This window comes from Condylostylus longicornis, unplaced genomic scaffold, assembly GCF_029603195.1.
Source record: "Condylostylus longicornis isolate FDR11 unplaced genomic scaffold, ASM2960319v2 ptg000004l, whole genome shotgun sequence".
Taxonomy (NCBI): domain Eukaryota; kingdom Metazoa; phylum Arthropoda; class Insecta; order Diptera; family Dolichopodidae; genus Condylostylus; species Condylostylus longicornis.
Window position 1 is genome coordinate 6,440,593 of NW_026577973.1, and position 144,179 is coordinate 6,584,771.

At 25.4% G+C, this 144,179-nt stretch overlaps 1 protein-coding gene across 3 annotated transcripts; it reads right to left on the reverse strand.

The window, feature by feature from the left end:
* Positions 1-23,416: 23,416 nt before the first annotated feature.
* Positions 23,417-100,250, reverse strand: LOC129609220 (tachykinin-like peptides receptor 99D). 3 transcript variants are annotated; one of them, XM_055521151.1, is made up of 10 exons: positions 99,775-100,250; positions 97,126-97,316; positions 85,877-86,051; positions 74,982-75,197; positions 71,739-71,889; positions 54,311-54,507; positions 36,805-36,944; positions 32,603-32,650; positions 23,628-23,870; positions 23,417-23,540 (listed from the first exon to the last, which is right to left on the reverse strand). In XM_055521151.1, exons 1-9 carry the CDS (start codon positions 100,002-100,004, stop codon positions 23,644-23,646), a joined length of 1,575 nt encoding a protein of 524 aa, XP_055377126.1. In that variant the 5' UTR covers positions 100,005-100,250; the 3' UTR covers positions 23,417-23,540; positions 23,628-23,643. The 3 variants fall into 3 exon arrangements, with proteins under 3 accessions (XP_055377126.1, XP_055377131.1, XP_055377134.1); XM_055521156.1 differs by lacking the exon at positions 23,417-23,540 and having other exon boundaries at positions 23,638-23,870; positions 97,126-97,313; XM_055521159.1 differs by lacking the exons at positions 23,417-23,540; positions 32,603-32,650 and having other exon boundaries at positions 23,638-23,870.
* Between the last annotated feature and the right edge of the window lie 43,929 nt (positions 100,251-144,179).

Consider the following 144,179-nt stretch of genomic DNA (forward strand, 5'->3'; position numbering starts at 1 on the left):
ATGATTAAATGTGTTAAAAGAAAAACTTTTATAGTGAAAATTTAAAACTTCTCTACAATGGCACTTTATTTACATATTATTGTGCTTTGTTTTAAAGTGTTTTTTAGTCTCTTAATAAGGGTTTAGATACATTGAAGCCTTTAAGAGTGAATTATTTCAAACTTTTTGACTATACTGTGCGTTTCAGTGGAAGATAAGCATAATTGTTCCATTGAATCCATTAAATCCATTGAATTCAATGATTGTGAGGATTTTTTTATTTGCGTGAAACTTTTTTTGATTAATGTTCTTTTAAAGTGACAGCTCATAAATTTTTACAAAAATTCTAATTACATCCTAATAAAAGAACAATTGGTCAAGATAAATTGTTATTTTTAAACTACAAAGATTTACAACTTTTTATTTACATAAATTTTGTGTCTTTTACTATAAGTATTGAGTATTGATTATAATAATCTAGGATAAGGGTCATAACGGGCCATTGTCTTATTGTCGAACACGCCAGAAGTATGAGCTGCCGTGACGAGGAGGAGGAGGAGACGGTGGTCCACCTCCTTTACTCACGGCTTTGGCTGAGAGGTGGCGAAGATTCCTCGGCCATTTTTCTTTTTGCGGATTACGAATATGGCAAATGCTAAAGGCCTTAGCCGGTTTCTGAAAAGCTCGGACTTGTTCTCTTGAGAGCGGGGGATTTTGTAGATCCGGTGGTATCACAATGGGTCTAATCTATTAATATTAAGATTTAGTTTAATTTTCCAAACAATAAAACACTCAGGCTTGATTTTACTAGTTTATTGAAAGGTTTAGACAAAATTTGGCTTTATTTTTATTTACTACAAATTTGCTTATTCACTATTATCAACTTATTGTCTCTAAAAATACAGCCTTTCAAAAATCTTCTTCCTCAGCACCATCAGATATTTTTACAAAATGTATGCCACTTATGTATATGTACATATGCCTATGCGTAAGTAAAATATATTATCTGTCTAAACGTCGTAAAGGTAGTAATAAAAATAAAGTTAAATTTTCGAATTTTAAATTTTGAAAATGTTGCAAAACGCAACAAATGGTTACCCATTAAATGTAATTCTTTATTTATTAACTCTTATAAATCTAAATGCTTTTACAGATTCAAAAGATGAATGCAGAAAAAATTTCAAAATATTTTAAAATATAAAACAAAATTCAATTTATTGAAAGTGTACCTGTTAACTTCATATCGAACCTCATGATTACACTATTTCGACTTTAATTTTATTTTATTTAATTTGAATTTTCTTTTGACGCACATATATCTATTGTCCTTAAAATGAAAGGACATTAAAATAAACTAAATCGATTTCTATTTTACATAAAAGAATTTTAATAAATGGATAAAAGGAACAAAAAGAAGATTTAGTTAATCCATTTGTTTTCATTTTGTCTTTATGTAATAATGTTTGCCCTACATATGAGGATCAACGATATTATATAAGTATGTGTACGTAGTAGTGCTTACGAATAAGAATAATAATATAAAAGAAAATTTTCAGAATATCATAGTTTTTGTTACAATATTGCTAAATCAAAAAAAAAAAAAGAAGAAAAAATTAGCAAATCATTGAATTTGTTTTTTCTTTTTTAAATAAGGGTCCTTAAATAATTTTACACAATAATAGTAAAAGAAAGCAAAAACGAAGAGGAAAGAAAACTTTCCAGTTACAATAGGAATAATGGGAAATTTCTTTTTATCCCTCTTATGAATATTAATAAAAATTTTCTGGTTGAAACACTTTTTTCTTTTCATATAAAAATTTTATATTTTGAAAAGGCAAAAAAAAAACAAAAAGAGAAAGAAAAAATTCCGCCAGCCTATGTGAATTTTCATAACCAATTTTTATAATAGTTTCATATTTTCCTCTACAATTCGTTTTTCTCCTATATTTGAGGATATTGTAAAAGGTTACAAATTTATATATGAGCGTTCAAAGTTCTTCATTCTACATAATATTGTATAGAAGTTTTTAAATTGAATTTTTATAACTTTAAGGATAAGGATCTTATACTTTTACATACATATTTTATATAAAATATTTTATTGTCTTTGTTTTTCCTACTAAAAAAATTTCTTCTGTGATCCTTCTATTACATGAAGTATCCACATTTTTGTATTGCGCCGAAATTACAGTTCCAAGTTATGTATGGCGAAAAAGTTCTTCCTTAACTCTAGATTTCTTGTAATTTACAATAAAATAAAGTGCTCTTCAGATTGTAAAGAAATGTAGACTGACGTTAAAAAAAAATTGGACGCGTTCTATGTGATTTTAATGCCTTTAACCTACTGGAATTTGTCTATTACAATATTTTGGAAGGTGCGTTATGTTAAAATATTTTATCTAAACTTAACTAAAAACTTAACTTATATATCTAAACTTAACTTTATCTTAACTAAAAATATTTTATCTTACAACAATATTAAAAAATATAATTGACATTTAAAAAAAAATTCAATTATTTTTAAGTAAACTGCTTAAAAGTTTTAAGCAGTTTTGCTACTAACTACTATTTATGTTTTTAAAAAAAAAATTTGTTACATCAAGAGTCAAAAGACCAAGAAACTATATTAGTGGAAAAAAGTAATTTCTTAAAATGATGAAAATCAAAAGAAATAGTAGAAGTAGATGGCGCTATAGGCCCTACATATAATATTCCAACATAAGTTACATGCTTTACTGTTACTTATTTCAGGTGCACTTTAAACTCTGGTTTTAATGGGTCATCAGGTTAGTTTTAGAAACATACATTTGCGCTGACTTATTTAACAATTTTTCAATTCCTTTCCAGTTGAGGAAAAAAGTGTCTTTCTAGTTTGTAATTTTTCTCTTTTCTATTATTCAATTTGGATAGCAAAGGTATTTTCTTAGAGCGTAAAACAAAATTTGATTTTCCTGATGGCAAAAAAAAAATGTTTAAAGAATTGAAAAGAATTTTAGCTGAAAAGGGTTTTTCTCAACAAATTTTCAAAACGATTTTAATACACTTGATTAAAGTGTAAATAAAGTGAAAATTTATTTTTTATTTTACTTTAAGGATTAAATTTTATCAATATTAAAAACAAAATTGGGCCAGTGTTTATCTTTTTTTTTTTTGAGTATTTTTAATAGAATTAAATTTTGGATTGCTTTTTGGCATACATCATAAGATTCACCTAATTGAAAATCGTGTTTTCAGATTAGCATAAAAAAAGTCCCATACGGGATTTTCAAGATCATCAAATCTTTAACGAAATCATTTTAATTTGAATTAGTGATTGAAATTAGTAGAATAAAAATCAATATAAAAATATCAATAGAAAAGGATTCGGTAACCATACAGTATCAGACAATTGGAATATAATTATTAAAATATTTAAGTAAGATAAAATGTGACTATTTTATGTCTAGTCATGGATTTGAAGCTTAAGAAAAAAGAATTCCAAAAAAAGATTTTAAAGATTAATTCTATCGCATTACCAAAATAAAATACTATTTTTTTTTTATTTGTTTATTCAATGAATTTGAGTGAAATGAAATTAGAACTCATAAAATATATTTAGAAAGTTAAGATTCGCACGCGTGTACAAGCAATTCAAAGAAATTCTGAATTCATTTTATAATGAATCAAATATAGGGATATTTTATTGCTCACAAGTGTCGTTATTATTTGACGAAATTCACGAAAGGACAGTGAGACATAGAGCTCGTCTGGAGCAATATGTCAACGTAGAGGCCTCTCGGCTTCTTGTTATCCGGTATTCTCCCAGAAGGCTAAAGAGAACATTGCCTTCTAATTTAGCGCAAAATGCGCTTCACCAAATCGGGGAACGTTGAATATCTTTCAATCTATATTAAAGAAAAATTTATGGTTGGTCTAAGGGGACCAGTATCAGAATATAAGGAGGAGGTTTTAGTGGTAAAACACATAACAAACTATTGGTTGCAAACTATTGGTAGCATCCATGATTTTCTCCTTCCTTCGATGAAAAAAAAAATAATTTTTGACTTAGATTTGATTAAAAATTTCTGTATGAGGAATGCTGAATTATATTATAGGTCGAGTCTTGTCAGAGCATCTATAGAAAATTATCTAGAAATAAAAGTTAATAATAAAACTTTAAAAATAATAACAATGATAATAGCGTTGCAAGTCAAATGGTTGTTTTAAGAATTCAATATGAATTATGAAAAATAAACGTGTACTCTTCAAATATTCTTTTACAAAGCAAATGAAACAAAGCAAATTAAATTCTTTGAATATTATTGTAATGTTTCCATAAAGTTCTAGTTCTTAGTATAGTTCTTAAGGTTTTTGAAAATCAAAATTTTCAATAGCTTTACATGCTCCTTAAGCAATTCAGTTCATACTTTGTGATTTTGAATTGCTGAATTGTGAAATAATTAAATATTCTTTCAATTTTGAAGTTATAATTTAACCAATTTGAAACGCTTAGTTTCGAATTAATTGTGTATTAAAAAAAATAAAATTTAATTAAATGCCACCTATTTCTTTGGTACTTCGAGTATGTAGGTGCTTACTCTCAGAAAAGGAAAATAATAATTTTTTTTCTTAAAAAATCCTTAAGAAATTTTCGACATTCCTCTTACACTTTTTACATGATATTAAATAAAAAATTTGTTTTTAATTGAATACTATGCACCTAAGGTTTTGATAAACAATTCTTATAGTCCAAATAATTAACAATAATACAAATGTTCCAATGAATGGTTTGTCTTTAAATTAAAGTATGGCAGCATTTCAAATTGTAAAAACAAAAACAAAAAATGCTGTTCGGAAACTGAAAGGCTTTTTGAAATGCCTTTTGTGAAATTTTGACCATAATTTCTGCTAGGATGCGTTAGTTAATATTTAAAATTGACATAGAACTAATTTTTGACTTTATCAATAAAATGCTGGTATAGTTTAAATTTACAATAAAATGATAATTTAGAGAAGGATGTTTCAATTTAAACAGAATTACAATGACAATATTTGACAACAGAGCGTCATTGTCATAGAGTTTTGGATTTATATACGAGTTAAAGGCGGTTTCAAAACTTTGACAATGCGGAATACTGTCAATGTTGAAAAAAATATTAAAAATCCAATTTAAACGCAATATTAAATTTAATGCCTTTGTAAATTTCGTGTAAATTTCCCATAAGAAATATTCTCTTATAGAAAAGTTCGTATAACAAAAAGGATCCTGATTTATAAAGGTATTTTTCTCTTTAATAGCCACGTGTCACTTATTGTGTTCAATTTTGTGTCAAAAGTACAGATAATAAATTAAAAATAATATAATAATAAAGTATAATGAAATTTAATATTTAAAAAATATATTTAAAATTATAATCCATTAAAGGATAATATAAAAAAAATTAATGGTTTTTTTTTTCAATGATTAATTTAAACATGCATTTATAAATGTATTAATTTATAAATATTCATTACAATTTTTTTTTTTAAATTGCTTATTAATGTTTGGTAATGAATCATTAAAATTAATCAAAAATTCCCCTCATACGGTGCCTTTTATATAAAAAAATTTTTAATTTTCACCAAAATAACTTCTGAAATGAGAAGGAATGTGGGACTTACTTGAACATTTCCCCAAGTTTTTGCCAAAAATACCAAATTGATTGAAAATTTTAAAATTTCTTAAGGTTTCCATTTACGTTACATAACTTATTTATAAATGTTATGGTGTGTTAAATAAGATTATAAGGTAAGAAAAGATTATAGTACAGATTTTTTAGGATACATAGTAAAAACAAACGCAATACAGCTTTATATGCTGCAAATAATAATTTTAAAATTAAAAGTGACAATTGTTTGGGTCTCAGCCCATTCCTGAAAAAAAACAACACTTATAATGTTATAGGAAAAAAGCTTTGGGTTTGTCAGTAATATTAAAATTTTAACTATTTTATGGTGTCCGCGTCTGTTTTCATTTGACTAACGTTTAATGATTTATTCTTAAGCCACTTATTTTATTATGGAATAAAATTTCTTAACTCTTTAAAATATTGCCTAATTTCTCTGCATTTAAATTTATTATTAAATCTAATTAAATTCTTTTTTTAAGTCGTCCAATTTAACAATATTTTCTTTTTGGTCTCAATATTTTTTCCTCTTTCCACAAAGCTACATAACGATACTTAATTTGAATACATTATATTTATGCCATGAATCCATCACAATACAATTTATAGAAAAATACATACAAAATATAAAATTAAATTTTAAAAACCACAACTTTATAATAACATTAACACTTTAACCTTTATTTTATAACATTAAAGTTAAATCGAAAATAATAATTATATAATGTGCTTATTGTTCGAATAATTTTATCTTTCTTATATAACACAAATACTTTATTAATTAATAATAATGAAAAAAATTATAAAAGTATTCAATAAAAACTTTTTCTTCCTTGTCTGTAATTCGCCCACAATGAAAATTATTTCAATTTAATTTTTCCTGGAACTTTTCGCATTATTATAAAGTGACGTATTTGTTTCATGTATAATAATATGTAGTTCTTGAACAATATTTTCTATTTAATGTTTACAAACATTCTTGTAACATTTACGATTTTGTGAATTTTGTAAAATTTTATAGCTTTCTATTAAGTGAATCCTTGTATCGTTCTCATCAGTTAATGAATTTCTAGCCATTTTTTTTTTGCCTTCATTTTTTTTCCTATTTTTTATTATATACAAAATTGTTTTCTTATTATATGTAGGTAGACAACAAATACTTAATATATGGTATACATTTCGAAACCTGCGTAACTAATAACTAATACGATAGCATAGTTTCATTATAGAGTTGTTCAAAAGGAACACATTTAAATATAATCTTGTTCTAAATACTGACACTGTACTGTAAATAAAATTAGATCCGTCCGATAAAATTGTGAACAAAAATGTCACCATAACGCGTGTACATATGAGTGTTGAAATCATTTTACTAAGTGCTGTCCTTAATGAAATCTTTAGAATAAGTACAATCATATACTTGTAAATTATGGCGCATTTTTAAGGATCAGTAACTAAACAACATTTATATAAAGTTAAAGAGCCGTCAAGTAAACATTTGTATAAAATTGGTCGCTAAATGTGGAAAAGATTACCGTTTCTGTAAACAATTTGCCTTGACATCATTTACGTTTTTCTTTTATTTGAATAAAAATTTTATTTAAAAAAAAATTAACAGTTCAAGTACAAAAATAATCATTGAATCACCTTATAGCATATTGTAATTAAATGACTTGAGATGAATTAAAGTGCCGACATATGACACTCTTATTTGTCTGAACTGACAAATAAAAATAAAATAAGTTACGAAGAGAAAAATTTATTACCAAATAATCAGGAATTATCTGTATTTACACATATATATATACATATACATATATGCATGTTCATCGTATCGTAAAATAAATTGCTATTTATGCAGGACAATTTTGAGGAAAAAAAAATCGAAAAAGAAAAATTATATTTAAGAGAAAAGTTTTTAAAGAATTACTTTAACATTAAATTATTTTTAAGGATGTGTACAGGAAAAAACATGATTTGGGTTTATTTACAGTCCATAAAAAGTATAAAACATATATCTAGAGAAAAGAATGTTTGCAATATGTATGATGAGTTTTGTTACAAAATATTTTTGTTATTTCCTGATAAATTGGTAAAAAAAAAGTTTTTCAATGACTTTCCGGAGCCTGACATTAATTTTTAATTCGATGAACGATTTATAACTTTAGTTCTCATAAGAATTTCATGTACATATGTAAATTCAATTCAAAAATGATTAATAACTAGCAACTAGATATATAAAATGAAGAGTTTTTTTGGAACCTAAAATGGAATATAGTAATGGCGCACATAAGTTTTTCATAGACAAAATATAATATGAATAGAAAATGAATAGGTGTTTGAAATTAAAAAAAATTAAAAAATTTGAAGAAAAGCTATTAGAATTTTAAGGGAAAGTAATAAATGTGTCATTGTTCGTACATTACATTTAATCTGCACAATTTACTGAAATATGCAGAACTTTTTAGAACAGTGTAAATCACTGGCAAAAGTGAAAAACAAGAATTTCTTAATTAATTTTACATCGCTTATCTGCCCGGACGGATTCCCTGTTTGCAAATCTTTCACATTCTTCAAAATAGAAAACTGAAATTTTTTAAACAAATTAATCTTGCTGAGAAACCTACATTTCTAAAAGAAAATTTTTATCTATACTTTAAAAAGAAAAATTGAGATTTGCTTTTTCCACTGCAAAGCAGCACAGGTCAGCATTACAATAATCTGTCTTCAACTGCCTGTGAGTTTTAAAAATTTAAAATTTTAACAATTTTCGGAACATTTGGTTTTTCATCTTTCTCTTCTCCATGCCATCCCATGCTTTTTAAAGTTAGCAAAATTTCAATTGTCGTTTTTACCGACCGTATTGTGTAAACAATAGGTAGGTTATGTGATGGCAACAAATTTTGCATATCGAGTTTTCGGTGGAAATGCATTTCTCCATAGTAGGGAAGTGTAACTAAACTATTTTTAGCAACCTGTCGGTCTGTCGGTCTGTCGATCTGTGTGTGCACGCGTGTATCTCAAGTTCTGCTGAACCAATTTTGATGAAATTTTATATGTAAGTTTATTCCCACCATGGCACGGATTGATCAACTTTTGGTATATATCAGGCCTCGGGAACTGCACTTTTTAGCGGGCCTGTTTTACATTTTTGAACATTTTGAAGAAAGTATTCAACCGATTTACTTGAAATTACATATTTGAGATTTGCTCGACCGTCCGCGAAAATTCCTAACTTTTGGAACAAATCAGGCATCAGCAACTGGACGTTTACTACGGGCCAAATATACATTTTTGCGTATATAAAGAGAAATAATCAACCGATTTCATTGAAATTTAATATTTAAATTCTTCGTATTGAAACAATCAACATAATAATTTTTTGGAAATATCAGTGCTCGAAAACTGATCTGCGGGCCGATTTTACATTTTTTTTTTCTAGGTATGTTAACTATAAGCTTACTAATGTCCTAAAAATTGGAAAGAAGTATTTAATTAGAATATTCCGTAACCCTTTCACTTAACTAGACAGTATACAATGCGGTTGGTTATGTGCTGACCACATCAGATATTTTATTTTTCAGTAACTGTATTCGAAATTTCTCAAAAGCAAAAAAAAAATATTTCTAAATATAAAATTATTTTTCTTCGCTCATCTAATTGAACGCTGATTTTCGGCCATTATGCTAACGATCTCAACACATCCCTAAAAGTATGCAATAATTAAAAAATTAAAATGAAATGTTTATTAAGTGCTTTAATTTTAATGCTAATAATAAAAATATTCTCAATGAGACGTGTAATAAAATTGCTTGTGGTCACCAGAAAGAATTACAAAGTTTTAAACAGATCAAGATTATCTTCATTTGTAAGATTTATTTTTTTAGGAACAAAATTATAATTTAATTCGCAAAATTTTATCAGAATTTTTAAAATAGGTTGTAATGTGTTACACCTTGTCTTTACAAAAGAAAAATATTAAAAATCCGATGGAATAAAATAACTTTTTTTTTTGTTTTACTGTTATCTTCATACAACTTTAGATGAATTGTTCCTGACCCTTGATAAATTTTACATTTTTATATTGTCTAAACCTACGTGAGATCATTTAAGAAATATTTTTCTTCTTCAAAAATATTCTCTTGTTTTATTTTAGCATTTTTCATTTTGCTTATTTTTTAGTTTATATGAAAAAGAAAAACGTTTATCCAAATTTCAATTTATATCCTATTAAAATCCAATAAAAAAAATTCATCTTGAAAAATCGTCTTCCTGTCCTTGTGTTTGTTAACCTTGAAAGTGGAAATTAAATTTCCGTATTTGTGCCTGAATCGATTGTATGAAATTTGGAAATATTTTTTTTCACCTGCAAATTACCTTTTATGTACGACAGCATATTTTTCATTCAGTGATGCGCGAACGAAAAAAAATGTCCAAGTATTCGAATTTGAATTATTGTTTGTCGTAAGGTGAGATATAATTTAAATACGCTGCAGATGATAACATTGGGCGATTTTTCGATTCATTAAATTGCTAGTTAAAAAATTTATAATACGTGAAGCAAATGTAATGGACTAACGAAACTAACTTTTGGAAAATTTTCTAAGGGTACTAAAGGTGACGAAAATAAATTGTCAGAGAATAAGTTTTAATTAAAAAAGTATAAAGAGAAGGAGGACAAATTTTTATTAAAGGTATTGAAAACGGTGTAAAAAGTATTTACATAAGACGCTTTCGCAATTTTTGACTGCTAATAAAAAACGACTTCTTAGAACATCCTTCTTAAATTATCCTGTAAATAAATTTCAGAATTTAAATTTTGCTTGTTCAAGAATCGATGATAAAATCTTTGATTTCTTATGATTTTAAATGATTAAACTAAAAATCTAATAAATTGCAGAATTTCTACAAGTTCACAAATATTAAAAAAAAAAAATTGTGAAAATTCAAACAAAATGCAAGTATATGAAAATTTTTCACCAATTGCTATATGAATTAGAAATGCCAATAAGGATACGTTTACGAAATTTAAGTTTTATTTAAGTAGTCTAAATATACATTTATAGCTCTATTTTTATGGCGTAAACCATTTTCTTATCTTTAATATTTTATCAAGAACATAAAGTTTTTCTTTTCTTTTTTAAACTGTTGTATCGTTAATAAAGATTTCCTTGTATACAAAATATCCTTTTCAAATTGACAGTTTTGTGTAATATTGTACATTATAATAAAGTTGAAAAAGGTCCCGGAAAATTTACATTTTTAAAAGAAAATATTTTCTTTATAAAGTTTAAATCCGAAATTTTTATTCCTTCTGATTTTCTTTTATTTTGTTGGTATTTAATAGCAATAATTTTAAGATCAAATATTGAATCAAAAAACTGAGAATGTGTACACACTCGTATTTGTTCCTTTATTTATTTCTTCGTTATTTTTTTGTTGGTATTGTGACTTTTTTCTTGTTCTTTAAGTTTATTTTATAAACGGATAAAAATATTTTTTTTTTATCTTTGCTCACATTTCTATGATTGATTTGACGATTTATCGAAATATGTTTTCTTTCTGTCAATATTGACAAAATAAATTTAAAAATGAACAATGTGAAAGAAAAGTCTAAACAGTACTTGTTAAAATTAAAATATAGTTTTTATTAAATTAGGAGTGCTTCTGCTTATTGTAACATATTTCAGAAACAAAAAATTTGTAAGAAATGTGCTTACTAGCACGAAGCAATAATTGTCCATTTGTCCATTCTTCTACTTACAAAATTTCAACAGAGAAAGAGATGAAAGAGAGAAGAATACAATTGGATTTTGGGGAAAAACTTATTTCTCAAAAAGAAAAAAAATACTAAACTCGCTTTTTCTAAAATGGATGTCGAATTTAATGTGAGTTTAAATTCCTTCAGTTTAGCAAGATATCGACTTGACATTTATTCTGTAAATAAGCAATACTTTAAATTAATTGTTTTGCAAGGTGACATCCTAAATTGTAGCAATATTGCTGGGCGTCATTAAATAATAAAATTTGTAAAAATGCAAGAATTTTTTTAATATTCATATGGTGTCACAAAATTGGAAAAACTTACATGTTTTCTTTGAAACTGTTAGCTTTCTCAAATCTATATAAAAGCAAATAAGTAACTACAAATGTTTGTTAATCAGAATATTTACTTAATTAAATACTTTACAGAGCATTTTTATTTTTCAGGCCACTGATTTTGCTTTAAACGGCACAATAGTCAAGTATGAAAACGAAATTCATACTTAACTAAAATAAATTACTGAAAATTCTTGTTTGCATTCTTTTAAATTGTACTGTAGTATACGGTCTAACCGGAAGAATAATAGAAACATGTGTATGTAACATGTATACATATGTATAAAATATTTTTTATACATTAGTAACAAAACGCACATGATGTTATATGATATACCGCGGTAAGTTAGGATTTTCCTGTGGCAATAATTGAATGCAGTAGATAAGTAAGAAAAGCCGCTTGAAGATATTGTTCAAAAATTTTTCTAGTATAAAATATTCAAGGACGTATAGTTAAGATATTGATTTATATAGTATTTGTTTAACATGAAATGAAACATGATATTTCAACGAAATATTTTGTTGATAATCAGTTCATCATTTTGATTCAGTTGCAATTCAATATACAAATAAAATAACTCAAGAAAACTTTATTTTCTTGTATTTGTGTACATGCACATGTATGTATATTATATAAGAAGAAATCTATGATGCAATTTCCAATAATTTATTCACATTGATTTTGAATATTGTAGAAACTAGAAGTGGAAATTTTTATGATGTTTTTATTTCAAATACAATCTGAAAAATTGCTGTGTTAAAGAAGAATTTGAATAGTATATTATTTATGAAGAGGTTTCAAACATTATATATACATTTTTTGAAGACTTGTTTTTTTTGAAGATTTTAAGAGTAAAATTAAGTATCATTGTACAAAGTAAAAATGAAAGTTATTGAGGATTCATTGAGGGTTTAATTTCATTCTTATTAAAATTTTTGTTACTTTCTGTTTTCAGTATCGACTTTAAGTAGTAGATTGCATAATTTTGTCTGCCTTAATCAGTTGAGAGTCTTAAATTACTAGATTGAGTAGGATATTTCTGCATTAGTTAATTTTTATTGTGGAGTTTTGCTATTCAAATATAAAACCTTAAGCTTCTTATTCTTTTTTTTGTTTCGAATTTTAACTTGCTTATAAAATAATTAATTATAAAGCAGGAAAAATATTTAAAATTCATGCCCTTTAGATTAAAGGGAAAATGTTCATTAAAAAACTTAGATACCAATTAATATTGTCTGTATTATTAACATTGTAATGTTATATTTATAGTTATGTAAGAACCTATTGTCGATATTGCAGAGTATTTAGCTAGTAGGTATTGTTGTGCGGTTTTACCTCATAAAATTCGGCTTTTTATTGTCTAAAATAAGAACAAAAATGCTCATCTAAGTTGTTGAAGAATTTTTTATCTCTGATTAGGAAAAGAATGTTGGCATCTAACCACTTGTGCAATCATAGTTTTACTAGTTTAAAGTCAGATTTAGTTACACATGATTGACACGTCTCTGAATTTTTAACTTTAAATAAAATAAATTATGTCATTTTCGTACCACCCTCGTTTATGGGATGCCATTTTTGGCATATTGCTAAAAATAGATCTCAAAAAAGCTAATGTTCTCGCTAAGATTTAATTGTCTTCAGAATTCAAACTTTCTATCGCCAAGAGTGTTGAACTTTTGTAAACAAACGGTAAGAGAAATAAATGTGAGATGAACAGAATAAGACTGATAGGTACTTAAATTCTTTAGAAATTCGTTTTTTTTTTGGATTATGTGCTATAAATCAATTTTTCTCAGTAAATTTTCGCAGTAAAATTTGTGTTCTGTTACTTTAAAAATTTAAAATTTCCTAGAATCTTTGATTGAATTGTCAAATTTATATTTTTTTAGCTAAATATTAAAAGGATTAAAGCCCTGTATCTCCGTTTATATAAAAGGCAAAAAAAAACCTGAGGTTTTTCCTTGAAAAAACTGAAGACGATAAAAAAAAAATAGAAGTTAAGCCTTTTTGGTAAACCATGAAAATCCCAAAAAAAATTTAAAAAGGATTAACAAAATTAAAAAGTTCTTTCAATATTTTTTTTAATACAAAAGATAAAATTTTGTGGTTCAATTTTAAAGTAAAGTTTTAATTTTTTTTTTAACTTTGAAAATTTTACTAGAAAATCACATATTTGATTTAGGAATCACTTAAAGCGTGCGTAATTTTATAACATTAAACACATTATACAAATTTTCACTGGAAAAGCTTATTTTTTTTGTTTGAATCATTTTAATCAAAAAGGTCTTCCGATTGTTTATTATAATGTCAAGTTTAATTGTTTAGGGTATTAAACAAATCTTGCTAATAATATTGGCAGAACGATAGCCCTGTTCCAGAACTTGTTTCAGTGAAGAATTGCTGTAATTCATAGATTTTAATATATGACCAAATTAGTTTTGAAATTGTATGACAGCTGCTGTTATCACTTATGAAATTATGATCAGGTTTGATCCATAAAAAATGGCCCTGCTACAAAACTCTTTTACGAGAAATTTAAATATTCTAAATTTTATAAACAGTTTGGGCAACATGATTGACTTACTTTTAAAACTTTGGGGCAGTTTTTCCAAAAACTTATATAACAACTGCAGCAATATATTAAAAATGGCGACTTCATTATTAAAATTTTGTATGTAAAATTTAATTGCTGTGGGATTTCTAGCTTCCGAGATATCATCATATTAATTTTGAAGTCGTATTGTGGTTAAAATACGAACTTATAAGAACCACATCCAAATTTTCAAATTTCTGTTTGTGTTACTCGGTAATAGTATACAAACTCGTTTATGTAATATCTGGTATTTCTATGCTTTATAAGATTCTAAGATACTATGACTAAATTATTTTTCTACGACAGCATGCAAGTAAATTATTTGTTGACATAACGTGTTGTAGCTGCTCGAAGAGTTGCTTCAGTTGAACTCAAATTAGAGAGAGTTTATATCAAAATTACTTTAACGTTGTACGTTATCGCCAATTCAAAGCTTATAATACAAAATTTGTTAACAATGTTTGACGTTTCAAACCTGTCTTAAGCTTAGATATACGAGTTCCAAATTAATTTGTGTATATATTTTTTGATTTTCCGTTGTCTAACCAATGATGCTGCTAAGGTTCTTAAAGGTACAAAATGCTGAATTATGAAAGTATGCAACATAAATTATAAAAAGACGACAGAAATAAAATGTGCTTTCACTGGTATTGAATAAAATTGAAGTAATAAAACTTACCTTTTACATTTTATCAAGATAAATAATTTATTAAATTTTTTAATGTCACAGCAAAAAGAGAAACGAATTACTCAAATTTCTTTTTATACTGATAAAAATCAACACTAACGTTTATGAATGACCTATAAAGAGTGTTTATAGGAGTACTCGTATTTGTATAAAGAGTATTTGCAATTACTTTCTCCTTCCAATAAAGAAAAGAGAAAAAATAATTGTGAATTTTTTTTCGTAAAATAAAAATCGAAAAAAATGAATGTCCTCATAATAAACTTAAAAAGAAAAATTGATTTAAATCAAATTATTTTTCTAGTTGTATCACTGTAAACCAGGTATTAAGATGGACGTACTTATATGTGCGTAAGTAAAATATTAATTTATTTTTATATACTAAAAGTTGTTCCTTAAGTTTTTTTTTTAAATCTCTCTCTTTTAAGAGACTTGTATGTTAGGCATTAAATTGGAAATGAGACGTTTAATTTATTGGCTAACAGTTAGTAAACTTTTTTAAAATTATTTTGGGCAAGACGACACCAGTTCAAGAGTGGTTATGTCTAATATGGATCTTATACATTTTTTTTTTCAACACCATTTACATTACTTAAGAGATTTTTTTGTAAGATAAATTGGAAACCAAATAAATCTTTATCTGTTGAACAACATAGCTTCTTCTTGAACAACTATATTCGCGTAAAATATTTCGTGAAGAAACTTAATATTCTATGTTCAGAAATTATTTTCTAATAGAAAATTTTATTTCAGAAAATCAAACAGAATTATTCTTATATGTAAAACGCCCAGCATTTACATACGTACATTTTACTATATTGAGTGAAGCTGTGCTAATAGATATAAAATGTATATAAAGTCCTCATGACCTACATTTTTTTTTCTGCATCCCTCGGTGGAATCAAACTTTCTAAAAAAATATGCTTACATTTGGGATTTGTAAATGTTGTCAATAATATCAGTGAAATTTTTAAATTGAAGAAATTTATTCTAAATCGAAAAGTATTTGTACCTTTTGCCCAAAAATCAATTTGGGTAGAAAAAATCTAAAAAAAAACATTCGAATTAATATACCTGGCCAGACGCTCCCATTCATTTTATTTATGGCACGCGAAAACGTTTCAAAACATAATTCGAAAGAGCCTGATTCACTTGTCCGCCATAAATAGTTGCAATAGTATAATACACTTAAGGTTTTTAAATTCATTAAGATAAAAATTTTAAATTTACCGACTTTCAGACTCTTCTTTCTTTAAGAATTATTTCAACACATCAAAAATTTATCATGGAGTATTTTGGTCCACGTAATCTTGTTCATACTTTTCTTAGGTTTTTTCTAGAACATCAAAAGAAAACTCTGCGAAATAAAAGGAAATTTTCTTTAATAAAAAATTGAAAAATTCTATTTCTATTTTTCATAGAGAGACGGTCAATTCAATTATATCTCTCTTTCTTTCTCTGTGTCTCTTCCTATATATATGTATATATATTGTATTTTACATATTTATTTACAATTGAAAATTACAATTTGAGTGTGTATGCGTTTTTAATAAATTTTTTTCCTTCTTCTTTGACTTTTCGCTTTTATGGTGGAATTTTGAAAAAAGATTGCTTTTTGAATCATCAATATTATGGATCGTTATTTTGGATAATGATTTATTCATTTTTACTGTTTTGAACATTTTTACAATTATTTTTATATTATGTACCAATAAGGACCTATAAGGATAATGTTGGATAATGGAAATAACTTACTCCATTCAATTAAAGTGAATGAATGCGATGAATTTTTCCGATTTATTTTTTTGTGTTTTTTTTTCGGTGAATCAACAGTTCATTAAAGTTCATTTAATTTTCGGTATAAAAGGAAAATTACATTAAAAAAAAAAATTATTTATGTGAAGAGGCGCTATTAAATATTTATGTAAATTTACTTAAAATTAAAGATTTTTTGTTATGAATATTGAGAGAAGAAACAAGAAATTTTAACATTGTTGTAATTAAAATTCTTTTATGGTTCATTATTTTTGGGAAAGTTTCTCTTTTTTTTTAATAATTGACATTTTGACTTTGAATATAAAAGTTATAATTAGTTAATTAATGTGTTATTCTTTTTTAAAGTATGTAAAGTAATTAAGGATTTTTTTAATGAACTCATCTGTAAAGTAGAGAGAGAGAGGAAAAAATCAATGTGCTATTTGTTATACAAGATTTCTCAAATTCATGTTTTGTATACGGTCTTGTGTTTTTTTCATTTTAAATACGAAATTTTAAACTTATTAAAATAAATTCTAACCAAAAAAACTCTTATTGGTGTAGTTAGAGATAAATTATAGGAGGTTATGGTCTAGTAATACAACAAATGATTTTAAAGGAAAGCAATACAGTGACTGTTATTCTACTGTTACAACAATTCTACTTTTAAATACTTAAATGTAAGATTGAAAAATTTAAATTAATTTTAATATGAAAAAATTTAATTCTACTGATTAACATTCCGGTTGTTCGCGACTTCCGAACTAGGATGGTAGAATACATCCAGACGAGTAAACATGGCCTACTGATATTTTGCTTTTGCGCCTTTTCAAGTTACGGGGCCTCAAAATTGAAATTTTTGAAAACCGCAAAATTTTTACATTTTCATTGGTTAGGCCATAGGAAATATGACAGGCAAAGCCAACATTATATGAGCAATATACGCACTTTATTAATTTTACCGAATTTATTTAATTTTGTAAAATTCGTACTGTTTACAAATGATTTCGCTACTTATAATTCCTAAATTTTTCCTTTGGGACTATAAATGGTTTATTGATATTATTTAATAATGATGCATAGCTTGAGTTACTTTTAAATCTTTCGATTTCGATATTTTTTTCTAAAAGTAATTAAATAGTTTTTACCTTTACAAATTTTACCCCTGAGATTTATGCTTCCATGTATATACATATGTACATTAATTATTATTTATCTTTCTGGTGAATCATCCTTAAAAAGAAAAGCTTCCTCTAAGGGAAACGAATTTTTGTTATTGTTTTGTACGTTGTGTATATAGTGTATGTATGTATATGTTTTGTGTAGAATAATATATGTGTAACATTTGCCTTTATATGTACTTAAACATTTTTCAGCACTTTTTAAAAAAAATTTAAAAAAAAAAAGTGGTTATTAGTTTTACTCTGTCGGTCTGTTCGTGAACATGTTTACAAAACTTCTACACCCTTAAAAACAGAAATTTCATATGTATACATAGAAACTTATTTCCGTCCAAGAAAATTTTTAGGCATCTTTCATTTGCGAAACCGTAAGTTTTGTCAAATTTTTATAAATACAGAAAACGGTAAATGTGATGCCATTGAAAAATATAATTATTATTAACCGCATTTAGTCCTTAAATCAAACATTATGTTCACGCCACTTTAAATTTTTTTTTGCCTCACACTAAATGTATGCAAACATTCAAATAGTTTGGTATATGAATAAAAGTAATTTTAATAGTATAGTACATAAACTATTTTTAAAAGCAGTATTTTCGCTTGCTAAAGGAAAAGCGCTGCATTACAAACCATTTTATTATTTTGTTATAATGAACGCAAATTATGTAGATTTATTTTAGTTTTAAGCAAAATCTTATGTTGCGCATTTTGATAAATTGCGGCTTTTTTAATCTGGTTTAAAAAATTCAAATATTATTTGCCGTAATCTAAAATTACATATAATGTGATTTATTGTATGTATACCTTCATGAGTAAAAGTTATGGAGTAAAATTTTTAAAGCACTTAAATTTTCTATTAACTTTGCTATAATAATTTTCAATTCTATTCTTTTTCTATGTGAAAATGTAAAAGGTAAGTAAATTTTTTAAAACTCTAAGAGCTCAAACTCAATGTTTCAAAAAGAAAAAAATTATTACCATAATGTATTATGACTTTACGAAAAATGACAGTAACGCTTCATAATCTTTTATATTCGCATTTTATATTTTACTTTTTAATGTAAAAGTATAGAGCTGGCATGTATAAAAAGTGTATATATGAAAAATTAAATCAGTTTAGATTCATTTAATATTCAAGTTATTTCTAAGTTTGCATACATTAAAGTTTAATTCGTTGCTACCAAATATTTTAAAATTTTTGTCTCAGTATGGCAATTGTAACTATGTAGTATGGCGTGTTCTATCATTCAAATCGGTATGGTTATCTTTATCTATTTAGAGTGCGAAATGTCAACCTAATTGCATTTCTAAATAAATGCTCAGAAAATCTTTGAGAAAGGCACCATTTTCTTAACATAAATTATGTAATAAATGATTTGAGTGGTTACGGAACAAAGTTGTTTTGACAATACCAAGAAATTGATAAACAGAATCTATTTTAACATTACATTTATGTAGATTTCATACTATAATTCTCCAACTGCCCCGAATTCCAAAAATTCGGCGCCAACATACATCTAATAGTAATTAGATTAATAATAAGCTAATATGAACCATTAAGCATTAAAAAATTGGTTTCTAAATGATACAAAAATATTTTAAGTTTGAAGAAAACCACACAACAAAATGTAAGATAATAAAGATCTGATCTGGTGATAGTTAGTTCCTATATATCTGCAAAAACACAAAAAAAGATTATTAAGATTTAAGTTAGCAAATTAAGGGCATATCTAAATTATCGAAAATCGCTTAATTCTGATGCAAAAAGTGCAGTTATAGTTCTTTTATGATGCTATTCAATGTTACGGAACAGAATAGTTTTCTGAAAAAAAATTTTTAAAAATAAGATGAAAGAAGAATTTGAGAATTTAAGTGCAATGTTGCATAATAATCATATCCATCCAAATTAAGAATGATATATGACTCATCGAAAACTGCGCGAATGAAGACAAATGGGGATATAATCGTCCGTAAGTCGTATTTGCAGAAATGGAAATTTAGAATTGATTACGAATTGAATTAAATACGAATTGATTGGTACTACCTTATCATTTTTCTTAATCTCAAAATCGAATTACATGATAAAGACCCTGTCCAATTTCGGATTTGTAAACTTTTAATGAAATTTAGGGTTGATATTTAACTTCAAAGGAAAACTTAATCAAGCCACAATTGGTTTTTTAGTTACACTTTAGATTTTTCAATACAAACAAAACAAATGTAGAAACTTAGGTGTCAAACCCATTATTGCCACTGCTGATTCTCCTAAGAAAACATCCAATGCCTGGAAGATAACAAAGTGTTTTTCAATATTGCTCATTTTAAGTAGTTTGAGTAAGAGATATGCTTTACGAAATGAATAGCATTAACATCATAGAACAAAAACATTAAAGAGAAGAAAGAAAGAGTAATAATCTATCTGTTCCAATTATATATATGAGAAATATTGTTCGTTGAAGACATTTTACGGAAAACAACAGTGTTGTATTAAATTGCTTTTGTGATATTTCAAAGAAATTTTTTTAATGATTATTAAGCTTGATATTAAATTTTTTCATATATAATATAAAATATAATAATTTGATTTATATTAAATTATTTGAACATAATTATTGTACTACAACGTATGTAGATACTTGGAATATTACGAAAATTTTATGTTTTCTTTCATGAAAGCTACAGAAAAGATTTTACTCTTGTTTTATTATAATGGAAAATTGTCATAATCTTTAACATTTCACTAAACTTGGAAAAATTGTATAGGTTACAAAATTAATTGTTTGGTATTACACCTGATTCTTGTTTATTACAAACAATTTATTGAATGAAACAACATGAAACTAAAATGATTTGATGAAAAAAACTAAAGCTAGAAAAATTAAATGTTAGGTAATGAGATTCATTTCAAAAGACGAATTTCGCTGGCAGGTTTGTATTTAATAGAGCAAAAATATTTTAAAAAGTTTTTGTCCTCATTTTAAAATTTTAATTTGAATACCTCAAAGTCCAGAGGTTCTTTTTCATAAATCACAAAAATATTTAAATATTTTATTATAAAAATATTGGCAGTAAATTAATTAATTTTGGTTGATTTAGAAGACGGGAACTCTAATTTTCTAATTATTTTTTTACATGTGGAACGTTGACGTAAATTAATGACAACAAATGTAAATAACATGTTCACTTTACTAAAGTTTGTGAATGTATTCAGAGCATTGTAATTATATTTAGAACTATTTTCATGAAATAAGTCAATACCATTAAAATCAGAACTTAAGATTAAAATAATTTTTATATTTTGAACGTAATCGAAAACGTTTTGAATTTTTAACAAAAAATTCATTTAATTTGAAAGCAAGAAATGCTTAAATAAATAAACCATTTTCTTTTAATAAATTAAAATTTAATAAAAAAGTAAAAATTTAAAACTCTTAAAGGTTTATGAGTAAATTCTTTTTCATTTGATGAAATTATATTTTTTCTTTATCAGTTCAACGACAAAATTATCAACTTTAATTCCTAAAAGGAATACAAAAATTTTTCTAAAAGAAAATAATATAAAAACATTTGTTACGAGTAGGGGGGTGGGGGAGTAAGGGAGTGAGGTTTGACTATGGAGAATTGAAATTTTTCATTCACTTTGGGAATTATAAAAAAATCTGAAAAATAAATTTGAATTTGATTACTTATTTTTGTTACAGCTGTTTTACTAAATTTGATAGTTTGTGTACTTTTCAGTAAATTTCAATTGAAATTTCTGATTAAATTTGTAATTTCTAAAGTAAAATCTAAATTACAACGTCCATTTCCATTATAAAATTTGATTTTTAATAACTTTTTTCTTGCTGGAGGCCAGCTTGATACCACATAGTGTGTTGATTTTTGACTTGAATTATTGTGTACTTTATTAATTTTATAACCTTTTTGCAACATGTAAATTTTAAATAAAATTTTGAAAAAGAAAATGTACTTAATAAACCAAATTTTTTACATCCATCCAGAATCTCCAACTTGCATGTTTAAAGATCTTCCAAAAAAATTTAAATACAAATTGTACCACAGTCCTAAAGTTTTTAACGATGCGAAATTCCTGGATGCAAAAACTCAAAAAAAATGAGAAGTTGATGACATTTTTTGATGATGCCTTAAAAACTGCATTCAAAATGTTTGATTTCCGTGTTCTTGAAAATAGATTGAAATAAATTTTTATCTGATTAGGTATCCCCACTCCATCCCGCCGCACTTCGAGCACTGGGTCTCTCTTTATTTTTTTAAATCATTTCTTTCCTATACGGCAAGATGACGGAGTAAAAATATTTAAAAATTTTATTAATATTAATACAGTTATACGTATTTTTAATTTGTTGGAGTAAAATTTCTTTAACAACTTTTACCGATTTTTTAACCATAAGATTTCGCAAAATATCAACTTTCGATTTTACCTATATCGAACCCATAAACTTTATCAAAATTACATTATGATGGAAAAATTTAACAAAAAGATCACGTATGCATATACAGAAGTGGTACGTCCTGGTTCCTGATGCTCCCACTATGCTAATTTGTCTAATTTAATTCAATGTTTGTGAAAAAAGCGTTTTAGAATTATTATTAAAATTTGATTGACCCTAAATGTATGCAATATTTTATAGCACTACGTACTATATTGAAAAATGATACGAAAGGATAAAATCCACAAAGTTATGTATAAAACATAAGTATAATTTAGATCTAATAAAAGTGAGCCGTATAAATTCAAATTAAAATTTACATGTTAAAAAATGGTTGATAAATTATGGATTTGTTTTATTCAGTGATTGTTTTGATTTAGATTAAGAATTATTGGAAAGCTCTTGTTGGAAAGATCAAATAACTAAATTCATATTGATTGAGTTTTTGAGGTAGTCTTTGCTAATTAAACAGTTAATAATTTAAAAAAAAAATAGAGGATTGGTCAGTTGGAATATCACCGCCTACAATCAAACTTATTTAAATTAAAATTTATTTACATGTTTAATTTTTTCAAGATTTATGACTTTTATTTACAAAATTATAACTCTGATAAACAAAATTTTATTATCCTTTTCTCATGTATTCTTACATAATTATTTACATTTCAATTAATAATAATTAATTTTCATTTCCTTTGGTTTAACATTTCATATAATTCTAATTCAAATTTCCGCAATTAATTTTTAAAGTTGCTGTAAATTTTAACATTTTTTTTTCGAATTCTTTTTACTTTTATTCAACTTAAATATTATAAAATGAAAATAATAATACAAGATAACCTATACTAATTATAATGCTAAAAGTTGTATCCTTTTTATTATTCTCAAATATTTTTGTAAAATGAAATGAGAAAAAGCAATGAAAATAAATAAAATAAAATTTTAAAAACCCTAAATCCAAGTTTTATGTTGCTTTGGTCCATTCTCATCGTCGTCATTATCATTCTCACTATGATGATGATGAAGATGATGATGCTGTAAATGATGATATGAAACATTTTGATTTGCTATCACTGGAGTTGTTACCGTTGTTGTAGTTGTTTCTTGAGTTGTAGCAGTTGCTGCTGTTTCCATTGTTTCTGGTTCTGCTCCTTTAGTTGCATATGATAAACCGATTTCATTATTTAAATTATTTTTACTAAATGTATTATTATTATGCATTAAACGGTGTCCATTACCGTTGCTAACCCGTTGTCAGGGTGTTTGACGTCTTGATGTTGTCCAACGTTGTGTTACCGTATTACTTCTTCCAAATTCATAATCATTTGGAAGAGATTGCATTCCACTACCAACATTATTATTGTTACCAATACCAGTGTTCTGACTAAAATGTACTGATGTTGAATTTGTTCCATGATGATGATGATGGTGATGATGATGATGTCCAACAGCACTTAAATGCATTGGAATTCTTACAGAACCTGAAAAAATTAAAAAGAAAAAGAACATAAAAATTAATTATCCTTTTTTTTTCATAATATTGAAAAAGTTATTTTATTTTTATATTAGGGCAATATTTTTGAAGTGGAAGTACTTAATAAACAAAAAGAATGCAATTTTTATAATTAAAATTTATGCTGGCTAAAAAATGTACAATAAATTTTTGTAACACAATAATATTTTTCAATTTTAAGTTTATTTAAATTTTTCGTTTTATTTAGAATGCGAGGCGGGAAAGCATCAGTAGCAGCCATTTAAATAAAGTTTCGTTTTCTATATAAACAATCAAGTCGATTTTATTTGAACTTCTATTGTTATAAAATGGTAGGAACTAACTGGATTCATTGTTATATAGGATTAAGTATAATGTAAAGATAGCATAAGTGAACTAAGTGCGTCAAATAAGTTTTTTTTTGAACCGGAGAATCCACCTATACTCGTACAACTCCAAAAGTTATTTGGCCATATCTAAGAAATTATTCAGCGCATAGTTTTTAATATTTGCACAAGCAAATATGCTGCCGGGGCGGTTTGTTTTATAAAAGTCATTGAAATTTCTCGATTGATTGTGGTCTCTGCCATGTAGCCTCATAAGATTCTATGGAATTATATAGTAACTATGATATATGTATAAAATAGCAGTAGACATAAAAAGCAAGAGTTTGTATGAAATCGGTGTCAATAATCTCCGACATTTAAAATCGTTTATTTGTACTGGTATCACTGGCCAGCTATATTTCATTCTCGTCTATTATTAGATTTAGACCTTCAAATTTTGTTCTCATTTTCATAAATTTTCCCGAGTATTCAAAAATCAAATAATTTTCATTTGTTTACGGATTTTTTTACAAAAAAGATTGCTTTGATTTTGTTTTTTACCTACTCTTGTTTACATACTAACTTGCAGATATGGCTAAAACTCGTGGGCTTATATTTAGATAAAACCGCTCTGCAAAGTAAATTAGTTTTTATACAAGGTAATTAATATATTTTATTAAGGAAAACTTACTTGTATTTTACTAATTAAGTTTAAATCTATTTTTAAAAAAATCAATTTTTCCCAATTTCTATAAAGTTTATCTTTTACTTTTTTAAGTAATTTATTCAATTGAAAATTTTGTTTTTCCAATACAATTTAAAAAATTCTGTTTGCTTCAAAAAAAATAATTATGTGCGAAAACCTATTCAAAAATAATAGAAAAGCAAATCCTTTTTCTATAATGAAGAGTACAGGAGATTAGTTTTTGTAAGACTTTTGTCCTGAATCCTGATAGAAATAGAGAGAGTAATGGGCAAATCAAAATTGTCCCAGAACTCTTTTAGAATTTTTTAACAAAATTTAAATTTCTTTATATTTGTAGCTTAAAAATTTTCTGACCAAATATGCTTATGAGTCCCGCTAAGGAAATCAGAAATTGAAAAATTAAAACTTTTAGGTAAATTGATGTAGCTAATAAATATATATGTTTCGGGTTCCTTGTTAATTTTATAGAACCACTATTGTTACCGAAAATGTTTTAGATTTTTCGAGTGCTTGTGTCTGAGAGCAGCAATTGCAATTTTATTTCAAAAATAATCTTGTATTGGGGCATTTACTGACCTAAAAATACTGTACACTACACCACCGACCCAAAATTAATTTAATTTTTGTTTTTTTTGTAAAGGTTTAACAGTTCTTGAACTCGAAATTCTATGAACAAATTCAAGATTCATATGAACTATTTTAAGAATATAACTATAGTATTATGATCTATAGACGAGAATGTTATAAGCATGGTAATTTTAGGTATTCTGGAAACATTGTTGATGCATACCAAAATTTTGTCCTTTTAATCCTTAATTTCATGATTTTGCATATTTTCATCATTAAATTTAGATTAGTTTTATACCTAATTAAAATAATTTTCAAAAGTGATAAAATTATATGAAACACCAAAGCTTCTGGGCGAAAAAAAAAAAGAAAAATAAAAGTAAAGAAGTGTTATTTTTTAATTTTGAATTTTTTGTTTTTCTTTAAAAAGTTTAACAGAAAATAACTTTTCGATTTTATTCTCTTTTGTATTACAAAAATATAACGTCAGAATATCCTGAAATATTTATAATAAAAAAAATGAAAGGATTAATTTCATTCAATTCATTTATAAGCGTTCTTTTTGTAGGCGAATCACACAGGGATGAAATTTATTAATGAAAATTTTGTTAAATTATTTGGAAATTTTTATGGTATCAGGAGTAAATTTTGTTTTCTGCTTTTGGAAATTTTATGACAGTGATATTTTAAGCATAACACATAAGACCAAAAAATATTGTAGAAGGATAATAATTAAGAAAATCCTTTAAAAGTTAATAAAAAAAAATGGCTAAACAATTATTTTCATTATTAAACGGCTTGTGTGTTGGTATTTGAAAGAGAAAAAAAAAATGGAAAGAGTTAAAAAAAATTTTGTTATTGTAAATTAATGAATGAGATTACAAGAAATAAGGATTTTACCTTTTTTTCTTTTAATGACTTTGAAATAATTAAAATATGTTTCTCTTTTTATCTTCTGCGTGGATTTCGTATAATAAGATTGAGATATTCTATGGTAAGTTGAAAGATTAAATGAAAAAGAAACCTGATCTTGCATAAGGTAACCAAAATTTTTCCACGCAAATATTAAGCACTCAATTAAGTCGACGGAAACAATAATAAAGTTTATATTTTAAGAATTACGTGTTTTTTATTTAGTTTAAATTTTATTTAATTTGAAAAAAAAATAAAATGCGAGGAAATTAAGAAAATTCAATTTTAATTTCAATTTTGTTCTAGTCCTAAAAATAAATGAGGTTGGGTCAAACCAATGTAGCACTTTTTCCTTCGACAAATGAACATCTTGCTTTTTAAAATGATGTTGATACTACATTATTAAAATTACATTTATTCATATAGAAATGTATTTCATTCATAAGGATAGCATACATTTAGGATGAGCAATAAAAGAATGAGATTAAATTAGGATGAGAAATAAAACAAAAAAAAATTTACCTTCCTTACGATAATGCGCGAATGTAACAATCAATTTCGTGAGTTGAGAAAAATAATTATATATTGTTAATGACATGATAATGAAAAGCTAACAGTTTCGGAATTATAAGGTACTAAAATCTCGAATTGCTCAAATTTCGGGAAGCGATAATTTGAGAGGAGGTATAATGAAGTGAACTATATATTAGTGCTGCTAAAATATCAGCACTTTGAAAATTATAAACTGCTAAAATATCAGACTCCTACAACCTAAGGTCTAGAAAAAAAATCAATTTCAAAAAATTTGGAAACAACGGATTTTATATGAAGTTATATCGTAACGGCCATTTTGGTTTTATTTGTTGAAGTTAAAGTATGTCATGGTAGAAGAAGCCAGTCACTATTTTTCTGCATTTGCAAAATTTGGTAAATAGTTTCACAGCAATAAATAGTTGAAAATGGCATCTTTGGGTATTTGGGGGCTTTAATTTTTGAAGAAGGATGATAGGTATAAATTTTCTTCTGCGGAAATAAGTTTCTGGCAAAGATCTGTGTACTTATAAAGTTTTAGCTTTTTTATCTTCCAGGGTGTAGAAGTTTTGTAAACAGACACACGAATGGACGGACGGACAGACGGACGGATAGACGGATGAATGGAGGGACAGAGTGAAATAATAAACACCCTTGAAGATTCTTTGAAAATTTTTTTTGGAAAAGGCCTTAAAAGTAATTTGACAGTAGTTACAGAAATCATACAGCAATGTCTTCAATGTTGTTATTTTAAAAAGAGCATATGTACCGTTACTTTTTATGGCTACCCATGCAAGTTACTTAACTTAAAAATTTTTTCTTAATGCAAGCAAGAGATTTTTTATGTTGTTCTGGTTAAAATATTTTTAGAATTCGTTTTGGTTTTTCCTTTTCAAATCTGCTGAAATATTTTCTACACTTCAGTAATACTTTACTAGTAATAAAAACTACTTCGCTTATTTTATCTATTAATTTCGCTTTCTCCCGGAACTTCTTTGTGGTGTATATATGAGTCTTATAACTGTATAATTTTTCATTTTTGTGGGATTTTGCTGTACCAAACTGTCCGACAAACACTTATAAAATAGAACTACCTTAGAATTTTTTGCAATTTTAAAACGACATTATAAATTCGATATAAAAGCTGTTTGTAGTATAGAAATATGAAATTTCAGAAAGATGCTGTGGTTAAATAGTTGTGAAATAATTTTAATCGCTTTGAACTCGTTGTAGCGCATCTATTTGGCATATTATAAATGCCATTTTTCAAACCTACTTTATTTATTTTGTGTTAAAAGAAAAGGTTTTCATTCTTATGAATTACCAATACAACGTGTAGTTGTTATCCGTTAATAGGCTTCACTAAATAAGCTACAGAGGTAGGAAGAAATTACCGGTAAGTTGTTCTTCACATATCCTTACAGTAATCTACATGATTACCAAATATTTGTTTATGTGAGATTGCTACATATAATCTTAAATACAAAATCATGTTAATGGATATTGTGCCTACTGCACTAATGACATTACTAATTCACAATACAACGTGTAGTTGCTTGTCATTATAATTAATTCTTATAAGAATAACTAATTGAAATTCCTTCTAAAAGTTGAGTTTGAAGAGAAAAATTTTTTTTCATTTTTCTGTCTTGACTCGTTGTTTTAATTACGTCATTCATCTGTTCTGCAGTTGTATATAAACAAATTTCCAAAAGTTATTCAGTATTTTTTGAATGCATTCCACCATTATTTTTTAAAAGTAAAATGATTTCGCCACATTAAAATGAAAAAATCCCATTAAATTTCCTTTTTAATGCTATTTTATTCCAAAGATCTTTAAATCATTATTTTTTTAAAGCCATTGTAAATCTTTCTTTTTTTTATTTTTTATTATTTCTTTGCAATTCTGTCTAAAATATTTTGCACTCAATGTAATAACTAACGTTTACATCCTTTTACCTCAAATTTCTCCATTAAATTATAACCTTCTGTATTAAATTGAATTTTTCCAAATGAACAAATATTTCAATTTCACGTGCTCACTCCTTTAAGGATGACATTTTTTTGTTTGTTTTTGTTTTTTTGATCTACTTTTTTTTAATTTTAACAAAATGATAACTTAAAGCTTTTTTGTCATTATTGAAAGTAAATCGTATATGTAATCTTACGCTTAACTCAAAATTTAATTTTGATAAAGATTTATTGGAAACAGAAGTAAAAAAAATGTTTTTTTTTTTAAAAAGTGTTAAAATCTTTATCATTGACAACTAGAAGATGTAAGTCAACCGAAATATGCAGGTAGAAATTGGGGCATAGAATTGGTCCGCGGCTATCATACTGGTTGCACACATGTGTTGAGAGGCCTATTCTTACGTACGGGACGTTGATGTAGTGACCGGCGGTGCACCGATCTGGGGAGCTCAAGAGGCTCGAAGAGGTACACAAGGTGGCATGCATTTCGGTGACAGGGACATTCAGAACAAGGCTTTGGATGTCTTACTTGACTTGAATACGGTGGATGGGTGAAGAATGTGGCCGCTAAGAGTGCTTGAGACTTCATGCAGAGAGTTTTCTAAGGGTGAGGACGTCCGGTATGGACGTCGGGACTGACGTCCATACCGGACGACTGATTATTCAACTCCAATGACTGACTTTCTCCAGAACGTATAGTCAATCTTCTGGGGTACGATGTAGAATACGGCAGATTGGGGGCGGCGGCCGTCCTTAAGGAAGTTGAAGAACAGTATGAGGAAACTAGAAAAAGGGAAGGCTTTTTTTGGTGCGGCAGTCGAACTTGTGCAACGACAAGAGCCCTAAGGCCGAAAAGGAGCGGTGCAAAAATGAGGGAGCTAAACCAAACCGTAATATGTGTAAATTGAAACAACTTTAAGGAGTTCAATACGTTTGATATACTAAATTTAATTATGAAATAAAAAAATTTAATAATAGCATAGCATATATAAGTGAGCACTGCCCCAAAAAATATGCAATACCCGGATGAACGAGTGCTCGAAGGGTATAATTCATACCAGTCCCTTTGTAACTCTAAGAAAAAGACGCTTGTGATACAGATACAACATAAATTTTTCATTAGCGTGGAATTCTAAGTTGATTTATCGATTGAAATTCAAAAACGTATTAAGTTAAAATAACCTATAATTTTCACAAATATGTAGATTAAAAGTCGTAAACTGAAGCCCATTTAATTTGGGTTCGAATGACAAATGTAGCAGGAGCTACATTTCACTTTCATCTGTTGGCTACAGAGCAATATCTGTGGATCCAAAAGTGCAAAAGATCAAAAACATATTTTTTAAGGTGCTTCTTTTTTTAATATGGACAACATATTGAGAGCATTATGAAGGAAAGTGAATTATTATGCATATATCTAACAGAACCGGGAAAAAAATTGGTGTATACTTTTTGGTGAATGAAGCATAATTTAGCTACAATGATACTTGTTGTTGTCTATATACAATGAGAAAAACCATAATTGTTCCTCATTTCAAAAGTATTTCGAAAGTAAGAATACCAGGAACAAAATATTTTACGTAAATTGTGAGGATGTGAAAGAAATTAAAATTAAAATTGAAAATATTTTGTGAAATTATGAAATGTTGTCACAACATGATACATGTAAGATACACACATATTAAATATATTTACGTATTAAACTTTATGTATATTCATACATACTTATTCCGAATAAAATTCATTATCCTTAAATTTAAAATATTTATCATTATACGAAAAAATAAATGTAATAATTCAACCATGAGAAATCAAAGTTATTATTTATTCATACATAATATATTTACATTACATTTCAAATATTTCATCTTGTATATAGCTAGCTTATATCCTTTCGTATATATCTAATTGAAATTTGTGACTTGAAATTATTATAAAATTTCCTAATAAATCCAGTTAAAATATCAAGGTAAACATATTATAATAAAAGAAAAAACATACAAAATATTTTATCCTTATAAAAATAACTGTATTTATATGTATATAATATGTGCATATGCAAATATGTACATAATATGTCTGATTTTCAAAAAATTTAATGTACTTGAAATCCCGATTATCGGAGAATGAAAAAGAATAAAGAATAAAGAAAATTATGTGGAATGACTTTTGATAATCGATAAGAAAATGCAAAAGGATAATTTAAAAAATATCTTGTTAATATAAATTCTTAATATTATTAATTTAAAAATTTTTATAGAACATGGTGGGTTAGACAGAGTAACATTAAATAAAATTCAATCATTAAATTTTTTCGTATAGATTTCCGTTTTCACATTAGATTGAAATTGTTAAAATGTATTTATGACATTATACAAATAAATCGGATTTTCAATTAAACAGAGAATTTTAAATTATCTTTACATTTAAACTTTTGAAAAATATTTAATCAAATATTTAATCAAATATTCAATTAAAAGTACAAATTAAATTCTTCAACCGAGCACAAAACCTGAGCTATAAATGTATAGCCTAAAATTTGTTCCAGATATTTCAAAAGTTGTTTTACAATTCTATACTATATTTCGTTTATATTTAGTGTTAGCAGTGATTCTAGATTGCCAGATTTATCTGAAATTTCCAAATTTTTGGAATTTTGGGAAGATTTTTGCCAGATGAAAATTCTTGCCAGATTCTTGACGCCTGTGAATTTTAGTTAGAAATTTGTGTAATTTACAAATGTACATAATCTGTTCGTAATTAAATGATTTTGTCACTCAGTAAATTTATGTTACTTTTATGCGTGTAGGCAATTAGCAAATAATGTTGAATAATATATAATGGTTAACAACGAGATATCTATAACTTCATTGCTTAAAAAAAATACAATGACTTTTAGAATTAAAACCAAATTTCGATTTTTCAACAAAAAATAAATCTGTCTCAAAGTGATTTGCTTTGCAAAGTGTTATTGTCAGAATTATATGAATTATTTGTTTAAATTTTGTTGTTTGAAATTAAATTATTGAATTGTTTAAACTTCTTTTGAAGTTTCGATTTTGTTATGTTAAATTTGTAATATTTATATAGCCTATTTTATTTAGTTTTATATTTGGAATAATTCCAATTATATGGAAGTCGCAAATTGGACAAGTTATATATTGAACTAAGTAATCGGCCAGATTTTGCATGATTTTTCGCGACGAAATTGAAAATTTTCAGTTAATCTCATTCAGCATCACTCAGTGTAACACCCCGGAAAATTGATGACCTACTTAATTTCTTAACAACCATTTTTACCCAGTTCCTAGCAATTGTTCTAAAAACAGTTTTAATTAAGTAAATTTAAAAGATAGTATGAAAGTTCGTATTAAAAGAACAAAGCTGAATAATTTCCATTTTTCCAAACATACCAATGGTCCCTCCTAATGAACATGCCAAATATCGTTAAATATAACATTATTTCATATTTAATATAACAACAAATTATTGAAATAAGCAAAAATCTTAAAATAAATATAAAACATAATATAATTTATGGTAAAAAAATATATATGTATATGTAAAAGCTGAAATTAATGGAAAAAAATCAATAGAATTAATCAATAGAAAATATAAACAAATACAACAATAATAAATATTAAAAGAAAAAAAAAAATATAATAAAAATGTGAAAAAAGGACAGAACAAAACTATTCTACTTCTTACCACTTCTTGATCCAGGGCAAGATGAATACAAGAAGGAACGTTCTGTGTCTGAAAATGATATGATAAAAAAAATAGAGAAAATAATAAATAATAATAATCACAAAAATAAAAAAAAATGAAATATTTATTAAGCATAGAAAAATATTTGTGTTGTCTCTTTTCTGCTATTTTTGGTATGTAGCTACATTTAGATAAGAACAGAAAACATTAATGCTAATAAATGACAGACAAATGACATAAATTTTACTTTAATAAGTCAGGAAAGAATTTAATGTCAGAAATGTCAAAATATTAGCATTTGATGAGCTGAAAATATTATTTGTGGAATTTTGCAAATGGTTTTTACTTTAAAAAACCAAAAATATTACAGGAAAGAAAGCCATGTTTCATTTCTTTTTTTGTATTTTATGTTGATAACAATTAAATTTAATAAAATTTTAGTAATGAAGTAGTTGAAAAATTTGTTTATTTCAATTAAGTTTGATTAATTTTTAAGAACTTTTGACTTTAAGTTAAAATAATTTACTTTTAATTCCTTAAATTTTGAGTTCTTTAAACAAAGTTAATTAAGGAAGTAGGGATTATTTATTTTAACGTTATAAAATAAATAAACAATAAACTGCTTTATGTCAAAAACTACTTATTTTTACTGATCGATGTGTGATCGCACCAGATTTCACATGTCGAGTCGACACGACACAGAATTACAGGGGTAATAAAACGCAAATAAACTAGTATCTCAGTTTTTGCAGAACTAATTTAAATGGAAATTTATATCTTAGTTTATTTTAGCTATGTGACTGATTAATAAATTTTTGGATATGCAATGTCTCTAATTTTTAAGAACATGTTTAAGAAATTTTTATATAATATGACGAGCTATTTAACTTTTCAAGGAAATCAGTTGCCAGAAATTGGGTTGTTACTACAAATCAAAGTCATATTTTTACTCTTAATTACAGAAGTAAATAAAAAATTCTATTGCTATTTAATATTTTAACTATTCTTGTAAAAATAATAATATTCTGGTACATATTAGGATTCGGAATATGCGCTTTCACTAATTGTGATTATTAGAAACAAAAATTTTTTTAACAGGAAATAGTAGAAAACTTTCGTAATTTATAGTTTGCGTTAAAATTTATATAGGAAATACATTTTGTTCTCAATTTCGAATCGATATATGTATTTTAAAGTGCACAAATAGCCTATTACCAAAATGGAATCAGATTAATTTATTGATCTATATATGAATATATGCATGTATATTTTTCATTTTTGGAAAATCTGTAGTCAACTCCTCTTATTAATTTTTAACCCTACATAATATACTTAAATAAGCTCATTTGCAAAGTTTACCTAGTATCTTCCGCTCTTACTTTATATACTGTTAAATTTCTTTTGTTAGGTATTCAAACTATTCAGCATCTTCCTTACAAGTTTGCTTCATTAAGCAATTTAATTGTAATTGAATTCAAAGTTAAAACTTTTTGCATTTATAATTTTATATCGTAGTAAAATAATTATTATACAATGAGTGAAGAAAAGTGGTAAAACTTTTAACATTACAATGTACATAGATTATGTTCAAATTCCAAAATTAATTATGTAAGTATATTGCGAAAAAAAAAACGCAATTTACATAATTTTTGTTTCATTATTTTAAGAACAAAAGACTCATAATTACTTTGGGGGGTTTTTGTAACACTTTTTTTGTAAATTTACCCTTATGAATGTGAGCTCCGTTTACTATAGCTATTCACAAAAATATATATGCAAGTGTATATAACAGATATGCAAGTATTTTCATTCAAAATTCTGGATCACTGCATTTATTTTTTGTTGAAAAAAAACACTTCAACATCATTGGAATAAAAGGATTTCTTTTTTTAATTAGAATACATAGCACTCGAAAGTTTCCCTTTTTCTACATTTTAATTAAATTAATGTTTGCATAAGACTTATGTATATTGAGAAGTTTATAAATTTGTATAATAAAACTTTTTACAATATAATTTTGTTTTTATAATTGGTTAACTCAACCCTAATAATATAAAAGTATGGATGTACAAAAATTTATGCCATTTAAAGATCAAGGATGTTGAATTCTTGTACGCTTAGAACTTCGTTAATCAAAATGCAAAATTTAGTTAGAATTATTGGAAACGGAAACAGAGCCAAATTGGGAAGACGATAAGCTAATATATTACTGAAAACTTCCCTGGCCGAAAACTTATACCTAATTATATATCTATTTGGTAAGTGCTCTATTTTTGACATTCTACAAGTAATACGAGTATTAATCCAATTCAACAATGAGTAACTTTAAAAAAAATCGGAGACAATATTTGTACCCATTGCACTTGTTATACTGGTAACATTGACCTATAATTCAGTTATTATAAAATGCTATATGCACTGTGAGAAACTGTAAAATTTTTTGGTTTTGTATTTCCGATGTGCACAAAACAGTGCGGGATTTTTAATCTTTTTGCACTTTGACAAATTTGATGATCTGAAAATCGTGTATCTGAAAAAAATCTATACTTGTACTATAGACCAGCAAAAAAGTTGTATCGGGAGAGAATTTTTTTTTCTATAGCTACATTTTATTCAATGCAATTTCAATAAAATAAAATTCGGTTTCTAGAACCCGAGCTCACTATGAAAAAGTTTATTACAGCAAGAGAAACACGACACATCTCTAATTAAAATTGATCATCACTGATTGAGAATCACTGGTGTAAAAAAAATAGTTGTACACTCATTGATAAAATTGAAAAGTTTTTACAATATTTAAAGTAGATACCTGCGTATACCTTACTAGCATAACATTTGAGGAAAATGTAACAAAATCAATAAGTTTTCACTATGTCATTTTTAATTAATTTAGTTTTCACCACAATGTTAAGGTGCTGTGTTAGTTGCAATTTCAAATATTTCAAGGCATACCAAATTTTTAGGGGCATGCTTACTATTTGTACACATACATATTGTACTTTAACAATTTCAAAGCTGAAAACAAAAGATATTTCTGCTACGAATATCTTTTTAACAGGAAATTTAAAATCAAGGTAATTCAAAGAAAATTAAGTTCATTAAATGACAAATTAATCAAATTAATTAAATCACTACCTTCAAATTCCCTTTTTAAATATTCCTTGTGAACAAGTGAACTGCATATAACAAGGGAACAAGTCAAGTTTTCGATGGAAGTGAACATTTTTCTATGATAAAGAAGTGTAAAAATAAACTAGAAAAGTACCGAAACCGAAAAATTTATATGTGTGAAATTAAGTAAAAATAAATTTTTGCCCTAGTCCAATTTTAGTTTTTGGGAATTTTTGAAAAATTGGTTAATAGATATTTACCCCAAATCTTATATTCTTCAATAGGCTTGAAGCTTACTCTGTCCAGCAATTAGAAAGCAAAGTTTTTTGAAATTAGATGCGAAAAAAAATAAAATCTTACTAATGCCATTGCTTTGGTTCTACTTAATTGATAATGTGCTGGCAGCATCAGTTTATTAACAAATAATAAATTCACTTGAGAAATTGAATATTACTAACATATAAAGTAATATTTGAGAATAATAACAAGTTCTGAATTTTGAGTGATAGCATTTAAATATTAAATATTTATAGATAAATAAAAATAACACTTAGTCATCAATATATACATTTTTCATAATCTTAATGTGAAAATAATTAGTAAAGTGTAAACGATAAAATCAATTGTTAAACGCTAGTAATCGTCGATTAAGTTTATAATTTTCTTGGAACTATGATGATAATTCAATTTATAAACTGAAATTTCCTATCCTTAACTTTTGATTAATGATCTGCTCAAGGAAAATTTCTACTTTCGCAAAATTTCTTCATTGAAAATTTTATGTATTGTATTTTGGGTATATTCAAACACGTGTATACTGTAAATAAACTGTTAAGGTAACTATTTTATTATTTAACATTCATGTTGTTTAAGTTTTCAATAAGCCCTTTTGTAAAAGGACTTATTATTGTGGAAAATAAAAGTGTTAGGTCTCACTAAGATATTTCGAACATTATAGGTGAAAGTAATATGTAATAAATTCTCAAAGACATGATGAAAATAAGTATAACTTTATTTCACTAAATGAAAGTTGGAGGAGGGAAAGTATATATTTTTGTACGTAAGCATTTATTATAATATGATTAACTTACCATTTCTTATAATTCGGTTGTGGTCCGGCGAACCCGAACAGGAATACCTCGACGTAAGAACTTCTCTTCGTTGCAATCTGTCTGGGGTAAGGTGCACGTAAGGACACCACCGAAAAAACTGCTTAAATCCTCTTCGAAACCTGTAAGAAATTAACCAAATTAAATTTTCTACTTAAAGATTATAGAATAAAATAAAAATCACTTTAAATGAATTTTAAGATTTTGGAAAAATACTGAATTTTATAAATGTTTGTAATTTATAGTTAAATTGTTCTGTATTGAGGGTAACTAACAAAATTTTTTTACTAATTGAACTCTCACCTACTTCAAAATGTGATACTATATGTTTTAGCGATTAAATTAATTTTCAAAAAAAATATTATTCACATGCTCATCTGTATTGTTTGTGTCCAATAGGGGAAAGAGGGGGAAGGGGGAGGGGGCGCTGAAACCCTTACTTGATTATTGTAAAAATGATTTATAAAAGAGGAAGTTAAAGTAATAATATTAAGAATAATGTGAATAATTAAGATCAAATAACAAAACAGATTTATAAATAGAAAATTTTATTTTATTTCTTAAATTTAAAATTTCTTCGGAAAAGATTAAGTTAGAAAAAATAAATCATCATAAATTATTTTAGTAATTTTAGAGTATTTTCGGAAATTAAGTTTCTCATTTGTCTTTGCCTTATTAGATCGTGTTCATATCTGGGTTTATAAGAGGAATTAATTAAATTTATTTAAAATTTGTAAAAACTTCCATGGAACGCCTAAAATAAGGTAAGATGGTCTAGGAAAAAAAAGAAGAACCATGACCTGAGTAAGAAATTACATAGAAGTTTGTAAACAAAAATGTGGCCGCCAATTAATATTTCTGCACGCTATACAGTGCAGCATGAAGTTGAATAAGTGCATTTGAAATCAAACGAAAATTCCATGTCGTAATTTAATTTACAAATTCGATTTTATACTTTTTAATTAAATTTGGGAATTTAAATGAATAGATTAAACATGCAATATTTTATTTTCCGAAGTTCGTGCTTTTTTTACATATCTTTCAGCTACATTAGAGATTTTTGTAGAAGAAATGAAAATTACATTAACCTTAACTCTCATTGTTTAATGTATGCAATTTCTAAAATGTATATACATATATTGCAAAAACAAAAATTCAAAGTTACTGTGTTTGTTGGGGTTATAGAATTTAACCTTATTGTACAATAGGGAACTTTTATTAAAAAAAAAAATACTTCTACTACATTACGCAACATTCATAATAAAATAATAAATTTTATAAAAGCATAGAAACCTTGAAATTTTTTGTAGAGTTAAAACATTTCCTTAAAGAAAACATAATTTAATTTAATCTTAGATTTCCAGTGAAAATAAATTTATATAGAGTATAGCATTTTTCTCTATTGTTCTCATATATTTTTTTTGTATTACTCTATATATGAACATACATATATTACATACATAGTTTAACTAAATTAAAGCTATATGAAGAAAATTAAATATCCTTTTTAATTCTTTCTGAATTATTTATTGCAGTATTAAATATTCCCATATAACATATAATATTCTTTCATATACAAGTTGAGTATAATATAAGTCTTTATAGTTCTTAACAATATGTCATCTATTATTTATTTCATTTAGGTCATTGTATACATTTATTCTGTAAGTATATTCGTCCTCAAAATTCTTTCTATATATTTAGCATCTCGTTCATATTTTATTATTTTCTTACGAAAAAAATTTTTATTAAATTATAATATACGTATTTAGTTGGGATGTAAGGTTTTATCACTTAATCCAAGTTATAATATTTACATTTTATAAAAGGTAAAATGTTTATGATGGGAAATAGGAGTCACAGGTTGTGCAAAATAATAATATAGTATATAATGTGAATATTAAGAATAAACATAATTTAATTACGATTATTTTACTATTTTATTGATTACCCACATATACTTATCGCCGAATATTACAAGTGTAGTGGAATAAAAACAAAAGGTTGTTAATTTAGATGAGCATTTTTTTAATAATAAATATGAGAATGGAAGTTGGTTAAAAAATAATATAAATAACAAAAATTTCATTTATTATGTTTATGCCTATTAAATATTTTATACAGTTGTAATTGAAATGCAAATATACAATATCGTTATCTTTAAAATTCGCTAAAATAGGACTTAAAAAAGATACATTTTTTTAACAAAACAATTTTATTTAGTTAACCAAGTATTTGAAGCAAATAAAAACGGCGTATAGGTTGTGTTTGCTTTATACATTTAGAAACCATTCCGGAACCTAACCTAAAATACATTGTTGTATTTTCTTTATAGCTTTCTAAATCAAAAAAACATAGATGAAGAACTCGAACAAAACGAATTTATCTGTGATTTTCGAAATTTTATCTTTTATTATTCTTTTCCATAAGTTAAAAATCCAAAATTATTAATACAACTAAAGCAAAACGTTCCGCACATCAGTACAGGTATTAGTGCTTCATAGAGTGAATCGTTTCAATAAAATTCGTTTTGTTAATTCCTTACAATTTGGCAAAAATATTTAATATTGCATATCCGTAGGCGTTGAAAAAACGGATGGACTGATATTAGAACAAACATTTTTTGTCATTTAGTTCGGGTTTATTACAATTGATTTCAAAGGTTACGTTGACATATATAAAATAATTCAAGATAAAATTTTTGCGAAAACGTCTGACAACTGGTTAAGTATTAGACTGCAACTATTTGATAGAATTTAGAAATTTAAATTTAAATTTTAGTAGCGAAATACTAAAATTATAAATAAAACAACCAAGTAAACAACCGACTGCCAAGTTTCATGAATCTGACTTTATAATTTTTCCAAATATTTAAAATTAGCTTTTGGAGTTGTATGGCAAGTACCTGAACCTGTCAAACAATTCCATCAAAACTTCACAAATATATCTGATCTACAATCGGACACACAACTGCCAAGTATTATGAATCTGACTTTATTATTTTTCCAAATATTTAAAATATGCTTTTGGAGTTGTTTGGCAAGTCCCCGAATCTGTCAAGCAATTCCACTAAAACTTCACAAATATATATGATCTATAATCGGACACACAACTGCCAAGTTTCATGGATCTGACTTTATTATTTTTCCAAATATTAAGAATAAGCTTTAAGACTTGTATGGGAGCTACTCGAACCTGTCAAGCAATCCCATTAAAATTTTAGAAATATGTCTGACCTATAATTGGACACACAACTGCCAAGTTTCATCAATCTGACTTTATTATTTTTCCAAATATTTAAAATTAGCTTCTGGAGTTGTATGGCAAGTACCCGAACCTGTCAAGCAATTCCTCTAAAACTTCACAAATATATCTGATCTATAATCGGACATCCAACTGCCAAGTTTCATGAATCTGACTTTATTATTTTTCCAAATATTTAAAATTAGCTTCTGGAGTTGTATGGCAGGTACCCGAACCTGTAAAGCAATTCCTCTAAAACTTCAGAAGTATATTTGACCTATAATTGGACACATGACTGCCAAGTTTCATGAATCTGACTTTATTATTTTGCCGAATATAAAAAATTTGCTGTTGGAGTTGTATGGCAGCCACCCGAACCGGTGCAGCTATCCCATTATAATTTTTAGAGCATGTGTAGAATATAATTGGACACATGTATACAAAGTTTTATATTTATAGCTTTATTAGTTTTTGAAATATTTAAAATAAACTCTTTGAGTTGTATGGCAGCTACCCGAACCCGTTGTCCGAATTAGTCCAATAACAATAGGGCTCGTCCTTGGCACAAAAGAAAAAACTTGTGAAAGTTTGGTGTCGATTGCATTATTCGTTTTTGAGTTATCGTGCGAACGGACGGACGGACGGACGGACGGACGGACGGACGGACGGACGGACAGACGGACATGTCTAAATCGACGCAGAATTTTACGCTGAGCAAGAATATATATATATGTCCATACCGCAGATGACTCCTTCAAGTAGTTACAAACTCCATACCAAAGTTAATATACCCTTCACGAAGTGCAGGGTATAAAAAACACTGTTCAATATTACTTTTAATAATCTGACGGTAAATCTAATGACACTAGTGCAGTTCCTGTTAAGTATTTGCCGTAAAACAAAGTATGACGTCATACAGTATTTACATATAACACCTATTAAACTATAAAATTAAATTTTAAATTTCATCGTGTATGTCAAGAGTATCTAACATATTAAATTTTTTGATATTCTGTACCTTCTTTGAAAACATAAAAATTCAACCAGACTTTTTTTAAACATTTCAAAATTCGCAAACTTTGCTAACACGGAACCAATGCACTTGCCACAAACTTTTCTTAAAAAATTTCTTATTTTTACTTGTATTTAATTTCCCATAAACATAATTTAGTGAACAAATTAAATATCAATAAAATTTAATCTTAAAGAGCTTTAAACCATACCTATAACAAATGTTTATTCAAGTACACTATAACCATATGTTTTGAACTCACTCACGTATCCTTTTAAACTTCTTTTTAATATTTTATTATATTTTTATTATTTTGTTTTGTTTTTTTTCTCTGTTGAGTTGTTTATTTGCGGTACGTAACCTTTTTTTGAATAAAGAAACCTAATTTTCCCCACTAACATAATTTTTGTACTATGCGTAAAACATGGTTGTACACATCCTTAAACACGCAATTTATATACATAAATATTGAATGTATATCAATAGAAAGAGCAAAATATTGTCATTGTATTATTATTATTAGCAATTTTTTTCCTATATAAATATATATACCTTTTTTTATTATTATTATTATTTTCGATTTTGATATCCTTTAACCATGTCGAGTAGCACGCAAGGAGGCTTTTTAATAACACGTTTTAATATCTTATACAATTTGAATATAAAAGAATTGGGATTGTATCCGAGTAGTTATGGTAAAAATTTACCGTGAAAAGATATTTGATTTGAATAATAAGTATATAGTGAAATTATAAGCGTAATAAGACTTAGACAGGAAAAATTATTTTGAATAGATTATAAGAAAGTTAAGAAAGGTATACACTTAACTAAAATACTAAAGAAAACAAAAGTTTCACCCGTCAGCACTTGAACTTTTTACCTTGAAAGAAAAATATTATAAACCAAAATATTGTGTTAGATATTCATGAATACATACATAATGTACATATAATGTAAATTGATATACATACATATATAATATAAGAAAAATCATTTTATAAGTTTGCGGATATCTTTGGTTTGAACTATTCTTTATTGGGTTTTAGCAAGGCAATAGATATTGAAAACAAGCAAAATATTATAAATTTCCGATATATTATGTAGGTAGGTGCTAACTATAGCTAAAAAACTTTGTATTAAAAAAAAATTATAAAAATTTGTTAAGATCTTTTCATAATAGGACATTACTACTTTCTGTTAAGGCAAGTTATATTAATAAATTTCCTTGAAAATTGTTATCACGTTAAATATTCTTAAAAAAAATTCAATTTATGCCTTAGGATTTTATAAAATAAAATTATCAAGATTTTATAGTTTTTATCCTGTTAAAATAAAATTATTTTTATAAATGAATTATTTCGGATCTTCAATATTTTTAAAAAAACTGCATACAATGAACTTGATCTAAAATCCGGCTTATTCAGTTTTCAAGATAAACGAAAGTGTTTTTTTTATAGTTTTCGTTTTTTTTTGGAAATTAAAATTTTATGATTTTTAAGAAGAGAATGCAGATCTAAAAAATTTCATTTTTTACAAAATAAAACAAATTTTTCACACTCTCTCGCTATTTTCAGATTTAAGGCTCCTTGCTCCAAAACAGATTTAAATTATTTTTTTGATTAGATTGTAATTCAAAATTCACTAATTAACTTCCGAAATTTTTTGTTTCTAAGGTCGTAAAACTTAGTGTAAAAATTGATTTTGTTTAGTAAAATATAAGTGGCCAATTCTTTATTAAAAATTTTTTTAAAATCTAATGTAAAAGTGGTCATATTCTAAGCACGTTCAGTTCTTAAAGTATTTGTATAGGAGGTGGAAAGTATTCCAAGTATATTGGGGATATTGCAAATAAACAAAAGTAGTTTTGCTAAGTTCAAGTGATCCTTTGATTCTTGAATGTACGAATAAGGATAAAATATGAAAAAAAATCATTACAGAAAATATTAAAAGGATTTGTTGAGGTCAATAACTAGTAGAACTATATATAAAAAAAGGATATTCCCAAACAAACAGAAAAAGAAACCTTGAATATGAACTTTGCCTCAAATATAATTTCAATTTGTATGTGCATGTGTATATACATAAATGAATTATACAAGATTAGAGTGTTGTATTATTAAGACTTTGGGCAAAGTTATTAAAAACTTTTAGACATTATTACCTTGCAATCTAATTAAACAAAAAAATTAATAGTGTACTGGTCAAAACCTTATAATGAATTTAATTTAATAGTTGACACGTGTAAAGTAAAGTCTTTAACAAATTGATTGAAGAGAATTTTTTTCCTCTTGAAAACTATATTATGAAAACTATATAAAAAGTGTAGAAAATTTAAGGTGAAAATTAATTTAAACAAAAAATTTTGTTTGCGAAATTCTTATACCCTTCTACAAAGCTCACAGATTAAAAAAATATTTTGGGATTTCTTAGTGGGAGAAAGTATTCTAGTAAAATTTTAAATTTGAAAACAAAATATCAGTTTTCTTGTGTAAATTTACTTTGAAATATAGTAAAAATTTTACAATACCTTTTGATCATTTGATCGCACGCATAATATTTTAGTCTCATCGAGTGTTTTGACCAATACCATTGAATAAACTTAGGAATTCTTTAATACTTTTATTAATTTTACATTAAAATTTTCGTTTGCAGTGCAATTTTAAATGAGAATTTTTCATAGTGTACGTTCGTGTAATTTGGTTTTCCCACGCGTCGTTCGCTTTATTCTTCATAGAAATTATTTATAAGAACTAACTTTCTTAAGCAATATGTATATAAATCTTCAGATAACTAGTACTAATGTTCAAACTATCAAATTATGCTATAATTTTTACGGAAAACTTTAAGAAATTCTTATATGCAGGCATTAACAAACGGCTGTTTATCAATTTAAAATTCAATTTAAATTTCGCATTTCGTTTATGAAAGAAATCATCTGTAGAAAATTCTTCCCATTTTACTTACTGTGTTGCCAAAATAATGAATTATTCAACCACAAAATATTGTTGTTATTTTTTTTATCAGCAGAAAATTAAATAAAATCTATAAATTATTTTTAGATTAGCATAATTAATGGGCGGTAAGTAATTTTTCACAAAAATATTAACTGAATAAAATTTTCTTAAATCATCGTATAATGTACAAAATATTAATTTTCCGCTCTAATTTTACAATTAATTATTTTAATTTTCTAGAAGTGCCTGTCAAGGCTTGATAAATCTCATCAAAAAATATTGTTTCCAATACATTATTTAACAAGCAACTTCCCTTAAAAATTTCCTGAAAATTTATTCAAAAAAAAAAGCAAAAAATTAAAAAGATCGATTACAATTTCTTTAATGTCTCAGAATATATTTTGACATTATAATAATCGTACTATGATGATCTATATAAGTACCGCATTGGTCGCCGGAAGAAATTTTTAAAATTTTCAAAGAAAATAAAAGAAAGTCTGATTTGAATAAAGAAAAGTGAAGCTGAGAGAAAATTTTCGAAATTTATAAAGTATCGAAAAATATTTTTCTTATATCCAGAAAAAAAAATGTGTCTCGCCGCCTAAAGCGAGCACAGATGAAAGCAATAAAAATGTGAAATTATCATTACAAAGAAATAAAAACAAAATAAGACAAACTTTGACTATGGTAGATTTTCTTTGTTCTTTTATCATTGTTTTTGTTATTTTATATTTCTATAGGTGTGTATACCTTTGTTCTTGGAACATATTTTTAATTCCCAGTAATTATTATAGCCATCATGCCGAAAGAATCTTTCGCCTACCTACTTTGATAGATTGTATACCGTATGTATACGGTGTTGTACTTATATATTCACCCTTACATAATATTATTATGATAATGATTATTATACTTGAGGGGAACATTGTTTCGAAACAAAAATCCGGTACAAAAATTCTATGAATGTATATTGCAGGGTTAATGAAGCAAACTATATCGTGGATTTTTATATTTAATTTGAATCTTCTAAGCCTTATTGGTAGCCAGCATTCAAAAAAATGGCATACAATCTAATAACTAATAAATCTTTTGACATTTAAAAACCTCGAAATATACAGAAATTCCCATGATCAGCGCTCCGTGTATTGCTTATTCTGTTGAAATTTTTTAATGTTAAACGTTTTATAAAATATTTAACCTATTTCAATAGATTAAATTTTTTATAATCAAAAAATTTAAAATTGGAGGGTTGATTATGCGGTTATGGTTCCACAAAGGGAGGACTGGAGTGCGGGGGTTGCCGATGAGCCTCTTTCTATTGAACTAGTGCATGGGCTTTGCGCGGGTGTACGAGTGGAGCCCCCTCTCTTACTTACTTAGTTACTTACTTAAATAAAAATTCTTTTAAAAAGTGGTAAATTAAAAAATTTCTCTTATAAATCTGTGGCATTACTAATGTAATGGAATGTAAAATTGTCCTAATTAAAACCGCTTTGACTTTAGAAAAAATATTTTATTTATTCTATAAACATCTAAATAAACGAGTATTAAATTTATAAAACCGGTGCGAACATTTTATATAAAATGCATATAACAATATAGAAGATTTTATCGTTTTGCACCGTAAAATAAAGAAAAGAATGGTCACCTATATAGTGTACCTTCTGCAGTACATCAATCAACATTCTAAAACTACCTTTTAATAATATAAATAAATTCGGAAGATTGTTATTTAAATACATATGTATAAAAATAGATATAGTACCTAAAAATTCTGTAATACTAACAAAATTCAAAAGGATAACTTATATCGTATAGAATATATGAATATACAAAAAGGCTTCTTTTCCAAGTTAAAATACGACGATAACGTACCATACATAAAAATGCAAAGATAAGGCTATGTTATTTTAAATTTAATAAATCTGTGTCATAACTTATATAAAACGTTATTTTCATAATGCGCGGGGGGAATTGAATTTATTAGTTGTTGCTTTGGGAGAGTTAATACCCACTAAAGATATTATATAATATCACAAAACCTTATAATACAAGTTTTTATGTATGTATATAGTACAAAAGTATACGTGGATAATTCTAGGAAAATGAGGAAAAATTGTTTTTTTTGCCAAAAATCAGTGGAAAGAATTACACATTTATTTCTCTACCACTCAAAAATTTATAAATACCTACATCAGAATTTCAGATTTAGGGATTTTAAAAAAAGAGTTATTCAATCAAAATACGTCGCTCGTGTGTTGTAAACTAAAAATTTAGATTTAATTTAAAAATTCGCCTCACATATTTGTGCTTCATTTCAAAATCTACAAAGAAGTCTAAGGCTTCATACAAATTTCTGTATATTTTCACATAAATTCAAATTGGAACACATTAATCAAACTTTTAAGTTAAATACAATACGTATATAAGAAATCGTTTTACAATATCAAGCGTCCCAAATTATATCGTTTACTTTTAATATCAAATGTGCCTTAAATTTTAGCATAATCTATAAATTTATAGTACTAAAAGTCCAAATATTTAGAGATGTGATGAGATTTAAAACAAAATACGGCCTAATCGAGTATCTTATTTTTTCATCTTACTTGTTATACACTTTCAAACCAGAATTCTTAATTTTTCTGAAGGATACTTAACTTTTTATTAATACTACTCAATTTTTTAACAGGGTTTTGCATTTGTTCTCAAACTATATACTGAGCGTCTCACCTTCGAAACGAAGTAAATAAATTATTGTTAAAAAAAAACGAGATATGCAGTACGAAATAATTTTTCTCACTCGAAAATTACATTATGAAAATATATAATAGTTACTCAATTGCTTCTCACTTGTCGAGTAAAATAAAGAGACATGGTCTTATTATTAACTGTGTGCTTAAATATCAACAACAGGAAACCTAACCTATTATAATTAAAATAAAATAACAATACGAAATTCATAAAATCAAAAATTTCGGTTCCGAATCATAAAGAAACGATTGGATTATGTAGTATTAAAATTGTTTACAGCTGCGTACTATTCGGACCGTTTAATTTGTATAGCTGAAAAGCAACATGGTGAGGCACAAATGCGAATAAAGGTGTATATATTCTTGTTTAGTGTCGCGTTCACAGGTGATAGTTTATAATGATAAAAGCAAGAAATTTTTTTGGATGTGATCGTGACAACGGCGATCACAAAAAGTTTACTAACAGTGCTGAAGTTTAAGGTAACCTATGTTAATAACAAAACCAATATTTGAAGTCAGTAAGCATGATAAGGAATAAAATTATATGATAGTTATTATGCCACTAGAATTATATTATGTTTGTAGGGTACATCTACTACATGGGGCTTAGATACTATTCTATTTTTGCAATAACTCAAGGATATTTTTGCTTTTTTAATGAACTGCACATTTGTTAAAATGGTGGGAAAACATAAAATAAAATAAGTATATATTTTAATATTAAATGGGGCTTAGATTTGGTTTTGGAAAAATTATAATGTTTTCCCATACTTTAAAGATTGGAAAATTTATAATGTTTTTTTTTAGAATAACCCATTTATTTATCTAAAATTCGAAGACTTTCTTTTTTGCCTGTATATACCTCTTTAATACGCAATAAAAGCAACACTTTTAAAAGGAGTCCTTGAAAATTTTTATAATATTTAAGTATATTACAAAATATAAGTAATATACATACAGATATACTCGCATATAAAGTATCAACCAACAAATTATAATTTATATTTATAAGACGTGCTATAGGAGTTTGATGAAATGTTCATAAATGCTGCGATTTATTTTATTTTTATAAAATTGTAAAAAAAAGGGGTTTTTCTGAGCTTCGTAGTGCAGTAAAATAAAATCAAAATAAATCAAGTAAAATGACAATTAAAAGCGAAAGGCAATTAAAGCGAATCCAAAATTAATTTAAAAATTTAATAAGCTAAATCAAATTTTTTATAGTAATTTTCTAGTTTTGTCTAGTATAATACTAGACTGAATAATTGAGAATGTAGTTTGTAAGCCTATACAAATGCGTTATATGATGAAATGTTATATGTAATAAATATAATACATTTGTAATTAATATATGTATGTATTATAGGGTATGAAATATATAACTACAATACATATTGAATTATAACATACCGCCCCTTCCCATACCCTTAAAATTTAAAAGCAATCAAAGGATTAAAAATTCCAGTTTTAACAATCTTTTGTCTCTAAACTATACACACATTTTTTGATTCATTTTTATACCCGTACGAACGTATGTTCGAAGGGTATACTAAATTTGCCTTACCGTTTGTAACGCCTCTCTTTGACAGGATCAACTCTATTTTTTCTCGTTTAATTTGAGGTTTCATTCTTTTACTACAAATTAGTATAGAAAACGCCAAATGACAAACTTCACCGTTATTATACATAGTTTTTTCTTAAATTTTGACATTACCTCTCTCTGAGACGGTAATTATTAACACGGTAAATTTTTATCAATTTGAATATTTCTTCAGAGCAAATATTTTTTTCCGATTTTATTTCTTTTGCACTTTTCGAATGGCATCTCTTTATTTTGTATTATTAATGAAAAATTATTTGTCCAAATTATAGTGATTTAACAAAGATGATTAATTGAAGAATTTCTGAAATTATTTCATAGTATTATTTTTAATGTCAAAATTTGTTATTTCTTTCTATTGTTATTTTTTTTGATGTATTTAGGATTAAGGTAATTAAAAATAATCATTTTTGAAGAGGACAAATTGAAAAAGAAAAAGACGATTTTAACGCGAAAATAAAATAAGAAAAAAATTAGTATTTTACAATTAATTATTTGTAAAATTATGTACAAAAAGAATAATTTCAAGTAAAAAATAAAAATATGGTAGAAAAATAAATTAAATCTTTTTAATTGCATAGATTTCTCCTTAATTTCAGGCATGAATTTGAAACTTTTCTATTGATAAACCTATAGAATTTCATCATTAATTTTCAATATTTTTCAAAAATATATTTATTAAGTAATTCAAATAAAATCGTTTTAATAAATCACTTAAAGAAAAATGATAAACAAAAATTACTTAAGATTAAAAACCAAATTAACAAGATTTCTTTTAAAAATGCTTATTAATTATTGTTAATAATGACGAAAACAATTTTCTAAGAAATATTAATTTAAAGAACAACACATTATTTTTGAATGGGTAACGCTGCTATGAAAGTGTGTAATTATACAATATCTCCTGTTCCAAAATTTTGCCATAAATTAGTGATCACAATAAGATAAAAGAAATTTTACAGAAATGGTCAGTTTCTGCTACCTAAAACAGAAAATTTTGATCAAGTAGTGAAACTGGGCCTTTATTCTTATTCAATATTATATTAACAAAATTAATCCAACGGTAAGAAGAACACTCCAAAAATTCTTTTGGAGTTAGATAATTTACTTTTAACTTGAAATAAAAAACTGCATTATAAGAAAATTTCGTTTTCATCAATGAAAATCCTTTACATTTGTGTTCGAATTGAGTTCAATTAAGAATATAATGAATAAAATGAAAGCCAGAACTTGGAAGGAACGATTGAAATCTTAATTTGAAATTTTATTGTTTGTTGAATATTGTTTAATAAATCAATTGTTACAATTTATAACCGTTTAGTAGGATTTTCCTTTATAAAGAAAAAGAAATTAATAAAAGAAAATATTTATCAAAATCTACAAACTTTTAAAATTTGGGACAGATTTGAGTTGCAGAAAAAAGTTGCTTCATAATTAAACGAAAAACTAGTTTTAAATTAATGTTAATTTAAAGAATCAATTAAGAACTGGATCAAACTGCTTATAAGATTTTACGATAGAAAAATTAATTCTAGACCAAACCTTTTTGTGTTTAAGGAATTTGTATAAGATGAAATGACAAAAGGTAAAGTAAAAGGCATTTCAAGCCTTTTATATTTTCTTACATTACATTTTACATTACTTGACGAGGCTAGTGGCAAGAGGATAGCAAAATGCAACTAATAAAGTTTTTGAGTCTTAAAATTAATTATGTGTAAAGTCTCTTTAAAAATCTAGTAACCTTTTATCAATTAACTTTAGTTTTCTAATACGGCATACAAATATGTATGTATGTAAATAAATAAGTCATTCCAAAATGACCCAAACATATTGAAATATAAGAGTTGAAAAAAAAATATATTAAAGAGTTTTTAAAAAATCCTACCCAAAATATTTGCAATATTTTCAATTTTTCAATAGAAATCGAATTTTCTGCACAGAAATCTTTTTTAAAGCTCAAAAAGTTCTCAAATATCAAATAGATTTCAATATTAATTTTAGTCCTTTTACATTTTTATTATGTAAGGACGAAAAATGTGCCTCCTTTTTTTTCATTTTATTTAAAAATGTTAATTTAAATTTTTCATTAACCTTACTTGTCACGTAGCGACTTCTAATACTCTTTTATTTTATTCTATTGCATAAATTGTGAACTTTTTTTTTAAATACTTTGGCTTAACACTTTCATGATTGTTCTGTCTAATACACTGTATAATTGTAAATTCTCTACTGAAAAGAAAAGGAAAAAAGAGAACGAATTTGTGCACCTTGAATGTAAATATAATATTTTTCTTTTATTTAAATAAAATTTTTGTGAAAGGAGAAAATTCTTAAATTTACCAAAAATATTTGGCTTATTATTTCCAGACAAATAAACTAGACGGTTAAATTTAAAATAAAATTAACTTTCAGTTTTATTAGTCTTGTTTGAAAGTGTTGAAAATCAAAATGGAAATGAAATTTAAAGCAATCAACAAAATTTACGATCTTTTCAACCTTAGGGTCAGTCACAACAATAATTTAATAAAAATATTCTTTATTTTAAACGAAAATTTTATAATTTGGTCGGAGTCAAATTATTTAATAAGCATTAGTAAATTAAAGTTTTCCAAAGTTTGAAGACTTTTAAAAGTTAAGCAAATCTTGCTTGAATTATTAAAATAATTGTATGTAGGAGCGAAACATATTGTTTATTCAAAATTCTGAATTCTTAGCGTTCTTAGAAGACAGAGATTTGAAATTTCAATTTTGATACATCAACTTTCTCAAGTTGAAATTAAAAGAATAAATTTGAATATTTTGAATTTCTATAATCAATACCGAATATTTGACTTTGACATAAATTGAATAGATTGAGATGAGCTGAACTTTGTACAATAAAAATTTTCATTTTTATTTTGTGCATTATAAACGCTTTTACTTTCTTTCATATCTACATTTTTGAGCAAAATTTCCGTAAATTGAAAACAAATGAGTCCTTTACATTTCTATACTATACTGAAATTTTCTTATTTACTTTTCCAGCAAATTGGCTTTTAAAGACAACAATTTTTTTTTAAAGAGCTTGAAAATAAAAATGCTATAATGTAGAAAGACGCATTGAAAATGAAAATGAAAAAAAAAAACAAAAAAAGAAAGAAGTAAATAAGAGTATTTTTTATTTTCTTTAATTTCACTTTCTCAAAATATGCTTAAGTTTTCATTTGTCACTTATTATTTGTTGTTGGAACACAATAGTGGCACGTAAAATTTGTTATCAAGCTAAATTTTTCCTCACATATTTAATCTGAGTGTACACATAAAGGATTTTCTCTTTTGAAAATTTGAATAATGCATTCTCTTAAAGTAGATATGACTACTAAATTATGAAATATGATTTGAACTATAAATCCTATTAAGTTTACAGTGTTTGTGTTACGTGGTTAAGTAACTGTAAAAGTTATTTTTTCAAATTTAAAAAGTTCAAAATACTTCATGTGCATTATAAGGGAAGAGTTTTTTGTTTAAACAAAACCTTTTTGATAAAACGTTTTATTTTGAAATTTTTTTCTCGAGATCACGGAAAATTTTGAGGTACTTCTATTAAAATGAGTAAATACTTTAGTTGGAACTATTTGTGTAAAATTTTTTAAGTAAAAAATTCATAATTTTAGTAACATTTGAGTAATAGTAATGCTTTGTGGTAAATTTCCTTGAGAACTTAAATGCGGGCTTATATAGTTTGAGTAAGTCACTCGTATTGTATCCTTCATGAACTCAACTAACTGTAACGAATATATATTCTTTGAACATATATTCGAATTTTAATATATATTTTTGTTTCCAAATCGGTTCAATGTCGTATTCTTTGAAAAAATTAAATTTAAATTTAATCTAATTAATGTTGGGTGTGAAGCCTGCTTTTATCTCTGTAATTTATAAATTCACGACAACTTTTTATCGTTGAGCTTTTTTTCAATAGTTTTTAATAATTTTTGGCAGGTGTCGCACAGTATATGTTATGTGATATTTACGTAGGTCATATGATAAAAGCATAAAAACTACTATTGCAAAATTTTTTTGTCAAATTTGACTTTATAAATTGGAAAATTTTTGCTCAAAAAAATAAAACGAGTTACACAAATTTCTTATATGGCAAATCATTTACAACAACAGTTGTACTATTTCCTCCTAGCACTTTTCCAAACATTTTTGAAAAAAAGTATTTAAAAGTTGCAATTTGACATACTCCTTAAAATTCTTATCTTAAAATGCCATTTTTTCATTATTTATTTTAAACAAGCCACAAAAATATTTTTTTTAATTTCGAAATAAAAAAAATATTGGTTGGCTTTTTTATCACAGAAAAATATGGACTGCATAATATGCTTGAGTATAGAAAAGACAAAATTGAAAAGGTCGTTGAAATTAACCGTTATCTGAAAGCCGTTTCTTTTTAAATGATCTTAATTTTTTTTCTTAACTTCGAATTCGACCATTATGTTAAACGGCTCTTTAATTTTTTTTTGCTCATCCTAGATACATGCAATTCTTTGAAATATTTTTCGGCATTATAAATGAAAGTTCATTTATTTTGATTTTCATTAATTGTTTTTAAGAGCAGTATTTCCACTTATTCAAGCGAAAAATGCTACTTCACAGAACATTATATAGTCTGCTAACATAGTTTATAAATATAGTCTGCTAACATTGCAAAAAATTCGCAAGTAAACAAAGGTATAGACAATTTTATGTAAGCGAAACGGAAAACACCATTTTACTCGCTTACTCTCAATCAATTCGTCCTTTTTATTAGGACTTTTCCATATAAGCTTTTCCATATAATTTTAGCCTAAAATAATTAAATTTTCAATTATAAGCAACGTATATCAATAGGAATCTTTTAAATAGCATTCAAAATGAAAAATTTCATGGAACATCAACATTTTTTTAAATTATTTTGATTGAATTTGATTTTTTATTTAATACGCGAATTTTCTATTTATTAAAAACCTACCATTTTATATAATGTTAAAATGAAATTCATATAGAATATTTTTACAACTCTTGCTAATCCAGCATCGAAAATATTAATTTAAAAACAAATGCTAATAAACTTTTATAACATGAAATAATTTAATAAATCGATTCAATTTTAAAATAATTTCAAATAAAAATTTCAAATTATATTTTTGAAAAACCTACAATATGTACAAATACACCTTATAAAACGATGCAAACAATTGATTAACAATATAAAAACTCTGATCACGTGCCCTCCATTCCGCTTAATAATAAATGAATGCCAATATAAGATTATTAAAAAAGATTTTTTTTTTCGATAAAATACAATTCTCACGCTTATATCCTCATATAGGCTGCCACGCATATAGAAACCAAAATATTTCCTCGTTTTGAAAAACATGTGCTTTTCATTTTTATTAACATTCGAGTTTTTCTTTATTTATTATAGAATAAAAATATTCTTCGATTTATCAAAATAACGAAAAAATCCTTTTTCATTTAAATTTTTCTGCTGCTTATTTTCTTATAACGCTACTCATACATATAACCAGTTACCTTTAGAAACAATTTTTTGCTTGTAGAAAAAAAATAATTTTAGATAAAGAAACAATTTATTTTGTTTGCTTCCTTCTTTCCAAAAAATATATGTTTATATATATACATAATTCGAGAAATATATCAAATTTGTAATCTTAAACCAATTTTATTATCAATTTCCCAGAAAAAAAAAATCAGAATATTCTTATGTGGTTAGGTAATCGTATGATATTTTCATCCTACACCAATGAAGTTAAGATAATCATCACAAGAAATAATATGTGAATATTTTGACTTACTTAACTCTTGTCTAAGTAATTTTTCAAAAATTTCTTTTTTTTTTTTTATTTTTCGAATTTGTTATTATAATATATTGTATAAATTTTACCTTGAATTCATCCAACAATATATGATTGGATTATACATTGAATTACTCATAGCCAACCAATAAAATGCTAAGTAAAGTTCCTGAATAAATGATGATCTAGTTATGTTAGGATAATATGATGTAACAATGAAATAAACATGAAATGGAAGCCAACATACACCAAATATGAATACGACAACCATCATCATTTTTACTACCTGTAATGAAAATAAAATTTTTAAAGGAAGAAAATATGAAAATAATATTTTTATTATGAAAAAATTTTAAATTTCAAAATAAATAATAAATACAATAAAAATTATTAAAACTTTGATTTAAAGGAGAAGATCTTCCTTAACTTACTGTTTTCTGTTTTTAAAATTGTTCAGTTTTATGAATTTTTAACCAATTGCTCTATATGCTTTTGTTATGTAGTTTATAAATATAACTTATACATATTTTTCTCATATAATAAATAGAAAGACTATTCTCCAATTCTAAGACGCAACTCCAAACATTTTAAACGCAACTATTAAGAAATAACCGACTTGAATTTTAGAACTGAATTTGAACCAAAAGAAGAAACATCAGTTCATTTATGACAAACCGTCATATAGTTCGGGCACATTGAAATAAGAATCTATAAATTTTGAGTATCGACTTCCGGACCTAATATTAGAGACCCAGACCGGATTATACTAGAGTCCTAAACCTTCTGGTATAATCTTAAGCTAAAACGAAACTTGACAAATTTTTTTTGTCTGCAATTTTCAAAAAATTGTCAAAGTTTCCTTTTGCTTTATTAACTTTATTTATTGCATATCTCAAGGGGAAGATTGGTTATTACGAAAATTAGTGTGTCGAAATTTTTTTGTTGTGATTCATAAAACGAATATTTATTAACAGCCTGTGGCCAATATTTTTAAAATTTAAACAATTATAGTAGAATAAAAGTGCGACTATCTGCGTTTCAATTCGAATTCATTGGAATTTATTGGAAAAAACACATTATAACCAAAAAATAAATGTGTATTTAAGAAGAGTTGATAATTTGGCCGTTGATCCTTTCATCATAACTTATTTGCAAAGTGTTTTAGATTTGGAGAAGAGATCATATTTCGGGAAGCATTGGCAAGCCCCGTGGCTCTTCCAGAAAGCTCTTCTATTTTTGAAAACTACAGTTTCTTAGCTTACTTCTTTCGCTTGAAAACAATTTAATTTTTCTGTTACGACCGGTACATTTTTTGTTGAGAAATATATCTAACATGTTTTTTTCTTCCCTAAAATCAAATCAGAAATCATTTCTAAATATTATTCTAACTTATAATTTTAGGTTTATATAAATTTCTGCTTACACTATATTATTGTGCTGGTTGTCTATTTTGGGATAAATAAATTGTAAACTTATTAAAATTAACTTTAGTAAATCTCCCTAAAACATTTATAAACTACTTAATAACTTCCATTCATATTAAATTCTAATTCTTTTACTTTTTTCTCACAATAGGAATTTTTAACCAAAAATGTAATAATTCATATATTTTGACAATGATTTAAGAACTCAGGTGGTATATTTAAAACCTTTAGGAAAAAAAAAATGTATATATAGCTACTTGTAACAAATTTTATCCTTAAGGTAAAATCAAATTCATAAATCCCTTATAGAATATAATGTACCTAATCTTCTCTCAGAAATAAAATATCTAATATAAAATTTCCTATTTCTTGTACATTTGTAAAATTACATTATAATTGTAATGCTGGTACAAATTTACCCACACGGCAAAATTTTTTAATATTGCCGTTGACAAACATGTTTTAGTGGGAAAATTATGAGAGATAAAGAATAATATTATATGGATTTAGTTTTAGCTCTCATCGTAGAGCATCGAAAAAAAAACACAATAAGAAAAGTTTTTGAGAAATTTCGAGTTTTTTTAAACAAAAATTTCAAAAAAAAAAAACGAAAGTTCTGATCTTGACGAGCTTTATCTCGAAAACTATTTCTCAGACTGAATTGATTTTAGGACCAAAAGTAAAGAGCAATCAATCTCCTGTTAAACAAGCTTCCGATGGTTACTCTATGTCGCATGGTTATTTATATGCAGTTACTGCTTTTTTTTCTACAGGCTGTTGCAAAAACGGTTATACCTAAAGCACCACCCCTTCCCCCTTTTCCAACACATTTGAAAAAAACAAAAATTTAGCAGGTTTCATTAGTTTAATTCTACCCATTCGTCAGCGTGTGTACTTACAAATTGGCTTATGTAGCTTTCGTTTTTAATTAATTCTGCAGAAATAACTTCTTGTATTTATCATTCAAATTTTTATTAAACAAGACTTATAAAATTAAATTCTAATACCAACCAACAAAATTTTTGTTTATATATTTTGGCTTACTGGGTATCATACATTTTTACTCCTCCACAATAAAGCCTACAGAGCTTAAATATGAAAGTATTCTACAAAGTTAAGAAAAAATATTTTATTCTTTTATCATTTCTAGCTTTATATTTTGTATAACCGAACCGGTTCTTGATTCGCCTACACTCAATATGTATGTATATTTTTTAGAATATTATCCATATATCTATAAGTATAAATCTATAAAACGATATTATAACAGTAGAAAGAAATATTTTATATTACCGACAATGTAACTTAATTTTTCATGTGAAAATGTTATTTCTCTTTTTTCTTTTTAATAAAATATTCTACAATTTCTATTTAAATAGAAATATTATGAATATCTACTCATATACGTGTATATAAACTAATTTTGAACTTTATTCACGGATTATTTTTCATAGTACATGTAGGTACGTTATAAATAATAGAGCATAAATTAAGATGGGAAATTAAAAAGAAAAAGGTTGTGTCTTTATCAAGCGAGAATTTTTTTTCTGTAATTTTTTCAGACTATGAAATTAGAATATAAGGTGACAAACACTATATAATATGTAACGTCTAATTTAAAACGTTATGAGGTGAAATAAAAAATTATAAAAATTATTTTAATAAATTAATTTTTTTTTTGCCGTTTCGGGTAATAAAGAGAAAATGTTTTTATGCCATATGAGTTGATTTGATTATTTTACGTTACGCGATGTAAGATGATACAAGAAAATATGTAGGAAAATGTAATATGATTTAGTTAAAGCTTTTATTATTGAGTACGAAAAAACGTATATAAAAATAATTAGGATAACAATGATTACAAACAATAATATAAGAAATAATTTACAGTTACTAACAAATTAGTAACTACAATATTGTACAATCTGATTTTCTTATCTTAGTTATAATTCATTATTTCTCGCTTAAAATTTTTCTGCTCTTAAGTAATTTGGTATGATGCATTTTATCATTTATTTGCAACAATTTAAAAAATTTTCCAATACTTATCATGGTACTTGGTTTAGGATGATATCTAAGGTATGATTTCTAAAAACTTTGATTTATAATTTAAATAGCATTACAATATGATAAATTTAAAATTTATTAATTAAAATCAAATTTTACTATAAAGACCCTAAAAGTATGCAAATTTAGTAAATATTTCACGGTAATGAAAACGGTTTTGATAAGCAAGTTCGAATAATCAAAATATTCTCTTAAATATCACGAGTTTAATTTTACCCTAATAGAAATGCTATAAGTTTTATTTATAAAATATTTCATATGTTTATAATTAGTTTTGTTAAAAAATTGTATTAAACGATTTATTCTATTGTGGTTGAATATGATTTAAGGAACGGCAGTAAAAGACTTTGTTCAATAACAAATCTGTTTCAAAAAGAAGTCGTTATGCTTTTAGATCACCTAAGGAATCTAAAAAGCAATAAACTATAGTAAGAAATTATTAAAAGAACCCATTTTATCACAATAAAGGAGAACATTTAGTAGTCCATTCACAATAGTTTTCTAACTTCAGATCGGGCGTTGTAATAAAATTCATTTGCTTTGATATTTCGTTAACAAATTTGTATTTCAATTACATTTTAATAAATATATTATTTTTACATGTGATAAAAAAAGTTCTAATTCAAAATAATTCCATCTTTTGTCACTATTCTAAAAATTAATTTTAAGAGTAATTTTAAGGTAAAAAGTTGCACTTAAACTTTTATATTGTTTTTAAATCAACATAAAAATTTTGTTGAAAAAACTTTTGAATTAAAATTTTTTTTTGTACGTTTCTTAATTTAAATACAATCAAAACGATTTACAAATTCAATTTTCACGTAATTTTAATTAAAACAAAGTTTTTACAAAATTTAAAATCTCATTTTAAACCCTTTGAACAAATGAATAAAAACAATATTTAAAATAAATTCAATTTATTATCATAATAAAATATTAATATCCTTTTTTTTCCATAAATTTTTTTTAACCGGCTTTAAAAGGATTATTATAATTTGGAAAAGAGATTGTTTTATGTTTCCAAAAAAAATAAATTAAATATTCAGATAAAAATGCAGAAAAAAACCAATATGCTGAATGTGAAAATAAAAAACCGGGTCTAATATTTTTATTAGCACGATATTGTAACGGTAAAATTCACATTCTGTGGCCGGGCAACATTTAAATTTCAGCAAAATTTCTAAATTTTTTAATGCAATCAGAAATAGTTTTAAAATTTTTATTAATTTTTTAATAGAAAATTTAAATACAAAATTTGCTGCTAAGTAGCTATTGAAAAAAAACAGCGTGTTATAAAATAGGTCGAGGGGTTTATGGAACGAGCACATTCTTCCAGTACTTTGATTTTTAGAACGGCAGTTCAAAAGCGTAAACTTTCTTGTATATAATTTTAATATCATCAATTGAATTTTACCAAGTAATTAGTTTATGAGTTAACAGAATAAAAATGTAAAATTGTACTCGTACAGAAACCGATATAACAGCATAAAGATAGCCACAAGCCTATTGCTTAATCATTAATTCTTAATCTTCAGTACAAATCTAATAATCTATGCCTTTGCATTATTTTATAAAATTATAAAAATTTTCTTTGATTATTAAAGTCCAATGATTTTTTTGCCTTAACTTCTGGATCATTCAACCCTTTAAAATTTTATTATGCAAAAACGCAATAAAAATATTAAAATGAAAATAACAAAAGCGAAAAATCTGAATTTTATAAAGTTATAAACTTTTTTTTTATTTTTTTTTTTCTGGATATTAAAAACAATTTTTCCTTCGTTTAAATTTTGTTCTAATTGTTTAATGCAGGATACTTGCTTTAATAAAATTTTTTAAGGCAGACATCCTTGTTATTCAATTCCTTTTTTTCGCGAAAATTGTAAAATTTTTAGAAAATAAAAAAAAAGGAGAAAATTAAAATTTAACGGTAACAAAAGCAAAAAAAAAAGCAAAAGCTTTTGTGTTGTTTCAAATACAAAGAAAAATAAATGGTCAAATAAAATTCGGAATTTTACGTTTCAACTCAGTCGCTACCGTTAACGCAGAAACAAATTTATTGTATGAAAAAAAAAGAAAAAATTATTTAAAGAAAATCTTAAGAATTGCTTGGTATGCAGGAAAGAGGAATTTAGATAATTTTAAAGTCGAAGTAAAAAACTCATAAATAATAAATTAAAGGAGAAATGAAAAGAGTTGTTTTTTAAGTTCTCGTTGTACTTTCCAACTATAAAGAATTTTGCGGCTACAATATAAATGTAATCGAGTTTTAGATTTTAAAAAATTTTGTAATTTATTTATATATAGCAGTTTTATTGTCCTAGTTGGTATTAAACTAATTACCGCTGCTTAATATAATAAAGAAATTATGGTCTCTAGAATATTTTTCCCAATTCATTTGGATTTCATTAGTTATAGAGCAGTTTACGAGTAGTTATAAATTTGTTTTTTAAAGCAGGTTCAATAAGGCATATGTATAACAATTTCACCTGACTAGCTAGGGTCGAAAAATTCATTCTCAATTGTTGAAATTAAAATTTGTTAAATTTATGTAAAACCCATATTAATCTAGTTCTTTTAAACCTGGGCGTCATACTTATATTTAAAATTTGATAATATCCCCAGAAAAATTCTTTTTCTAGATATTCAAACGACGAAGTACTTACAAAATTTATAAATTTTTGTCCAGATAGTCAAATTGAATTATTTTTTAAAAACAATTTTACTTAAGAATTCACGATTATTACGTGCGATCACAAAATTATTTGAGTCCAACGTCTACTCTTACAAGACTGCACAAAAGTTTGAAGAACAAGGTAAGTTCTAAAATATTTTAGTTTTCAAAAATAACAATTTTTCATGTCGTTTCATATTTTTTGATTTAAATTTCGAAAAAATTGAAGATTTCATCATTTTATATATTCATAATTATAACAAATCTTCTGCACATATGTTTCATTTAAATCTCCATTGAACACGTTATACATCAGATTTCTAATCTCACATGTAATTTTTATTATATTATGAAAAATGTCATCACGAGCGTAAAAATAATAATAAAAGTTTGTCATATCTTTTATCTAAATTAAAGAAAAAGTTTTTAAAAAACTCAAACTGGTGGTAAAATTTTATAATTTCAGTTCTAAATGAAGGTATATAGAAATAAATGGAAAATAAAAACAGTTGGAAGGGTTTCGTTTTTTCATTCTCTCTCTTTGATCGTAAATTATATTTTCTCTTTTATGAGATTTGCCGCCATTCCACAGATTAAATAAATTCGCGAATATTTTTTCTTCTTTTCCATTTTTTATGGATCCCGTTTTTTAGTTGCTTATATAAAATAAAAAACGCAAAAAACAACAACAAATGCAGTTATTATCCTGTTACTAATTGTCCCCGTACTTATTTTTGTTCTAGGAATTTAAAAAAAAAAATAAAAATTATTACAAAAATTTTTCATTTTATAGACATTTTTTAGCCTATGAATTTTTACTAACTTCTTTATTTTTCTTCTTTTTTTTTTTGATAAAGGTATAATTAATGATAATGAAAGAATTGTGTCTAAATTTAAAGATAAAAAGAAACCAACAGGTAATATAATTTACACATATATGAATATGAATATATTTGTAGATGCACAGTAAAAGCATTTTGAAAGAAACTCAAAAAAACGAAATTTTAAGAGCTCTGAAAAATTATTGTGTAAAAACACTTGAAGAGAAGTAAGAACTAATGTGTTTCCGTAAAAAAATACTTTGAACCTGGCACTTAATTTGTGTAAAAGAAATTATTTGTTTGACATAAAGAGCTACATAACTTGTCTAAACCTATGAATTGAAATTGTAAACCTTTCAAGCCGTTTATTAAAACAAAGTCATAAAAATAAATGAAACAAATTGAAACTTTTATATTTTCTTGGTCTAAATTCTTTGGTTATAATAAGCACAACTTGCTAATTTAAATTTCTTTATTATATAAAAAAATTTAAATTCCCTATTTAGTGTGTCAAAATATTATAATTCGAATTCAATCTGTAAGTACTAGATTGAATCAGTTACCGCTGAAGAAGTTGCGAATGAAGAATTCGAATTTTTCCCAGAAGTAAAAATGGAGATTGAAGCTTTTGGTAGCTTTATTTACGTTTCGCTGAAATTTGATCAGTATTCTACATTTTGTTCAAAATTTTTTCGACATAAAAAATTAGTGCTTTTAGTACAAAGTTCAGTGTAAACCTTGAACTCATTATTTTATAAAATCTTAAATTTTTAATTATTCAATTGTTTTGATTTCAAAAACTAATAAACTAATGAAAAACCTTTAAGAAGTAGATTCCTTTCTATTTTTATATTTAATTTAATATTTGTCGCTTATAAATTTTGCCATTTTTTTCAAAATAGCAAATATCTAACCACAATTTATGATAGTCCAACGTAAAATAAAGAATATTATGGATCATTTTTTATCACTATTGATTGATACGGCAGGCTCAGTGAAATCTGTTAAATAATGAAAAAAAATTCTCATAGGCAGTAAGTTTATTGAAAAAATAAAACATTCGATTGGAAAAATTTATTAATAAGACAGCTGAATAGGTGTACAATAATATTTTATATTATTACTTTTATTGCTCCTAAAGTTAGACCAATTTTTATTGTGTATTTAAAAAACAAAGTAAACATAAAGTAACTTTGATAATTTTGGAAAAGTCACGTCGAGACATCAAACATTATTAATAAAACGAACACAAGAAAGTAAAATATTTTGTCTCTTAACGATCATCTTTTCGCAAACCTTATAACTTTCCTTTTTTTTTTCAATATTATTTTTTGACTAAACGGATATTGTTGCTATGTATATGAAAAAGGTTTATTGTTCTTGAATATCGATCATAAATTTAATGCATTATAGAAACATAATTTTGAAAAATTTATAAAAAAGGGCAGATAAAAAGTTTTTTGATGTTTCTGTGAAGTTTTTGATTACTAAAATTTATTACAAAAAAAAAAAAATATGAAATCAATATTGATGAATAGCAACACTTAAGTTTAGGATTTAACCAAACATAATTTTTTATTGGATTTACATAAATATAATGGACACTATAACTTAAGTATCTATATCAAAATTCGGTTGAAAATTTTCCATTTATCTTGGTACATTTGTAAACCCGTACAAAAAATTATGGGGCAGAGTAAAAAAAATCATTGTTTTTCATATTATGAAAATTGTAATTTTTGTCTAAATGTTTTGAAAATACGAAGAATGTTATTTAAAGTAAGCACATTTTCAAATTGAGTACCGATCATACTACAAAAGATGATCACTTCATAGCAATGATAAGGTGATTATGAATGTGAAACACACCATTCTTTACTAATAAATATACGTTTATAAGGATCTGAAGAATGGTATTAAAAGTGCAGTCTGAAAAAAATATTAAAAACAATTTTCTGAAAATTAAAATAAGTTTTTCATAAATCTAGGTATCAATTTATGAAATTATTTGGAAATTCTTTTAAAATTTTTTTGATTTATAACCTATAGAAATAAATATTGTACAAAGGAAAATTTTTGTAATATTTATTGTGAATTTTAAATTGAAAATCAATTTGGTATAGAAAAGAAAAATTTTTGCTTCAAAAGTTTTTTGAATTCGTAAAAATAATATGGCTGTATGTCGAGTCTTCCAAAAACTATTATAACATTAAAAGTTTACCAATAAAAACTAAAATGAATTTTATATTAAATTTAAAATTATTTTTGTAATATCATTGTGTAGACACAACAAACCCACATTTAAGTGGTATTCAAACTATAAAGGATAAATTTTAATTTAAAACCAATAAATTATTAGAAAAACTAAATATAGGACATAAAAAAACAAAATATTTGGAAATAATTCTTTTTTTTTTCATTTTCGAATAAAAAAATTTCTAACTGAAATAATAATTTTATTCTTGCTTTTAGAAATTTTATTATTTCAATTTCAAGTACCATCGAGCGGGTACTAAAAAATTCATAAATTTAAAAAAAAAATGTATGCAATAAAAATTTATTAAAAGTGTCTATATAATTGAAGCTTTGGACTGAAAACATAATGTCAAAATAAAACTAAATTTAAAAAAAAAAACTATTAAAGCAGTTAAATTTTCTTTGTTCAATTTAGACTTTTTAAAGTTAAACGATGCTTTAATAATAAACTTTGACAGTAATTTTTTTAATTTTAACAGTCAGAATTGCGTTAAAAAATTGTAATATTGCTTCTGAATGAAAAAGACAAAAAAAATATGTATACGGGTTTGTGCAAAAGATGTAACTAAAATAAAATTAATGGATTGTACTTAAATTGACTTTAATGTTTTCGACGACAGTTTGAATCATATGACGAAATTCTCATTGAATTTTCGACAAAATCAATTGAGATCTACGATTTTAACTTTAATCATTGTTATGAATTCTGATTTTGGAAATTTTAAGGTTGAGTAATTTTGCTATCAGGAAAATTGAAAAGTATTTTAAAAAACATAGAGAAATTTTCTTTATTGTGTCACACAGATAAAGAGCAACGCGGAACAGTTAACTTATTAGAGTATAACATGATCGAACTTCAGCAGTTCAAGTAAGATTCTGCAGGGAAAATCATAATATCTTAAATTTTTTTTTTTTCAGTAACTGTTACGGCTTTATTGATGCCTTTCTTTTATATAGGTTGAAAGATTTTTCCATTTTCAGTTATTAAGCATGAATTACTGGATTTCTTTTAGATTTGACTAAGTTTTTGTATTGAATATTACTACATGCGCTGCTCTCTTATTCTAATACTTACGCTATGCTATGAAATTCATAAAGTTTATTATACGATTGACATTTATATTTTTGAATGAAAAATTGAAAATTTATTTGGAAATATATTATAAATGTCTTTGGATTCTGTCAATCAAAATGACAAGATTAAAAAAAGTGTCTTCTGTCACAACAATCATTATTAATAAAGACTTTTTTATTGTTGAAAGTGTTACAGAAGATTATGAAAATGCCATTTTAGCACTTTTCCAAAAAAAAATTGAAAAGAGTGCTTATTAGTTTTATTCTGTCCGTCTGTCTGTCCATGGACATGTTTGCCAAATTTCTACACCCTTGAAGATAGAAACCTGATGTACATAGATCTTTACTAGAAACTTATTTCTGTGGAAGAAAATTTTTACCTATCTCCGCCACTCTAAAATTTATTTTTTCTTTATTTCAAAGACTGCATAAATCGCTCATCCTAAATGTATGCAATCCTGGAAATAGTTTCGTATTTGAATGAAAACAATTTTAATAGTGTGGTAGGTATATATAGATTGTTTTTAAAAACCAGATATTCACTTGTTAATATCTTGGGAAAAGTGCTACAATACAAACCATTCGTTTGATAACCTAAACTAAGTTTTAATTCTTACCTAAACTAAATGGCGAAAGTTCGCCATTTAGTTTAGGTAAGAATTAAAACTTAAGTATAATATTTCGAGAAATTTCATCAATTAGTTTTTTAGATAAGGTAAAAAAAAGTAAAATTGGCCTCTAATTTGGTTTCGGTTTGTGAAAAATTAATAGGTTCATAATTTTAGCACCCCAAATTTATTTAAATATAATATTTCAATTGGTTGATTATTTCTTTTTGTATGCGGAAAAATGTTAAATTAACCCTCAAAAAAAACTAACTTGAGATACACACGTGTACACACAGACATGAAGAGCAACAGACAGACATGTTTCTGAAAATAGTTTACTTACGCTTCCCTATCAGAAAAAGTCCGTTCCGAAACCTCGATATCCGAAATGTGGTGCCATCAGTAAACCTCCCTTTAGCCATGTGATCGGATGTGCGAATGCGATGTGGTCGGTAATAATCGCTTTTCGGAAGAATATAAAATGTGTGTATTTTGCCAATTGGCAGAGAATATTTACTACATACTCGTACAACGGAGCATGTGAATAGATTTGTTCCTGAACAATATAAAAGAATACAAGTGAAGACGAAAATTTTAAAGAATTAAAAATGAAATTTTTTCAAACCAAATACTAAATATTTTAAAAGCTGAACGTTAATCAATGGTGATCAGATTTAGATCTCAAGGACTTTTAAAGTAACTAATATTCAACGAATATTAGCCATTTAATTTAATACAACTCCCTCTTAAAACATTTTCATCTTTGGAAATTGTAAAAAGCATACTTGAAGAACAGCTTCCGATTTACAATAATCAACGGGTTGAAATATTTCACCTCATTTCAATTCCCTTTTAGGAAAGGAAGTGTAAAATAGCATTAAAGAATTTATATGAAAATCTTGGAACCACAAACGTTACTGTGACTGTACCACTTGTCCGTATAATATGTACTGTACATATAACAGTCCGTATTATATTTTCAAACTTTTTAATTTTGCTCAAATCAATTCAATTCCTTTTACAGTGGCATTCTTTTCATCTTGTATACCAAATAGACTCAAAAAACGAGATACTATGTAAAATTTTCTAAAAGTTTCACTTTTGTTAGAAAAGTTTTTGAAAAAAAAAAATACTTTATAATTTATGCCCTAGCATAAAGTCACATGAAATCAATGTTTTCGAAAATCGACTTAGTAAATTATTTATTAGTCCCATTTAACTTTCAATTTATTTATTTATAAATTTTTTCTTCTTTAACAAAGGACAAAACAAAGGACAATCGATTTGAACCAAAAAGAAATTTTTTTGTTCTCTTCATCATCATTGATATTTCTTTGTTTCATCAACACTTTTACCCTCTTCAAGTTGTTTGTGCATTTGTATTGTGTCAAAATTTTAAGGTTATGTTTATTTATTTAATATTTGTTTTCGATTTCATTTTGATAAACGTGCTTTAACTAAAATATATAAATTGAATTCATGACACAATTCATCAACTCTGGAAATGTTTTAATATTTCAACAATTTTATTTTACACTTTATTTTAGGATTTTTTTCTTTACGTTTAATAAATATTTAATTTTTGGAAGTTGGAAGTTTTTCTTATATTTTTCTAAAAAAATGTCAACCTTTCAGAAATTTATATATTTTTTTTTCTTTTGAAATTATAAAAAAGAACAAAGATTGTGTCTGTAAAAAATATACATTGTTTTTTCACTTGAAATTAGAAAGAAATTTTTTAAAACGAATGATTCAAGTTAGAAATATAAGTGAGACGCGTTCAGAAACAAAGTGATCCAACCAACAACTTAATCAATTTCGAAATAATTGCATAAATTTATTATAAAAATATTAACCTTTGTAAAATGGTTCAAGGATAAGATTTCTATTGATAAAGACAATAATGTAATAAATGAAATTTAAAATCTTCCTTTGTCACCAAAATGAAAAGTGGAAAGAAAACCGATCTAACCAACGGCTAAGCTATAATTCTTTCATCCAGTAAGATAAAAACATTTTGAATAAAAGAATTACATAGCGTTAATTCATTACATTCGTGGTTCAAAAAATTGGTCTAAGCCTTATTGTTTCGTTTTGTAATATAAGTGTTCTAAATATAAACCTGGATCCACAATTTAGAGTAAAATTACTTAATAAATATTAATATTAAAATTGTAATTCTTAGAGTTGGACCACTTTGGCTTTGGTTGTTTTAAATATAGGATTGCATAGTCAAAATAATATGCAAAAATATAAAAAAAAAATCAAAAATGGCGCATTGGAGGCCTATTAAAAAAGTGGAATATAAAAAGAGAATAGAAATGAATAATGAATGTGATCTTATTTTGTATGTCATTTTGTTTCATTCTGGTTTATTTTAATGCCATGAAAAATATGAAAAAATGAACACATAGAAACTCATTACATAAGTTTTTGTTTTTATAACTAATTCTCCTTTATATGAAATCTCCGATATCAAATAAAATCAAAATGAGACAAAACAAACATGGAATTTTTTTTTCAATGTCTGACATTTTTTATATACATACACAAATGTATGATTGTGGTAAATAGAAATTACGTTTGATTGATTAAAATTCGAAATCGAAAGTCTTTTCTAAAATACTCAACAAGAATCGTTCTCTGTTACTGATTTTAGTTAACCGTTTAAAGTTCAACAAGTGGAAATTTTTATTAAACGTAACAATAAAGATTTTAAAATTTTAGGAATATTGCAAGAATTTTATGATTGTGCTACCAAAATTTTTTTAATGTAGGTCTTTCTATGACCATTTATAGAATTTTTATAGAAAAACACAAATTTTTAATTATAAATTTTCTTACTATAGTAAATAATTTCAAACAAAAGTATCTATGTATATTTGAAGGGACGAAGCTCTTAAAAATATTTTTGAAGCTGAATCTTTGTTTTACTATAGAATTATCTAAAAAGAAAGTACAATGTGTGTGAGTAAATTCTTTTATAACGGAATAAAATCCAATAACGGAATTTCCAAAAAGAAATTTGTTCATACTCTAACTTGCCTACAATTAATTGTTTATCGTAAAGTTCTAGGGTTATCATCCATTGCGACCTAAAAAATAAATAAAGTTCTCCCAGGCTTTCTTTGCTGCGGCCTCACATAAAGTGTTTTTGCCGCCCTTCTTCGCTAATTATTTTGGCTACGTGAATACACAATTGAAAAATTAAAAATCTGTGCAAATATTTAAATAAAAAAAAATTGGACTACGATTGAATTTGCCAACTAAAGAAAGTAATCGGGTAATGGTGTTTATCCACAAAAAAAACTGATTATTAACCTCAAAGTGATATGCTAAATTTTGTCAAAGAATTTGAATGGATTAGCGGGAAGAGGTGTGTTGTGGAGTAATGCCTATGTGTCACCTATTGGTTTAATTTTGGATAGCAGCGTTGGAGGTGCCACATACTGTTCCTATCTAAACGACTAACTAACTTCACTAGTTAATTTTGTACCATAATATACAGCAGAAACATTTTTATGGAGCAAAATATTAATATTTAATTTTCTTATGTGATTTTTCGTTGCACATACGTATTATCTTCCTATAATTTCGCTTATGTACATTTTCAATTTAATAGGAATTCCATTACAATTTCCAGAAAGATAATGGAGATGAGCCTTGCATAAATCGCTTAAATAAGTGTTGCTTTCTTTAAACGTAATTAATTTAAATAAAATTTTTAATTAAATTTCGAAAATCAGTGCTTTCAGGAGTTTTAAATTAAATTATCTAAACAATAAGGTTATGTACATTTCGTAAGAGGGTAATTTCAAGAGGGTTTTTTTACAAAACTTTTTAAACATTTTCGATATTTTATTGAATAGAAATAAAATTTATTTTTTATGTATGTGTGTGTATGTATATTGTCGTTCAGATTAGCACAAAAAGTAAAAAAATTGTGCTTTGACTTTAGATTTAAAATTTTCTAAATGAAACTACGTCAGACTCCTATAATAATATCGATTTTATTTCTTTTTTAATGCTTGAATGCTTTCCTCGTTTAAACATTTCAGAAAATTTACATTTTTGAAATTTATTTTTTATTCACGCTTGTAATTTTTGTTTTGTAATTTCAAAGCGTATTCCAAAAGCAAAATACATTTTCTTTTCTTATGTGCCTTATTTCATATTTAAAATTTTTTAAAATGGTATACTCTGCAAGAATTTTATATTTTCTTTAAGTACATTTTAGCAGAAACCATAAGGAATTTCTAATTCTGTTTAAAATGTTCAATATTTTTATTTTTATATTCAAAAGGTTCTCTACAACGTTCTTCAAATAGTTAGGTTCAAAAGTAAAAAAAAAGGGCCAAGAGAACAAAAGAATATTGAATACGCTAATTATAATTTCTGAAATTAGGAATTCCAATAATATTTTGAGAATTAGAGTATGTTTACACAATATTTTGCCACCAGTAATTTTCTCATATATCTACATATTTTAAAACTCCTATAAATTGTTCTTTATGCAAATAATGCATGTGTATTTAGATACGTATTCACCGAATTCGTTAGAGTTTCCAACTTTATAGAGCTTTGTCACACTTGGTTTTTAATTAACGTATAATAAGCACAATTATTTTAATTTTTGGTTTGTTATGTCATTTTACAAAATTATATTGACAAACAACGTGCTTATTCTTCGTTTTGAAATAAGCATATAAAAACACCTTTCTATAATTCTCGACCTGTGCTACCTTTACAAAGTTAGAAATTGAATTTTATATTTTTTTTCATTTTCCTTTGTTCTATTGTAAGACATTAGAGTGATGCGGGATTATAATAAAATATACATATGTACATACTGTATATTGACTCGTGTTTGTGTATTATTTTAAAGAAAAATTTTTCTATTTCAAAATTACATTCATGTTATACCCACACTTTAGGAAAGGTAAAAAAAAAAATTCTTAAAACAAATACACAGAAGTTATGTACATAAAATAAAATCACATAAGTGACACGTTATCTAATGGAGACGTGTTCACATTTCAATGTCTTTAAAGACTTTTTAAATAAATTATTTTAAAGATATGGTAGAGAGATGCAAAGGGATATAAGTAGATATGTGTACTTAGAATGAAAAATGCTAGAAGATTTTTAGTGTTATTGCACCAAAAGCTAAAGTAATTTAAAGTTGAGTAGCATATTTAACATATTCATTGTATCTTAATCAACAGGAAAGCTCTTATATTTATCTTTTCAGGAAAAACAGATTTGTCACTTAAAGAATTCGTATATGTTGTAATGTATATACAAGATATTTTGTTGTTTTAAGAAATGTCATGGGATCGTTAACAAAAATGGAAATCTTTGAAGAGTGAAAAATAATTTAATGGAAGAGTTAAAATAATTATTTTTTGATATTATGCGATGTAAAATTTAAACTTAGTTTTCTTAAATTTCTTCACTTGTATAATAGAGGCAAAACAAAGAATTATGATGCTTTTGTTGCAACAAGATGAAATCTCCTAAGGTGAATTTAATTAATATTTAAGTGAAATGAACATGCAATTCAACTTAACGGTCGAACAACTACTATAGAAACTAAACTTAGGTGTATTTTAAAGATATTCATATCATTTTGAAGATCTAAGTGTTATTTTAGAAAATTTAAGTAATTCCTCTTAGTACTCTCTAAACAACCCGAAATACCCAAATATTTTAAAAGAAGTTGTTCATTAAGTTAATCATGAAACTCTTAATATTACGATTTACATTTAATTACAACTAACTATGTGCATGTACTTAAAGTATGATGTCATAAGTGATAAATAGACTTACAGTTGCAATTATACAGATTAATAAAAATGCTTATATAAAACTCCGTGCACAATAATTTTCTAGGTCGAACTCGAAAGTTTTTTTATTCTAAAACAGATTTAAATTTTTCGCAGTATTATTTATGTATTTTCAAAATTTCATCAATATGCTTAAGTACTCGTAAGTCCTAAAATTACTATAAAAGCGCAAATGCTTTAAATAATTAATATTATAGAAAGAGTCTATTGACACTGAGGAATGATTACATATTTGTATGTAAAATTTGTTAAAATACAACAAACTTTCTGTTTCAAAGGAAGTTAAAACAGAAAAAAAAATATGACTTAGAAAATTTCAAATTTAAGGACACATGAACGTCGAGCGAAAAAATTAAATTCTATTTCATTGAAATGGAAAAAACCATAAAATAGTTTAACTAAAGACTTTTGTTGGTTTTAAATTTCAAAAGTAAATTCTTGGGTGTATTATTTTTAAAATTTTATACATTCTACTTTGCTATGACCATTCCAGAATCTGAAAAAAATGAATACCTTTTTATTAACCACATCATGTCCCTTCGGACTTAACAAGAAGAATTTTTTTTTTTTGGTTCTTATGGTATCTATATGGTAAAGCTCTGTGTATAAGAATAGTGGATAGGTCAACTACGTTTATAAAAGAAAAAATTCCAGCATAAGAAAAATAATAAGTAATACTTAAGTGAAAATATTTGATCATACAAATGAAATTTACAATGTGAAATACGAAATTTTTTCATTACTTACTCTTCTTTTACTTTTTATATTCTCTAATTGACGGTGTGTACATTCACCAATACTTTGTGATCCCCATAATTCCAAACCTACTCTAGCGTATGTATAAGACATTGATCCAATTGGTATGAAATATGTCAGAAACATAAAGACGATGTTATATCTGAAATATGTAAAATAAAATTAATTTGAATTTTGCACGATAAAATTTTTTTTTTTAAATGAAGTCAATAAAATTTGAAGACATAACGGTGTATATTATTTGTTTATTCAGATTGGTTTTCATTCAAAAAAAACAAAAGACTTTTGCTTTAAATCTGAAATTTTATCATGACTGACTTTGAATTTGTAACGCTTTATAATTGAAAATTTACCATACATTTTATGATGTATATTGATTTTAAGAGGGAAAACAACCCTCGCGTTTTTCAATAAAGTCTCTCATTTATACTTAAAACTCAAAGTTAAGAAATCATTCATAATACGTGAAATTAAATGATATGAAATTAAAATATGTAATGGATTGTACATATCCATAATATGTACATATCCGTAACGAGATAAAATCGCAACACTGCGCGACATAAAGTTTAACAATCCGTTTTAGATTTTCAAATGTTCGTGTTACAATACAATATAATTAAACGCCGTGTACATTTTCAATAGAATCAAATATTTAAGAGATCAACTATTAGATGAAAATATTATCCAATATAAGAATGGCTTTTTTGTTAGTTAATTTATTTAATTGCATACTTAGTAGCCGGATGGTATGCAATTACATAGAAAAAATTTGAACTACCATAAATAACAACTGTGATACTAAATTAAATGGCAGTTCTAATATGAATCATATAATAATTTTAAGAAACGTTTTCAAAAAATATTTTACATCTGAGTTTTTTCCATAAAAATTGTAAATTTCAACAAATATTTTTCGATAAAAATGTAAAATTGCATGTGCAAAATTCATGTTTTCAAATATGGAATTAAACTCAAATTTTTATTATGATTTATTATGAAGTAATCGACATGGTTTAAGTGTAATGCATATTTTCGTATCTATAGTAATACCCATGTTTAAGAATTTTCCATTTATATGCATTTCTATACGTGCAATTAATATGGAAGACTTACTTCACTGCTTAAAGCTTGAAGAAGAAAATTATGAGTATTATAAAAATGAGAGGTGTAAGTAGAATGTTGTTGAAAATAAAATAAATTTTCACTTAAATTTAACAGTGCACTTTGTTATGTCTTCATTTACACAAAAGAATAATATAAAATTGAAATAAATTATTTGCAAGCATTTTACAGATGAACAAATAAATAGAAAAAATAAAAAAAAATCAGCTAATTCGATTAGTTTCGCCATTTGTTGGAATTCTTTTCTATTTATATAAAATTTTTTATTGTTAAAATTGAATTCCTTGCTTTATTCGAAAATTATATTATAATTCTTTTAATTTCTTTACAAGTTTTTGCTTAGAACGTTGGGAACAAAAGAAATGCCATAAATGTAATGTGGTTAAAATCACTATAATTTATTGAAAATTCAATGCAGATTGTTTCCCGCAAAACAATAAGAAGGAGACCATTCCTTCCTCGATGCGAAAAATTCTCGTTAAATGTAATTTATAAGTAAAGCAAGCAAATGTTTTATATTAAAGTATTTATAATTTCTAATCAGCCCGAAGAATTCATAAATTTTATGAACATGAAATTTTTATGAATGAGAAACTCTCTCTAAACATATTTATGTATATATTTACCTAACTATTCAAACTTAATAGTGTTATTAACATTTAAGAAAAAATTGCTCATTTCAAAACGTTTCTTTTCAAGATTTTAATAACCTTGATAATAACATTTTGAAGCATCGTAAATACTTTATACCAAACCATAATAGCTTATTAAATCTTAACAAGGTTGTACATATATCATATACTATATATATAGCAATTGAATGTGTGTTTAAAAATAATATTATTTGAAATAAATAAACTTCTTAATGATTTGTAAGGGTTTGTTGGTTCTAAGAAAAAATTATGTCGCCACAAGGATTAAGGGATTAAGGAAGATAAATTCTACTTTTGATCGCAAAATCACTAACGTAACAAAACAATTCATATGTTTTGAATGACGATTTGTAAAGTTTTGCACATACTTTTTCCCATAGTAGAGAAAGGAGACGGTGAGGGACGTAAATATAAATCATAATATAGTAATATCATATATATGTATGTTTGTATCATATTTCTAACAGTTAACTTTTAAAGGTATTTTAGTGTTAAACTAAGTACACGTGGATGTCTGTTTTCATTACTGTACCATTAAACAGAGTATTCTTTCGTGCACTTCACATTGGATATGAAGAGGGAACGTTTTTCTAAACTTAATTGAATGCGATAGCAGTTATGTTTTAAAAAGAAAATGAAATGTTTTTAAAAAAAAAAGTGTAGAAAACATCCTTACAGTGCATAAGAGAGAATTGTTTATTTTATTTTTCTATGTACTCATAAATTGAATTTGTGCATACAATGGAATTTAAAAATTCATACATACACGCATGATGATTCTTTAGAAAACTCTTATATAGTAATGAATTTTTCTCAGAAAATAAAAAGTAAACTAAATAGTAAAACAAAAATGAAAATTCTATATTCTAGGTATAATTTTTTTTTAAGTTTTCAATTATATTTTAATTATAATTACATAGAAACTGAAGGAAAATTCAAAGAAATTTAAAATAAAGTTAAAAATTTCTTAATAAAAATGTAATAAAATGTTAACAGAATCAATTAGTACTATACACGTAAGGTACCAATATGCAATTTGTTTTCTTAATTTATATTAAGAGAATTATGCCAATATTGTGTCACGGAACAATATTCTTAGATGTAATATGCATTTCTTTTATAACAGTATTCTATCTATAAGAATTAAAAGAGCAGTTTTGCATAAAATTCGAAGAAGATGCTGACACCACAGATAAATGTTGATGAAGTTAGAAAAAAAATAATTGATTATAAGTATAGACTCGGTAGTGATATGGAGTGGCAAAGTGGCATGTACTATATTTATTCTGTAATAAGTACATTGGTAATATTGATATTGCGGCAACTTTGTTATTAATTTAATTTGTAAAAGCAAATTCAAATTTCATATGTTAAAATAAGACGATCTTTATAGATTAGTAACAAAATTATAAAAAATTTTATATTTATTCAAAAACAATATTTTTTATTTACTTACACATACTCCTGCAGTGAATTATTTGTTTCACCATCTGGCCATTCTAAAAAACAAACTATACGTTCACCACCATCCTCTAATTCTAAACTTTCTGTTTTAAAGAATAGGAACATCGGACATGCAATAACGACTGATATTATCCATATACCCGCTGCTATAGCTAATGTACATCTTTTACCCATACGTGGTTTTAATGGATTTATAATGGCCATATACCTAAAATCCATCAATCAAAATAACAAAAAAAAACAAGAAAAAACAAGAAAAATTAGAAAATGATGAATTTATTAAAATTTTTAACTTTTAAATAATTTTTACGTTTCTTGAATATTATGTGTGTGTGTGTTTTTAAAATATATTTGCGAGTACATACTTAAATGAAGATAATCCATTAAGTAAACTATAACAAAATTTAATTTTAATAATGCATTTTGATAATTGCATTCTAAGTACAATAATATTATTCATTCAATTTAATTGCAGGTGGAGGTCTCGCTAATAAAATATTTTCTTATTTATATACGCAATCGGATTTATGAGAAGAGCATATGAAATACCGGGAAGTTGGTTAATAAAGTTGGGTCAAGCCAATGGTTTGTATTGTAGCACTTTTCCCTTCAACAAGTGAAAATTCTGCTTTTAAATACTCTAGGATTGCATATATTTAGGATGAACGATTTATGCAGTCTTTGAAATAAAGCAAAAATTAAAATAAAGTGGGGGTAACATAATGCTCGATTTTAAGGTTTAATTGTGTGAGTTAAGAAAAATAATTATATTTTCTAATGTCATGAAATTTACCGTTAACTTTTTGCGTTTATAGAAATTTGAAAAAGCTTGCGGTTTCTGAAATATAGAATGTCAAAAATTCAAATTTTACAAATTTCAAGGGGCGATAACTTGAGGGGGTGGAGATGGAAAAAAATTTTCTTCTAACGAAATGAACTATTTGTTAATGTCTAAAAGTCCCTAAAATTCTAAGTCAAGCTTCTACAGGCTGGGGTCTAGAAGAAAAACGACTTCCAAAATTTGGACTTGAGATAACGGTAAATTTGAACGGCCATTTTGTTTTTCTAAAATTTAACTATAGTATACTGCGCTAGGGGAAGCTAGCCGATGCCTTTCTGCCTTTGCAAAATTTCAAAAATGCTTATGGTTTCATTGCAACAAATTGTTAAAAAAGGCCATTTTTAAGGTTTTGGGGGGGGTATAACTTCTAGAGGAGGGGAGATAGGTAAAAATTTTGTTCTAAGGAAATAAGTTTCTAGTAAAGATCTATGTACGTACAAAATTTCAGCTTTCTATCTTCAAGGGTGTAGAAGTTTTGTAAAAAAAAAAGTGTCCACGAACGGACGGACGGACGAACGGACAGAGTGAAACTAATAAGCACTTTTTTCAAAAAATTTTTGGAAAAATGCTAAAAAAGGAAAGCGTTTCTCTATATAGAAAAAGATTAAGATTAAAAGCTGTTTTTTGCAATAAAAAGGATATAAAATCTGACGGTGAATAAATTATTTTTATGCGCCTTTAAACCCTTTTCGTGGTATGAATTGACTTTTAATAGTTCAATAATATCAATGTAGTTTCAATAGTTCAAATGTTCAGGTTCAAATGTAATATTTCTAACAAACCATCAAATTTCAGTTACTTGATTATTAATCAATTTATCTGTTGCTTAATAATTGAAATACTGAAGGTAAAATGTAGTCAATTAAACTGGTTTAAATTTTTAAATTAACAAATAAAAATTTAAATTTTTGATTCTTATGATTTCTAAGATTTTTTATGGTGTGGTGCAACAGAAAAATGAGGAAATATTTTTGACTTAAATTCAATAATTTAATATGAAGCACATTTCCTAATTTTTAAAATTTGAAATTTTTTTAAACTTGAGTTTGTTAAATACATATCTTTTACATATTTTCCCAATGTTTCCCTATCTTTGTTCTATGTTTTTGTAAAGTGCAAATCAAAAATTGCAAATATAGAAGCCATACATGTTTTATCTCAGTTCCTTAATTCTAATAAGGAAATTTAAATTTTAAAGCGGTTTTGTTTCATCTGTAATGAAATATTTTAAATGTTTTCTCTTAATAACCAAAATGTTGCCTAAAAGTATTTTAAGCATGTTATTTTTATTTTTATAAATATTCTCATGTTTTCTTTTTCTTTCAATAGAGTTTCAAGGGCAATTTAAAAGATATTTCTTTCCTGAAACAAAACATAAAAACGGAAAAATCTTCAATAAAAAACTTTCAACTTTTGAAAGTAAAAACTAAAAACAAACTTTTCAAAAGTTAATTTTTCCTCAAAGCAAATTAATTTAATTGAAAGTTAAAAAGGATTAAATTTTCTTTTTAAGAAAATTTTCATATTTATTTCGAAAGTAAAAGCTTAATTATTTTCAAAAATTAAGAAAAAAAAAACAATAAATTGAAATGCTTTTTTAATTAAAGGTAAAAATTTCACGTGCTCTAAATTATGTTTTGTAAAAATAACTTTAAAATAAATTTTCCTAAAAATTTAAGTTATGTTCATAGTTCATATCTCATGGTTTTTGCGTCACTATATGCGGAAACTATTCAATGACCTTTTTCAGTTCGTCTGTACTTAAATCTAAGGAAAAATGGTTTTCGGTAAATGAGAATATTTATAACTCTATTACCCTAACCATTAGGTACAAGTACTTTGCATGTTGAATTAGTTGAAGAATACCAAACTTCTTTGGAATTGCATTAAATAAAAACAACATTCCTTTTCGCTATAAAAATTGAATCCAACCGTATAACACTCAAACCAATTCTTAATATTGCCTATTAAAATTCTTTTTAGCACAGTTGAAAAAACCGTGCAATACACTGCAAACGGTATTTTCTACTTTGGCAAAAATGTTAAACAGGCTTGTTAAACACACCTAGAGAAATCGAAATTTGACTCTTGGCAAAGGTTTATTTTATACTATTCTTAATTCGCCAAAAATTTTCGCAGTTATTCTCGATAGTAAACTGAATTCATAAATAGTAAATTTCAATTCAAGTACACTTTCTTCAACTATAGTTTCATAGATATGGTAAAAAGTGAAAAATCGACTAGTAGCGAGAGATCAGTTTCCAAGCTCTAATTTTTTCGAAAAATTGACTAATTTTGATACTCGGATTTAAAATATTAAATTAATTAATATTTTTTAATTATTACTCTCTTCATTTGCAAAAATATATATTCTGCCTATAGCAAAAATTGCTGATACCTGATTTCCCGGAAAAGTAAGGAAATCAAATGTTCGTATTGTTGGAAATGGGCTTAATTTTAAGTTAATTTTCTCAAAATATTCAAAAAAATATAAGATCGGCCATTGTAAAATGAGTCCAATTCCCGAATTCTAATATATCCCAAAAGTAGATCAGTAAACTCAGATATAAATATTTATGAAAATTGGTTCATCCAAAATTAAGATACACGAGTTGACACACTTACAGACTATTTCTTTAGGTTTGAGTTGTAAAATTTCAGCCTTTGATAAATTTAAAGAAAACCACAAACATTTTAACACTGAAGTAAACGCCTTATTCATTCATAAACTGCTTAAATATTAAAATTAAATTTGTGTCCAATAGCCGAATGTTCGGTCAAATTTATTTCTCAAACTCAAAAAAGGAAAATTTATGTTTTTATGCACCAATAAATTCCTTTTATTCGGTTGGTTACGTCAGGACAATAACAAAGGAAAAAACCTTACCCTTTTCTTTAACTGATTATAATTTATTTAAATTTCGACCTTAATTATTACTTTTTTCGTTACTCTTTTCCAATGTAGAAAAAAAAGATAAAATTAGAAAACTCTGATAATTAATATTTTGTATTTTCAAATCGGTTCTACAAATAAATTTTTTTAAAATCGGATTTTCGATCTCTTTTAACATTGACAATTTATTGTTCTTGGACAATTGGGCTTTGTATTGCGATTTTATCTAAAATAGTGTTTTTATATTATTCTTAGCAACGGCTTCGTTTAGAACTGAATGTGTATAGTTATTTTGACTAACAGTTGAGGATTGTAAAATAAGAATATTAAAATAAGTTTATTATTTTGGCTATTAAAAATCACACTTTTATATGGGCCGAATCTTGAAACATTTAAGGTACGTAGGTGTTTAAGGTAGTCAACTAAATATTTTTTATACGTCATGCCTGTATGTGAACTGTAGCCAGTGCTATATAGTAAAGTAGATTATTGTTTTAAGAAATTATTTGCAGTGAATTTTTTATCACTTCGGTATATTGATTTGCAAATTGTCCTCTCCGAATTTTTAGGTTTCGTTTTTAAAATATTATGAACGGCGTCTGGTTAAAGACTGATTGGAATCAATGTTTAATGATATAACATATTTTTTTCACACCCATATATCAAAAAGCAGTAGTACTGTATAAGAAAATTTATATTTTGAAATCTTTATGCAAATTAAATAAAATCGGAAATAAAACAAAATCGTTATCTTTTTTTTTTGAATGAAAAGGAATTGAGGAAAAAAAACCATTTTTATGTTACATGGTACATATTTGTTGTTTAATGTATACAAGGACAATTTAATATAATATGTACATACATATGTACACATTAATATAATATCCTTACAAACATTTAAATTTCAGAATATAATTTAATTATATTGTTCTTTGCTCTTTAATAATGGACAAAAGCGAAAAAGTTTTCCATCTTCATTTTCTTCCCATTCCAAATGATTTTTTCAATCATTTTACTACCTACTTACATACATACATATATGCATACATATTATGTATGTACGTGGTTTTATACGTCAGGAGTATTTTAAAGTTTTTTATAATCCTAAGACAATTTCTTTAACGATATTAAGAAATAAAATTTTGTTATCTAAATTAGAAAATTAAATTGGCTCAGGCACTCATTCAGTAATTATGTACGTATGTATGTAGATCATATTTCATACTACATATATACATAATATAGATAAAAAGTTTTGAAAATGGAAAACAATTAAGAGCTATACAAACTACAAAATTATGTACACACATATACACATGCATACATACATATGTATATGCACAAATGTACATGAAAAAAACAAGAATCGTCCTTTTTTCTTAAATTCCAAATATTAAAATAAAATATTGTTGCTATGGTAAAACATTTTTGTGTCACAATTAAATATTTTAATAAACTACTGCATTTTTTTTATAAGGATTAATTTGTATTTCCAGAAACGATTAATATTTTTTTATGGTAGTGAAATTAATATGCCAATTGAACCGATATCAATTACATTTTTTACTTGCTTTAAAATAAATTATTATTATTTTTTTTATTGTTCTACAATTTTTAGAAAATTATCGACAAAATTGAAAATATTTGATTGGTTTGAGTATTTCTATCTGTACATCTGCCAGCAATTAAATTAAATGTACGAACATTTAAAGAACTTCCAGACTCTTAGATGTTAAAATCAAAAAGCTTTCCGCAATATTTTCGCTCATGCACTTCTACCTTCTAATTAAGTTTAAGGTTTTGTAAATACCAAGAATTTTATAATTTAGTATTTACTTGTGTTGACACAATTGATCAGTTGCGAACTGTGTCAAACATTTGCAATATTTACATTTCTAATATTTATTTCCCCTAAACTTTCAGCCAAAGTTTTATAAAATTATAAGAGAATGGGAATGACGGATATGAAAACATGTAAAGTAAATGGACGACACGTACAAATAAAAAGGTTATTGTAAATTTTTGTAGCTTCCCCCAGCAAAGTTATACAACAGAATAATTTTAACAAAATGCCGTGTACATTTTCATTCATCATTTCGTCTATTCCCAAAAAATATTAATTTTATAACTTTTAAATATTTAATTTAAAAATTTGGGAACGGAAATGTGCTATTGAAAGTATAAGTTATTGGTTTGTTCAGAATTTATTCAATTAACGATGTCATTCATGCGGATTCAAATTTCGCTTTAATTAATAAAGAAATATTAAAAATTTTTTAATAGAATATTTTAAAATTTTTATTACCCATTTTTGTATTACTTACTGGTCTAGGATACAAATTTTGCAAACGCATATATGGACTTTTTATGTCATTAGTATAAAGTTTCAAATCATGTTATCGTTTCCATAGCTCTTAATATCATCAAGATCAGTAACTCTTGACTTATTTCTATTTTTTATTTGAAAATAATCTAAGATTTTGAAAATCAATAAAAAAATAGGAATAGGAAAATTAGTAGGAACAATGTTTGGAACGTATTAAAAATTTACCCCAAACTCAAAAACCGTTGAGTAAGGTTAACAAATTTTTCGCAAATTACTAAAAATTGTTACCGTCGAACACGATCAAATATTTTTTTAACCAGCTGTTATACAATTCCGAAATTCCAAATCTGACATCAACAGATTTGGTAATAGGACAACTATTCCGTTCAATTTTGGTTATGTTAAGCAAAGTTCTTAAAAAGAAAAGTGTTCCGACTAAACAATTTGTCTGATTAAAGCTAATTTGTGATATCTATTTGATATCACAATTAGATTGTAATTTTTGATATCAAATAGATATCACAAATTATTTATTACAAATAATTTGTGATATCTATTTGATATCATTTGTGATATCTATTTGATATTTTCTTGTATTAACGTACAAGAAAATTATTTGGACTGACAATTGACAGATGGTAGATGGCCAGATTTACGTGATATGTCAAATTTTGCATAGATTTGAATTGTTGCTTTTGATTTTATAGGATGTTGTTAGAAAAATCCGAGCTTATTACAAGAACGTACTGTTTTTTCTAACTTTATGTTGAAAATCAATCAATAGATATTGTATCACATTTCAGAGGAAAATCACATCGATAGGATATTTACTTTTTCTATGAAAGATTGAAAAAACAGTTCAAAAATTATTTTAAGTACATGTTTTCATAAAAAGTTTTATTGTATCAAACACGTTTATATGTACATTTAAATGCATACATACACAACTATTACACTTTTTACCAAAGACGCAAAATAAACATTGGTGAACAAAAACTAATTTAAATGATTTATTACAAAATATTGAATCCCAAATAAATAACAGTATTTTATTAAAAGTCAATTTTAACAGAATTTTTACCTATAAAATAAAATTGACCTACTCATATAATCAACTCATATTTCTAAGAATTTTATTTTGAATGTCCAATCAATATTGAACATAAATTTCAATTCGATATAATTTTTTTCTGGACATGATCGCAATTATTATGTGTGGGTGGATTGAACGAGTAAAATCATTTCATATTTCATATTAAGTCCTTCAACAGTTTATTTTATTAGCTAAAAATTTATTGCATCGCATATAAAAGAAATTTTATTCTTAAATACTTTTCAGGCATATATGCTTATTAGTTATGCAGCTCATGTATAATCTTCTATTAGATGATGAAATTTATTATTTACGCAAATAGATATGTGTATGTATAAATCTTATGTTTGCACATATGTACATATGTATATGCTAACCTTAAACACAGCATTTCAATAAGAAGTCGTTGAATAATATAAAATGAGTTATGATATGGGTTTTAATATTCAGAAAAAACATACGTACGTACATAATATGTGGTTAGATTTAAAAATTTAATGACAGTTTTGTTCGCGAATGTTCTATATAGCTGTCGTAATTATGTCACAACAAAAAATGCCTTAAATAAATTTAGCTTAATAATAAATAATAATTGAAATGACGTAATAAAGAAAATTTTAAATAATAATAAATGAATTCATTGAATTTTCTTTAGCAAATTCAGTTAAATAGGTCCTCCATGTGAAATTTTCTTTGAAATTTTTATGTTGTCAATAATAACAAAAAATATTATGGGGGTATATTAGAAAAAATCACAATTTTGTATTGGTTCAATAATAATTGCTTTAAAGCAAAAAAAAATAAGAATTGACCGTATAAAACATTTAATACCCGTGTGACTATTTTAAAAAATTTATATGTCCGGGACCCAACAAAAGTTCTTATAAGACTGTGTCAATATTTCAGTAAAACAGTGGCCATGTGAATAAAAGACCCCTGTTTTGACTGAACATTTTAAAATGGAATTAAATTTGACAGAATTTAAAGAAAAGTAGCAACTTTTTCCTTTTAAGAAGGTAATTAAAAACTGACTTTTGTAGGACTTTGTCGAATTAAATCTTTTCGAGGGGGATAAGTTTGGGTAGTAATTTCCTTCTTCAAGGAAATCGGTAACGATCAGTCTATTTTTGTAGAAGAAAATTACTACCCAATTTATTATGCTCTCTGTCTAAGCTAACCAAAGAAAATGTGAATTTTTCTTATTGTTTTAAGCATTTGATTATCTTTTCTTCCAAATTTTTTTACAAAAATCTAATGGAGAAAAAAAAAAATTTTTTAACAAAATAAAGATCAAAGTAAAATTTAATGGGAAAACTTTATTTCATATAAATTGAAACATACTTGTACTTTAAATTCTAAGAAAAAAAGATTTTTTCAGATTGACGGTAGGAAATCCGTAACAAAACAAAAATTTCAGGAAACTGCTTCTTAAATTAAAGAGAATTTAGGATTAAATAATTTTGAGTAGAAAAACAATTTCATTAAAATTAAATTTTTTTACGTGGTCACATCTTTTACGGAGCAGATTTGCATGTTACAGTTGTAATAAATAATATTCCAATAAACTTTTATTTTTTATACCTCAAAGGAACTATTCTAACAGGCATTGTTATTTAGTATAAGCAATCAACCTGTTAAAATTTAAAACAGTTTATAAAACGCGATTGATATTTTCGATTTCCTTCAATTCTATGTTCAGAATATCGCCTACACTAAGCTGGCGAAACCCCCGTTTATATTATTTTTGTTGTATCAATGCCTTTCGATAATGGAACAGATTATATTCGACTAAAACTTTGTGTTAATTTGTTTTGTACAAAGTGATTATTCTTAAATTTTTACTTGAATTTAAGGTGCGAAGAAATACTAGTGATTTACTTCACAGCAAAATTATTTTATTGGAAATTTTTTTTTTTCAGTACAAATGCTCTTCTCTTCTTCACAAAGAAATTTTTTTGCTTTTAAAATTTCATAATTGTAAAATAAATTCATAATGATTTCCAAAAATAAATTCCAGTAATATAATTTATAATATAAGATGAAAAGTGGTTTAACAATAAGGATAAAAAGGATAAAATAACTGTTTATTCGTTGAAAACTTTATCCTCTGTAAGACTTGATTATTAAAGTATTTAAAAAGATACTTGAAAAGGACTTTTCTATTTGTTTAAATTATAAAAAAAGTTTTCTTTTAAAATAATTTTTTTTTTCATCCAAATTTCAATAAAATTTCAATATTTCAATAGAAAAGTAAAGTTTTTACAATCTGAACATTGAAATTCTTTTGATAAAATATAAGTGAGGCTTCATTAGAATAACAAAACATCCTAATGAATTTCTATGGTAAAAACTCGTAAATTTTTTTTCTTGTACATCATACATGTTGTATACTATTTGCAAACTTTTCTGAATAATTTGAAGTTAGGAGTTTGGTAGACGTTTGTTTAATAAATTTTTAAAGATTTTTTTGAAGTGATCTACTATAATGTGAATGATTTCAAAGTTATAAAACTTTGATTTAAGACTAAATTGATTTAAGACTAAAATTGTATATGATTCAAAAACAAGAAAACATGTGTTGGAAGTATTTCTTAAGCTGTGCGTCAATTTTCCTTAAGCTCCGTAAGTATTTTCTAAGTAACCTATGTAGACATATTTTAAGGATGCAGTTAAAATCCTATATCTATTTTCAGATTACTGGAATTTTTTGCGCGATTTTCTAATTATGAATGAAAAATTAATAACATTACTAAGATTATCGGTATAATTTCTTCAAAAAACGTTTCTTCCATAAATAACTTTCTAAAAAACGCTTTTAAACTGTTATTATACCCGTACGAACGTGTGTTCGAAGGGTATACCAAATTTGCCTTACCGTTTGTAACGCTAAGAAATAACGGTCTTAAATATAGGCTCAAGTATATGCTTTTGATCAACGTCAAATTCTGAGTTGATTTAGCTTTGTCTGTCCGTCCCAGCGATAACTCAAAAGCTATTCAACTAAGTTCACCAAATTTTCACAAATGACTTATTGTAGTAAGTGCCAGAACTCTATTTAAATTGGACATGATCGGAGTACCGGTTCAGGTAGCTACCATACAACTTCAAAATTTATTTGGCTATATCTCAGAAACTATAAAAGGTATGGTATTGAAATTTCACACAAGCGAATATATTAGTAGGGCCGATGTGTTTGATAAAATTCGTTAAAATTGCTTGGCTCTTTCTGGTATTGCTTGGTAGCTGCCATACAACTTCAATAGCAGTTTGCCACACACAGTATTTTGAAAACACAGTAGTGAAATTTTGCATAAATTAATATAGTAATACGGCAACTTAAAATCATAGTCTAGTTGTCCCATATTCAGTTATGGCATATTTATTCGCACATAGGATAACAAATTCGTACGAGTATCACAGAGTTGACAAGGTCAACTCTTTTTTTTCTCGTTTATCTCTAAAAATGAAGTAAATTTGTATCATCGTGAAACTGGTCCAGAAGATATAGCTTTGTGATTTAACTAAACTTATTGACTTTGGCAATTTGTTTATTCATGTAATATTTGAAGCGGAATACCCTCTTAATCCTTTCACTAAAAGAAAAGGTCAAATTTCAAAAGAATTTGAAAATGTGTTTCACAAATCTATAGATAAAAAACTGCTTTAAAACTATTCTTCTTAAAAACTATAGATTTACGCTCCCACATAAAATTATTTATGAATTTTGAACTTACCTATCTATTGAAATAGCTACTAAAGTAAAAACTGATGCACTAATTGTAAGTGTTGACACAAATTGTGATATTTTACAATATAATTCTCCAAATGGCCAATGTGAATGTAACATATATATGAAATTGAAGATTACATTAAAAGTTGATACAGTTGCATCAGCTATTGATAAATTAACTGCAATAAAAAATGAAATTATTAAAGTAATAAAAAAATTTAATTAATATAAATGACAATAATTTAATTTTAATTTTTTGAAATTAAGTTTAAAATTGAAATATGCAATTTTTAACCCTTTAAGACGTACACATATTAACCGAAACTGAGAAATATTGGGAAACTATAGTCGATTTGATTTCGACGTTGAGTCCTAACGCAAGCAACAAAAAAATTTTACTTTGAGTCCCAATTCATCGTCGGCAACCAAATCTAACCAGCTTTGTAGAACCTTTCACCGGCTCACAAAATAAAAGTTTCCTTAAGTTCAACATGTTTCAAAAGTCTAATTTCTAAATTAAAAGAAACTAGTAATATCATAGTTTGTTTTTCTTTAGCAGAAATTTAATTTATCGCTCTTACATACTTAGTTGTAGAGTCTCAAAGAAAAATTTCGAACATTGTTACGCGATGTGACTTACAAGCAATCAAAAAACTACAATACTTTAAATGATATGAACGCGCTTATTTCTTTTTTTTAAAGCTGTTATGTAACAAAAGAAAATAACTGCGGTTATAGGAAATCATTGAATTTTTTTCGAAAGGCGCTACCTTTCCAAAATTTCGCAATTGCGAAGGACTTAGTCACAAGGAAAATTAGTACAGTAGAAAATAACTTGCTGTACTTGAAAAGCTGTGCTCTGAGCGGATAAGTTGATAAATTTCTTGTCTACAAAATCCTTATTTCCTCTTCTACGCGAAGTCAGAAGAAAAACTTTTTAACTTTTGAGAAACATCCAAAAACTGCAACCATTCTGTTCGTTTAATTCAATTGTCAATAAAATCAACAAAGACATTATTTCAAGCTATATGGAATATTATTCCAGTGAGTTAAAGTTTCTTTTTCAAATTAAAGACTGAAAAAAATGCGCAACAATGAAGGCATTATTTTTGTTGTATTAAAATTGAATATTCTACTGAGGGAAAAAACTTGAAAAATAGTTTTTTTTTCTTAACAGTATTTATGGATGATATTATCTTGCTTTAATCGGGGTTGTAATAAATCTTTTCGTTGTCATCAGAAATAAGAAAATATATATGTATATAGTAAGAATTTATAGTATGTTCGCAATGTTTTTTTTTATTAAGGAATACAAAGATTTATTCATGGAAAAAAAACCTAATCACGAAATCAATCGCAAGCTTCTAAAATAACACGATTCCTTAATAAAGTGTGGGTATATGAACATAAGGAACCGAAAATATTATATTTCAATTTTTTAAGATAATAAAAAAAAATCAACTAGTGAGTCCTATATTGTCATTTTTATTGTGACCAAATTATGTTTTTCAAAGTATGTACCAAAGCACTTTTTTACGACGAATATATATGACTTTTTTTTGTGCTATCCTAAAATATCTAATGTCTTAAATCGGTTTAAGCGTTTTTCAATGGTTTAATAATAAATTATTTTTCTATTTTTAAACGATTTGTGTGTGTTCTGAATAGAAAAAAAAACATAAATATGGTTCTTATTTTCCATAAGGACATAAATTGACTAATGGAATTTCAACCTCTGATATCATTTTACTTTAACTCAATTTTATTAGACTAATATTTTATTCGGAATTTATAACATTCAATAACAGTAAATAGAAAATCGATATTTGACTAAGAAAATTGATTTTTGGTTTTGGGCAAAGTCATAATATTCAAATGTCCTTTTTAATAAATAATTATTTTTTCATCATCTTCTCTTAATCTGAGTTTTTTCTGGACTTGTTTCTTAATTATTAGAAAATTGGTAAATTTGAATCAAAGCTGCTGAAAATATTAAATTTTATATTGATTATCAAAATTTCTTAAAGTTTTTAAATGTTATTTATAAATTTCAATACATTTAATATAGTTAAATCAAGAAAACTATTAGCAAATATTTAATACCCCTAAAAATTGACGTCTTGAGAAGATTTGATTTCAGGAATTTGGTTTCGTTTGATTAGTTTGTTCCATTAATAAACAGAGCTTTAGTAATTAATTTCCAAAAATTTCGTGAATTATTGCGAATTGTTTCTGAAATTCCTGAATTGTGTTCAGAAATTTGCCTACATATCGATTCCACGAATCAAAGGTGGGTGTTGGTTTTTATGAAAATGTTTAATTTCGGTATTCTCCTTAAAAGCCTAATAAAGAATTCAAATTCTATGGATTACATTTGAAACAGTTCAAAATAAAATATCAACGGCGTTATATTTTGCCAGCAATGGGAACTTTTCTTAAAAAATTTAGTAAATTCTCTTTCTTATATATAGAAATTTTCTATTATAACCCATACTTTTTCAATAATAAATTTCAAATAAAGTTGCCTGATCCCAACTTTTCAAAATATACTTGAAAATGAAAACCTATTAACATTAAAATTTGTATTTTTAGATAATATATGGGAAGTATTTCTGTATATATATTTCTGTATATATACTTGTACTTGTTATGTATACAAATGCTTATGTGAATCAAATACTCGGCTAATATCGTTTTAATCGTATTAAATGATATTAACGTTAATATTAATTGAGCTTTATGCCTAAATTTCTAAAACAATTTCATTTATGTTGACAATTTAATTTCCTCAAACGGAAATAAAATTCATTCTAGCGATTCTTGGAAACTCCAATACATGTAACATAATATTATACATGCACACCAATTTTACAAACATGCGTAAATATTATCAATTTCATTAAAATATAAATGAGAAATTCCTAAAAATGGATTGGTAATGCTATAATATGAGATCAAACAGTCAGGAAAGATATGTACAGATTTCAATTGAACATTTCAAATTTCACCAAAATATTTGCGTGTCCTTTTACTTTTATTAAATACATATTGGATTTCGCTTAAAAAATTTTCTATTAGTTCACTTGAATGAGAATGGGACAGCAATATTTTATTAACGTAATATTGAATATTACGATATAAAAAACTCTCGTGGGCTATTGATTTTATGCAAAAGTAAATTAATTGGCTTATTTGTATAACATATTGTCATATACTTATATATGATTGTGCAATAGTTAGCCGTGTTTGCAATAAAATCACTAAACTTATCCATCAAGTGCCATCACCAAGATGTGTCTAAGGATACAAATCAAATTGTAAAGAGATGAATTTCGATTAGTAAAATTTCAAAGTAAAATTTTTAAAATGACTTAGCTTAAGTCAATGCGGCTCCTCGAAGTTAAGAAGGAATGTGTTCTTCTTTTTTAAACCAACTCAAATTTTTCAAAAAGCAGATAAAATCATCTAAAAATTTATTCTAAATTCGCTAGCGTTAGTTTTTCTCATATACATATACGATTCCACAAAGAAAAGTCTGATTGCTTTGAAAATGTACATAATTGCCTTTTAATATGTTTTTTCATTTGCTTATCTGTATAATTTATTTGTTTGCTTGCCATGACTCGCGAGCTCGTTCGCCTTGTACACATAATTGCTGTATATATTTTGTTAATAAACCTTTAAGCTTCTAAAAGTACACGAAATTTGCTAAGATTTGTAGCCGTGACAATTTTATCTTAAAACTTTCAACTTAAAAATTAATAACATCTCGAAAATTTTACTTTTGTTCAAAAAAACATGTTTTGAAGTTCTGCTTTCTTAATATGCCTAATTAAAATTCTATTTATTTCGCTGTTTATTTTACTGTTTAAAACAAAAAAAAAAATTTCTCTAACTGTCGATATAGAATGCTTTCCATGCCTGAGAAAACCTATTTTTTTTTTTGTTTAGTTTACATATTTCTTCCATAATATTAAATAATTTTTATTAAAAGGAAGTTGTGAATAGAATTAATTAGGGAACACTAGAACCTTTCGTATATATGTGGAAAAAAATGGACAATTACAGACTAACAACTTATTTTCTGTAACTCATAATGTTGTGATGTAATTTAAGTAAGTAAAAAATTAATAAAAATTTCATTTCAACATTTGATGTAATATGAGTTCCTTAGCTCACATAAAACCCCTGAATTTTTGAAATTTAAAATTTTTTGTTAAGTTCTATGAATTTCCCAATATTCAAGCACGCCATTAATGTCTTTCAATTGGTTTTCCACAAATATGAGCACGTGTACATTCTTACAATTAGTTTAACCCTCACCTATAATATCGAAGTTTTGTCTATTCACCAGATTCCTAAATTTAGCTAAAACATTTTGTCAAGCAACATGCAAAACACTTTTGTTTAAGTTTCAATATACATTTTCTTTAGAAATAAACCAATTTGCTGAAACTTGCATAAGATTTGAAAAAAATATGTAAAACTGAACGGAATGCAAATTGTTTTCAAAAATTTACATTTTAAATAAAATTATAAAGAACAATTTTGACAATTTAATTTGGGACAGAATTAAAAAAAAAATTATTTCATTGTGAAACACTTAAGGTTTTTTTTTATTTTTTTTTTGTTTTTCTTTTTCGTCAAGGACTCGTGTAATCTTGACATACGCGTCACATTTATTTTGAATTTTTCGCTAAAATCCCCTAAAAAAATTTAAAACAAAAAAAAAATTTCTGAAAACAAATTGAAAACATGTTTTGAAATTTTAAGATGAAAAACTAAGAAAAAAAAAAACAGAAAAAAATAAAAATTAATAAAAGACAAAAACACCAGAAATCCTAGGTGTGAACATGAAACCTTAAGCTATGCTTGAACGCGTGAATGTTATCATTTCTTTTTACTTTGGCTTCCCGTTTCTTTTTCTGTGATCTTCTAAAAATTTCATTTTTTTTTTCTCTCATCTTAAATTTGTATGGAATTTTCTTATTTTCCCGACCTATTGACAGAATGTAGGAGGGTGGGGCCAATAATTTAATTAGCATATTTGTGTATTTTAAATCGTCAAATTTTAAAAGCTCCAATTAGTGATTGAAAGTCAAATTAAGTTTTCAAGAAGAAAAACTCAAAGAATCAAAGAATGAGTTTTAGTAAAAATTCCTTTAGATTTTGATGTCGAAACGTCCGTTGATTTTTTTCAAGGATAATTTTAATTTTGTATGTTTTTTTACCACTATTTTTGGCTATTATGTTCTTACTTAATTTCACTTCCTTTCTGTGATAAAAAGTGATTTCTAATGAAGACAAAAATTGCATTCATATCGAATTAAATTTCCAGATGAGATGTCATAAAATGAAAAACTTACGCAGTTACAGTATGCTATCGAAGAAATTGTGAGCAATTCAACAATTAACAATTTTGCAATCATGTAAAAACCATACAGGTTATTATATGCTAAACTTCGCAGAATACATTCTCGTCAAAATTTTGAACAAGCTCGAGAAAAATTCATTTGCTTAAATTTCAAAATATAAAATAGCTGGATTTGATATTTGAATAAAATATTTTTTCCTATAATTTCCTACTGTAGAACGCCGCATATAATAAAAGTAAAAATATAATAAATAAAAATTTGAAATAATAAAAACAGGTACAAGGTGGGGAAAAAATGATTGCATGTCATAAACTGTAGACATAAATGCTGTTAAAGCACTGATATCAAACACTTGAAGTTTATAATCAACTCAGAAAAGATTAGCATTTGATGAGCAATTAAATAATCTCAAAGAAACAAAAGATAAAACGTGCAATAACAAAAACAGAACAACAATAAAAACTGAGAGTTGTTTTTTAACATTCTCAAATATCCTATGGGAATTTTCCAAAAAAAAAATTCACTTATTTTTATCTTGTATACTTATATTGTTTTTTTTTTAGGTTTCTATTAAGACCATGAATTTGGTTGGTTAGATATTAAAAATTGTTTTTTTTGTTATAAATTTTTTTTAATTTACCATAATATTTTATTATACCCAATTTTCGGGTACCTTTAAGATAAATTTTTATGTTTGAAGTAGAAAGAGTATTTTTTTTTATTTGACAATACAATTCACTAAAATAAAGAGGCTAACAGTGATTTCAATAATTGAAAATCTTGGAGTTCATGTATAAAATTTCACTTACTGGTTTTGATAAGATCTGATGGGGATTTCTACATGTTACTGATTTTACTGCAATTCATGAAATTATAGACCACGATTAAGGAAATGAGGGAAAATTTTCGGAAGAACACTCTGCATGTGAACTGGTGAATTAAAAATCATACTCCTTTTAATAAAAAGGAAACTACGAATGTTCTAAGATTTTAGTTTCAAAAATAACGTTTCTTTAAAATAAAGAACATACTCTACAATATTTTAACAACTTTTACGAAATGTAATAAAAAGGTGTTGCTCATTTAAAACCCTGAAACTTTTGTACCAAATTAATCGCCATTTTTTCATATAAATAAATTACTTTACATAGTAAAACTTAATATTACTTGAGGGTACTCGCATATTGAAATTGAAACCTTAAAAACGTATTGTATAATTTCTGCTATAAAATTAGACTAGTGAATTTTTTTAAATAACTCCACTCAAATAATTTCGAATTATATTCTACTCTAGAAATTTATGTGTCAAGGTTATAAAAAACAATCCAGTAAATTTTATAATTAAGATGCCAACACCATGAAATTTAATGATTGCTAATTTAAGGTATGAAATAAAAGACTTTTTTATATGCTTTATTAGCTAAGGATTTCTACGTAAAAAACATTTACCTATTTATCTATTTATGTGCATATATTATGACCCTTCGTAGATCTGAAGCTGAAGTAGAAAATTATTGTTTTTTTAAAGTCTTAAATTTTAGTCCGCATTAAGAAAACACGATGTATAACTAAATTTAAAATAAATTTAGTATTTAATGCTTCCAGTTATAATATAAATGCAGAATATGGGCTCAAATTACTCAAAGGAACAATTTCGGATCAAAAATGGTGTTAAAATATCCATAAAAAACGAAAAATTAAAATATTTCCTAAAATTTTTGTCCTAAGAATTTTTATGATAATATCAAGTGGTACTACAAAATTTTTGGTATTTCAAAATTCAAAAATACCATAATAAGAGAAAGTACTTATCTTCAACACGTCAGTAATATCAAATATTTTGTTGATTCTTGCTAAGTCATTATTTTTTAAAATCATATAAATTTAATTTAATTAATTTTCAAAGAAACACAAATAATTAACTTTAAAAATCTGATAGCACTTGTTAATAACGTACTATATTTAGAATGAAAAAAAAAATTAAGATTAAAAAAAAATAAGAAGGAAATAAAAATGTTTTAGTCGGTCTAAACCTACTTAACTATACCCTGTTCTTTGACAATCTAAGTATAAAAACTTCTTTTCGAAATATTCAGTATTAGCTTTCATGTTTGTATGACAGTTACTTGAACCTCTCAAACCATTCCACAAAGACTTCAATGTTGTCTCTGACCTATAATTAGAAACATGACTCGTAAGCTTCATGAATCTAGTTTTTTATTTTTCCGAATTATTTTTCCGAATTATTTTACTGAATATACAAAATTAGTTTTTTCAATAGTGAAATGTTTATTTTATATTGTTTATTGCTTTAAAAGCGACAGGGTATACTTTTTGGAAACCGAATAGGCCGCCACACAAGTCAGAACCGGGCCTGTATAGAGTCGTATGGCAATAGTTGCAAGAGCTTACATAACCACAACCAAATTTAAATAAAATTGTGATCCTATTTTTTTATTAATTTATGCAAAATTTTAATAATTTTAACTTAGTTTGCAAAATATAATCAAATTATGTTTAAAGTTGTATGTCAGCTATTCGGATCCTTGCTTAATTAAATTGAACTCAAATTAAATAGGGATCTTGCGGTAACAATTCTTAATAATTGGCAAATATTTAGTTATACTAATGGCATAAATATGGGCAGAAATATGAACTGATTAACGAAAAGGCATGGTTAGATAAACTCAGGACTCGATCAAAACCATGTCGATGATCTATGTCTATATGTCAGACGTCCATTTCTTAGCGTTACAAACGCAGCGCTAATAATTTATAATACCCTTCCAACATTCCTATAATCCTGAGTTGCCGAAAATTTCAAACTTTCCCATTTTAAGGAAAGTACACAGAAAAAAAATAATCGTAACAGAATGAAACATTTAAGGTACACCAGCAAAATAGATTATTATTACAAGAATAGAGCTTTTACGTTATTCTTAAACTTTATTTTTCACCTTGAGCTTTATTTTATCAAGCTCAAATATTTGAGCTTGATATTGAGCTCAAATATTTGAGCAATTGGTCGTACCTGGGCTTTCTTGTTTTAAATTCATTATTATAATTTGCTGAATAAAAGAAGAATTTTTAAAAAGGCTATTTAAGACTCATATTGTAAAAGTGACGTTCTCATTAGCAACTTTATGTTACAAGAAATTTCAGCCTTTTAAGATTCGGGAAATAGAAAAAAATATTTCTTCTTTTGACTCGGACAAGCGTATAAATGAATATGTATCTTTCAAAATTAGAAGTAGAAGATATATATAGAACTTATTTGATGGTTTTATTAGATTTCCTTTAAATTTTAAATTCCATTAGCTGAACAACCTTGCAATTAATTAAAAAATAAAGGAATACAATTATACTACCATTAGTAATCTTTTTTATTTTTTCAAAAACCGTGGCAAAATTTATGGCGGATATTTATGAGGTTTGCTGAATTACTAGATGCAAGAGTATCATCTACTTTTTTAAAAAGTGTAGAAAATATCAAAATATTTACATTTATTGTAATGACCAAAAGACTTAAATTTTAAATAAAGGAGATATAAAATATTGTCTTTGACAAAACAACATTTTAGAAAAAAATATGGTGAATCTATCCTATTGAAATATTAATTAATATTATTTAAAGCATTCTTGTCCTTTCACATAGCAGTCCTTTTGTACATTTTGCTCCATTACACAAAAAATTAAAACATAAATATACATTCAAATACAGAAGTTAATTTATTCTGATTAGTTTTGAAAGAAAGAAAATGAATTTAAAAAAAATTGATTTTATTTTTCGAACATGCAAGAAATTCAGGACAATTGGGGTGTATTCAAAAATTGATAATAAAAACTCATTATTATGGTACCCATTAATATAAGAGACAAAACTTTGCAATAAATTTAACCTTGCGAATATTCAAACGTATACAAAATAATCTTAATTCAATACAAAATTGGACACCAACAAAATAAAACTTTTTCTGGCCTTTTTAATAACAAATTCATTGAATACGTCAATAAATTTACATATAACAGTCATTTTCTTTAATTAACCATTTTGTGATTTCATATTTCTTTTTTAATCAGATTGATGTCAGGCACAAAAAAACAAAATATTATATGCAATTCCTTTAGATTCATGTAAAAAAGGATCCTTACGTAAAATTATATTATTGATATCCATTATAGTTAAATATTTATGTACATATATAATATAATTCAATTGAAGCAGATGTTAGAGAATAATTTTCGGCATTATGAAGACAACAGAAAACAAAAATTGCTAAAATGAGATTTCAAAACAGTTACATATCTTGTTACAGTTACACATTCCCCTCTTTGAAAAATCAATAGTTGTTCATATGGAAAACCTCTGACGAAATTGCACTTTTTTCAATAACCGGTTCGAATTTTGTTTGTAAACAATGAAAGAACTAGATTACTTGCAAAGAATTTTTTCGAAAGTGCATAACGTCATACTGCTGCAAATTTTAATTGATGCCCTTAAAGGGCATGTAAATTGCAATTACCTTTTAATTCCATGCTTCAAACGAAAAAGATGTACCATAGGCATCTAATAACTCAAATATTGCTAGCACTAGACCATATTTGCGACCCGTCAAGAATTTGGTTTTTTGTTAAAATATTTTTGCCGACACCACATATTCTTGCAAGCACATCTTTTTATATTTGAAATAATTTTTTTTGTTTTACGTTCCATTTAAAGTTTTATACCAGAGCGCTGGTTCATCTTTGGGGTTTCGGTAATCCTTTACATTACTTGATTTTGAGTTGGTTATTAAGGGATAATTAACTATTTTTCATTTTATTATAATTATTTCAGTTGAAATTAATTTCTCCATGAAATTATTTGAATTAAATAAAACAATATTTTTTTTCAGTAAAATTTCAAAATTAATTCAGATGTCTCAAGTGTTTTGTTTCTAAAAACTTCTTAGAATATTCATTAATATTTAAAATATAATAAGTTTTAACAAATTTCAAATTTTGACAAATAAATATTGTAATAAATTTAATTTACCACATAGCCATTCGAAAATACTTAATCGCCTACTTATATAAAATATTTCAATTTTTATTTTTAATTATTTCAAAAATCTTATAAAGGTCTCAGGTGAATATTTTACAATTTCCGTAAGAAATATTTTATAGATAAGCATAATTAAATTATAGCTATATAATTGAATAATCATTATCTTTTAGGAACAAATAAATCAATTTCAATATTTTATTTTGTTCTTTTAAAATATTTAAACAATGACAATTTTCTTCAATTCAAATTATAACTATATAAAAACCGAAGACGATTTTCGTTGTAAAAAATTTTATTATCGTTCAATCATAATAATAAATCATCCTTATTTGCACCTTGTAACCAATTTTAATGAAAAATACTTTCAAGGATATTTTACGCGATTAAATACCTATCTGAACACAATCTACTTTTTTGTTGTAACTCTGTTTACCTATATAAATGTAGCTAAGTATGATTTCAAGAACAAGATTATCTAATTGTATGATAATTATATTATTCACATTTTTACAGAATAACTTTAAAATGTTACATGTCAACGTTTCACTCCAGAGAAATGCAGTTTTTTACTAGAATCTTGCTTGTGCACATTAGTTTCTGTAAATCAAGGAAGTAAACAGTGTTTCAAAAGTTTCTACCAGTCGTTTATATAAACAAATCTATAGTTAAGGTATATCCTACGACACTTTATATTACAATTATAGAAGAAAGATAGAAGAGAGCTGATATTATAAAAGACAGATTACCTCACTCATTTTTCATCAACTAAGAATTTAAAATCTCTTGTTTACACAATTTTCTATATATGTATGTCAATAAAGCGTGACTTACCTATAAAATAATTCGTCACTGTTCTCATACGCTTATGTGCTAATACTATCCAAATCACAATAAGATTACCACCTGTCGCAACAATTACCATGCCACCAAAAAGGACACTCCATATTAGTTGACGCCACCATGGCAAAATGAATGATATTTCTTCATCTTCCTCTGGACTAACAGTTGAATTAAAATCGCTACTAAAATTTAAAATAAATGAAATTTTAAAAAGAAAAATTTTTTCATTTATTAAATAAGAAGGTTTTTAAATAATATTAAGATGCTTAAATTTAAAAACGTGCCTAAAATTTTTCATCGTACTAAAGTTTAAGATTTCTTAAATTTCATTTAGAGTGCCATATAATAAAAGAATAATAGTAAACTTATTTTTAATGCATTGCAAAGCTTTGAAATTCGATTGGTTTCGATACCAAACTTAGAAATAGCATCTTGTGTAAACTTTAAGCACTTTGGGTAATAATTAATTTGGGATAAATTTTTTTGGAGATAACATATTATTATTTTAAATTCTCGTTGTATAAAAGGCTGCTGTAAACGGCAAAATTATATTATAACATTTTGTGTTTATTTATAAATTTAGATATATTTGTTAATTTTTGTAATTTTGCTGCATTCAAAATATTCCAGGAGTGCCATTTTAGTGAAATCCTAAAGCGAATAACAAACATGTAATTATGTAATTTAATAGATTTTGAATCTGCCACTAAACAAAGCCAAATACACATAAATCCGACGTTTTACAATAGTCTACATTCAGTTGAAAACTTATACAAAGAAGTCCTAACGATTAAACAGGGTGATTCACAAATCAGTGCTTTAATTGTAGTACATAAAACACAAGAGGTAATATGTTAATTTCAAGCTCTTTATTAGACCTTTTAAAAACTGTTTATTTGAAGCATATATCTTCTTTGGAACGAAAGTTATAAACAAAAACTTGATCAAGTAGATATTTTATAAAAAATTCTTTAAAATCCTTTAACTTGGAAGCCATTGAGATTTGACAGCTATAGTGCCAATCAAAAATTTTTGATGTTCTAAACGATTGTAAATGTTAAGGCACTGATTACTGAATCACCATATACAGGGTGATTCAGAAAGTTATACAATATGTACCACTGGTTAGAAGATCGAAAATTTTTAATGTTTGTGGACTTAAATTAAAGCTTAAACAGGTGTGCAAAATTTTATAAAAAAAATTTCAAGGTTTTAAACAATTTCTTACGAAATTATCTGGTTTGAAAAAACTGAAAAAATCAAAGGAAAAATTTTATTTTCTTTACAGTTCGAATGCTTAGTATTCCGATGGTACATAAAATACAGAATCAAGTATTTCTATTTTAAGTCCGTTACTAGACCTTTCTGAAACTGTTTGTTTGAAATTCCTATCTTTTTCAGCACCGAAGTTATAATCAAAACAGTCTGAATAAGTGAAAATTTCGTGAAAATGCGTTTAAATCCCTGGAACTCTGAAACCCTTGAGATTTGGCACCCAGTCCGGAACAAAAGTTTTACCCATTTTCGATCTTGTAACCAAAGGTATATATTGTTGTGTAACTTTCGGAATCACCCTGTATAATCATTTGGAATTTTTTGTAAGCTGTTGTTGTAAAATAATAATATGGTTTTAAAATTGAATTCGATTCTTGATAATTAATTCTAACAGGAATAAAGAATGTTTGTATATAATTATTATACTAATTATGTATATGAACATTCTGTTTGTAGTACGTAGCACGTTTTGCTGAATAAAGTGAATACTGAAACAAATTAAATACAGCAATCAGATTTGATATGGTATTATTGTAATACGCATCCAAATTCTATTATGTAATATTATGTATAGTGATTTACGCGTATTATTATTTCAAATTGATAAGGTAAACGGAAAATATAATTGTTCAAATGGCATAAACAGAATTAAATAGAACTTACAAAAACCTAAATTTACCTCCATACATACATACATACATACATATATACGGTACACCCACATTATATAAATAAATATTAGCACAAAAAAAATGTGATGTGGCCAACATATAACTGACGACTTTTGTTGGATCAGATTATTAAAATGTGCTTTAAGGACTTTAAACATTTATTTCACATTTTATGAAGAGAAAAAGTAAATTTTAATTATTATGCCACGAAAAATGTAAATTTAGTTCTTGAAAGAGATTCATTTTTTGTCATGGAATTTCCCTGTAAAGTTTCCATAAATATTTTTGCTATTAACATTATAATAACTTAATTTTAAATATTTTACGGAAGCTATAGCAAAAGTTCAGTTTCTCAGATTTGACACAAGCCAAAAGTTGAGTAATTCATCACATGCTCGAAATAAAATCAGATATAAGTCTTCATGAAGACCGGTTCAGCTGAAATACAAAAGTGCATAGGCAAATTGACAAATAACCTAGCACACAGCACATCTTCTTTAGGATTAAGAAGCGTATTTCCGTTGCAAAATTGACATCCGAATTATAGTGCTAACGGGTAACCTCCCTTAATGTATGCAATTTGGTTGGTAATAAAATTATTATATACATAAGCAGTTATATAACAACATAAAAATAATTATAAAAAACTTATTTAATATATAAGTAGGTACATATGTAGTTGTAAAAGACTTACCTATTAGAACTATTATTCGTAGCTATTGTACTCGATAAAATACTACTGTAATTAAATGTATTACTGCTATTATCCTCTTCTAAATAATTCGTAAAATCAAAAACCGTCAATGGCCCGGTAATATTAAAATTATCATAATTGTTGTTTAGAGAAGATGATGTTAATGATAACGACAGTAATAATGACGATGATGATGACGGTGATGGCAGCGTCGTCGATAAATAATTCATTGTTTAATAATATTTTGTTTTTCTTTTGTATGTTTCTATTTTTTATATTATAATTATTACTGTTGCGTACGTTTTTTTTTTATTTTTATGACAACACTATCTATGTTGTCGGTAAGTATTATACAATAATTATTATTAAATATTTTTCTTTGCCCTTTTGTATAACCTACATAATATTCTATGTATTCATATGATTTTTTTTTCTAATTTTTGCTTTTATTTATGAAATTAGTTATATAAAAATTATATAATTTCTACACATATCATAAATCACTTTTATATTATAATCGATTTTACTTTCATTTTCATTTTGAATATTCATTTTTGTTCTCATTGTTAATTTTTATTGTTGTATTTTCTATTCATTTGGTATTAAAAGATCACAAATATTATTTTTTTTAAATATTAAGTGCTTTTATGTAAATATCATGTATATAGTAGTTATTTATTTTCATATTATGTTCTAGTGAATTGAAGTAACTAAATAAATAAATAAAAAAAAAATAATGGTAATATTATTAAAATGTCACTTTAATGCTCACTTTTTTATTACGTAAATTATAATGCCATGGTTGGTTGATATTATTTAGGGCAAGAATTATTTACCAATAAAATGAAATTCATTTAATATGTTGGGGCTGATATGAAATATGAAAAAAAAAAATTTTTTTAACCAGATTTTATTGTTGTTATGTTGTTTGTTTACTCTTTATTTATTTATTTTTTTTGGTTTTTTTTCCTTGTTGTTTTGTTATTTTTGTTACTTAATATGTTTTTCACCTTTTTTAACATTGTTTTTTTTTTGTTGCTTTTGTCGGGTTTTTGTGTGATGTTTATTATGTGAAATATTGTAAATATTTCACTTTAGGATTATTATAAAAGGTTTGTTTATTGTAGAAAGCTTTCATCTTTTATTTTCAATTTTTCTACTTTATTTTTTTTATACTTTTGTTTTATTAAGTTGTTTAACATTTTATTGTTGATTGCATAGAATTACACCTGAAAGTAATAAAATAAATATTAAAATTGTTGATTGTCTTGAATTTATAATTATAATATATGTATAAGGTATTAAAAATATACAATAAAAATGTTTGAACATCATATTTTGAAAATAAAAAATCATATTTTCTTTTTACATAAGTACCAATAGGATAGGTTTATGAGATGCGCATTTTCAAAAATTTTACGAAATAGCTAATTATATTTTTTTTATTCCATTATCTTAATATCCTTATTAAATTAGCAATAATATTGTTTATTGCGCGGTAATTGTATACAAAGGTGTTTAAACAAAAAAAAAATTAAATTGAAATGAAGTGCACATATTTATTAGCATGGGGACGTTGAAAATTTATTAGGAGGGAAAATAAATATATTAACAATATTCACACAATACGATATTAAAGCTGGTAATTGTACTCTTTTTAATTCTTAAATTATTTCGTAAATTTTACAGTCTTTACTAAACGTTTCTAAGTCCGTTTTTGAGAATTTTTTATGCATGAGAAAGCCCTAATGTTTTTGATATACCTCAGTTTGTTGACCAAAAATTGTTAGACAATATAAATAATTCAATGAAATTTGAATTTAATTAAAAAAGTAAAGAAGTAAAAATTTTTGAAATACATGTAGGTACTGTAATTTTGAAATAATTTGAAACAGACTTTCAAAAGATACCTGTTGTATTTCAATTGAACCCGAAAACTGTAGTTAAATTTCGACTCCATATAGATATTTTTGCAATCACTGATATTTTTTCAAAAAATCAATTATGATTTCGTTTCTTAAAAGAATAACTTCATTGCAGCTTATAAAATTTAATATACTAGCATTATATAAATATCATTTTGTAATTAAATAATGCTACGGAATGTAAAAAATAATATCAAAATTTTAGACAAATTTATTTCAAAAAAGAAATAACATTAAAAACAATTTGCACAGAAACAAAAAACTTAATGACAGATTTCATTTCCAAAAACAGAAATTCCATTATTATAAAATTTATGTTGTCATTTTTGTATCTGCTATATGGTATTTAAATTATATTTTTGCATTTGAAAATAAATATTTAATTTAAAAATCCTTTTAAATATCATTGTAACTCTGATGAGTATTTGCTCTTTGATTGCGACACAATTAAAATGTTTTATACAAGCATTTATGTTCGAATGAAATTTTTAAATTATTTTGTCTTAACCATAAATTTTCCTAAATCGATTTTGCCAGTTTGTTGTCTTACTTTCTTATTGTTATTATATTATGTAATATATTGGTATATTTTATTGTATGAAATTTTCATTTAAATTACAATATAAATTATCATTTTAATATGAGGAAATATTCTCCAAGGACATATTTCCATGTTGCTAATGAAAGGATAATTTGATTGTTTGTTGATAAATTCTTTAATCTTATTATTGTTTTCAAGTGATTAAACAGAGTAATTGATATACGGTATATGTGTATAAGAATTATATAAAGAGTAAGAATTTTAGTAAGTATTTAAACTGTTTAATTAAAAACTATTTAAATTTCTAACGATTTTATATAATTTTCGAATTATTTCGAAAAATCGGAAAATTATGCAAATTTGACATTGAATATTTTATTAGTTATTACACGAAAACCAAAGAAACTTATTGTAGGAGTTCAAATTAAAATAATTTGCTATATAAGATCACGAATTTAGAGTAAATCATGTATAAATTTTGTTCGAATATTTAAAGTGAAGCAGCTAAGCACACGATTCTATTAGCATATCACTAAAGTTTACTTAAACGTCGACAAACTTAAATGACTTTAGTCAACATCAAGCCTCTTTAATATGCTTTGATTTTTTGTTTTTCCGTTTTTATCTTGAGCATAATACTTGGGTAAAACATATTGGATTTTCAATTACAGGCTAATTTCAATTACATAATTTGGAAAAATATTAAAGCTAGATTCATGAAACTCGGCAGTCGTATGTCCAATTTTAGGTCAGATACATATACGTCCAAAGTTTTGGTAAAATTACTTGACAGGTTCGGGTAGCTGTCGTATAACTCCGAAAGTTAATTTTAAAAAAAGTTAAGCAGTTGTGTGTCCAATTATAGGTAAGGCATAATATCCGAGTAGTTTCTATTGAGTGGTTATTTCTAAGTATTTCAAAATCAAATTTTGAAACTCAGATTGCAAAAGTGCAGGATATTATTCAGTCGGTTTATACCGACTGAAATGTTTTTACTTGCTTAAATTCAAATGTTCACAATCACTATTCAAGTTCAATCAAATTTCGCTGTATTTATATTATTTTATTAATATAATTACATTTTTAAAAATAATTTTCTATAGCTTTTATTCAATTATGTTAGAAATTATGTATATGTACATTATAAATAATTTTTGATTATATACGCACGCATAACGTACTAAGGACAGCACTATTGGAGAGCAGAAACTATTAGGTGCAAAACCATTTCTGAGACCAATTTTTTTTTCCTTCTTCACTCCTAGGAGGAGTATAGGGCTAGTGCATGATATCTATCATGTCCTAGTTTCTACAGTCATAGAGAGTTAGCTAGGTATAGGTGACTAGCCTACCGAAGTTTTTTTTTTATTTATATTAAATAATATTTCAGTTTATTAATATTTACTGTTTATTTTTCTTAGTCTTTAGTATCGAATATTATGAATATTTGGAAATTACTTGTATAATATTTATTAGTATTGCATATACGTATTAAGTTATATAATATTGAATATAATTTTTATAGTGACCTGACCGGGGTTTGAACCCCAGACCCTTCGGTTAAAGGGCCAGTGCCATAACCACTGCACCAATCGTCAGATTTAGAGACCAATTATTACATGGCAAATACAATGTAAACACGAAAGCTCATTCAGGGAAAATGCTATAAAAAGACAAAAAATAACTATTTCAAGGTAACAGAATTAAATTTTTAATTCTTTTCAAATTTCATCTCTAAAAAATGTGTACTTTTTGCAATAGGTTTTATTATATTTTTTTTTTCCCTTATTCCAACATTTTTTTATGTATAAATTCGGTAGGTTTTAATAATTTAAAAAGGATACGGAAGGATTTTTTTTCCTTAAATTCTTTAAATACCAATTTCTTTTTGGTTTGTTTTTTTTTTTATATTGCAAGTAATGTAAAATATAAAAATTTCTTGTTAATATCATTTTTATTATACGCTTTGTAAGTCATTCTCTATAATATTAAATGTTTAAATATTAAAAAAAAATATTTTGTTGTGCTTAAAAAGCAGACCGAAAGTTGTAAAGAAAGAAAAAACAAGAACCCAAAAAGAACATATAAAGCTAAAAAATTATGATAGTCCTGTACCGGCAGAAAATCATTAAATTTGTCATCAAAACAAAGAGTACTTCAAGTGGCGACACCAAATATTCCCGTATAAGAGAATTATAATAGGAAATAACAACAAAAATTTCAACACATAAAGTGGAATTAATTCCAATGTGTGTATGTACATATGTAGATAATATGAATTTCAAGGATATTGTTGTATAATATTATTATATATAATTAAGTATATAAAAAGTCAATTTAAGCATTAATAAAAATTATGTAGGTTATTTTTATTGAAAAGACAATACTCGTAAAAGTTTTTCGCTTTTTTTTTTTGTTTTGAGGATTGAAAAGGGCACGGACTATAAAAAGCATAGAAGAAAAAAAATACGTTAATGAAATAAATTAAAGAATTCAATAAATTGTTGAAATATTAAGGTTATGTATTAAAAAAAAACTCAAGTAAAAAATTATGTAAGAGAAATGTAAGACAAACAACCACACCATGAAGCGTTTTTTTTTTTAAAAAAATTATTATTTTGAAAAATTTATGCGGGTGAGTACGTGTTAAATTAAGAAAACCAATCCAAAAGTGACCATCGAAGATCTTTCTTGCTTTAAAACTCAATAAAATTTTTCAAAACCTAAAGTTTACCTCAAAACTAACAGTATTTGAAGTTTTCCGACCTGCGTCAAATATCCCTCTCTTGAAAACAGGAAAACATCGGCAAATAAATAAGTTCTTGCATTTAGAGAGTAGCTATCATAAGTAAATTTAAAACTTTAAAAACCAAAAATTTAAAAAAAACTTGAAAAAATTAAGCAAAGGAGTCTTAGTTAACACAATATTATTTTTCTTAGGCAAAATTTTTAAGTATTCGTCCATTCTTTCACATTATTAGTTTTCTAAAGTGTGAAAATTCAAATTTTGGACAAACTATTACGAACTAGATAAGTTATCAACTTATGCAATCAATAGTTTCAACGGAAAATCACAAATTTAGTATATACTATAGACACTATAGTGCATGTCTTATAAAATGGGTTAAAGGGGGCAGTTTCATATCTTATATACACGTGGTAAAGGCAAACCTTGTTTTTGCATAAATTTCGGATCCATATCATTTGGCTGTATAAAGAATTGTAAGTATACGTCGCATAAAAAACCAATTCTTCGTTTATAGAAAAACTTGAAACTAACACAAATTTTTACAGTTGTTCATTGTTATTACAAATTTCTATTGCAATTTCTTTTAAAGACTTATAGGTTTTTCTGTAGCAAGATTTTGTAAAATTCTTCAATTAATTTTGAATCCTTAACACTTACATAATACATCATCTCTAACAAAATTATAGTTCCATCATCAGTCAATTAATTAAAAACGGTTTCTTTCTCGTATTATATAAAAGATATAATAGTAATCAAACATTTGTAAGTATTTACATTGGGGTACCAAGATACCAACAATTTTTTAAAATAGAATTTCAAGCAGATGAATTGAGGGTAAAAACTGGAGCATTGTGTCAAATTTAAAAAATTTTCATAAAACTTTTAGGTTATCAAAAACTTCAAAACTATATAGTGCACTACAATACTCCTTTTAGTGAATGCAATACTTGAGAGGTATTCACTCTTTAGGTTAGAATTCTTTTCACCTCTTAACTATTTCCTGCAAAAATAATTTATTATTTCTAAAGAAAACCTTCTATTCTGAGCTTCATCATCTCTTCAAATAAAATAAGAAATTCTATTTCGTCCTCAAAAAAAATCTTGTTCATGTTGTCCAAAATATCTTACATGTTCTTTAATATTATATTTTCAATTTTAAGCCAAAAGAACAAAAACGAATAAAATTTTTTTTCTGAAGGGTGACAACCCATTGCTCATATTTTAATGGATAATATTATTATGATAATAGAATAATAAAACGTAGACTGTTGATTCTACAAAAATTATTTTTATTATTATACTCGTACTTACTATGCATGTATTCATGTAGAACATTTTGTTTTTGCGGTAGGAAGTAAGTAGGTCAATAAAAAGGAAAACAAAAAAAAATTATTATTTTTATTTTTTCAGCCTCTTAATATTTCCTGTACAAAAATAAAAGGATACGAAAACCAAAATGAAATTTATGATTGTCATTAAAAACAGAGATGATAGCTTAGGAGTTTTGCTGCCTTTATTTTACATTATAAAAGTACAAGCAGTTGTATTCTATCATTACATGCATAACTTATTGTTTTTTCTTGGGTGTTTTGTAATTTTGAAAGGGTAACACAACACCCAAAATAGTCGTTTCTAACTAGTTATTTCTTTTATCTTAATTTTTTTGTTCTTCTGGCGGTAGGAAAACCGCAAATTTTTAGTTACATTTTCTTTCTCATTTGTTGATTACATACACACGTTATACAACATTAAATTTAAATTTATATTTCGTACAAGAAATTTTAAAAAAAATTTATTTAATTTATATGTATATGTAAGGATTTTCTCACGTTTTCATTAAAATTAATTTTAATTAAGGATTTGCTGAAAAATTTCTTTTAAAATTTGCAAAAATTAAGATTTGCTTTTTGTTTTAAAATTTGCGACAATATTTTAAACTGAGGCTAGGAACAAATTAAGGTATTACAACTGAATAATAAAACTAAAATTTTCAATTGAATAATGAATTTTGGAAAACAAAATTTTATTTTCTGATTGATTTTCAAAAATTTTTTTAAAATAAGTTGATTTTATTTTCGGACCTCAAAATGGAGTGACTGAATTAATCAAACTAGTAATCGCTAGAGGTGCATTATCACTCTGTTCTTGATGGTTCTTTTCCTGTGATGAAAATGGCCAATAAAGTTGACTGTAGCAAGATTTGAAAACTTGAATTGAAGCAATTTAAATTTTTAATTATTAAACTTGATCAAAATCTATCTTTCTTCCAAAAATTAAAAAAAGATATAACAGTAGTTTTATTGGACGTTATTGCCTTATGTATGTACGATTATTAGAGATACGCCTACGGGGAGGCTTATATTTCTTTTTGCCGTACAATAAGATGTCCGGCATCTTATGTACAATAAGATGCCCAATGAGAACGATCTAGAAGAAAAATAAAAATCATTTCATCTTAATTAATTTATCGCAGTCGAAAAAGCTAACTATATCTTATATGAAAGATGAAATTATACTTACTAAGATATTTTTATTAGGTAGATATTTACAGTTTCTTGTTTCCTGCTGAAATAATTAGCCGAAAATTTCAATTTTTAAGAGGAGATTTTGGAAAACAAAGAAAATTAAATGAAATTTCGTTCCGACTTAATAATTCTTTGTTACATTTAATTGTTAAGATCCTAAATTAAATAATCTTCCCAATTATATGCTTGTCGTCTGAAAGAATAGTATATCTAAAAATTATGTAAAAAAATCATGTAAAAAATAATTGCAACGTGTGTTTTCCCAAAGATAAATTTTACGTTGTCGCGGTACATTTAGAAGTCGTTATTTTCTACATTTGTTTTTCTGTTAAAAGAGTGCTTCAAAAAGTGTTTAAATAATGTTTAGAGGAATAAAAATGTGCAAAAGTTTTCTTCGAGATAGACAAGAAGTTTTCAATTAAAATCTTTTCGTGTGGAGATCTGTAATTTTTTAGCTTACAAAAAGTAGAAGTTTTGTGCAAATTAAAAGAATTTTTTCTTTCATTTCGTTGAAAATGGCCTGAACATTGTTTTAGTACTAATTATAATTCTTTATAATTTATTAAAAGATTCTTTAATAATAATTATAGTCTTAAATAAATTCCTGGTTATGTTTTATTTACATGTACGAGTACTTACATATTTACAAATATGAACCAGTTTAACAACGAGAGCTTTACCTACGCATTTCTTAACTATAATAATTGTTGCAAGATTAAAATATAGCCTACTAAAAACATATAAATTATACACTGTTATATAGTATAAAATCAAAGTAAGAATAAAAAAAAAATACTTTAAATGTGCAATTTGATTTTTTTTCCTCTTATGCCAGTTCAATGTAGGAGAACCTTAAATTATAAAAAAATTTAAGTAGATATCCTTAACAATAAGCTTTTTTCTTAAATCAAATTAAAACCGTCTACAACCTACGTCATTTTAATGGTAAATATTCTAGAAGAAAGCATTAATTATAAAGTAATGTAATTAATCAAAATTAATGATTGTTTAAAACGAGAAAAACTAATTAACTCAAAACTAACGTTATAAGTGTAGGCCACAGTAATTTTTTAATCTAAACTAATTAAAATCTACGGAAAACGTAAACAAAAAAAAATTCTTCAATAGAAATTTTTAAACCACTATACGCCTTTAGAAACAAAATGAAAAAACGTTAAACTATTGACAATTTAAGATTTCTTTAATCTTATTTTAATCATCTTATTCCAATAGATTTTATTTTCTTTCAAAAAGAAAAGGGATTACGTTACAACACCATTATACGAGATAGAATTTAAATGAAATTACTTTTGAAGTACGATACACATTTAAATACTTAGTCTACAACTAGGTGGCTGCCTACTAACCCAAGCATTCTTTTAAATTTTCCAAAAAAAAAATAAAAGAAAAAATTTGTTTAATTTCTTTTTTTCACTTTTTTTTTTACTTCTCTAAAGAAATTTTAAAGCTCACCGTCTTAAATTTTTTCTTACATTCCCGTATTTTTCGTTCGCATTTTACGTTAATCCGAATAATTTTCTGAAACCTACAAAACCAAATCCAATTGGAAGTTTTTCTTTTTCAATTACTTTCCTTTTCCCTCTTCTTATTTCTATGAAAAAAAGAAAAAAATAATTTTTTTCCTCCAGTTGCCATTGCCGTCTTCTTACCTCATACATTTTTTATTTTGAAAAATTCACAAAATCGTAATTAACCGCTTTAGATAATATAAAAGAAAAATCAAAAAAAAAAAAAGATGAAATAAAACAATTCGTAAGACTGAGTAATAATTTCATGGTTAACATTTACTCATAGACACTAACTCACATAGTAGAGTTGCCACCGAAGTAAAAATATGAATTTCCTTTAATAAAGTTCCCAAAAGGAGGAAAAATTTTAGAAACAAATTCAGACACATATTTGATTTAAAAATTTTATTCTTTTCCCCTTAAGATAAATTCTCTTAATTTCCTCATTCACAATAATCAAAATATGTTACATGAAAAGGAATTTGTCGAAAAAGTTAAGAAACTCTTTTTTTGAGTCTCTCTAACGCAAAGAAATGCGTTTTCTCTGAATTTTTCTTTTTTTTCGTACAACCCCTTCTTGCTGTTCTATAATACTCCAGGTATATAGAAACTCGGGATAATTAAAAAAAAAAAAATTTTTTTTATGTACTTATCTATAGAGCGAAATTTTTTGTTTAACTATCTTTCGCACAGGGCTTCATTGTGTATCTCGTCTCTTTAATTTCGGAATGAGAAGAAAATTGTTTTGCGTCATAATATTCGTGTAATTCAATTTTCCAGTGAGAAAAATTTTTTCGAATTTCTTATTTTATAATTTCCAATATTATTCCAACTTTGTAACCATTAAAATCACTTTGTTTTTTAAATGGGCAAATTAAGTTCATATTTTGAGAAAAAGTGCAAAAATCCAATTGAAAAAAACGATGTTTCTGACATAAAAGATGAAACGGGAAGAATTTACTAAACTGGGAAAGGACTTTTGAGAAAATTTATTGTGAAAGAAAAGCGTGATTTATAAATAATTCGTTTTTTTCTGTATAATTAAATTCCGATCTTAGGAATTATTTTAAAAAAGTAACAGAAAAAAATAGGAATTCTATGGAAAAGTAACCGAATTGAAAAAATAAGTTATCAAAATACCCAATGTAAATAAAATTTACCACCTTAGAAAATGAAAATTTTATCGGAATGGCAATCTTGCTTTCAAGCATAACTCACAAAAACTTAAGAAGAAAAATAAAAAAACACAAAATAGAACCAGAAACAAATGAGGAAAAGAATAATGTACATAATATACTGGGTTTGAGTAAATAAAGCAAAATTAATATTTGTAAAAGGAAACGGAGATATCTACATTATAGGTATGTATGTTCATGAAGAAAGCAACAGAGTATTTATTATAGAGCGGCGGAAAAGCATTGTAATAAAATCTTTACTTATGTACATATTTACATAATATAAAACTTAAATATATATCTACGTATATAATCTATATACATAATTATTTATATGCATATGTATACATATAAATACATAAAGTCACCTAAAGGTTTCTACATTGCGACTTTTATGTTCCATTTTGTTTAACAAATGAAATATTTAAAAATTTATTTGCTCCTTCATTCTCATTCTCTAGCATCTGTAACTTTTATTTATTACTTTTTTTTTTGTTTTCGAGGTTATGTACACAATACAAATCATCGTCGTCAGCATCATACAAATTGAAACAATAGCGAGAAGAGAAATAATTACAAGGTAAGAAAATAAATAAATAAAAAATTGTATACAAAAAGAAAAAGAAAAATGTTGGTTACAATGAAGTTAGTCCTTATGAAAAAAAAAATACAAAATAAAAAATTTGTGAAAAATATTTTAACATTCTCAACAGGTGCAATATAATTTTTTTCACCAAGTTTTGCCATTTCTCACATAAAACTTAAAACCCTGTTACTTTGGATAGCATTCTTAATTCAATACGGTTTTAGAAAATTTACAATGCTTTTTTACAAATTATTTAAATTTATTCATTTTAACCAGGTTATTCTAATGTTTTCATGTGTTAAGCATAGCTTGTAGGGAACAATAAAAATTTAATTGTTAGTTCTCCTTTTACATTATTTTTGATATTGTTTTAGTTCAAATATTCCAAACTCATGTTCAAACGAAATGGTTTGAGAAAAAATCGTTTTCTGCTCAATGAGCCAGTCTATATCATGTCTCTATATACAGCTACTTGAAAAGTTCTTCGGAATCTTATCTCAAAAACTGGAGACTATACACAAAATCTTTGAATATGTAGAAAAACTTTTATTTTAATCGTTTAAACGGAGCAGTCGAAGCGATATTCACCTTCACCGTTTTAATTTTACATTTCTCTCTTATTTAGTTAGGTTTTGTTGGGTGATGCCATTTAAATAATGCAAAAGTATATTAACTATACAAAATATAAAAAAAAATATTTTTTGTTACGTATGTACTCCTGGACATTATAATTTTAGAGGACAAGGATATTAATACAATGATGAATGTTTTGCACTCAGTCTCTTAAAAATTTCGCTTAAATATATTTTATGAAAAATACTGAAAAGTTGAAATACAAAAATAAGCAAACAAGTGATGACTAACTTTTTAAATTATTTGCATTTTACATACCATTGAAACTTAATATATTGGGAATTTATATTATTTTGACATATGTACATACATATGTACATGATAACTTTTTTTTTTTAAAAAAAGTAGGAACGTAATACGTATGTATATAGTTGTTGATTGAAATTGTTCATACAAAATTCCAAATTATACATGACACCAATTTTGGTTCACCTTCCTGGAAAATATATGGATACATGTTCTTAACAACTTTCAGAACACTTTTATGAACTTACATGATTTTAATGTTGAAATCATGGCACAAACATCTCATAATTTCAGATCTCATTACAAATAAAATTTATAATTTGTGATTTTAGAACGTATGTATAGTTCGATATCAAAGATTTGAACACATCAAAATGTCAAACAATGAATATGGAATACTTAACAAAACTTTGATAAGTTGAAGTACCATTATAAAGTACAGTAAATGAAAAAATATCAAAATGAAAGTTCTTTGAAATTTTTTTTCAAAATTACGATAATATCGTGACATACGGGTATCACAATAATGTACGTGTAAACTGATTATAACACAAAATATGAAAAGCATTTATTTTATATTTTCACTTTAAAATCAAATTTCTATGGAAAATCGAAATATGTTATGGTTATTGTGAAAAGACACATGAATTTTAACCTTTTCTAAGATATTTTAACATTTATTTCATTCAACTGAAATAAATTCTAACAAGTCACTACAGCGACTCGTACCTATACAGATTACAAACAACTCCATTTCATTGTTTTCGATTTTAACACCTCTACTTTTATTTTCTCCAAATTGATTGAACTCAACTAAGCAATATTCATTCCATAAAAGGGAATGAATGCTTTTTGTGATATGAAAATTCTTTTTACCATTTATAACAATAATGATCTATGACAATCAATTATTGTTATAGTGACAGAATAGTTTTCCAAATAAAAGAATTTGTAAAAATAAAAAATTAGAACCACAGTCCCTAATTACTGTCAGAATATACAAAATATCAAAGTAAATTGAATAAAAAAGATATAGAGTAAAACTTAGAATTTGAAAATAGCAATTTAACAGAGAATTGAAAAGATTGAATTTAATTATATATTTCAAGAGTCAGTCCAATATAAGGTAAGTAACTATCAATTCAATTGAAGGAAAAGAAGAAGAAAATCTCTTGTTCTACGGTTTTTTTTATCTGAAATAATATATGAGCTAATAAACTTAAATTTTAATTTGATTGGTAATGTGGAGGCCTTTTAGTTCAGTAAACTCTACTTACAAAATAATTCTCATTAAGTTTGTCATGATGCCAAATACGAAATCAATATTGTTATACATTTAGCACCTTTTCTACACATCTTAAGAAAAATTAAGGAAATCTCGCATTAGATTTTGATAGATGCGAAAAAAAATGAAATATTATTCAATTTTCTTCATAGCATTCTTATTGTTCTCTATATACGAGTATAAAAATTATTGGCATTAGCCTCAGAAACTCAACTAAAACGACTTCACTATTGTAATTTTTTACTGCAAATCAGAAAAGAATGTGTAAACTGACACAGTTTAGGTCCTAAAATGGCAATGTTGTCAAAAACAAAGTGAAACATAAAAATTCAATGTCTTTCGAATTCCATTCGAAGCTGACTTTGGATTCGGAAAATATTTAGTTAAAATCTCTATGAATGATTTTGTGTTGAAAATAATTTCAAGTGCATAACTGATTAAAAAATTTCTTATATTCAATATAAACAGACCTATAAAATAATTTATGAATAAAAGAAACAGTTAAAAGTTTTAAATCGTGAAAACATTTTACTGTAAAATTTAGAGACGAACGACAAACTGTTTAAATCGAAAAGTTCCAAACAGATTATTCAAATTTTATAAAAATTTTTGTCACCGAATATAATGTACCTATGCTTTCAGATTTTTTCACATAAAGTGTAGCTAATATTTGCATACCAAAGTGGTTTCTGATGTTTTCATACACTTATGTAAACTACAAACACACATTAGTGTGTCCCATATATACTTTGTTTAATATTAAAGATTTACTGTATCATATATAGTACATTTATAACGTCTAATATATGTATATTCAGACTGAATATGTGTGTTAAGTTCTTCGCACTGGAAAATTTTAATTTGCATATCCACATACTTATGTACACATATAAATTTATATGTGCTTGTAAAGGGACCTTGGAGATTATGTCAAATACGAAATAATACTCGTAATTGTTAATAATAAATGTAAGGTGATTTTTAATATTTTAGGGAATTACAGACATTATTTTCATATTTTATTAAAGTTATTTAAAATTTCGAATATTAAAGTCTACTTAAAATTATTTTTAAAGTTAGTTGCTTACTAAAAATTAATTTTTTTTTTTTAAATAATGGAAGTAAAGACGTTTTTAATGCAGAAAAGCATACTGTTGTCGAATTTCAATATGTCGTTTGTTTGAATTTAATTATTATAACAAATGGATTAAGTCCCATTTTGGTCAATTAAAGTGAAATTTTATTATTCGATATAAAATAATATAAAATTTCAACTCAGCCTCAGTTCAGTTAATTGAAACTGAACAAAAGATAATTTGGATTTTCTAAATTTAAAATAGTTGTTTTAAGTCATTCTTTTTCACCAGGCTATTTTTTTCAATTAAATTAAAATGAAACAAATTGAAATGGTTTGGTGTACTTAACTATTTTACGTGGTCTGTAAATGTTATGGAAGGAAAGGGATCTAATTGTAAATGATTTTTGATAAGAGAAGCTTGTAGAAGGCTACAGAAAGGAATTCATTTAAGAATTTATATTTGTATATTTCTTTAAAGCAGAAAAACTAATATTGGGTATTAGCTACATAGCAACATTTGAAAATCTCAATCGCATTAGATTTGAAAGGGTTTATAGGAATTGCAAGCCAAATCCGTCTATGAAATCGCAAATATTTTTAATGATCCTGATTTCCACAAAATTTCAGATTAATCTTCAAATTTCAAAAATCAAAATTTTTATTACAATTAATAATCAAATCACTAATGTTATGTAAAGAACAGCAGAACTATCTGAAAGCTCTAACGCTTTATCTTTTAATTAAAATAGCTGCTCTAAAAAAAATAGGAGTGACATAAAATAAATAAATTAGTAATTATTTTGAAATTCAATTTGCAAAAAAATTTTAAATTAAAATTTTCTATCCAGCTTTATTGTTTTTATCATAGTAAATTTTTCTATTTCACTTTCATACTATAATAAGTCTAAATTGCCTTCAATAAAATCCAATTAATCAAAATCATCACATATATGTAAATTTAATTTTATTCAACATTTCATTATTATTATTATGTTTTTTAATAATAAAAAATCATCTATAGAATACTTTTGACATATCAAGTATTGTTGACCCTAATATTTTTCATAGTACTTCACTACACAAAGAATAAACGCCTATATGTATGCAATATATAAAAATCTTTATTATTAATGTTGTAAGTAGCGTAATTTGGTAGTTTGATTGGATCTGCGATCTTATCAAATAGCTTTTATTTATTAACTTGTTTATATTGATGTAGAATTTAATAAAAATTCAATAGAATTTGAGTATAACAGAAATTTTCTTTAATCATTTTCCATTTGATTCTTCTTAGTGTCGTTCTTGTTATATAGTTTATTTAGTTTTTTTTTTCTTATAGTTTCTAATATACCAGTATTTGGATATATTTTATGTTTATGTATGAGTGTGTAATATTTTATTACTTTCGTAGCATATTTCCTTTATTTTTTCAGTTTATTGTACAATACAAGATCTTTTTGAAAGGGGTTTTACTTTTTCTTTCGTGAAAAATGAGTTAATATTTATATGTTCTTTCTGTTATATGAGGTTTTTCCTCTTAAAATACGAAAATTATTAAAGAAAATTTCTTACTATTATTTTATATTATTGTACAGTTAAATATATTTTTGTATAATTTTAGAAATGAAAGAAAGTTTTTATTTCATTTCCAATTTCTCATATTGAATAATATTCTTTATTCTTTTCATTTTGTTCTTTAATGAATTTGATGAAAATTTGACAATATTATAAAAGAGAACAAAAAAGAAAAGGAAGCAATTTTTTTTCTCTTTCATTTCTTCATTTCTACCATTATAATTTTTGGTTTTTTCCATTTTTAGGAAAATTTATTATTAAACACTAAAAATTTGTAAAGTGTGAAAATGTGTTGCGAGTTCTTTATTTATTCTTATATTAATGGTGAAAAACTTTTTCATTTTCCAGATGAACAGAGAAATGTTTTTAGAAAAATCAATGAATGTACTTACATATATATATGAGATGAGGGAAGAACAAGAAAGTAAATCAAGAAAAGTAAATTCAAACTTTTACCACAAGAATACTGTTATATAACAATGTATGACATTTTTAATATACAACATAACGTGTTTTATAAAACTGCGCTTTCTTTCCACATATATATACCAAAAAACTGGAAAAACAAAACTACTTACATATATTTATACATATTATATACATAATATATAGTACATAGTATGTATATGCATATATAACATTTATAACAAATTTTAATTATATATTTTTCATATTGATTTTAATTTTGACATTCTATTTAGTTTGGATTTTAGTTAGAAAATTGAAATAAAAGAGTTATCAAGAATTTTTTTGCTATTACTTAAATAAAATTTATTATATTCTAACAATTTGAGATTGATTGATTTCTAATGATATTGGTTTCTGTGAAAATTTTTCAATGAATTTAATTTATTCTAGCAGTAAAAGAAATAATATTACAGTATTTAAATTTTTTTAATTTATGTTTAAAATATGTTCGAAGGATATAATAAATTTGCCTTTCCATTTTTAACACTCAAAAATAATGATGCGAGCTATATAGACATAATTGTATGTTTTTAATCAAAGTCGATTTAACTATTTTTGTTCGCTTGTCTGTCTGTCCATCCGCCCGTCCCAATGATTACCCTAAAACAAATTGAATTAAGCTCACTAAATATTCACACAAATAATTTGTTATAGTTAATGCCAATCCCTTATTTAAAAGGGATGTGATCGAAAATTATATTTCAGAAGTTATTGAGGCTAAAATACCGAAATTTCACGAAAACAAATATATTATTGGGATTCTTATCTGTGGTAAAAATCATTGAAATTTCTTGGTTATTTGTGATAGCTGCCATACAACTTCAATAGTGTTAATCCAGGATAGTTTTTCTGTCGTATAGTCAGCTACGTTATATTTGTTCGCCTATAAGATAAAAGGTATAATGATAACAGGTATTCTAGTCTTTCTTGTTATTTTATAAGTACTTAGCCCGAAATTGAAAGGCTAATTTTTCTTATATAAAAATTAGTTATGAATTTATACAAAATTAGTTAGAAGTTTTAGACATTCGCTCTCAAAAAAAGTACACAAATTATGACTGAATTATATGCAACTTCCGAAATTTTAGAGAATAACACTTGTTGAAAGGAAAAATGCTACAATACAAACCATTGGTTTGACCCACTTTTATCTCATGTTAGTATTTTCCTTAATTGTTTCTTGTGGTTTTGCATTAATAATTATAAGATATCATAACAGAAAAGTAACGTCACTAATTTTTAAAGTAAAATGTGGTACTTTACAAAACCATATACATAGTTTTAGCCGAATTAATTATAATTACATATTTTAAATATATTTCTTCCAAACTTTTAATCGTTTAAGCCATATTTTAAAGCATATAAGAATTCAAGTTGCATATTAATTATAACAATTACAATTATTTTTAATCTATAAGTTAGTTGGCGTTTTGTGTAATCTCTATCCACTCATTCTAACTCAAATGTTCCAATTTATTAAGATTTTTTTGACTTAGAAGAATTTTGCTTATCTTACAAGAATTGGGATGTCCTTTTCAATTCTAAGCATTCTTTTTCAATTTTTAATACTCGTATTCAAATCTGTAAATATTTTTTGCTTAAAAATAATATAGAAGCTGCATTGAAATACGATTAAACAAAATTCAAAATAATATCGTTTAACAAGGACTACAAATTTTATTGTCTTTTATAGCTACTTTAAAAATTTAAGAATTTTATTTATCTAATAAAGTAATATGAAAAATATGAAAATTCATGTTTGCGTATGGCTCTTAATATCCCTTTTATTTAATCTTATAATATTTGTATATATTATTGATTTATGTATAACAAAATATTTATATTGGAAAAATCAAAACAGAACTCTTAGACTTTGAAGATCAAGTGTAATCTTTGAAATTGACTTTGTATTTATTTAATTTTTATAAAATACTTTTCAATGATAATAATGACAATAATAACTTCCTTTTTTCTTCCAGAAAATTTTTTTTTTTGTTGATCCTATTTATGAGTATGTTAAACTCTTTATTCAAGTATTTGTAAAATATAAAGGAAAGTAGAAGTGATTTTATAAGGAATTCTGAATACGGATGACAAAATATTTAAGGGGATAAAACTTTTATATCAAAAGTTATTCAATTTACTAATAGCTTTTCTCATCTCTTTTTATTTGTCATATCCTTTATTCTAAGAATTTTCTTTTTTTTTTCAAATTCTGAAATTCGTTCATTGACTTCTAGCTTTTGCAAATACATACTTTTAAATCTTTCATGAACTTTTCGTAATATTTTTCACGCAACAAAAAAAGGAATATAAAAAATAAAGCATAACCTTAAAAGGATAAGAGGAAGGAAAAATTTACGAATATTGCAAAATATTTTTGATTTTAACTTTATTCTTAAATTACAAACTTAAATTCATTTGGAAAATTTTATGAGAATCTGGAATAATATTTTAAATTGAAAATTTTCTATGACATTGACATTATTTGCTATCAAAGATAAATGTATGATGGTATGTGAAGTAAATAAAGTCAAATAACATAAGTTATTTTAAAGTTTGAAAATTGTTTTAGTTTTCAATTAAGTTCTATATGTAATGCGCGATATTCTAATTTGACTATACGAACACTATATACCGAATTTGGTAACATTTTTTAATATTTCATGCTTATTCACATTTGCACAAGGTTTTACAAAATATGATTTTATGCTACATTATGCATGCGTCTGTTAACACGTGTATGCATTAAGTGTATGCACATAACTTCTTTTATGTTTCTCGCATCCTTCCTCCTATAAAAATAAAATTAATTTGTAAGAGAGAATGCGAGAAGCATAAAATAAATTCTGCATATGTATTTAATATAAGTAAATTGCTTTTTTCAGAATTTACAAAATTATACAATCTTTGATCGAAATTAAGTAGGCTTTAATCTACGAACAGATGCAAATATGTTTTTTGTAGATGTGCACTTTGGAATGAATAGTGAGTATTAAATATCGTTTTCAAATAAAAAAATTTTTATTTGAATCTAACAACTTCAGTTTTTGAAAAGGGAAATACGCTCATAGATGAGTATAGAATAATGTACATCAATCATAGTGTACAGCCACTTAATCCTGTGCAAAGCAAATTTTTCCAAAATTCCTTACTTAAAATTTTCTTATTTATTATAAATATTAGAATTTCTGTTAAACATCACATTTAATTATTTAATTATACAGAGTGTCTTATACCAAAGTGGGCTGCTATAAACCATTTTATAGGCCCTTATGAGTAGACATGAGTAAACTTTTGTATGCAGACGATGGTCAAGGCCCGAATTTGCAAGAGCTTCTGATTTGCAAGATCGACTGATTTTTTTATTTTTTTATTTAATATGATTTGGAAACCTCAGATCAAGGGCTATCTGATCAATATTTACACTATTTGGAATATGTTCAGATTTTGGAATAACATAACTTTTAAGTTCAAAAATTTTAAATTTTAACTTTTCATGTTTAAAAAATGTTAATTTTCTAGTTGTCGTAACATTGGACAACCTTGTCAGTTGAACTTCAATTTGGTATAATATGGTTCTTCATATTACTTGATTCGGTTAAGAAGTTATAGAGATAAACGGAGTACTGCAAATCTTATGTTGTTAAAAAAGTTTATATGAGTAGACAATACATGAGAGCCTATAATGGTATACAGCAGTGCATTTTGATACGAGAACCCTGTATATTTGAATTGACTTTACAATTTAACACCATCGTACCTTTCAATTACCATCCAGTATTGTGGAAACTTTTAATTTTTTTACACGAACATTATGGCACTTTCAAATCTCAACTACTTCTATACATTTTCCTTTGTTTTTGCTAACTTGGTTTTGTTCTTTTTATCGATGATTTGCCAATTACTCAATTACTGGATTGTAATATGGTAAAAAGTTTTACAACTTTTTAGATAAATTCAAAAATTTTCGTATGGTTGGCCAATTATATTGCCATATTCCTAAAAAGAATTCAAAAATTGAAAACCTCAGTTACGTTGATGATTTTTAATATATATATGTACATGGGTACAAGTAGATTTTATATCTTTATCTTAGAATTTCATATTAGACGAATTAGGACGTTCTCAAAACTTCATCGTAAAGTGCTGTGAATAAATTGTTTTTGCTAAAATATATTACTCTTATTAGGAAATTTATTTTTTATCATTTTACATAAATTAAAAATTACTTCATATGGTTTCCTTTGTGACTAAGTTTTATTAACGTACACGCATTATACATAAAAGTCAATAATGTTAAAAAGCCACATATGAACCGTATAAGAAAAGAGACCACACTACATGTTATTATGTAAAATGAATTTCAATCACTTTTCTTTGACTTTTTCCTTTTGTTATTTAAAAAGAATTTTCATTTTTCCAATCTACATCCTTTGATATATATATATGTATATATATATGTATTTTTTGTATGTTTTTATATTCTTGTATGATGGAGCACATCATTAACTTTTTTATTTTACAAGTTTGCTATTCATCCGATTCGAAATGGTGTTTTGTTTTTTGGGTTAACCAAAATAATTTGTTTGCTTCATATTTATTACAAAGTACATACATATATACATATATATTATATATATATATATATATATACATAACATCTATTTTTCTTTTTGTTCGGTAATGAAAAATGAGTTTTTGTTTTAATTTTTTTTTTTAAAGAAAATTTTCATTATAAATGCAAGGTCATGATTCTGCAAAAAAATATGCTACCCTTATACAATGCTTGAACATTTTATGCTATTCGCTTTTTAACTTTTAACTACCAAACATAAATAGATTCTTGTCTTTATATTTTTTTATACCTACTTATATATGTACTTATTATATTTTAAATTATAATATTGAGGAAAGACTAAATTTTCGCACACAATCACGCACACCAGAATAGAAATAATAATTTTCATAATAAAGCACATTTGTGTACTTAAATAAGCGTAAAGGAAAACAAAAATGAATTGAAGAAGGATATTTTTTGAAGAATATTAAAAAAAGCAAATAGGATAAGTCCCTTTTGGATAAGAAAATTCTTTGAATGACAAACAGAAATTTTCAGATAATTATTTACAAATTATTACAATATAATGTAAAAATTTGCTAAAAATAGTTTAAAAAAGTAAAAACGTTTCGGTTTGTACAACCCGATTGAATTCACAAAAGTGAAGGGTATAAAAATTATTTTTTGTTGTCTTTGTTGAAATTTCGTGAATTAATTTAAATAAATAACGCTTATGTATAATGACGTATAAGTGTATTTTTTTTTTCATAGTATGCTAAATAAGATTGTAGATTGATTGTAGATTCTAAGGGAACTGAGTGGGGACAGGAGCATCCCCCCAAGCCACCGCAGCCATTTTTGACTTATTGTAGCCACCCCACTCTCCCGTCTATAATATCCCCGTCCCAATCACAAAGCCGGAGATATCCCTAAGGGAGTTGGACAATAGTTCCCGAACACTTAGGGACCCATGTCCAAGACAATTGCGGCGCCGAACAGCCAGTGCCGGACAGTCGCAGAGAATGTGCACGGCGGTCTCATCGCCACCCCCACAAAATCTGCACAGGGGGGAGCCCGACTTCCCCAGCGGCCTGCCGTTATGAAGTGAATCGGTTTCACAGCCCGCTAATTGTGAAAACAAAATAAATCAACAAAATAAATGCTAAATAAGATTTAAATAAGCCGTATATGTCCCTTATATATTTCTAACAAAACTTGTTATTAGACATACAAAATTATGATAATCGGAAATGAGAGCAACAATGTGTTAATTCTTTTGGACAAGTTCCAGGAAACTTCTATATACTTGTTCACATTTTGTCTAATTATTACATTCGTTGCTAGAATGGTAAAACCTTGTGGTATATAAACTTTTCTTAAACTATTTAATGGCTGTTTAGGTATTGATTCTTTTAGAATTACTAAAGGGTTACGAAATTCAACCATTTGAATTTTTGAAAAATTAAATTTTTTAGAGTTTGAAAGTGTACAACTTTTAATGGTGATATGTAGGAAGGAATGAAAATATTTAGTACATTTTTTTTTTCAATTTTCAAAAAAGAATTCTGTCGAAAATTTCAAAAAATCATTTCAATTAAAATGTCAATTGATACTCGTAACACTGTTTTAGCTTTTCGAATGACAAAATTTTAAATTTTTAGAAAATTTTCAAAACTTGTGTTGAATTACAAAGTCTTTCACTCAAAATCAAATACCAATTATGAAGTTACTTCGATTTGTGGTTATCAAAAACAAAAAAATAATTTCATTAAACCGAAAACCTTTCAAGAAATTTCATATTTAAATGATTTCGATATTTAATTAAAATACCATGCAAATGAACCACAAATATTACCCGTAAAATAATGAAAAATTTTCGTGAATTTTATATTAATATTTCGAAATGCTCGAAAACCATAATATTTCATTATCTCTTATATAAGAACAATTAAATTTACTAATGCAGACTGTAAGCAGATTACATACTTAAATTTTAAGATAATAAAGCAACACAATTATTATTTTGGTAAGCGAATCCTTTTATTACTTAATATTGTTATTTAATCAAATTATATAGTGACTTTTAACAATTAAATATAAGGTACTTTTACTGTACAGAAATATTAATATATTAAGGTTTATTCTTTTATCCCTTGTGAACATAATTGCACATAAAAAACAAATTAGCCACAAAATAATTAAAAATTCATAATGTTATATAACTTTTTTTTTTTAATATGCTATAAAATATAAGGACCCTTCTTTTGGAATTTCATAATAAAACAAAATTATAATTATTAAATTGCCATTTATTCCAACTATCGTAAAATTTAAATTGTAAGTTGTAACCATCAAAAAGTTCTTTTATTTATTTTCTCATAGAATCATGGATAATAAAATTATAATAACCTTTTCTTTAGAGTATAAATAACTGTATATATGTATATAGTATGTGTTTTTGTGAGTGTACATGAAATTTACGTAGACATCCTTTTATTAAATTCCCTACATTATCTTTATCTAAATTATGTTACCTTCTCTTCTTCCACATTATTTTCATAATTTTTTTTTCATTTTTATTGTGTGAGCTTTATGACACAATCCATAGAATTCCGTTTTTAACTATCCTATAGAGTAATAAAGGAGATGTCGAGATCTTTTAGAAAAATACAAGTGAGATATCTTATATTTTAAGTATAGTGGGCCTGCTTATTGTAATTTATATTTCCTAATGATTTAAATAAAATTTTTACTTTTGTTAGCTTAGTTTTTGAATGGTGTGACATTAACTTTTGGAATAGATTGATGAAATAATCTTTATGGGAAAATTAAAAACGTCGTCTTTGCAAAGGATCTGCTCTGCATTTATAGAAGTGTTGAAATTATATAATGCCAGTGTGGAGAATTAAAATACGTTTATATAAAGACCGACTGGTAGAACTAAATTTATTTGTGAATGCTATAACGTTATGTGAAAAATATGAAAAAATGTATATGTAGTTACGTCCGATCATGAGTCACTCATTTTAGATTTTTTTTTTGTATAGACAGACAAACTATACAACGGTGAAAAAAATACAAATATAATTTTATTTTTGTGATTTATTATAAAGAATCTTTTTTAAGGCTAAAAAATATAATGAAATATTTTATAAAATCACAGAAATTCTTATGAAATTTTTGCATGACTTGAAATTATTCTTTTACATTTTGCGTATCATAAAAATATTTTTGTACAAAATCACAGAAAATTTCTTATTGTCTTTATACACTATAATATAATTAATATTCAGTTACATTGAATAAATTAATTTTGACATTTTTCTTCTAATGGTACATTTTTTAGAACAACTATATACATATATATACATACATATATAAATTAGACTTAAATTTAACAAAAACAAGAAAAAACGCTTCACTCGGTCTAAACTGACTTAATTATACCCTGCGTCTTGAAAATCCGAACATAAAGATTTGTTTTTGAAATATTTAGAATTAGTTTTCGTGGTTGTATGACCGTTACTCGCCCCTATAAGATTATTCCATAAAAATTTGAAGGGTAGGTCTGACATATAATTGGACTATCAAATCTTATGAATTTAATTTTGTTATTTTTTCAAATATTTAAAATTGGTTTTACAGTTGTATGGAAGTTATCCGAACCCATTGTGTGAATTGGTCCAATAATAATAGGGCCAGTCCATGGCACAAAAGAAACAACTTGTAAAAGTTTGATTGCATTTGTTTTATTCCTTTTTGAGTTATTGTGCGATTGGACGGACGTACGGACGGACATAATATTTAAATCAACGCAGAATTAGAGACGGCTCCTTCAAGTGGTTACAAACTCCGTACCAAAATCAATATAGCCTTCATGAAGGTACAGGGAATATAATAATACGATTTCAAGTAAAAACTTTATTTAATAAAATTTTTATTTTAATTTAGAAAAATAGTGCTTTATTTTTCATATACGAGTTTTAATCTCTATACAAGTACATTCTTAGTTTCATGCTTAAATTTCATTTGTTAGAAAAAAAAATTCTCGCATGCACAAGTAGGGAAAACCATTTTTATCCTTATTCTTGAATTTTATTCTTGAGTTTTCCTATATTCTAAATATATAAATTCTCTCTATTTTACAGAATCCTGCCATTTTTGTGAATTAAAGTTTTGTTAACATCATACAGATGTACATAGATAATATCGCCTCTAATATTTTATGAAAGAAACTACCCATGAATTTTGTATGTATATGTAAATGAGAAGGCACTTATAAAAGGGTTATACTTTTAGAAATTGACTTTCAATCAGAGTAATAAATTGTTCTAGAAATATAAGGCTCAATTATAAAGGCAATTTTTCAAATCAATTCATTATTTATGATCTATCTATATGATGTCAACATTATCTTTGAAAATCATTGTGTTTGTTAGTTAAAACCATTAAAACGAATGAAATATAAAAATCATAAATCGTTTGCTGAATGGATATCCGGAAATTTCGCCAAATGTGGGATATCTACCAATCTGTCAATAATAATTAATATAAGTAGCGGAGACAGTTCGAGCGATGTCTTTTAAGGACAATATGGTTATTAATACGCGGCCAGAATTTTTTTCATCGTATAACAGTTTTCGAAAGGTCTGTGACCTACTACCCATTTAGTGAAAATTATTGAACTTTCGATCATTAAAGTTTTGAATTTTACATAAAAAATTGTTTTCCATAAATGAATCTTCGGAATTATTTTGAAATTGGCAATAATAAGATTTAATTATTAGTAAGAGTATAAAAACAAATGGAACTTTTTTTTGTTTCTTGATTACAATTATTCTAATTTTATAATTAATCTTATTTAATTTTTAATTCGCAATAAATTTGATTCACAACATCTTTTTGTATTGAACTTTCAACGTACCCGAAATATTTTTTAACAATTACTTAAAATGCTATAGGGGAGGATGTTGAAATGATAAAATCATTAAGAACGACAACAGGGTTGAATATTTTAATTCCATTGAATTTACGAATAAAAATATGTATAGGAAATAAAAAATTTCAAATCTTCGAACCGTAAAAATATTTAAAGTCATAATGAAAATTGTGTTTACCTTTACCCTTTACTTGAAATGCGCATTAAAAGGACGATAAGTATCTAGTGAAATCGTTAAAAAAATAAAAATTTTATAAAAAGAACATGTGGAAAATTATAAATTCCATTTCGAAATGGAATTTTTTAATAGAATTCAAAGTTTATTCCTTAAAAATTAAAAACAAAATAGAAATTTTTGTTTTTCATTTACAAATTGAATTTTATAGGAACTAAGAGTTGCAAATCATTTTAAAAATTTTCATAATAAAATGAGTGATTACAAATTTTATTTCAATTTTGCTGTGATAGAATGATACTGAATTTTCAGTTTCAATTTATTGTAGCTTCCAAATGAGAAAATGAAAATTAATTTTTTCTTGTTTAGATTATTTCTGTTGTTTGCATAGGATTAAATTCGAAATAGAATTTACATTAGATCAAACCGATTTATGATTATTTTAAAAAACTAAAAAATTTAATGTTTTAGTTTTGTTTATGTTTCAAATATTATTCTCACACCCAATCTACAGATCAAAATGTAGATTTGAAAAAATTTATAAGAATTTTTAGAGCAAATCAAGCAATAAAACTAACTTACAAATACATACATAGATAAGATGAAAATATTTCATTTTAGGATATCCAAGATGATGATATGAGAAATTATTACTAGTCGCTCTTGTAAATTTATAGCATCAGAAATGCTTCTGCAAGGAAATCGAGCAAAATTATATTTGGAAAGAAAATAAATTTGAGTTATAATTATATACTTACATTATGTATAAAATGAAGAATTTTCCAATTCCAATATTTTGTTCTCATTGCGAACATAACTGAAAATTTTTTTATTGTCTTCTTAAATTTATTGTTGAAACAATCATTCAAGAATTACTAGACTACATTTTTGGTTTAAGCAGGGAAGAATATTATTGTAATGCTGGAACATGTTAGTGGAATTCTATTATTCACATACAAGGAGATTCTGAAAGATATACAAAAATATGCACCATCTAGTGGATCAAAAATGTGTAAAACTTTTGCTCCTGAGTAGATTCCAATAGTTTCAATGACTTCCGAGATGCAATGACTTCTTGGTTATACGAAAATTTCCAATTTGATCAAAATAATCGTTCTGAAAAGTAGTTGGCATTTTCAAAAACTATTAATTTAATAAAATAAAAGAGGAGCTTGTTACGAGCTTGTTTTTATAAATAAACGATTTTGGGCGTATTGTGAGCCAAAAGTTTGTTTTATACAAAATTTTAAGATGCTTATTTTAATTTCATTTAAATTTAAAATTAGAAATTAATTCAAAAATAAGAATTCAAATTAAGAATTGAAATTTTCAAATAATTCCAGATTTTTGTTTTTAAATAAATTTTTTAAATTTTCATAGGCGAAATGAAATTATTAAACATCTATAATAATTAATTGGGCACCCGGAAATCTAAAAACAAACTCTAAAATAAATAATTTAATCACATCAGTATTTAATTAAAATTTTGGTATAAGTGATAATATGAATGAAACTTAAATTTATAAAAAAAAAATAGTTAAAAATTTATTAAAAATTTATTTCTAAAATATTCTTCTAATCTGATGAAACGCAGAATTTTAAATGAATATTCCAAGGTTCTTACCAAATTTTAATTTATCGAATACTCAAAATGAAAATCCTTCTTAATCACAAAATAATTGAGTATTTTTAAAACACCATCAAACAAATATCATTAAAATTACAACCACTTACACGTACGTACATATACATATACATATACATATACACATACACATAACGTACATAGGAAAGAATTAACGTTAATTAGAAATTATAAGAGAACTCAAATTTGAAATGTTTCAATGCTAATACAAAATTTTTTATAGGATTATTGGTTAAAATTTTATTTTGCTTTGTAATAAATAATTTCTTTGAAGAAAAATTCTTTTATAATAATTTTTCAAACTTTTAAACTCAATTAGACAGTCAGTAGGCAATTTTTGTATACATATATATATATATAAATGAATAAATTATTCAATATATTTGCTAAAAAAAGATAAGGATAAAACAAAAGATTGAATCAAAATAAGAATTTTGCTATTTTCGCACTTAAAAGCAAAAAGTTTAACTTTTCACGAAAATATAATCAAATTTATTTGAAAATCCCAAGACTAAGAAATCATCTGAAACACTTACAATCATCAAAAGGATAAAATATAAAAAAAAAATTTCAAGGAATTTTGGAAACTTTTGAATTTCAACTTAAATTTTATTTCCAATTTTATACTTTTCGAAATATTTTTTGAAAAAAATTCTAATCAATAAATAAATTTAATTTAAAATACATACATTCAATATAATTGCATTTGTATTCCTTATAGTTTTCCTTGATTATTTTGTTATACGTAATCATTGAATGTTGAAAATAAAACGAAAACTTGTAATTATACACAAATGTATTAAGGTTTTAGTAAATAAATTCATGATTATTTCATATTCAATAGATTTTGCTAAACTTCAGCATTTAGTTCAGCATTTATAAACAATATTAAACTTGATTAATATTTCAATATGATTAAATTATTTTATTCGTATTGGTATATGAAAGTTATCAAGATCTACTATAATAATAGTCTCATCATTCGAATTCTAAACCTTAATAATAATAATATAATCATAATTTTCGATCTACTAATAAATCTTCAAACTAAGAAAAAATTTTTATCATAAAAATGTCTATAGTTTTCAAATATCATGAAAAATACTTAAAATTCATAAAAGATTCCCGATTAACATTTTTAAGTATTTCAAAAAAATTAGGTTAAATGCCTAATATAACTATTACAATAGTTATTTTTTGAATCACTAAGAGTGGTCCAAACGTCCTTAATTGCATGAACTGACAACTCATGTGATTTTCAGGAGTTGTCAGTTCAATTTTATGTATTTTCTGTAATGGTTCATTTTGAAATTGACCTAAATCCATTTTAAGTAAAAATGAAATATTGCACCGTGTGAATTTGAAGCTACTAAAATTTTGTTTAACCTGTTGTTTTTGCTCTGTAGTAAACCTCTTTTCCTATACTGCAATATAATTTTCAATTCCAACTATTGACATCATCATAGCTTCAACAATAAAAGAGCTTTGAAATTTTAACACTTATATAAGTTACCTTCAAAATATGTAATCCTTACAATTGTTTAAGTTTAAGTACAAATTTTATGTAATTGAATATAGAGTGCGAATTTTCAATTTATGATTTAAAAATTTCAACCTATAAAATGTTGAATTTTCTGTAGAATTGAAATATGTTGATTGGGTTGTACACAATTTATGTAAGTTTCTAAGTCTTTTCCAATAAAAAAATATTAATATTTCTTCGGTTCTCATCGTTTAGCAGTTTGAGAGAACACAAAGATAAGAAGAAATAACCACATCAATCAAAAATAAAATAAAAAAAAATTTTCTTTTCTTAAAATTCAGATCAGTTTCATAACTCATCCTTCCGCATTTATTCTCCCAATAAAAATTCCATTCTGCTTTAAAGAGGACAAGGAAAATTCACTTTTAGTTGGAAAATTTATAATAAAATCTTGTTATCGAAAAGTTTTATATAAAATATTAAAATGTTAACATAAATTTTTCTTTTAACAGAAGAAAATCTTGTGTTATCTTTAAAGTAAATTTGTATTAGAAAGATTAGTTTCGAAATGTTTATTTTGGTTTTTTACTATAATAAATGAATTAAACTGAATTTTGTTTTTTTTTTTTTGTTTGAAAACTGACGTCATATAACGTCTGATGTCTTGACTTCAAAATACTGAACATAGTAATATGTGTGTAATATTTAAATTTATACACGTATAGAAAATATAAATATTTTGGTTTGATTGCCAAGCAAAATAAAACGATAATTTTCAATGACAGAACGGTAATTTCTTAAAAATGTCTAATAAATCTCAGTTATAAGACCGCTTATTTAGGCAATCGAACAAGTACGATAATTTAAAATTAGTTGGCGAATACATAAATTTAAAGAACTTTCAACCAGAGATTCTCCAGAGGTCCTTCAAGAGATTATTCCAAAAATGAATCTTAATACATTTTTGCAAATAAACATACATTTACTTTATTATAGTCCTACTTAATATAGTCGAGTATATATCAAATTAATTAAAGCCAAGATTTTAAGTTAATTAAGTAAATAAAATATTAGCAAACATATTACACAATTATGATTGAATTAATTCTTGTATACATAATAATTTTATTCCGTTTAATTATGCATACGAGTACTAAAATATTTTGAAATATAAGTAAAGGACATTTATAAGCGAAAACAACAATTCCATTTCCTTTTATGTTATAAAGATAAAATAAAGTTGAATAAACCAATAATGTGTAAAACAGCATTTTTCCTTGAGCAAAATATTTGAAAGAGACGTTATCATAGTAGTTGAACTGGACTATTAAGGAAATAAGTTAAGCTAAATAATTATATTTTCATTACTTACTCGTTAGACTTTCAAAATATAAGTAAGAAGCTAAAAATTAAAGTTTTAGGAATTGCGGAAAATTATAGAAGGGAATGGAAGAGGAATAAAATTTCTCCTAAAGAAATAAAATATTTATTAAACTCTAAAAGCTGCTGAAATTTCAGACTTCTACAATTTATCGTGTAGAAAAAAAACTACTTTCAAAATTTGAACAAAATGTATTTTAAATAATGGGCAGTTTCAATTGCCATTTTTAGGACTTCTAAATGACTACAATTTTTGTTAGTAGGGAAGATAAATAAAAATTATCTTTTACAGAAATAAGTTTCTAGAAAATACCCACTTGCATATAAAATTTCAACTTTCTATCTTCTAAGATGCAAAAGTTTTGAATACGGACACACGGGCGGCAACACTGTACTTAATGATCAACTTAAAATTCGAAATTTATTGTTTTGTAATATATTTAAGTATATGGTAAAATTTATACAACATTTAAATACGCTTGTATCATTGAGTTGATCATAAAAATATTATTAAAAGAATGAAGGTTTATAGACACACTATTAGAAATTTACTCCTATTTTCTATTTTATTGAGATACATTTTCTAGTAACGAGTTCTATCATAATAATATACTTAATGTTAATTTTCTTGCATACACGCTTAAATGATATTATGGAAGTAAAATTGAAATATTAACAGTATAACAGTTTATTTGAATTATATCTAGTTACATTGGCATTTAGAATAAATATAGGATTAAGATATATATATTGCATTCGTTTTCTAATTAAAATATTTCTTGGAAGCTATAAAATCCGTCTTGTATATAAAATAAATATTCTAAAATCAATAAGAATAGAAAATTACATTCGAAATTAATTAATTGAAATTGAATAAAACATATTAATATGATTATATTATAATGATACCTTAGATTCCTATTCAAGATCAAAAATTAATTAATCTCTACATTTTCGTATTAAAATATCTTGATGAATAATTTAGTATGTATACATAAAATACTTATATAAATTTATTATATAGTTACTCAAGTTATCAAATAAAATTAATTTCTAAGATTAAATTACAGTACCGTATAGTATTTAAAATTGAATTACATTTCGAAGTTAATAAAGTAAATTAAGCATTAATTTTACGAGTAACAACAAATTTCAATAATTTGATTTTGGAGAATAAATTTAATGGAGATTCCAAAAATCATTGCTATTAGATAAAATTCACTCAAGTAATTTTAATTCTGTTAAGCAAGTAGCATGAAAACTAATACTGTCCTACAATATTTTTAAGACTAAATGAACTTTAGAATTTAATTTTTGATAAATAATTATATAGATTTTAAAAATTTCAAATGTTCTTAAAAACCATTTTCTTACTAAATATTCAATTTAATATTTTTATGAAACTAATTTAATATACAATACTAAATCCTAAACAATATCGTAAAATTCTCGGTATTCAAAAGTTTTATGAAAATTTAGGAAAACGTAACAAATACTTAAACTAAAATTAATATTAAAATGTCAAATATATTATAAAATTCTATATTTTTAGGATACATGGTAAATAGATTTGTTTTTCTTCGATGTGTTGCATAATTCGCTACAACTCTTGCATGCATAATTTTTACGCGAAATATGCTTTTTTTTAGCTAAGGTGTTGAAATATTTATGTAAGCAATTTTGGGATACTTGTAAAAAAAAATACAATTGTTGAAAGACTAAAAGGTATGACAAAGTTCCTTTACAATACCAGAACCCCTGAAAAATACCAGATTGACTGGAGCACAAAGTTCTCCTCAACAAAAAAAGGGACTCTTCAGTTGCATCATCTGCATATAATTGTATCCAGTGGATCAGTTAAACAATAACTTCAAATTTTTTATGGATTTCGAGTCTTCTAAAGATTCTTTTTTAGCATCGCAACGTGAATATTTCCAAATGATCATTGAAGCAAATAATATGGAGTTAGTCTTAAAAACTCACAAATTTTAAATTTTTCGAAAACAGAGAAATTAATTGTGTATTGTAAAATAGCCAAATTATTCTTAATTTTTCATAAATATTCTTATGTTTATTTACAACCAAATGTATTGTTTACTAACGTATTGTGTACTTCTTAATTTTAAAAATTGTAGTTTCGAAACGCTACTTATTATTTTTCATTTTTCTATTCTTCTTTTACAAATTACATTATTACATCATTATTATAAAAAGCTTCACTCATATTAATCTAAAAGCTTCTTCTCATAAAAAATCCCTGAAAAAAATTTTGTTAATTTTTGCGGATAATATTGTTAAAAAAATATATTTGGAACCTAATGGTTCAGATGGAACCTAATTCAGATTTACATTTAATGGAGTAAATTATAATTTTTTAAAGGTATTTAAATAACAACAGCAACAATATTCCGTCATACAGAATATTTCAAGGTAAAGTCAGAATCTTGAAAAAAAAATTCACTCACCTACTAAAAATTCACAATTTTGAATAATGGCACATTTCCTTGAGTTGAGATACTGAAAATTAAGCGAATTTAAATTATTGTTTTTAAGTCTATAAAAAATTACAAAAAGTTGTAAACCTCATTTATGACTTCGGCGAAAAATATCGGTAGACCCGTTTACAAAACTTCTACACCCTTAAAGATAGAAATTTATTTTCGTAGAAAAAAAATTTACCTGTCTCCCCCGCTCTAAAAGTTATAGCCCTAAAAACAGTAAAATTGCCATTTTTGAAGTAATGATTCTTGTAAAACCTGAAACATCTTATTAAATTATGCAAACGCAAAAAGATAGTTGCCTACTTCTTCTACCAAGGCATACAATATTTGAACTCCACAAAACACAATTTGGCTGTTAAAATTTACCGTTATCTAAAATTTTCTTCTATACCTCAGGTTATAGAATTTCGAAATTTTAGCAACTCTTAGATACTAATAAATAGTACATTTGACTACATTTCCGAAACTGTAAGATTTTCTAAATTTCTACAAACGCAGAAAGAAACAGTAAATTTCATGCCATTATACAATACAATTATTTTTCTTAACTCACGCAACTAACTCTTAAATTCGGGCATCATGTTAACGCCTCCTTCATTCTTTTTTTGATTTATTTTCAGAATTGAATAAATCGTTCATCCTAAATGTATGCAATTTTTGAAGTATATTCGTATATGAATGAAAAAAATTTGTTTTCATTTGTTAAAGGCAAAAATGCTAAATTACAAACCATTGGTTTGACCAAACGTTATTTGTAAGAGGATTTCAGATGTTTACGAACACATTGGCTCTTTGCCAAACTTTACACATTAAAGAATATAATAAAAATTCTTTACAGATCTGAAATAAATTATGAATTGAGAACCAGTGATGTTCATCAGATTAAATCCACAAATTCAGTGTATTAATGTTGTTTTCTATAGCAAAAGCACTTGAATTGATTCAAGATAATGAAGATGCGGATTTTTATACAAAATATGATGGACCATAAAACGTATATTTTTTATGAAAAATCTTGTAACTTTGCGTGTACAAAGACGCGAAGTCTATATAAAGAGCTTTTCTTAATAAAATAAAACATTGAGGATAATACAAAAGTTTAGTTAAGAAAAAGAATAACTTAAAACAGCTACCTAATAACTGCAGTAAAATGAGGGAACAAGCACTTTTTAGGATTGCAATTTGATAGGTTTCAAAAACTTATGCTACATAGAGAAAATGGAAATGTAAATTGTGAGTGTTGCGTTGAAAACATATTCAGATGGGAAAGTGAACAGCTATAACACCATTTTGATTTGAAAATTTTTATTTTTAAAGTATAGGGAAGTAAAGTGTTGAATTCAAAAAATTAAATCACTTAATTGGTATAGGAGTACATTTCAGAGATTGCTCTTCTTTTCCAAAGATTTATAAAAAATTTTTTAAAATGCTTATTCACGAATACAAAAAATATGCTCTTCAATAATTGAAAAACGGTCAGGAAATAAATACACAATAAATAAGGGACTATTATTTATAGGGATTAAAATACACGAATACATATACAATACGTTTTATTGTTTTTTTTTTCGATTAACGTTGTTTGCAACCTAGTTTTTTTCATTTGAAAGGAAATGTTTTTTTATAACTTTAACATTTAATAGAATAAATAAATTTTTTTTTTTTATGGAATAAGAAATCGTTAATAAACTTCAAGGGTAATTTTTATGAGTGCTTAAGTCCTTCTTTAATAGCTTATTGAAATCCTCTTAGTCATAATATTAAATTTATTAAGTTCAATGAAAAAAGGTTATTGATAAATTTTTTTTTGGGTTAATTTATGCATTGGGTTGAAGGATTCAAATATATTGTACATTTTTTTTTGTAATTTATTCAAGAGAATTCCGCAGAATAATGTTTATTTGATTTATTGGGAAATGCGGTTAGCTATAATTTCTCTTCATAAAATTCCATTAAAGGTTATGTTTTATATTGAAAATTAAGTGTAATAAAAATAATAGATTATTGATGAAGATCTTCTTTAACACTGAATGTAATAGACACAATCTAATGAATATTTCAATTATTATTGCGATTATGGTTTTTTTAACTGCTCTTATTTCCCAAAGAAAAACCCATTAATTAATTAAATGTCATAAACCTTTAATCTATTTTACTATATTGGTAGCGTTGAACGCAAAGAAGGTGGTATTGTAATCTGAAGACGTAAGTTTTTTCATTTAAAAGGAGAAGCACAAAAGAATTATTTTTAGTTAGTCGTCTTGTTGTCTTTAAATTTTTTTATGCTGTTTCGGTTATCTTAAGTTTGGTTGAACGAATTTTTATGAAATTAATAACTTCTTCCACGCCGATGTAAATCTATAGGCAAATACAAAAATTAAAGTAGATTTGTTGCAACAGTGTAGGTATTTTGCTTGTACTTATTTGTGGAATGCATTAATCAATTTTTCAGTGAATTTGAACCATTAGGTTCATGAAGCATTTAAAGTAAATTTCCCATTATACTCAAAGTAAAATAATTTCGATTCGATTCTATTTCAAGGAATGTACACACAATACGGTTAAAATTTACCGCTTATATCTCAAAAGAAATAATTATTTTAATTTTATTGCGTTTTCAATTATTCAACAAAGTTTTGATAATTTTGAAATTAACTCCCTTCCCTGTATTGAATATTTTTGTGATTATAACTATTTTTACAAATTGCAAGTTCTACTACGCGGTTCAAAATATAAATTTGATTCTTCTAGTCAGATTTCTCAACACCTGTCAGAAGTTATACAGTTCAGTATTATCAATATTATATACAGTTTAAGTAGAACTGTTTCTATTAGTTTCAACTTAGTTCAAGTTCTTCTTTCACCAATAGATATAATATGTTCTACAAATTGTTATAATTAATAAAAAGAGAGTATACAAAAAATTAAAAAAAAACCAAATTTAAATCAAACGGATGGTTTGTAATTTACCACTTTTCGCTTCAACAAGTGAAAATATTGCTTTTAAGAATAATCAGCTATGTAGATTATTAAAATTGCTTCGTTAACATACGAATTGCATACATTTAAGACGAACTTCTTGAATTCACTTCTTGAATTAAGACAAAAATTTATAGAGTTGTTAACATAACGCTTGAATTTAAGGGTTATTTGCGTACTTATAAAAAATAATTATATTTTTTAATGGTATGGAATTTACCGTTAGCCGTCTATGTTTGCAAAAATTTGAAAAATTCTTATGGTTTCGATGCAATACATAGTTGAAAAATAGCATTTTTAGGGTTTTGGGGGGTAAAACTTTTAGAGCCCGAGATAGGTAAAAAATTTTTCTACGGAAATAAGTTTCTAACAAAGATCTATGTACGTATGGAATTTTAGCTTTTTATCTTCAGGGCTGTAGAAATTTTGTAAACGAGTCCACGGAGGGACGGACGGACAGAATGAAACTAATAAGTGCTTTTTTTCCAAATTTTTTTTTGGAAAAGTGCTAAAAAGGAAATCCCAATAAATTCTGTGCTCACAAGTCAAAATTTCACTAGTGCTAAATCTAAATTAATTAATTAATTTGGAAGATTCGTTAACCAATCTAAATAAAATCGGTGTGAGGCAATTAAATGAACTACACGCTAGATTGCCAGTGTTGATATAAAAGTATAATTGACGTTTGTAGCTATAATGTCCAAAAAAAAAAAATAATGACAAAAATTGTTTAATTCCAACTCCACAACTAGAAACTAGAATCCGTTACGGGGTGTTGACTGTATGGACTGCTTACCACATTCTTTTATTTGGTTAATCACTAGACCTTACATGACTACAGAAAATTAATTAAGACGATTTTTGATATCATGATACGCAATAAATTTCAAATTACTTATACAAATTCTTAGTTCCCAGAAAGAAACTAATTACATAATAAGCACGTCATTTTCATGTGCTCTAAAATTTCACAATTTTTACATAAAGTTAATTAAGTTTGAATATCTCAGTTCAAATATCTAACCAAAATTTCGTTAAAGTGAGAGATAAATTATAAAATTTAATAATGTTAAAATTGTGAATTTAACACTTTTGATTACCATATTATTCAAATTTAATTTTAAGTTTTGAAAATGGAAATATAAAATTTATGCAATTATTCCTTTGTTCATATTTTTTTTATGTAAATTCCAGCAATTTAAATTTTATGTCTTTTAAAAAATTCAAATTTATTTACATTTCTAGTTATATCACTTTAAATAACCTTTTAATCCCTAAATTATGCGTTTATACTAAAATTTATGTTGAAAATCGTATAATAGTAAAAATTTATTGAATGATTTTGTTTGTATGTATATGTACTTACAATTCATTTAATAAAGAAATTGCAAATTTTTCCAATAACACTTTTTGATATCTAAACAATGCATACCCTCATTACTTTTGTTCATTCAAGATGCACTTTGAATAAATCTCAAATATTTTACACTTTTCCCTTAACCTATCCGATCTTAATTTAGTTCATATTATTTCTTGCACTCATTCTTTACTGAAATTTTCATGTTTATGCACTAAACTTCAGTTTAAAAATCAATTTTGTAGCTCGTTACTTAAAGTACTTTTTTCTTACATTTAAATATGCAGATGTATTATTATGTTTATATATACATATAACGTTACAAAGACTAAAAAAAACTTCTAGAGTACAAAATAAAAAAAGAAAACATACGTTAGAAATAACAAATTTTCTCTAGGAAGAATAGCATTCTTAGCATCTCAGTGAGTTTTGAATTGATGTTAAAAAATAAGAGAAAAACAAGAAAAAGAAAAATTAATTTAAATATTTTATTCATACAATTATCCTTCTACATTCCATCTCTTTCTAATGCTTTTCATCTTTCGTGCATTCTTAAAATTTCATTTGTCTGCAATATGGGTCTGTAGATATGATTATTCAACAAAACTATATATATAAATACTTAAATAAAACATAGAATTTCCTTTTCCATGGAAAACTATTTGTGCGCTTGTTGATGAAAGTACATCTCTAATCATTATTATATTTTGTCTTGTAAAAGGAATGAAAATTAGAAAATGTAGTGAAAATTTCAAAAATAATTCAAGGATATTAAATGTAATTTAAAATCATATATTAAAGTAATGACATATTTTCAGAATATAATTGCTATTTTCTTTGTGTGTATACATAGGTGTATATACGTACATATATAACATATATATCGCTTATTTATGCACATGCACCTAGCTGAAGTACAATTGTAATTTAATAAGAAAATGGCATTTCTTGAATATTACGTTGACACAGTAAAATGCCGGATTATAAAATATCCGATTGTGACGAACCAAGAAAATTATTTTTTTAATTTAGAAGATGGAAAATGAAGGTCAATAATTTTTTAATTTTAAATTTTTAATTTATTTGGAGTCAGGATTTTTTAAATATCATAGTATGAAAGGTATTGGGGCTACTTTTCCTGTCAGAGAACCATCTAGTATTGGGAAGAAGACATTTTGGTCTGTCAGCCTATGTGTATTTGCATGTTATAGTATATAGACTACAATCATCCATAAGAAAGTTAATATTAGAAAAAAGTGAATTTATTAGAATTTATTAAAAGCACAAATATAAAGAGCTATTATTGCGCCTCTATAAGCAAGTAACATATAAAATATAGTGTTAACGCTAAGTTGTCAAATAAAAGTTTAGGAAACATAAACCATAAAAATTATAATCTTATTGGGTCTATTATTATGACTGTAATCGAATTCATGATTGTTCATGTTAATCGCAAGCTTCTAGAAATATACTTGAAAAAAGTTTTCATCTTCAGCAAATTCCTAAGACTAACGTATAATAAAATTTTTTATTTATTCAATATAAACATGGTAAGCAGTCTTGGTCCGTGTGCATCATTTAAAAAACTTAAATTTTACTATTTAATATTATTTTTTAAATATTATTATCATTTTAGTTGTAATCTAACACAATCATTCAAATTTCTAATATTCAATTGAAAGAATAAATTGTTAAGAAATTTCCAATATGTTTCCAATTTTTATGTTCTACCTGCACGCAATTAACCAATATTTTCCAACAATAAAATATTATTTGGGTTATATGAGAACAATATCAGGTAACCAAAGGTATTAGAATTCTAATTGTCATCTTATCAACGGAATATCAAACATTTTATAATATAATGATGCAGAGGCTAAATATAATTTGTGGATTAAAATTAACTTTTATTATATAATAGAAAACGCATAACTCCACTCAATAAACCAAAGTTAACTGAGAAGACCACCATAACAAGAAATAATTTTAATTTTTCTAAAAAATCTCTAATACAAGCTGGTTTATAAAGTAACAAATACCTTTATAAAACAACAATTAATTCCCTAAATAAAATTGTACTAACATTTTATCATTTTATAACCATAATATTTTTTGTTATTACTAATTAATTGAAATTAATGAGTGTGCCAGTAAAATTCAAATTCCGACATTTTTGTTTTAAGAATATTCCTCAGTTGAATAATAATTCTATGAGTTCATTGCACTAAACCCAAAAATAAACATGCAAATTCCATTTACAAGTTTCATATGATGACAATTTGCGTTTTTTTTTTTTGGAAAATTTATGTAGTCTCTCCTCACACAGATTGTTTTGAATTTTAAAAGAGAAAAAAATTAAAACGTGGAAAAATGTTTTCAATAAATTTTTTACTTGAAATGTTTACACGTTCTTTTATACTTTTCTTGAAAAGAAAATAATTTTCGTTCGAATACCAAAGTTTAAATAATAACAAGAGGTCTGTGTGTCGATAAATTAAGATTTACAATTAAACAAAATCCAAAAATTATACAGTCAAATCTTTTTAAAATTTAAAGACAAAACCAAGTTAAAATTGTTCGCAATTCCAATTTTTCAAATTGTTCGTAATTCAATTGGTAATTTGATATGCAAATTAATTGCTTTACTTAATTAAATATAAGAGATATTTTATTAAAACCAAAATTATAGAACTATTTTTGTATGTTCCCGTGTTTAAGGATTAGCAACAAAATGAACAGTTAAAAGGAATATATTTTTAACAAAACTTCTACACCCTTGAAGATAGAAGGCTGAAATTTTACATGTGTATAATAGATCTTTACTAGAGATTGATTTCATCAGAATAAAGAACCGTATTTCGGTAGTTTATAGAAGTCTGAAATTTTAACAGCTTTTAGACAGTAATAAATAGTTCATTTCGGGAGAAGAAACTCTTTTTTCACCTCCACCCCCTATCAACTTACAGCTTCTCAAAATTTGTAAAATTTGAATTTTTGGCATCTTATATTTTCGAAATAGCAAGCTTTTTCAAATTTCTAAAGATGCAATTCCATGTAATTAAAAAACATAATTATTTTTCTTAAGTCACGCAAATAACCCTTAAAATTTAGCTTTATTTTAACACCACTTCAAATTTATTTTTGTCTTATTTCAAGAAATGAATAAAGCGTTCGTCCTAAATGTATGCAATTTTTGAAATTTTTTGGTATATATGTATATGAGAGTAATTTTAATGATGTAGTTGATTGCTTTTAGAAACAGTATTTTCACTTGTTAAAGGGAAAAGAACTACATTACAAATCACTAGTTAGACCCTCCTTTATTAAAGTGCTTATACCGAATTTTATTAGTTGTTTTAAATTTTGTTACAAATTTTACATTTTTAGAATTGAAAAGCTATTTATGAAACCGGTTTAACTTCAACGTCATTCCGATGGTTGACTAATTTTTTTTCGGAATAGAAGAAGTAAGTTGCAATTATTGTTAAATTTAAAACATATTTGTGGTTTCTACGCAAAGAACTGTCTAAAAAGATATTTTTTGAATCTAAAACGTGATAACTTCTAAAGGGGAGAAGCGAGTAGCTTACAATTTTCAAAAAAAAAAAAGTTTCTCTCAAAGAACTATTATCATATATAAGACTTTCAGCTTTGTACCTTACACAAACAGTCGAACACAGTACAATTAATAAGCACTTTTCTTCCTATTTTGTTAAAAAGTAACCTGTATAGAACTTACGATAATAATTATAATGCTTTCGTACAATTGTCAAAATTTTCAGTAACAAAGGACTTATGGTATTTTTTTATTTGACTTTCTTTTCAAAAACTTTATTATCAACATAAACAGCATTAAATACAAAACTTTTACATAATTTTATAAACCGATATTTTTTTTTTTAACTTTTATGCTTTTCTGTTAAATTAACAGAGCCTCTTTTTATTGATTACTTAGCTTTGTATTATTTTCCACGCAAATCAAATAAAATCGTTGCCCATCCATCTGATGGGAAATTGGTGCGGGCATTTTAAAAATATTTTTGATTCTGCTTTTGATTTTATAAAGCAAGAGAAAAAAATCTTTTTCTTTAATATCAAAATCAAATTAGGCGAATTAATTAAATGGTATTCTTCAATTCTCTTGCTTTATATTTAATTTTTAAATAACTGAATTGAATTAAGATATTATTCAGAGGTCCTTTTATGTTTTTAATGGCAATTTAATCAATTAAAAATCCTCAAAAATTCGGTATGGTATTTTGTATTGTATTTCATAAGGTTGCTGTTTTTTTTTAATTTCAACAAATTGAAAAGGAAATTTAATTTAATTGCTCTGAATCAAATCGAATGGAAATTAATTTTTTTTTTCTGTTGAATTTTAATTTTTGAATTTATACATTTGACTCTGAAATTTAATTTGGCAAATAATAAAATTTATTAAAGGTAAAATAAGAGAAAAGGTTTTCTTGAGAACATTTTATAAAATTAATTTTTTATGAATTTATTATTGGAATTTATTTACTCAGAATTTTACATAATTCTTTTATTACAATTAGAAAAAAAGAAATTTTTGTTTTCGTTTTCTGAAGAATTTGATGAATATGAAAAAAAATAAAGTAAGATTCATTTAATTCGTTTAGATTTACATTTGGAATAACATTATTATTTTATAATAAATTAATGTAGTCATGCTGAATGCATTTTATAAACAATTTTCTATATTGACTTTACATGAATTTCTAATGATTGTGTTTACATTTGATGCTCCTTTTTTTACTGTTAGTTTTAAGGTATACAAAACATGAAGAAGAAAAAATGAAAAAGGATTAAATTTTTTAAAAATTAAAATTGTTACATTCCTTTATATTAACCAACTTGAAGCTGTAATTCCGAAAAATAAAGTACATTTGTCAATTAAAAATTAGAAAATTTATAAACATTTTGAATTATTTTAAAGTTAATCTACTTTCCAGGCACAAGAATTTGTTCTATAGATAAATTAACCGAAAGCTAGCCAAAATCAATATTTGAAATGCCCATCAATATTTTGAACGGTTTATTGCTGAAAATAGACACAATTTTTAGTTCACTAGGTGCCAATTTCAAATTTGTTACCATATCTAAGGAACTTGTTAACATAATATCTTAGATTTTAATCTTTGGATTCGTTTGCCAGCGGAATTAGTAGACGAACTTTTCATGGAAATAAAACCGAATAAAACGAACCTCTTCTAAGAGCCAAATTTCTAATTTTCTAGGTACTTCAATTAAAACCTTATCAGTATTCTTTAAATTTATCAAGCTTTCATTTATCAAATTTATGTTCAATACTTTCGTCAAACCAGAAAATAATTTTTGTGCTCGGTTGTGTGCTGACCACATCAAATTTTTTTATATATTAAATTTTTTATTTTTTAAAAATGTACGCCAAAAATTAAAATCATCACATATCTACTCATCGATAAAAATTATTATCTACTGTCAATCATAATGTTTAGTTTTACAAAAATTATAGCAATAATTATAATAATGGCCAAAATGATTGATAAAATCTTTAAAGTCCTTAGCATCAAACATACAAAAACGAGTACTGCATAAAATAATAAAAGAAAATAATGTCCTCCCGCATATAAATTTTACCTTCAGTGTCAAAGTCGTTTAAAATAACGAGGATATATTATAACTCATCCAATAAAATTGTTTGACATTAAAGTAGCAAACAAGTTGGAACAAAGGGTCGTTTCCTTCTTTTTATTTTTCTGTTTTTTTTTTCTTGCTTTGTTTAATAAATTTATATTTTAAATAAAAATTTCTAAAAAATTTATTTAATATTCGCATGTCCAACCAAGTGCGAACTGAGATAAAAAAATAAGATATGGAAAGAGGCGACTTTCAAATTTACAGAATATATTTTAAAATTTATATACTTGATAAAATAGTATTTTATGAGGGCGTTATTTATGAATTCTAAAAATAATTAATTTGATAATTACTTAAAGTGTTTGTATTGTACTTTAAGTCTCAGAATACAGTATGAAATCTAGAAATTTTCCTAGATTCAAAATTTTCGAACTGAATGAACTTTAAATATTTTGTACTGCAGTATTCTAAAAAATAATAAAATATGTAATGAACGAAAATTTTTGCAACAAGCATTCTTTTGTTTTGAGAACAATAAGTATTTGAAACTGACAACTGAATCTGCGTTGTTTTGTTTGCTTCATCTTAAAATCTTGTCCTTCTGAAGTTTATTTTAAGAGTAGTCCCTAAAATTTATGATAACCTTTCTGTTAAAAAAAAATAAAAATGAAAATGAAAAATGAATGTTGAACCATGATATTGATGTTCTATGGCACCTTCGAAACATTCTATCAGGGCTTCCCTTTTTTATTTTGTTATTGTTATTTTTCTAATTCCCAGTTTTTGTCTAGCACTGAAGTGTCCTACTTTACTTCCCACTTTTTTATTTTTTATTTGGAAATTAATGTTGACGTTTGCGTTTATCTAGGATGTTTTTTTTTATTAACGTTCCATTTTTTGTTTTGAAACCTTCCTTTTGTGCTTCTCGTCCCATAATAATATTACTTACAGTTAGTCGTGGAAATTCAATAAAAGTCTGTGTTAGTTTATACCCTTACATATTCTGTTTAATGTAATGATATCGTCTTGTTTGTTCTTTTCATTCGTTTGGGACTAAGATAATTTGACCTTTTTTTAAGACCTTTTATTACCACAAAATGAAAAAAAATAATGTTTTTTATGTTTCAGCACTTTTCCAACGAAATTGGAAAAAAATTGTTTATTAACTTTACTTGGTACGTCCATACATTTATTAAATTCTATTTATTTCGCAACTACAGAAAAATAGCAATTATTTCTAAATTTCTTCTATCGAGAAACAGGATAGCCGAATATTACAACGACGAAATTGTATTCAAAATTAACCGTTACCTCAAGTGTTTTCTCTTTTCAAATTTTCGACGGCATTTTTCTCTAAAACGAAAAGTTATAAAGTCTAACTTATCTAAATTTTTGTTTTTCCCTCCAAAAAGTATGCAATAATTTATTTC

Excerpts from the sequence above, each read along its gene's own strand:
- LOC129609220 (XM_055521151.1), bottom strand. The coding sequence starts at position 100,004 with ATGAATTATTTATCGACGACGCTGCCATCACCGTCATCATCATCGTCA. Across the intron at positions 71,890-74,981 it reads AATTCACTGCAGGAGTATGT|ATATAACATCGTCTTTATGT; the intron begins GTAAGTAAATAA and ends TACATATTTCAG. Across the intron at positions 36,945-54,310 it reads TATTGTTGGATGAATTCAAG|GTTTCGAAGAGGATTTAAGC; the intron begins GTAAAATTTATA and ends AATTTCTTACAG.